Source organism: Paroedura picta, chromosome 6, assembly GCF_049243985.1.
Source record: "Paroedura picta isolate Pp20150507F chromosome 6, Ppicta_v3.0, whole genome shotgun sequence".
NCBI classification, from domain to species: Eukaryota; Metazoa; Chordata; class Lepidosauria; order Squamata; family Gekkonidae; genus Paroedura; species Paroedura picta.
Genome location: NC_135374.1, coordinates 77,938,694 through 78,082,872, shown reverse-complemented (window position 1 = coordinate 78,082,872; position 144,179 = coordinate 77,938,694). Strand labels below are relative to the sequence as shown.

The 144,179-nt window shown below is 42.4% G+C and overlaps 1 long non-coding RNA gene across 1 annotated transcript; it reads right to left on the bottom strand.

Moving 5' to 3' along the window:
- Positions 1-71,327: 71,327 nt before the first annotated feature.
- Positions 71,328-134,526, bottom strand: LOC143840122 (uncharacterized). Its single transcript, XR_013232036.1, has 3 exons — positions 134,461-134,526; positions 72,056-72,145; positions 71,328-71,433 (listed from the first exon to the last, which is right to left on the bottom strand). It is a non-coding gene; the product is annotated as an uncharacterized LOC143840122 (long non-coding RNA).
- Positions 134,527-144,179: the final 9,653 nt, after the last annotated feature.

Genomic DNA, 144,179 nt, shown 5'->3' with positions numbered 1-144,179 from the left:
CTCTGAAACATTTACATGATTTGTATTAAAAACGACAAGAAAATGCATGACTCCAGGCTAAGAGGATTCGAACATATTCCTGTGTTTGGTTTCTCTTTCCGACGTAACTATGAAAACAAGAGAGAAAACAAACCATTTGATGGGTTATTGATCTGATAACTAGATTTCATCTGCTTTCTGGACTCCAGCAATCTTGCTGAAGCTACAGTCCTAAGCGACAATCTATTGTCTGTTTATTGCATGAGATTAGTCCAGCCTTTCTCAAGATACTTACTGTTGAGAAACCCTTGAAACATTCTCTAGGCTTTGAGAAACCCCAGAAGTGGCATGATCATGGAGAATATGATTGGGAAGCACAGCTGTGTACACCTGGAGCCCTTCCCCTCCCCACCCCCTCCAGGCCAATCATTGGCCTTTTTTTGGGGGGGGGGACAGGTCAACATGACCATATGTGGTCATATCCCCCTATATATCAAAATTAATTAATTCCCACTCATTCAGGAAACCCTTCCAGGGTCATGAAGAAACCCCAGGGTTTCATGAAAACCTGGTTGAGAAAGCCTGGATTAGATATTGATTCAATACGAGGGGCACGGTAGGGAGATTTCTCCATTCCTTTTTCCCTGCTGAGGCTTCACAGATTGGGCTTTAAAACCTATGCATGCTGACCTGGGCGTAAACCCCTTTGAACACAGAGGAAGTTATATTTGAGCAGACATGCAGAAGTTGGTGGTGCAAGAAAAAAGAAGCAGCTCTCCATCCCAATTTGCATGTTGCAGCTGGAAGTAGAATACAGACCAGGCATGTCTACTTGGTTGCCCCCCTGGCTAGCCCAGCGTGCAGGTTGCCAGGTCTACCCCGGCCGCTGGTAGGATGGGAAGGGAAAGGTTGGGAAACTCTTGGAGTTATGAGGTTAGAGTCAGGGAGGAGATGGACCTCAGTGGGGTATAAGGCCACAAAGTCCCCCATCCAAAGTATCCATTTTCTCTAGGGGAACTGATCTCTGAATTCTGGAGATAAACTATAACTCTGGGGGATCCCCAGGTCTTACCTGGAGGCTGACATTCTTAGCCAATGTAGAATGCAAAAATATATTTATAAATAAATGGCAATTTTTGGCTCTAACTAGCAAAATGAATTCAAGTGGATAGCTGTGTTGGTCTGAAGTAGCACAACACAAATTGAGTCCAGTAGCACCTTTAAGACCAAGGATTTATTCAAGGCGTGAGCTTTTGGGTGCATGCACTCTTCCTCAGACTAAATAGAACAAGGATCATAAGCGTACTGATATAAGGCAAAAGTAAATTGTGGCAAATTAGTAAACTGTGTCATAGTATCCAAATTACACCATATTATGCCATATGATAATTCTTTGCTAAAACAGCTAATCAGTCCTTTTAAGTTCAGTTGCAGTTGACAAACATTGGAGAAATAAAACGGTCTATGATAGTAATTAATAGCAGACACTTTCCCAGTTGTGAAAAGAAATAATTCAAAGAGACTAGTTGCTTGCCCATCCATCTCTACCCAAGCGTGGAAGCGTGCAGGGATGCCTTGCACTCTGCGGGTACCAACTGGTTGGTTGTTCCTGGCCTCAGGGAAGCTCACCTGACCTTGACCAGGGCCAGGGTCTTTTGGGCCCCTACCTGGTGTAATGAGCTCCTGGAAGGGCTGCAGGCTCTGCAAGAGCTTCTGGCATTCCGTAGGGCTTGTAAGATGGAGCTCTTCTGCCAGGTTTATGGTTGAGGTCAGTGCAGTCAGATCAGATGGGCCCCCCTAAGTAAGATCTACCACGATATTTGAACAACATTGGTGACCAGCAGAAGTTGTCTCCCTGATGCCTGGTTGGCAGTCGTGTTGCTGCAGGGTGAGAGTTGATTTTTACTGTCATGCATTATATATAGTTGTATATTATTTTAATGGGGCTTTTATTGGGCTTTTATTGTACTTGGGGATCGATGCTATAACCCGCCACAAGCTGCTTGTCTGGAGTGGCAGAAAATAAATAGAGAAATAAATTCTACTGTTCTCTCTCACATGCACACACTATCATTATTTTAAAGGATAAAGTATGTGTTTTAAATGCTTTTTGTTGAAGTGCTGTATAATGTGTTCAATTGAATTTAGTCCCAGATGAGCATGTATAGGCTTGTAAGCCCAGGAAAGTATCTGGTTTTGGTAGAAAGGAGAAAAAGCCTTTGAAGCCTCAGCAAGGCAAGAGGAATGACATTGTCCAGAGAACAATACATTTTTATTGTTGGTTTTAAAGGTGCCCAATCAGCCCTGCTCTACAACATTTGTTCTAAATTTGTTTTGCTGCTTCAGACCAACACTGTCTGGGGAAGTCTACTTGGCCTAACCAGCAGAAGACCTCTGTCTCAGAAGTCCATCATCCACTCATAACTGGAGGTTTACACATAAGCTGCCTGCAGTGGGAAGGGGAAGGGATAGCAATTGTAAGCTGCTTTGAGCCTCCTTAAGATAGACAGAAGTCAGGGATACAAACCTTCTCTTCTTCTCCAATACAAAAGCTATCAATGTCCACTGCAAGGGTGAATGCAGAACTTGTAAAGCAGATGCTTAAGGTGCATCTATCAACATCTTTATTTTTATGTTTTACACTAGTATGTAGTCAAACTGCAGTTTTGTTTTCTGAATCAGCTACTCTTGTTTTGCCAGATCACTGCAAAAGAATCCCTTAAACACAGCCCTTCTAAGATACAAGTATTCCTATCTAATAGATGCAGCTCATCTTTCAGCCTCCCCCCCCCCAAACAGCCCTGCTCTACAACAGACATCTCAAGGACAAGCCATTGATTGAGGGGGGAAGGGAGTGGGAGAGATCGAGAGGGGCTCCCCTCCCTTTCTTTAACAGCTTGGTTTTAACCTCTGCTGGAAGTGCATGTCGCTGCTCTTTTGGCTGCCCTCTGCATCTAATGGATGAGCTTGCAACAGGGAAACCACTGACTTGGCGACAGCTCCATTAATGTCACTCATTGCTATTTGAGGCTCCAGGGGAATCAGAGGTGATGGGATTGTGGAAGATACACACTTGTGCCTTCCTGACAATATGATTCATGAAGCCTCCCTGTATAAGAGGAGACTGAGCCATGGGAAAGCCAATTAGAAACAGGTGAGGGAGACTAGAAACCTGCAGAACACTGAGGGACTGCTAGCCTGAGACAAAGTTATCTGTCTTCCTGTTGGCAAACTACAATCATGGCCTGCAAAGGTATTGTAGTTCTTTCCCCTCCTGCCCAGAAAATGACTGTTATTTATCCTATTATATGGTCCTTCAAGCAGACCTTTTCTCTCAGTTGCTCCCTTTGTCTTGATCCATTTCTATATAAGATGTCAACATATAGGCACTTCCTTCCTTTGTGCCTTTAAAGTGTGTGCAAGAATCTACAGTAATGAAACTGTAGATCTGGGACTGGGTAAACTCTAGGGCTTTTCTATAGAACGGGTTTGATGGTTTTGCACAATACTTGCCTGTTAGTTGTAGCAGGGGATCTGAGGCAGCCCTCAAGTACCTTCTGCTGATGCTGGGAAAATTAGATTTACTCCTCTCCCACTCTCCCTGCCACAGTACATCACATGCAGCTGGAATGTAGTTATGCAAATGGCACAGGCATTGGAAAGGTCCCCAGTCAGAGGCACATGCATTACAGGGCAAGGTGAGAGAAGATTTACCCGACTAGAGGACTGGAAGGGCCCTAGAAAAAGGCCATACACTCTTCCACTGACAAGCACCTTTACCTGATTTTTTTCCAATATTAAAAGCATTATATGGGTAGATAATAGGGTTGCCAAATTTAGGCATGAAATCTTTTTGGTGGGGGTGCTGTCTGGGAAAGTAAGTATGCCAACTCCATGTGAAAGCTGGAAATTTCCCAGGGCAATTCCGCACATTAAAAAAAAATAGTGTTATGCCAGCGAAATGGTGTAGCGCTAAAAATAATCATGCCTTTGGCGATTCCTCACCTTTTGGCTCTCTTGCTTTCATCTGCCACCTTCTCGTGCTCCTTACACTCTGCATGCCTGCATGAAATGGTGGAAGAGAGCAACATGCTTTACACGCGACTCTGTTCCACCTGTCAATCAAGCCAGGCGGTCAATCCCCTTTCTCCATGCTTTAAAGGGCTCGTAGTGCCAGCTAATTTTCTTTAAGTAAGACTTCTCCATTGAAATGCCTATGTATCTAATCATATATGCATAGTCCTTTTTATAATGCCACCCCTTATGAAATCATGAGTCTGGAATCTATAAAAAAATTAATCTCGTTCCTGATTGGGGGGAGGGGGAACTAGCTGCTGCTAGTGAAATTAAAGCACTGTATCTTTAGCTGTACACTTAAAATATAGTATAGTATATGCTGTAATTAGGGTTGTGTGTTTTGGTGCCCGAAGCGGCCGGTCTCTCCTGGCGCAGCGAGCGCCGTGGAGGGGAGGGGAGGCGCGGGCTCTGTGCCTGCATGTGTGCGTCCACTGGTGTGATGATGCCTGTGCCTCCCCTCCCCCCCCGCACCATGGCATTCACTGTGCGAGGAGAGTCCAGCCGCTTCAGGAGCCAAAGCACGCAACCCTAGCTGTAATGTGCTACCTAGGGTTGCAGACTACAGCTGAGAAATTCCTGGAGGTTTAGGGCTGGGGGAGCTCGGCATGGATGTAAACTTATATAGTCCAAAGCTGATTTTCCTTCAGGGGAAGTGAACTCCAGTCTAGAGATCAGCTGCAATTTTGAGAGAATTGAAAGGCCCACGGGGGGTGGGGTGGGGGGGTTGCTAACCCTGAAGCTCTTGTCAGCAGCAGGAAACACTTTCTTCACCAAAAAAGTAAGCAATTGTAAACGGAGCAAGTTTACAGGAAGTTTACCAGATTTGAGGAAAGAGGATGTTTTAGCCCAGATGCATTGTGGATCTAGTTTTAGGGTGCTCATTTATTCGTATACAATTGTTATAACAGCTGCACCAATATATTAAATAAAGAAAATGATCTCATCTTTCCTTTCTGGTGCCAGCATTTATTATATTCTAATGAGCTCATGAGAAATCTTATCTCCTTTTTTTCTCTAACCCTTCATTCCTATCATACTACGTAAGGCAGCTACAGATGATTGAGTACTAGGTGGCTGTGGTTTGTAATCTCATTGTGGTGAATATGCAGATATTTAGGAAACTCACTATGACCCTTTCTGCGCTCACAACTTACTTTCATTTATGACAGGAGTTGGCATGGCTTTAATTCAAATCCTGTGGCTGCGCTCCATATATCTTGTTTTCCTCTGTTTACACACGAGCAATTTTATTTGGATTTGCCTTTTTAAAATGGCTCCCAAATGGGGAAATGCTTGCACTTGGGGTTTTCCTACAGCCACTATTTTGAATCATCTGGGCATCTTCCTCACTGCCATCCTCCCTCCTTCTCCCTCTCCTTCCCATCCAGAAAAATCTGACTTTTTAAAAAGGTGTGATAGCGTTACAATGTTGTTCCCACAAGAAATAGTGGTTATGCCACAACAATGTCGTTACACCATAACCTATTTTTAAAAAAATCACATATGGGGGAGGGGGAGGTAATCAAGGGCACAGGTTGGTGGAATCCTGTGCAAGCAGGCAACATTTTGTGAAACACATTTTTTGAAAAGGGGAAGGGAGCAAAGCACTATGGGAGGCTGCCCGACTCAGATGTGGAAAGCGTATATGGCGAATTTCAACCTGGGAAAGGATGGGAAGAAAGCCCTAATGTGGGAAGCCTAGAGTCGACTCAAAGTGAGGCTAAAACATGGTATGTCTCCTAATGCAGAAACTGACTGACTTTCTCTTGGGAATCACATTGCATATGTTCTGCATACTATCAAGAAAAAACAGATAGTTGCAGCACGGATTTTTTTTTTAATTATTTGGTCTTGTGTGGTTGGTCAGTTTTGTGCTGGGCATGATTTTTGAAACAGAGAGAAGGGATTCTTCATGGTTCTCCACCCTGCATCTGTGTATTAGCTCCACAATTGCTTAGTTTTTCCATCTTGTCAGTCACTGGGTGTGCTCTTTTTAGAAGAGTTATGTCTTGTGATGCTACTATTTTTTGCAAAACTTGGAACGCTGATTAAAATGTTTAGGAAGATAAGGTTTTAAATGCTTGTACTACTTAAACTTACTTAAAGAAGATACGTGTCCTGAGGAGGAGATGCCATGTTCAGCTGGGAAATGCCTCTTGCTTCAAGCAGGGAGACTTGGAAGTTAGAAACTCCCTTCTAGCCCTTGGGGCAAAGTGAGCAATTGAGAGAGAGAGAGAGAGAGAGAGAGAGAGAGAGAGAGAGAGAGAGAGAGACTTTGTAGGGACCAGGTTGAGCAGGGCAGGGCTTGGAAGAGCAGGAAGACTCCCACCCCCCCAGCTGATCCTGCACAATGTCAGAGCACTCCCTTCCCTGCTGGAGGATCAGGGTGCTGAGTGTGTTTAGAAGCTGCTGAGGCTCCCCTAGGCATTGTGTCCATCTGAAGCCCAGGAAATGGGGTGCAAAGGTCAGATGAAAGCAGTCACTGCCACTGCCCAACATGCCTCCTGCACCAGCAGTTCCTATTAAATAAAGCTCTGGAGCTTCTCTGATCATGAGTAGCTTTTCAAAGAGTTTTGCTGTGCACTTGGCCAGGATAAGAGACATAACGATAGGTTAGGTTTTCCAGATTGGAACCTTCTTGTGTATCCCAGAATCATTCTGTGGCTGTTCTGGCTTCTGGAGAGGGAGAGGATCAAAACATTTTATGTATTTAAAAAGTATACCCTGCTTCTTCCTATGAGTCAAAGGGGATTGTGTCTGTTGTGTATATGGATTAGCGGAACTGCAGATTTGGTGGGAACCCTACACTGCATGCAAGTTTGGATGCTGGGCTGCGGAGTTCAGTTCTCTAGTGTCCTATCCTCTTCTGCCAAAAGGAACCTCCTCTGAATGACAACCTTTCAAAGACTTAAAGAAAGCAATCATGTCCTTTCTCAACCTCCTCTTCTCCAGGCTGAACTTCCCCAGGTCCCTCAGCCCTTCCTTGTAAGGGTTGGTCCCCAGGCCCCATATTATCCTTGTCACTGTCCTCTGAACCCTCTCAATTTTGTCTGCATCCTTTTTGAAACGAGGCCTTCAGAACTGCACACAGTACTCCTTTTATTTGTACCTCCCTAGTCTTTCATTTAGCCTTCTGTGGCTCTTTGTTCAACTGCAGACATGCACAAAAAGTACAACAGGAAAGAACATGAGAAATCTCAAGGGACCTGATCAGGAACTCCCTCTCTTGGGAAATGACACAGTAATTTTGCTGGATATCTTCTGTAATGCTGCACATAAATCCAGAATAATATTCAGTGATCTGTGGCATCAAGATATGCAATTCAGGGGCTGCAGGGAACAGGGAAAGAGGTAAAACTGGCTTTCCAGAAGAGGCCTGTAATCCTGGGAAACCTTCTCTCCCATAGCAGGAAGGAGCAAAGATCTGCAATCCTTGTGTGCGCAGCACTGTATCCAAAGCTGCCCCAACACCCCCACCCCAGACGCCAGTTTGCGCATCAGTTGAAAACATTTGTTCCACGTGGAATGTGGTTATATGAGTCTCATGGGAATCTCTGGCCCGTGACATCACTACCCATTAGAAAAGCAATCTGTCCTACCCTTCTGTAAACTTAATTTCCTTATCCTTTTTTATTATTTATTGAATGTATTCATATATTCATATATTGGATATTATTTTCTCCAAAATGCATTTAAGCTTGCTTTGGAGCCTCAGTGAAAGCGATATTTTTCCCGTCCCATGTTGGTGCTGCTCAGCCCTGCAGTTGAGGAGGCAGCAGGAAAGAGAAGGGACAATTCCTGTCACGTGAGACAGGGCTCACACTCCATGTTCTGCATGAGGATTGCCTTGAGGGCTTGCAGCCATGCAGCAGTGGCAAATTCCCCCTGGGGACTCTCGTCTGAGGCGCCTCAGCAGCCTGTTTCATCCCAGAACCACAGCATGGGTGGGAAGACGAGCTTCCTGCTCTGTTGTCTACCGTCATTTTCTCAGTGCTCACAAAATAAATGATTTTTTCCTCATGTTTTCTCATTAAAATACATATTTCTAGAATAAGACTGTATTTGTTTTCTGAAGAGTTACATATTTCATAGAAGAAATTATTGTGCTCTCCCTTGGCTGGTTCTAGCGCTGGGCCTGTGGCTCACTATTCATGTATTCAGTGGCAGGCGTCATCATTTTCTACTAACAGGCTGTTTTGAGTAAAGACTATTTTAGAAGGCCTCTTACCGCTTCCTGCAGGGCTGCTTAGAGCATCCCCAGGGGATGACTGCTATGTTACCCTGGACCATTTCCACCGCTTGTAGCTGTTTATCAAGATTTAAAGAAAGAACAGGCCCAGGCATGCGCCTTGTGATATTTACATTAGCACATGCTTTGGTTCATTTACACAAATAGGTGAGAAATGTACTTACCCTGCAGTTTTTCTGCTTGAACAAACGAGGCATTTCCTGTCTCGAAGGATGTAGACTCTCCTTGGAGTACTGCTGCTCGAAACTAAATTTAATTTCTGATCCAAATTACAAAGGGAGTAGTCACATGACGGGTGCCTACTGAACAGACCCGGAGCATTAAGACTATCATCTGAGAATGCAATGCAGTTTTGGCAGGATGGAACTCAATGTAATTTAGTCTGAAAAATCCAGGACCCAGCAGGATTGTTCAAAGGGTAGCCAAGTCACAGGGCAGCCTTTGCCAGATGTTCCCATAAACCTGCAGATAGCCATAATTACACAGGATCCTACCCACACACAAGAGATGGGGGAAGTTGCTGTCCTGTTGTGGGATATGGGTACAGCTATACTCTTTCATTCCTTGCTTTTCAGAACTGTGTCTCTACACTGTGACAGGAGATGTGCATATGGGATCATACTGGCATTAAGGAAGGCATAACGCATTTCACATATTCCCTTGTTGGCACAAGTAGTTTTAAAACATAATGTTTATGCACTTCATTTATAGCTGTAGCTTACATCATTTTCTTTTCCTCTATTTTACCCTCACAACAACCCTGTGAGGTGGTTTGGACTAATAGTGTGGGATTGGCCCAAGGGTACTCAATAATATTCGGTGGTAGTATATGTGGGTGTGGGTGTGTAATCTGGATTTTCTTTAGGATTGTCAGGCTTTAGGGGGACCTGGAGATCATCCAGAATTTCATCTGATCTCCAGATAACAATTCACTGGAGAAAATGGCTGTTTTGGAGGGTGGACTTTGGCATTGCATCATACTGTGGTCTCTTCACTCCCCTCCCTTCCCCAAACCCTGACCTCCTCAGGCTTGACCTCCAAATCTCCAGGAATTTTCAACCCCACAGTTGGCAACCCTTGTTCAAAACTCTAACCCAACCTTTCTCTACTTTTTAACCATTGAGAAACCCCTGAAACAGTCTTCAGGCTGTGAGAACCCACAGATGTGGTATGCTTGTGCAGAATATGGTAGGGAAGCATAGCTGTGTACATGCCCACGCATGGCCCCTCCCCTCCCCATCCCTCCAGCTCCATCACTGGCCATTTGAGGAAGGGTGGGTGGGTGGAGATGACCACACATGGCCATATTACCCAATACATGTTTAACATATTTAAAAAATAGATATAGAAAATTAATTCAATCCTACCCATTTGGGAAATCCTTTCAGGACTGTAAAGAAACCCCAGGGTTTCATGAAGCCCTGGTTGAGAATGCCTGCTTTAACCACTATAACACACTGTTAATAAAACAGTACATTAGGTACATAATGATTTGGACCTGGAGGCTGGCATCCGTAAACCTCAGTGGGATACAATGCTACAGAGTCACCCCTCCAATGCAGCCATTTTTGCCTGGGGAGCTGATCTTTATAGTCTGGAGATGAGCAGCAGTTCCAGGAGATCTCCAGGCCCTGGCTGGAAGTTAGCTGTCCCTGGTCTGGAAATATTCCATCAGGTTTGGAAGTGGGTCCTCAAAAGTGTATAATGCCTCTGCAGCCACGAATCTGCAACATAGCACACCCTGACCTGTTTTGGGTGTGGCAGGAAACAGCTTGTGGCAGCCTCCTTAGGGGCTAGAGGAAAAGCCTTATAAAGCTTCTCGTGGCAGAAGGAAGGGAAAATGGAATCCCAGGCAGGTAGTTACCCATTGGGCCTAGGACCTGCCACTCAAGATAGAGGGTGCGGGTGAGGTAGGAGTAGTTCCACCCCCTCCCCCAAGCAGTCCAATAAAAGGTGCACCCTGGGGAACCAGAGAGGAACAGCCAGACCTCACCTAAGGCAACCAGGACACAATTACTGGCAGGAGCGGGAAGAAGTTTCTGTTAACTTCCCTTGCTCTTTTCTGAGGCTCTTCCCTCAGGGCAGATCCTATTAAAGGAAATATGGAGAAGGACACAGCCCTGGACTACAGCCTAGTGCTGGAGTCTGACAGTTATGCTGGTGAAAGATCATAAAGTCCATTGCACACAGATGCTAAGCAGCACCGTTACCTTTCCCTGTAGCATTTGAGCAGTCTTTTGCATGGCTGAAGTTAGAGTAAATAATCCCACTCTGCCATTGTCAGCTCTGTTCTCCATCTGACCCACTGACATGATGTTTCCAGCTGGAGCCACAAAGCTCTGTCAATGGAAGAGTTATGATGAGAATTTAGCTTTCTTTCGTTCCTTTGGCTATGTTGATGGTCTCTGATGTATATATATATATATATCAAAACTAATAATATTGCTTTACAACACAAAAGTATTGCTTTACAACACAAAAGTTGCTGATAGCAGAGTTCAAAATGTAGCACATGTATCTTGCAGATCAGCCTCCTCACTGCTTCTTTACAACTTCCCAGGCTATGAGAAAAAGTAAAAATAGGAAAAACATTTGATGACCAGACTAAAATCCCCATCTCTTTTATATACCATACTCTGCTACACTTGCTCATGCTGACTCACCATCTGAGTTGCTTTTAATAAGCTTTGGCCTGGGTGACTCTAAATATGCATGCTCTGCCCAGTATTTCACCTTGTCTTGTTCTGCCTAACTCTCTGGTCCAGATCTTCTGCACTCTAGCACAACTTGACTAAGTCACAATGAGCAGACTCTGCCCTGCAGACCAACCTTTGGAGCTGAGGCACCTTGGTCCCTTGCCTTTGCTCTCTCTTAGTGGCAAGCTGTAATTTGGCCTGCTCCAAGGCAGCGGTCTCCTAAAACACAGGGGATAATCGGTAGCAGATGCACACCTGCTCCCACTTACTAGTGTGTGTGTTCCACTGAGGCTTCAGTGAGGCCTATCAAGTGAACAGCGCAATCATTGTATAGTAGCACCACTGTCTAGAAATACCTTGAGAAAGGGGACTCCCACCTTTGATGCAACATGATCAGCAAACAGACATTGCTTGTTTGTAAGGTACCTAACACTGTTAGATGACATACAAGGATCATGAAAGACAGGCCATGCCTGCAGTAATTGGCGATCTAAACAGAAACTGAGAATGTGAGGAAGAAGGAAGAGAAAGGAGCACACAGCATTGACCGTAATAGCTAGCGGCTGCCTGTAATTGGCATGTTTACTCATACTATCGCTTCTATGAAAAGTCAGGGATGTCACTTTGACACCCAAAGGCATGTGACGGAGCGTGTGCCGTCTGAGTTGGCAGATGCAAAATATGTGTACTGTGGTTCTTCTTGGATAAGAACAGCAAGCAACCCCCAACAGCCTCAGTTTTTGTCCCTTTGATACCACCAGGGCTTCCTTATATAAAGGCACAAGATGCATCTTGAATCCTGTTACGCAACGTATCACTCCCCCAGAACCAATCTGCTGAAGGCAAGCCCATTCTGCTCAGTATGAATATAGCAGGCCAGTGAGGCATGCTCAAACGCTTACCCAGTTAAAAATACAATCTGTGTGGCAGCTCCTGTCATCCTTCCTCAGCATACTTTTGCTATTTTCATGCAGGCCCGTGTTTTCTTAGGTCAAAAGATATTCCACCACCACCACCACCAGTGTTGTTATTACTGTTTTTAAAAAAATCCTTCAAGATGACTTTCCCACTCAGCAATAATTTGTGTAGTTTCCCCATTGCTACCACAGCTTCCAGTTCAACGTTGTGTTTCCCTAGCATTCTCCTGTCTCAGCCCCCTCCCGCTACTGTTGCCCGTCACTATGGAGTGCTTCTGAAAAGTGTATATAGCTAAACTAGGCATTGCTGTAGCATTATAAAATTAGAAGCAGGCGACCCACAAAGACTTGCAAGACAGACAGTATTTCCCTTTCCCACTATTTCTTCTTTTTCTTCCTTGAAAGCCCCTCCACAGCCTCTTCCCCTTTCCTGCTTCCTCTCTCCTTTCTAGTCACCAGCCAACCTACTTTAATCTGTCTCTGTCTTCAGACTTCCCCCCTCTGGGCAGCCTGTCCCTGGACAAATTGTGTGGTTCTGGCTGCCAGGCTGGCCCAGACCCAATTGGGTGGTGGGGCTGCTAGAACTTGAGGGGATACCTCATTTTCCCCTGACCCCCCATTCCTTCTTTTCCTCCTCCTGGCAGCCTTCATATGCTCATTTCCCCCTGCTTCTTCTCCTTCCCACCCACCAACAAACCAACCTTTGGAGACCCACAAGAATTCATACAAGAGGATAAGAAGGACGGTCTAATAATTAAACCAAACAGAGAGAAACAGACCTATCCAATGGCAATACAATAAATATACTCATAAAAGAAAGAAAAGTGTCCTTTTTTGTAGTTTTCCTTATCAGAAAAACTACAAAAAGGACACTTTTCTTTCTTTTATGAGTATATTTATTGTATTGCCATTGGATAGGTCTGTTTCTCTCTGTTTGACCCACAATTATGGCACATTTCTCCTTGTTTTTGTAAAAAAATGTTAATACATATAGGTTGCAATAGTAAGGTCATGTTTCTGGGATAGGGTTGTGGGACTCTAATCAGAGGCTGGAAATCTCTCACTATTACAATTGATCTCAATGATAGAGAAAATGGCTGCTCTGGAGGGTAGACTGTGGCATTATACCTCTCTGGGCTTCACTCCCAAATCTCCAGGTATTTCCCCACCCACACTGGGCTTACTTCTGTGTAGAACTGCTCAGGACTGCATCGATGGAAAATAGTGCATAATTGACAAGTGTGTTTGTTTTCTATTTGCAGGGAGATGCTTTTGTCATGAGAGTAACACATTCAGCCCCATGTGGTATAGTCCGGGGAACATTGCACCATATAACTCTGATGTATTCTTTTTCTCTCCTGGTTTGGGAAGCTGCATTACTTATGCCTAACAACTACTTGCTTACCAGATTCAGAACTTGCAAAATACATGTCTCTGCTAATATAACACTGGGTGTTTTGCCTGTTTTGCTGGTGCAGGGTGGTCAAATGCCCCAACCCATATCACAAGAAAGGGATCAGAAGAAGTTCTAGTTTCACATACCTAAAACGCCTTTTTGTACAAGCAAAGCTAAAAAGTGTAATTCATTACTAGGAAGAGGGTTTTGAATGCTTCCCATTGTGTGATGTCAAAGAATTTTATGGTGCCTAGGGAATTAATTACTTGAGAAATAATTTTTCTCAATTTTTTTTTTTTACTATAAGCATTGCAGGCCAAGCCATATATTTATGATCAGCTATGTTTTTCACTAAATACACTTTCAAAAAGGAATTAAAATGAATTTAGCCTCCCTATGAGTCTGCCTAAATGATGCATGTGATTATTACATTCCCAGGTTACATTTTAAAGTGTGCAGTTAGGGCCAATATATGTGTGAAATGGCTGTTCTGTTGCAAGCTCAGCTGAATGGAATCGGGCTCAGGAACTGCAGCTGTCAGGTAATTCATGTCCCACTGACAAAGGTGTACATAATTGTAACTTAAATGTCACGAAGAAAGGGAGAAGGGGACTATTCTAAAGCAGATGCCCCATTATCCCAGTTCTCAAGCGCAGCAACAGTAGAGTGGGTAATTTACAACACCATTCCATCTTTTGTCAAAGAAGAGAATACGCTGGTGTCAAATCGGGACAAAAATACAGAGATGTTAAAGTGAAGCTGCCTGCTTCATCTAATCAAGAATATTATAGTTCTCTTTTAAACTCAGGGCACAGCCCTTACATATGTTTTCAAGGACATATTCTTTTCCACAAAGCAATGTCCTTCATTTCAGCAAAGTCCTACTTCAGAACAAGGCCATCTTGTTCCTGAGCTACAGTTGACCTGCCTGTTGGCCTGATAGATTGTTGTTGTTTTTGGTCAGAGTATGGTCATAATATAGGGAGCCATAATTTCCCACATCACCTAGATGTTCACAGACCAGTTCATGGATCAACAAGAACAGGGTGGAGGGCAATGAAACCCAATTTTGAGTGCACTCAAATACTTATGCTAGAAAAAGGTAAAATAACGAACATTGTATGCAAACTGCCCTCTCTACAACTGCCCCTAATTGCTGCCATGGCAATAATCTCTCTGCTACATTTTGAAAATTGCCAATCTGAAGCAGCAAATCTTTTCCACTCAGTCTTGCTTGCTTTTCTTTCTTACTGTAGCCTCAGTCCCATATGGCTTTTGTCCATGTAGGTCTCATGAATTCTATAGCATAGCTCTTTCTCACCAGTGGAAAAGCTGATTGAATTCAGTCCTTTATTCTGAATTATTATGGAACCCAGCATCTGTTTAGTCCAAATGCCTACAATGTACAATCAAACCTAAAGATGCAGTATGGCTTGTTGGAGGTATTATGCAATAGGATGGAATAGATATGTATAACAGGAGTCACCATCCTTTTTGAACCTGTGGGCACCTTTGGAATTCTGACACAGTGTGGTGAATGCAACCATAAAATGACTGCCCACAAGAAGCTGAGACAACCATAGCATGGCTGCTACAAGAGGTGCAGCCATTCACAAGATGTTAGCAAGCGAGGTCATGCATAGCTTTAATAGTAACGCTTCAACATTTCACATTGTTTAAGAATATTTTCTTGTATGCACACAGTGTTCAGTCAGTCAGGCGTAACTTTGTGGCAGCTCTGGGAACCTACAGGAGCAGCTTCTGTCAAAACAACTTTTGCACAGCCACTCAGATCTCCAGTGATGAGACAGAAGCCCCACTGTGCAAAAGCTCCTCCTAGCTGGCCTCGTTGTAAAAACACTTTGCTGGGCACCATAAAAGGTGTTATTGAGCACTAGGGTTCCATGCACACCTAGCTGGGGACTCCAATGTTAGCAGTCAGACCCCCTCCTCCCAGTTTATAGGGGTAGTTTATAGATAGAAAACATAAACACCCTTCCTTTGACATAATTTCAGATAAATGGAATATTCTGCCTGGTTCAAGATGAGAGAGATAATATGTGCAGATAATATGTCCTGGCCCAACAGGACACAGAACTGGATGCCAGCCAGAGATAAGCCTGGACATATATTTTAGAATGTGTAGGAAAGAAGAGCTCACCCGCTAACAGCCAACTCCCCATCCCAGGGAGACACATTATTTGGGACAATAGGTCTCCGAAGAATTTGTGACAAAGCTCATCAAATTCCAGTCTACTTTTCCTGCACTCATCCACCCTAATTAAGCAGTACTTAACACTTGTTCCAAACTTTATTGCTCTCCCTTCCAGTACTCAGAGATTCATCAAGAACCGTTGCTCCTATAGTTCAATTCCTGGAAAACACTTCTCCCAGCTCATTGTTAAATTTCAGACTGTCTATCCAAAAGCTCCTAGCTCACTGCCTAGCCGATGCTGGGATACGGGGAACTGCCCTTAAATGGCTGATTTCCTTGCTCCGGGGTCGTGGACAGAGGGTAGTGATAGGAGAGAGAGTATCTAACCGGCACCAGCTCACATGTGGAGTCCCTCAAGGAGCTGTCATCTCTCCTATCTGATTCAACATCTTTATGCACCCTCAGCTGGTACGAAGGTTTGGGCTGGGTTGCCACCAATATGTGGATGGCAGCTCTTCTTCCTGATGGATTACCGTCCTGACTCTCCCCCAGAACCCTTAGCCAGATGTCTGGAACCAGTGACAAAATGGATCAAGCAGAGTCGTCTGAAGCTCAACCCTACAAAGACAGAGGTCCTGTGGCTGGGTAGGAAGGGACCATGGGAGGAAGCGCATCTGCCCACCCTGGACGGTGTGCAGCTCTCAGCTTAGCTAGCCCTCTGTGTGTTTTTCATTGTGGTTTGTGTGTGTTGCATCTCTTATTTCCTCTTAATAAAACCCTTCCTAGTCAAACATCAATTGGTTTATTTTTCACTTTTCTAAGGGAACAATCCCCTTAAAATTGGTGAAGATATCAGTTACCCTCTCTCATAATATCTCCTTTAATCCCCCCAGCTAATTTGGATACTGTCTATTTGGGTAACACCAAATGTATAGGGTCTGATGCAATTATACAGCATTTCCAAATGACTTCTTGTAATCTGCTGAAGGTTTTTTTTAGTCAGAAGAATCTTTGTTTGCGTTTCTGATAAAATAATATTGACCTGCTTTGGAATGGAGTAATTTGGGATCAATATTTCAACTATACACAATTATGCTAGAATAATTATGTTTTGTCTGTCATCCTTGCATATAATATGTCTTTGGCAAGGACACAAAAGACCCTGAAGATAAGTTCTGTAAAGCCTTTAGAATCTCCCTTAATAGCAGTCCATTCTGGTATCGACAAACAACAAGTAATACCTGTGGAAACTTTCAACAATACTTCTGCCCCTGTATTCTATGTTCTCAATTCAAATAATTCTCCGATATCTACTATCGTTTGAAAAAGTCTCATTTATAGTCTGACCCTTTGCTGACCTTTACCATGCCAAATGTTTTCCTGTTTGTTCAAAAGTTTTTTTGCTTCCAAAGCTGGACTCATATTTTTAATCAGTTGGGGTTCAAACATTTATCTTTGAAATGCAGTATTGATTAGGAAGATTAATGATATCAGATTTTTATCCTAACATTTGGGGACACAATTTGCTTTGGCAAGGGGAGGGGTGGGTGGACAAAAGAGGGGTTTTTTTCCACATTTTTATCTCAGTTTTCGAATTGTTAGAGAAATATTGCAGAAGAATTATGGATGGAGAAATCTTTCTGCATCAAAACCAAGACTTATTGTTTGCAGAAGGGGAATGATGAAAGGGAAACCTTATATGGTACAACTTTTGTTTTGAAACTACCTGGACTGATTCCTTACTTTGTTTTTTCCGTTGTTGATCCTGCTGAATTTGGATCAATTTTAACCCGGGTCTTCCCCCCCCCCCTCCGAATTGAAACAAAAAGTATTCTGCACTTGATTGGGGAAGCTCAGAGTGGGGAGGGGAGACAAGCACAGCAGGAGGCTCTTTCTTTTCCTGAACAGGGGGGGGAGTATTAGAGGCAGCAGCAGGAAGGGAAAATAAATCCAAGAGGCAAATCTCTGCTGAGAGAAGTGTGGGCTTCTGGAGTGCAGTCACTTTTAAACAGGACAAAAATAAATCTTGGGAGGGAAGCCTTGCAACTGGGAACCAGGAAGTCTTTGAACTGATGCCCTGGCCAATCAGGGAAGACTGCTTTGCTACATTAGCATTGAAGGCATGGAGCAGGAAGTTAATTTGCAAAAAGCAGAAATCTACACTTATACTGTTGGCTTTAAAAGCTGTTTTTTTTCCAAATATTGCAACTTATATCCGCTCCTGGATATCATGGATCAATCATACAGGTTGCATAGAGATACTTTAAAGCTCCCCAAATAAAAATGGGAATCAAATTCAGTGCAGGAGGGCATTATTTGGTCTGGAACTGGATAAAAAGCAAAGTGCAGACTTGGCCCTGGTTTCTAGAATATTGGAAACAAGTTGTGGCCCTGTGTTTCCCCCCTTATATTTTGTGATTGCATACAAATGTGTCTCAGCCTACATTAAACAATCGGGTAAACAAAAGTTTAGGTTATAGAAAGTATTCTAGAAGCCAATTAGTTAAATGTTGGACAAACAGTCGCTGGCAACTTCCTTATGTGAGTGACATTGTCTGAACTCTGAAAAGATGTGGCAGAGATCTTTCAGATCTCATATGAATAATGTCAGTTAACATAAAGCAGCAGCAGGTGAGTAAATTTTCAGATCTGGATTTTGGAATTATCCTCTCATCCATATGGATTATTTGTTTGTTGCTAGAATAACAGAACAATAATCCTGGTAGATGTCTAAAGCTACTGTGAGAGACAAACTGGGATCATATCAAATAAATACTCAAAGAAACTTATTTCCCTTTAAAAGTTCTTTCTGTAAATTGGTCATGGGTCTTGGCAGTTTAGATAAGCTTTTGATGAGTATTCAAGCTCTTATACTTGCTTATCCTTTCCCAAAATTTGGAGGACTGCCTGTTGCTCTTGGAAACCTTACACACTATGCAATTACTTTGTAAGAGAAGAAGCTTAAGGTCTTCAGTCACCTGACCTTTCCACATAGCTTGCCTTACCTGACAAATGAGAGATAATGCAAGCAATCTGCACCTCTACCAAGGTATCACAGATTTCTCTTATGTGAACAAAATAGGCATTTTCAAGGTTTCTCAGCCCCATTGTCCAATATAAATTTAAGCAGTCGCATTTTCAGTAATCTGAAGACCAAGCTATGATCTCGATATGGAACTGGTAGGTTTACAGGACTTACTCCGTTCCCTGATTGGTCAGCACTGTCTGCTCTCAGAGAAGGATTCAAGTGGGTAGCCGTATTGGTCTGAAGGAGCACAACAAAATTTGAGTCCAATGGCACCTTTATGACCAGCAAAGATTTATTCAAGGCATGAGCATTCATGTCCATGCACACTTCCTGTTTCATTACCTGAGGAAGAGAGCATGCACACGAAAGCTCACACATTGAATAAATCTTTGTTGGTCTTAAAGGTGTCACTGGACTCAAATGTTGTCCTCTCACAGAAGTTATTGACTTCAAGGGACAGTGTGCAATTAATTCACTGTGCATGAAGAGAAATTGTAAGTGACATTCTATACAGTGCAAATTGTTGAAAATCTAGGGTTGTTTCCCTTTAGAATAATCTTGTCTATGTGTCTGCTGCAAGGCTCATTCGTTTGCTTTTGAATGGGTTTAAATGGCTGGCATCTTTTATGGGTGGGAGAGATTTGGGGATATTTATTTTAGTTTTAATTAGAAATGGTTTTAAACTTTCACTGTAAACTGTCTTGATCCATGAGGAAGCATGGGGTAAAATGTTTAAATAATAAATAAATACTGGGGGAGGGAAACAATGTATCTAACCATCTGCAAGATTGCTGAAAGACTCTGGGAATAATTCTGCTGTAATCGAAAATACGGCCTCTGTGGAAAGGTTGCCAGAATGCTGCCAGTATTGAAATCTGAGTGAAGACCTTACTGAGAGAAGTGTCTGTAAAGGGCCTCCTAGTGCTAATTATTTAATGCTGAAAACTGGTCCCAGCCACCAGTGAGTCCATTAAAAAACTCTCTGGAATGTTTTCAAAAACATAGAGTGAAACGCATTCTGGAAAATTCCCTTCATTTCACAAAATGCCTTCTCAACATTATTTCAACATGAGATATCACTCATAGCCTTAGAAAGAGTCCTTTGGAAGGTAGTTGAAAAGGATCCCAGATTGCATTTACACTTGCAACTGGGTAAATAGGGCCTAACAACGTTCTTCTGAGTCAAACTCAGAACAATATAAAAACCAATTTTGTTGGAAACATGAACCCCAGATTCAGCCCAGAACCATTTTCACCACTTAGAGTTTTGCCATCTAACTGAATAGGGTGTAAACTGAACACTAATTTCTGTCTGTATAAAGCAAGGTAGGAAATAGTATTATTCTTCAATATGGCTTTTAATAATTGTAAAGAATAGGATTGCTGCAAAAATCCACGCCCAGATATTTGAATTGGGTTTGAAGATTACAATTTCAGTCCCTTCTGAGTCACTATCCCAAAAGATCTGGCAGCCTCTTGCTTCTTTTAAGTGAAACCATGTCTAAATGAACACATTTTGTCCAATATTTCAGCGGTCATGCTGGACCACCTGTGTTCTTGCAATAGTTCTAACCTTTTGCAACACACTACAATACTGTAATGCAGCCTTTCTCAACATTTCTTCAGGCTTTGAGAAACCCCATAAGTGGCACAATCATGCAGAATATGGTTGGGAAGCAAAGTTGTGTACATGTCCACCCAAGACCCCTCCTCTTCCCACCCCCTCCAGGCTTATCATTGGCCATTTTGGGAGGGGGGGTCAACATGACCACATATGTTCATGTTACCTAATAAATGTTTAACAAATTTAAAATATATTAAAAATTAATTAACTCCCAACCATTTGGGAAACCCTTCAAGGGTCATCAAGAAACCCCAGGGTTTCACAAAACCCTAGTTGAGAAAGCGTGCTATAATGCCAAACAGGCTTCTTTTAAAATAAAAAAGAATTTTGCAGGCTAAGACATCAAAATCCATGATTCAGTATTTCAGTGGGATCATAACTGAACTGCACAAAAAAGTCATGGAATCTTTAACTACAGTTATCAGCAGCTGATAATTTAAAAATAATTCAATAATTCAATTGGTGTTTGAGGTAAGTTTTGCACTGGGGCTGTCTCCCCCCCCCCCCCCGCTCAAGAAGAAGGAAGATCCAACATTTGTGATTGCAGAACAGTACATCTCGATGATTTCTATCTTTTTTGTTCTAGTAACAGGGTAAAAACAACAGGCAACAGGCATCTGAGGCTGCCAGGACAGAAAGGGAATTCTTTTGCCTACTCATTTTTCTTTGTGATGGCTAAGTATTGCCTATTCCTACTTCTAGCTAGACAGCACAATGCAACTGGGATCCGAAATGACTATGTTTTTCAAAACAGCCTTGGGTTAGAGTCTGTGGTGGGTCTTCTAAAGGCCTTGTGGGGAATTCAGTCTCTCTGTCAAAGACGGTGAAGAGACAGTGATGCCGCATACTTCTTGCAATGAAATATTAATCCCGCATCCTTCAGTGATGGGTGGGGCGATTGCTCCTGTTCCAAAATAAGAAGTCAGTCTTTGGAGGAAATGATCACAGAGAAACAGTTTCTGACACAGTGACAAACTAGGTCTGTGGTCTACACTTTTTTGTACAAGCAGCAACAAGTGATCAAGGACAAAGCACTAGGGGGAACATGACATCTAATCCTTTCTTCTTGTGCCATCCTCCCCACTCCCAGTCTAAATTGTATCCAGTGCTCTTGGGGGCACTCTCCTTAGCCGAGCCTGTGTATGTTGTCTTGTGACAACCTCAGCAGTGGAGCAAAGATACCTGGGGATGGGTTGGTCTGTTACTGGTTAATTGTAAAGCATGTTGAGAAGACAATAATCTGCCCTTTCTCTGTTTTGTAGTTTCAGGGGGTAGCCATGTTGGCCTGCAGTAGAAAAGCTAGATTTGAATCCAGGGGCGCCTTAGAGGCCAACAAGATTTTCAGGGTAATAAGCTTTTGTGAGTCAAGGAGGGAAGGAGAAAGTCCTGGATTTGAATTCAGCAGGATCAACAATGGAAAAAACAAAGTGCAGAATCAGCCCCAGTTCTCCAGATCAGAGGCTGTCGCTCTTAGCCACTACCCAAGCATATACCTTGAAAATCTTGTGGGCCTCTCAAGTGCAGAAAGTAAGCAGAGTATGAGTTGCCTGTGATATGTGAGATTTGTGTTTTCTCATCAGGAGTCAGATATCCCTCATTACATATTAGGATGGGCTGACCTAGAGTCAGTGTCTTGTCATCAGTCGTAACAGTGGGAACCGAAGTGCGTGAGAGTGTGCAGGAGAAATCCAGCAGCCTAGATGTAAACTAGTGAAGTTGTTTGGTATACATGAGAAAACCCCAATGTTAGAGATAATAGAGGTCTTTTAAAAATTATTCAGCTCAAAAATCTGCAATCTCTTATGAAGTTTATTTATGGATAGTAGTACTATGTAGGACTTATGTAATGTTGAAAGCTTGAAATCCATAGGGAAAATAGGTTTTAATTGACAGAAAAGATGCTTTTTCTGGCACTTGAAAGATGGTTAATCCACATTGAGGGACACTGTACAAAAGAAACCTAATAAACAGCCTCAAGCTTCCTGTCCTATAATCAGCGGGACTTTTGATTATGCAGCAGAGGAATTTAATTTTTGTTTCCAATGTATTTTATTTTCCATTCAAATGGCTTTCTAATTAGCCTCTAAACATCGAGCAAGGCAAAATATGATTTATGGCACTTTTCAGTAACAAACCCATTGTTCGCATCCTGAGACAGCTGCATGCAACAGTACTGCAACTCCTGTTTTCTGAAGGGGGAAACTGCATACATTGTATGGCTTCACCTGATAATGAAGGAATTTCTCCTTGTTCCCTTCCACTCTATTCAGATGATTTACAGCTGAAGATGTGCACTGAGGGAAGGCCAAAGAGACTTTTGTTAGGCAGGCATTTGCTGGCTTATGAGGATGTGCTTGGAGACAGTCAGCTTTGGGCTGCAACTCGCAGCCAGATCAAGTGGGGCGAGTGGGGACTGGCTAGCTCGTTAACAGGGCCAGGACAGAGCTCCTTAGCAGGCAGTCAGCAGGCCAGGAGGCCCTCATTAGCAGGCCCTGCTTAACAGGCCGGGAGGTCCTCGTTAGCAGGTCCAGCCTAGCAGGCCAAGAGGCCCTCATTAGCAGGCCCTCCACCTTTGGCCAGGGCCCTCTCCTCTTACCTGCTGCTGGCACTGAGGTGCATCTGAGAGCAAAGAGGCTAGAGTCCAGGGATGGAGGGCGGGAGCTGCAGGGGCAGGGGCAGGGCCATTCAGGGTGCTGGCTGCATCTTGATTGGCCCTATTCCAACTTGGACAGCCAGACACATTCCACCCCCCCAGGTTGTTTCAGAAATATATAGAGGAACCATGGATAAGGATTTGTAGACCACACCCCACCCTCCCTGCAAGCAGGTTTGGGGCAGTTCATGGTGTATTGGTAATACAGCATAAAACATCTTTAAAATTATACATAACTGATAGATTTCTTCATAACTCCAGTGACCTTTATGTATATTGCATTTCTAAGTTTATGACAGGATTGTCTTTCTGTGCAGGGATTATCTGGTATAACTGGGATGTTAAGACAGGAAAGATGGAGAGAGGCCCATAGTTCTTTCTTGTTTTTTATCCCGGCCTCAACCATAGGCTTGGTGGAACCGCACCATTTTACAGGCCCTGTGGAACTTAACCAGTTTGTCAGTGCACGGATCTCATTTGGTAGCTCATCCCACCAGGCAGGAGTTGATAGTTCATTCCAGTTGGTAGCTCATCCCATCAGTTAGCAATATCAGTCCTCTCTAGGAATCACTGAAAACTCTGGACTGTTTCTGCCTGGTCTCATAGGGTAATTCTGTTGGCTGGTATGGGGGGTTGGGGGTGGAAGCGTTCGGGAGGGTGGGAGGGGTTTTTTAGGATTTATTTACTGTTTTATGGTTTTATTGTTGTGAGCCACCATGGGACAGAAGCTTCTGGGAGCAGCAGCATATAAGTAGAATTAAATACATACAAACAAATAAAACTACAGTAGGAAAACCAGTGTCACACAATGGTTAGAACATTGCAGTAGGACATGGAACAAGAAAATCCAAATACGAGATAAAAATCTCAGGATAAGAAATTTGTCTCAGAATAATAGCACCCAAGACTTTGAAATGTAAATGTGCCCCTGTTTTTGTAGTATATGTTATTAGGGAGATGTTCTGTATAGGTCTGTGTAGGAGGAGAAAGTTTCTGTAGCAACAAATGGCAAGGGCTTTCCCTTTCCAAATTTGCCACGGAACATATGCTGTTGATTAGGATCTAAATACGATGGCAGGTTTGACGCTTCAAGAAAAGTTCACGGGCAAGCAGTAAACAGGAAATGTCTCTCTGTTACTGAAGGATGATGTGGCCTGAATAGACTCCCTGGGAAGGAGGGAGAAAGGGCAGCCCTAGCAACTCAAGAGAGGACTGCCATATGACAAGGATGTGAAAGTGGAGTTCGTGAATTCATGCCAAGCTCCACTGGGATAGAAGGTGTATGGTTGCTATGCCAACTGTTTCATTTGTATTTCTTTGAATATTACCTCAGAAAGAAGAAGCATAAGTGACTTGGCTTTCTCATTTGGGTGCTTCCCAGAACATGCAAAACCTTTTAATGTAGCACTAGAATGTGAGTAGCACACCATAAATTATAGATTGCTTTCAAATGTCATGAACAAATCTCACTAAGGCACAAATGTGGCTTGTTGTATGTTCCACCTTTTCCATGCCCTGAAATAGGAGATGGATTAAGCAGGCTAATGATATCTGTATTTAGAGTATGATAACTTGCTTTTTGAATTTTATATTATTTATCTTATATTGTAGCCATCTTGTATTTTTAACTTTTGTGAACTGCCCTGAGCCTTCAGGAAAGGGCAGCACATAAATACAAAAATAAATATGGTGAATCTGAAGAGGTGTTACATTAACTGATCAATTAGAGACTTCTGAAAGAGGAATATGAGATGATAAAGCATGAGATGATCCAGATTTAACAACTACAGCCCATAACAGAATAAGCTTAGGTTCTACCATCTTAGGGGCCAGTTATAGCAATAGAATATGCAAATCAATATTCTTGTGATATGGAAAATTAATAAATAACACAGTACTTTAGCATTTCTATAATCACAAGAGATATTTTCAGATGTGCCTGAAGTCTGGAAGTGTTATAAAAGTGTTCTATCATCCATTCATACGACCTGAAATGGCGTTGTGTGCAAACCCCCTGTGAAAAACTAACTCCAGTTGCCTACAAATATTCATGAGGACACCCCTACAGCTGGTCTCAGAGATCCTTGGGCAGCCACAAGGATCCATCCTCAGTGGTAACATGTGGGGTGGGTGGGTGGCTGGAGCTGGATGATGGTGTCTCCAGCCAGCAATCACTCCGCATCAGCCTGGTCTCCTGAGGATCACCATCTCAGTACAGCAACAGCTGTACTCTGGGGCCTGGACCTTTGGCTCAAGTTCTGTCCTTCACCTTGCCCTCCCCTGAAATTACAGCTCATCCGCAGATTACGGAGAACAGTTTCCCTGGCCAAAATGAATACTTTGGAGGATGGGCTGTATAGCATTGTACCCAACTGATATTCCTGTCCTCTCCAGACTCTATGCTCAAATCTCCAGGAGTTTCTCAACTTGAGTCAGGCAACCCTACCCACCCCTCTTCTCCTCTTCTGGTGGCCACCCAGCATCCCAGTCACTGCTTTTGAGCCTAGCATTGAACCCCATATTCTGGCAGGGCTGGTTGTCATACAGTATTTATTCTCTGTTCCCCCTTTGGTTTGGTCCCCCCCCACAGACACACTTCCACATAAACACACATGCTAATTAGCCATGGAAAGGCAAAAAAGGACAAACAGAGGCCGTGAGGGTTTTCCCCTCCCCCTTTCCAAGACTAATAATTACTGTGTATGTTTCAGTTTGTGAAATTAAATGGGGTGGGTGGAAGGATTACACCTCCTTTCCTCTAGAGTCATGGCCCCAATCCAAATCACATTCTGCTCCCACCCCACCAATTTAATACAGCATCCTGATGCAATAGTGGGATCAGGCAGTGTTTATTGGCATGAGGCTATAGACTTAAATTTCTCAGAAGTATGTCCCTATTTTTTGCTTGTGAAATGTTGGAGGGCATCCATTCCTCTCAAGCCTTTCAGTTCCTCAAGAAGGTAAACTCTGCAGGGTCAAGAGAGAAAAGGGTTGGCTGTCAAAGTCTGCTTCTTCATGTTTGACTGCTAGTTTGTCTTGCACACCCCAGGTGATTTAAAATGGTGAGGCAGGGACACTCCAGCAGTGCACTCAACCTTGCACTCAAGACTGGAGTTTTGTGGGCTACTTTGTGGACAGATCGGGCCCCACTGCCATCTTCAGCACTCTGAGCAATAGGATCGCCAAGGATCTCAAAGGACAACATAGACAGGTCTCCAGTCCATGACGTGCTGGCATCCTGGCTTCAAGACTATTCAGCGCTTCAGCAATTTGCACAGAGTTGCTGACAGCATCTCCAAATGTTTTTAGATGGTCTGCTCAGCTGGGCTTCTTGCTTCTCACTGGGTGGCTGCTGCCATCACCAACGCCTTTGTCCTCTTTGCCACAGGCTCCCGGGACGCTCACTCCTGACCTCCTGAATTCACTTGCTGTTTGAGCCAAAGGCTGCCACTCTGAGCTTTCATTCAGTGTGCCTCCTTGTATTTGTAAAGTGCCATCAAGTCACCACTGACGTATGGTGACCCCTGTAAGTGGTTTTCAAGGTGAGAAACCCTGGTGGTTGGCCACTGCCTTCTTCTGCAGAGTCTTCCTTGGAGGTCTCCCTTTTAAGCACTGACATTACTTAGTTTTTTAGCCAGTTTGGTGTAGTGGTTAGTCATGCAGACTTCTAATCTGGCATGCCAGGTTCAATTCTGCACTCCCCCACAACCAGCTGGATGACCTTAGGCTCGCCACGGCACTGATAAAACTGTTCTGACTGAGCAGGAATATCAGGGCTCTCTCAGTCTCACCCACCTCACAGGGTGTCTGTTGTGGGGAGAGGAATGGGAAGGTGACTGTAAGCCGCTTTGAGCCTCCTTCGGGTAGGGAAAAGCGGCATATAAGAACCAACTCTTCTTCTTCCGCTGCTTCTTCTTCTTCTTCTGAGATCTGGTGAGATCAGGCTATGCCATACCACCTTCCCTCCAAATACTTATTTATATTCAGAAATTAAGAGCATGTAATCAGCATATTGACAGAACAATCCTACCTTAGGAGCTAAAATAGACAGTGAGGTTATAGTAAACTATGACAACCAGAAGAAAGCAATGGGTAACCATGATGGACTCATGAAGAAGCCTTCTACTGGGTCAAACTCAGTCTATGGAGGACAGATTCTGACCCCTCGCTTTACTTCACATTTGCCCCACCTTTCTTCCTATTGGGGAGCCCAAGCATCTTACTCTGTTCTGCTCTCCTCCATTTTATCCTCACAACAGCCCTGGGAGATTAAGGAAAGAGTAAATGGCCCAACTTCCATGGTAGATGGGGATTCAGACATGGGTCTTCCAGATTCTAGTCTGATGCTCTACCGACTACAGCATGTTGGCTTATTTGTCTTAAGGGGCAGACATGACCTGGTGCTTGTACAGGGGATACCTTTACCTTTACTCTGACTGGCAGTGGCCCTTCATGATCTTAGGTACAGGATTTTAATATTATACCCTACCTTATTCTTAGATACCTTAGATCTTCTGTGGGCTGTCTGCCATTGATCCAAGGCTCCATTGCAGAGGCATGGTTGGACTGAACATTGTAGATTATAGAATTTTGAGTTGGAAACCAAAAGACAAAAGAACATATTACTGCACTATTTTTAGATTTTATGATTTGAACAAAGTCTTGACTCTGAAGACGTGATCGCATCAGCTGCCTTTCTTGGAACATGGCCTGAGAACAGCTGGGGGGGACCTAAGATTGCATGCCAGGGCATTGTCTGTCTCACAAGACATTCCTGCAGTGCTCTTTACTCAAGTGAAATCCAAGTAGGCAACAATCAGCACAGGAATGAATAGAATGAAGCAGGGGTAGTTTCCTTGACCCTGAAAGGAATATGGAGAGGAAAACAGGTGAAAATGTAGCCTGAAATAGCCAGTTTTCCATAAGAATTGGGAAGGAGGGGTAGGGGAGGGTATTGATTTATTGTTATTTAAAACATTTATCAGCTGCCTTTTTCCTTTGCAGAACTCAAGGCAGCTTCCAGTATAAATAAAGCTATTGTAATAAACACAATAAAAACAATGTGAATAAAACAACTGTAAAACCCCATAAAAGTCACATTAGCACATCTGCCAAATACCTGGCAGAGACATCGCCAAAAACTCCATGGTAAAATTTGTGGGCAAATCCTAGAGCATGGCAGCAGCATAGTGAAGCCACTAGCACTGCACCCCCTCCCCCCACCATTGCCCTGCTGGTCTCCCTCATCAGCATAGATGCAACCAATGGCTCTCTGTTTGCGTGATCCTTCATGGGAAAAGGTAGAGTGGGAAGGACGTGTAAGGTAGGGATGGGGAAACATGCAAAATATATTTCCATTTCTAAGAGAGAACATATTCACATTTTAATTTTTTTTTAAAAGATATTCACTTCCATCAGATCTGGTGCCCATTAAAGCCTGATCCCATAATGACCACTTTATTTGTCTATTTGGCCCATCTCTGCTGTAATGGCTACCCCTCAGGTTTCCCTCTTCCAGGTGGGGACTGGAGTTCTTCCAGCATTACAACTGATCTCCAGACTGCAGAGTTCAGTTCTCCTAGGTGAGATGACAGCTTTGGAGAGCAGACTGTAGGGCATTGCATTCCCCCTGACCTCCGTCCCCTCCCCAACCTCTGCAGCCCCTGATCTCCATCAATTTCCTGAGCTGGGGTAGGGGACCACAGAAGCAAGAACCCGACTGGCACGGAGGAGAAGCAGCTCTGTCTCTCTGCAGCCTCTTCCATGCCCCAAGAGATGCAGACCTGTGCAGACCAATCCACTCATTGCAGAAGCTCTCACTCAGCCCTGCTCTGATTCCTGGATCTTCACCCAAGTCACCCAAGTCATGCAAAATGCTTCTGGAGCACATAAATACAGCAGCAAGGCTAGGAGGATGCACCTAGACCAGGGGTAGTCAAACTGCAGCCCTCCAGATGACCATGGACTACAATTCCCAGGAGCCCCTGCCAGTGTTTGCTGGCAGGGGCTCATGGGAATTGTAGTCCATGGGCATTCGCTGGCAGGGGCTCCTGGGAATTGTAGTCCATGGACATCTGGAGGGCCGCAGTTTGACTACCCCTGATCTAGACTAACACATTTCATTTTGGGTTGTTCTGTCACCATTCCAGAACAAGGATTTAAAAAAAATGTTTCTTGTACTGGTTTCCCTTTACAGAGAATGCAGGCCTGTGCAGATGAGTTCATGGATCAAACTCTGAATTTTATCTGGCTGTATTTAAGAATATAGCAGTAGGAAATCATCAGTCTGCAAATATTGGGGAGTGGGTGGGGAAATGTGGGTTTCCCCTTTATTTTAATTTGAACACTATATTTTCTTTATTATTGTTATTATATGTGTCTCTTCTTTATTGTATCCTTTATCAGCTTCCATTGTTTTCAGCAGCAAATGTATTTATAAACTGTAATTCCTTCCGCATCCAACAATAAGGATTCTTTCCCTCCCACAAGTCCTTGCCAGTTTTCATTCAGACTGGAGAATGGGTCACCATTTAGAAGCAATTCAAATTTTCCCTTGTACAGCAGGCAGACGTATACAGCTGGAAACACAGGGAAACCAGGAAGGGGTACAAATAATATAAAATATGTGGATGTTATGCATGAACCCATCCTCTGTTAATTGAAGGGGATGAGTGTGTGTGTGTGGGGGGGGGGTGTCTAGTTTTAAAAATGGAACGTGCAGGTGGAAGGGGTTGAATGGTCACCTCCCATTATTTTTCTCAGTTGTCTTACTGGCTGGGACTGTGAAGCTCCAGCTACATATCACAATGTCTTCTGTTTGCTGGGGAACAACACGATGTCTTTGCATCACACCTGCCACGGAGGTTTTTGCCTGTGAGATGCACACCAGCCCTTTTCTGTCTGTGACTAAGGCAGGCAGGGAGAACTGGCTTTAGCATTTCCTTGCCTGCTTTTTTGGTATCCTTAAACAGCCCTTGGGAGCCACTATGGCTCTTGTTATGAAATGTACATTTAGTGATGTACATGATGTGATTTTTACAAAGCAGACAGTAGCAGCTCAGTGGAACTGTATGAGGATACAAAAGCAGCAAGAGGGAGCTGCTAGTGCCTTTCTTCCCGTGTGCTGTGGCAACAAATAGAAAAGAGTCTATGTGAGAGTGGGATGTGCCAAATTCCCATCACCCATGCTAGGCAAATACGTCATGTTATTCCCCACCAAATGCAAGGACTTTGTTATGTGAAGTCGGAGGCCCAGAGGGTTTGCGGAGTCCCATGTGCTGAGTTGTGAACCCTGCTAAAGCCACTATTATTTTACTGGTTTTGGAAGGACCTGAGCTCTTACACGGGCAAAGAGAACAAGGATGCTGTGCCTCCTGCCTCTCATCGCAGGCATGCTCACAGGAACAGCATGATGGCAAGTTGGAGTCCCTCAGTGGCTGAAGAGGATGGTTCCGACTCACAGCTTGTTCCACACCTCCTGGTATCCTTAAACAGCCCCTGGGCTGCCTACCTGCCTCCTGGAGACTTGTTCACAGCACTAGTGGATGACTTGGCAGTCCCACTTTGCTGCTGCCGTTGATGAGATCAAACAAGCTCCATGGTACACTAGAGAGCTTTGGGAGAGGAAGAGGGAAGACTTGAGTGATTGTGGAAGAAGATTTGTGGTGAAGCAGCAAGAACATCTTACTGCATGCTTCTGAGGGCATATGAGATGGCAGTTTAGGTGGCAAAATGGGAGTTTTACGCCACTGAAATTGCATATGCAAGCTCTCACCCGGTCCAATTGTATAGTGTAATTCGGTGTCTTACCATCCTCGAGTTGGGGAGGGGGGGACCAGAATTTTAGTAAATTGGATCTTGGCTCTGAGGAATTAGCAAGCTTTTTCACAGATAAAGTTTTTGCTCCACCAGGGCCTTCCTGCCACGATTATTATAGATAGGCAACTGGAGGCCTGTTGGCCATCACAGGAAGTGACGTTTTGATGGCTTCAGGTGGTTCTCTTTGACCAAAGTGGACAAGTTACTAGGCTCAGTAAGGGCGACTACCTGCCCCTTGGATCCCTGTCCATCTTGGCTGCTCCGCAAGGGTGACCAGCAGATAGGAGGCCCACTCAGGGACATTATCAACCTCTCCCTGACTACTGGGGAGTTCCCTGAGGCTTTGAAGGAGTCAATCATCTGACCATTGTGAAAGAAGCCATTGCTTGATCTGCGGGATCCATCCAACTACTGCCTGGTTTTACATCTTGCGTTTCGGGGCAAGGTGAAGGCAACCATGGATCAGCTCCTAGATTTTTGGGTAAGAAACTTCAGCACTTGATCCATACCAGTTGGGCTTCCATCATGGCCACAGGGTGGAAATGGTGCTGGTCACCCTGGTAGATGATCTCCAGTGCCAGCTGGATAGGGGCGGTTTGGCAATTCTTGTAATGTTAGACCTCTCAGCCACATTTGATGTGGCTGACCACAAGCTCTTGGCCCACTGCCTCACTAGGGTCAGGATCTGTGGGGTGGCCTTGCAATGGCTGCTCTCCTTCCTATGGAACCAGACACAGAGGGTCACAGTGGAGGATGAGTTGTCATGCCCCTTTCAACTTCCATAAGGAGTTCCACCTGGTGCGGTTCTCTCCCCCATGTTTTTTAACATCTTTATGTGCCCTCTGTCCCAGCTGGTCTGAAGTTTAGGGCTGGGTTGTCATTAATATGCAGATGACAACCAGCTCTATCTCCTCATGGATGGCTGCCCGGACTCCCCTCTGGATACCTTTGCCAGTTGTTTTTAAGTCATGGGGTTGAATGGTCAGAGTAGGCTGAAACTCAACCCCTCTAAGACAGAGGTCTTGTGGCTTGGAAGGAAGGGGGCAGATCAGGAAGTGCATCTACCCAACCTGACCAGGGTACAACTTCACATTGCATCCTGTGCTAGGAATCTAGGCATGATCCTGGATGCCTCACTTACCATGGAGGCACAGATCATGAGCGTAGCATGCCTGCCATTTTTCAATCTCTACCAGGCGATGCTACTAGCACCCTACCTGTCCTGGAACACCTGGCCACTGTGATCCATGTGATGATCACCTAAAGTAGTGGTCCCCAACCTTTTTATCACCGGGGACCACTCAACGCTTGACAATTTTAGTGAGGCCTGGTGGGGGGGGGGATAGTTTACTCCTCTGCTCTCAACCACTGCCCTAACGCTCTCTGATCGCTATGGTAATGTTTAAACATCCCATAAAAATAAGATACAGACACGCCACAACAATGAACATAAGGAACATTTTATTTTCATGGAAATTTGAACTCATGACAATGACAAATCAATGGGAACCCTGAGCATGTTTCTCTGCAACGAGATAGTCCCATCTGGGAGTGATGGGAGACAATGACACCCGAAGTGTGTTGTAAAGGGCCGGGGGGGCAGAAGGCGTCCTTCGCGGCCCACCTCCAATTAGTCGATGGACCACATGTGGTCTGCGGCCCACAGGTTGGGGTTCGCTAACCTAAAGGATTGACTTCTATAACTCACTCTACTTGGACCTACCCTTTTCCTTGACCCAGCAATTACAGCTGAGGCAAAATGCAGCAGTCAGGGTCCTCACGGGAACACCTTGGAGGGCCCATATTCAGCCAATGCTGAAGCAGCTGCATTGGTTACCAGTTGCAGCTTGGATCAAGTTCAAGGTTTTGGGTGGTTAAGGAGGGGTTTTATTTTTCTCATCACCAGAGCGAGTTATTGTTTAGTTTTTATGGGCTTTTATGTTTTTATGTATTGGGATTTTATTCTATTGTAACCTGCCATGAGTTGTTTCTGAGAGCGGTGGGTAAGAAATCTAAATATTATTATTGTCATTATTATTAACAACAACAACAACAGCACTTCGCCAGGCTTCAGTACTTGAAACACTCCCCCTCCCCCATTCAGCACAGCTCCTTTTTGGCAGTGGAGCTCTTGCAAGCAGGAGGGAACCGTGTTTACTAACCATCTCTCATCCTCCCCAATCCCTTGCTTTGTTACTTCTTGTCCTTACTCATAGCCACAGAGGGCACAGGTGATGTTTCTTGGGGGAAATGGGGTAGCTGTTTTTACATGATATTAGACATATAAGAGATCTCAATTTCATACTTGTCACTGACCCCTTGTGCCTCATCTAGTCTCTTCCTCCCTCCCTCCCCCCCTCCTCTGATGAATTACTGATACTGATTGTACTGCACATACATTAAGACAGAATAGCAGATGCTACCTATCTCCAGTAAGGGGAAAGGTCAATTGCAGCATTTGCCTCCATCTGGCCCCAGTCTGCAGCTGCCTATATGCCAGCATATGCAAGCAAAACATTTGCCCCTGTTCCTTACAGGCTCAGAATAGCAAGCACACAGGAGCCACCAGGCTTCTACGGAATCAGATCAAAGCTGGTGATTGGTGTAAACACCTCCTTACAAAGGCAAACCTTTCATCATGGTCCTCTTTCGATCTGCGTGTAATTCTCTTGATTGGCAGATCTTCCTGACCTGTACATAACTTTGGAGGAAGCACTGTCCTCAACCTCTGACCTTCTTCAGCTATGCCAGGCACCAGGAAATGGACAGTTTTATAATATTATTGACTGTAATTAATTGTCCAATGTAAGTATACTTGGTTTTAATTTTCTCCCCTTATTTCCTAACAATATATATATATCCCTGTATTATGAAGAAAGTAAAGTGTCTAGCTGTAACAGAATGAGTACTTATTGGTGCCAATGAGAAAGAAGAAATATTCTGATAATGCAGAAGGGCATCTGGGACGCTGGCCAGGAAGAGAGTAGCACAAAATGTTTGGATAATTTCAGTCACAAAAGATTATACCACTTTAATGAAGAACAATAGTTTTGCTGACATCTGCTCCCAATTCCTGGCAATGGAACATTGGGGTTTGCACTAGAGCAGTGGTCCCCAACCCCTGACCACAAGCAGGACGGTACCAGGTTGTAGAGCCCTCGGTACTGGGTCGTGGGGGGGGGAGGCGCTGGCATGCCATTGGGCATGCCTCCCTCCCCCCGTAGCATGGCGCTTGCTGCGCCGGGAGCAATCGGCCACTTTGGTGGCCGAATTGCTCAAGCCTAGGGGAGAAGGAGGCCTGGGGACTGGGGGGCGGAAGAGGGAGAGTGGTGCTTGCTGCAGGCGAAACGCTCAGGCGTGGAGCTGCCATGCCTGCACGTTTGCGCCCACACCTCCCCCCCGCAGTGCGGCACCCGCCGGCAGGTGCAAACGTGCAGGTGCAGCAGCCCCGCGCCTGCGCGTTTGTGCCTACTGGCAGGTCTGCCCCTGCACGTTTGCGCCCGCCAGTGAGCACCATGTGGCAAGCGCCGCTCTCCCACTCCCCCCCCCAGTCCCTGGGCCTCCCTCTCCCCCGCCCAGTCCCCGGCCTGAAAAAGGTTGGGGAACACTGCTCTAGAGGCTCCACAAAAGAACAAAAAGGGTTCTGTTGAGAAGTCCTCTCAGATTTCTAAGGTTCAGCACAGGTTTCACAAGAATAAGTCATATCAAAAAGGCAAATGGGATTTTGGGCTGTATCAAATGGAGTATCGTGTCCAGATCACGGGAGGTGATGGCACCGCTTTACTCTTCAAGTATTTAAAAGGCTGCCATATAGAGGATGGAGCAAAGTAGTTCTCTCTTGTCCTGGAGGGATGGACCAGAACCAATGAGATTAAATTAATTCAAAAGAAATTCCATCTAAACATCCAGAAGATGACTGAGAGGCTGATTCTGTGAAGGCTCAAGGGGGTGGGAGGTTAGAGTGGATGAGTTATAGGATTGTGAGTGTCCTGCATAGTGCAGGGGGTTAGACTAGATGACCCAGGAGGTCCCTTCCAACTCTGATATTCTATTGTTCTATTATTTAACTGACTTGACTTTATAGATGGCAGCTGAAACACATGATTTTGTGGGAAAACTCAAGATAATGAGCCCAACACTTGGGTCATTTAAAGATTCTCCCGGCTATTTAGATGTCTTCAGAGATTCAGTTTCATTATACCTGGGATAATATTCAAAAGGACACCACAGTGAGATTCCTGGACATGGTGTGACTGCAACTTGTCCTAATGCAGCTATCAGTAGCAGATCACACAGGGAAATAAATGGCAGCATGGGCACAGCCTTTGTGAATTCTCATGTTTTGAGGGAATAACATGATTTTTGCACACAATAAAAGAATAACTGTCTTCTTTGCTGTTTTCCACTAAATCAGGCTTAGGTTTGTTATCTTCTTTTTTCTCTTAGAATTCATTTCCCAGTTATGCAAGAAGCTTTAACTTAATCCCAAGCAGTTTGGCTATAAGGCAGATAACGACATGCTGATTGCACAAGTACAGAAGCAATTATAGGCAAGAGTCTCATACAGAAATATCTGAAAGCAACTGACATTTCTAATTGGCATATTCATTTAGGCTGGACTGTTATGTTCAGCCTGAGCCTTCGTTCTCCCACATGCTGTGATTTGTACTTTAAGTGGTCTTTTTAGGCTATTAAGCTCCTGCATTCATTTCCCTAATGGTTCTTTTCTCCTACCCCATTTGCAAATTTACTGGTTTCCATAACTGTAGATGGGAGTATAGGATCTGGTGAATCATGAAGCTGGAATACAGACATTTAATATATTCCCCACTTTACTTGTGATATGATTTCACCCTGAAAGGATCCTGCATGCCAAACTAATGATGGTCAATAGGATCCAGGCCTCCCCCTTCCTCCGCCCACCATAGATCATTATAAGTGATGGATCAAGCCCAGAGTAAGCGTGATGGATTTCAATTTCCTTGTTTCCAAACTTCTCTGTAAAGATTGTTCAAAGGCCATGCACTTCTTTTATGTAACAAAATCTCAGCCAATCAAGAGATAGGAACATGCATTAAAAGCTATTTTCCATATTTGGCAACAGGCTTGCTTCATTTCACAAACCTGATCTCATACTGACTAAATCACAGGGTATGCTTTAGAATATTATGTACCAGTGCACAATGATTGATTTTTTAAAATAAAGACTATTTTATTTTTACATTTAAAAAAAATTAATTTGATAATTTTGGGGAGAATTAGTGTCTACCAGGCTTTGTAAATTACTCCGGATTTTTATTCTTTCTTTGATCCCCTTCTATTTTTTTAAATGTAAATTAAGTTGAAGTAGGAATGGGCTATTCATACTATGCCATATCCTGCATTCTCTTAGCAGAATCCACTGTGCAGTTGCATTCATTTCTTCTTGTGTTGTTACATCCCAATGGCATAGTATTTTTATTCTGAACAAGGATCTGAAACTAAACTGATTTGGAATGAAGATCACAAGTCACAGTTTGTGGTTTGGATGCAAGGACAATCTATGGCTTCTGACTAAAGTGGAAGTTTTCAATTAACTGATGCATGCCAGAGGAAGAAATGGAGTTAGTAGGAATAGGCACTCCATAAGTTCCCCAGACTTGACCACATAGGGGTAAACTAGGCTTTATTGTTACATCTAAATGACACCATAGTAAACCTGACTCAGTTCACTAGCATTTTTCACTGGTTTTGCTCTTTGTTTTCTTGAACACCCAACTTAAGGAAGGGTTCTATGGTAATCTCAAGTCTCGGCTTCCAAGATCTTTAACCTTAGAGGGCCCCATCAAAATGAAACCACTTCCTATTTGTTTAGGCAAACGTTGAGATACAACAAAAACAAAGGACAAGAATTGCTCAATGTCTACGTTTCTGGATAAATCTTTCCAGATGTAGTGATTTCTTGAAAGAGAAAACCTCTTTAAAAGCAAGATTAATTATAATCAAAGCATGCATGGTGATTAATCAGTGGATCCATCTGTGAAATCAAATATTGCCAGTGCACATTATATATAGAGAAATCAGCATTTTGCTAAGTTTTAAGTCATATACATCTGCAGCATTTCAAAGGCAACTTCTGAAAGTGAATTAAATTCCAAGCACTTGAGAATTCCAAATGAGCAAGATTTAACAGTTCATCACATGTCCCTGTTCTTATCTAGCACTCAATTATATTATATGTTTGGCTATTCCTAGCATATATTTGCACTCTACACTCTTGATTAAAAACATATTATTAAGGGGGAGGGGAAGTAGAAGCATAATTTGCATGGCTTGCAGTCAGCCCTTGATCCATTTCAGTCGGCCTTCCGGCCTGGACATGGGGTGGAGACAGCGCTAGTTGCCCTGACAGATGACCTCCGATGCCAGCTAGACCAGAGCGGGTCAGCACTGCTATCAGACCTATCAGCAGCGTTTGACACAGTAGATCATGAGCTCCTAGCTCACCGCCTCGCCGACACTGGAATACAGGGAACGGCCTCAAATGGCTGAATTCCTTCCTCCGGGGCCGTGGACAGAGGGTAGTGATAGGAGAGAGGATACCTAACCAACACCAGCTCACATGTGGAGTCCCACAAGGAGCAGTCCTCTCTCCTATCTTATTTAACATCTTTATGCGGCCTCTGGCTCAGCTGGTGCAGAGGTTTGGGCTGGGTTGCCACCAATATGCGGATGACACCCAGCTCTTCCTCCTGATGGATGACTGCCCTGACTCCCCCCCCCCCTAGAATCCTTAGCCAGATGTCTGGAAGCAGTGACAAAATGGTTCAAGCAGCGTGTGCGCCCGAAGCGAGCCTTGGCCCCCTCCCCTCTGACAAGGCCGCGCCTTCCCCTCTGGCAAGGCTGCGGCTTCCCCGTGGCCCGCCAAGCACGCCCACCGCCTGTTTGAGGTACCGGGTGTGCCTGGTGGGCCATGGGGAAGCCATCCCCAGCCCCCTCCCCCTGGACAGGGCCACCTACATGGCCCTTCTAACTTTATTTAAGGAGCCAATGGTTAAGATTTACTGGATTGTGTTTCCATTCAGTTTTTGGTCATGTTTTTTAATGAGAAGTACTGCATAGGATACAATTAAATGCAACAATAGTAACAGTGATTTCATAACAGTTCCAGTAACATTTTCATATAAGAATTTTAACATTAAATTACAATAAAATTGACTTGTTGATTATGGTTCAATAGGCTGGTCGAGCCAGGATTCATTAATGGGGAGGGGGTTTCTGGGGGTCCAGCAGATAATGTTGATTTGGTTAATCTTGAAGACTGCAAGTGAGGGGGAACTCACCACCTCCTTAGGCAATTGATTTCACTGTAGAACTACTCTGTGACATTTTTTTCCTGCTACTTAGCCAGCATCATTCTATACATAGTGTAAACCCATTACTGCGAGTCCTAACATCTACTGCCAAGAGGAACCTTTTCCTGCCCTCCCCATAGGAGGCCTTTTGCTGTCTTTGGACTCTTTGGGCTGACTGGACATGTGATGCTATGCAGTCATCTGCCTGCAAGGTGCATTTATTCATGCTTTCTCTGAATAGCTCATTAGAGTGTATCATTAATGTGTTACCACATAGCAACTAGAAGGGTATCAGGAGAGTGTTGGAAGTGTGCATGGTTATACTGACAGCAGCTACTGTTGTGCTGGCTGAGCAGAGCATAAAATTGTGATTATGGTTCTCCACTGTTTAGTCCTAGTAGAGCAGGCATGGCAGGACATCCAATCCACCTGTCTTTTTTAGTCGCTGTTGCTTTCTCCTCTCCATAAATGTTGCCTCGGTTTGGGTAAAAGGCTTGACTCCCTTTTAGGACCTTTTAGAATTTCAATAATGCAGGATGGGCTTTGCAATAATTCTATTATTTTGTCTAGATCATTTAAGGGCTAGGCTTGCCAGCTCAGGATTGGGAAATACCTGGAAATGAGGGGTGGGAGGGGGGACACCTGAGTTTCCCCAGGAGAACTGATCTCTGTCCCCTGGAGATCAGCTGTAAATAATGAGTGAGCTCCAGCCACCCCATGGAGTTGGCAACCCCATTAAGGGCAGGTGCTTCTTTTGTGGATCTACAAATATGGTCTTAACCAGACCCTCCAGCTGACTGATTTAAGCAGACAGACTTAAATGATTCCATGGGTCACCATGGTTTCAGTGCCAGCCAGGGCTTTATCTCAGGACATATGTATAAGCATACATGCCACTGACCTGGTTAGGGCCTTGTTGCTCTCATTATAACAGCCACTTTCTGCTTCCAGACAGCCTTTAACCCTGGCATCCCATTTTCTAGAAAGGAAGCAGTGCAGGCAAAGCAGGAAATGCCTTTCAAGGTCAGGGTGTCAGGGACAGACTGTCTGATATCTGCAGACATCAGTGGGTGAGGAAGAATTGCAGGATGAGAAGCCCTGGCTAGGCTTTCACTCCAGTGTATTTTTCTCCCTAGCATTCTCATTCAACAGGAGTTGCCACTTGAGCTTGAATGCAAACAAAAATGCAAGAACAGGAAGCAGCAGGGGAGGGAAGAAAGGGATAAGATGGCAGAAGGGAGAGGAGTAGGTTAAGAAAACAAACAGGGAGGGAATCTATGTGCAGTTTTAAATTTCCTGTGGAAATATGACAATTTAAATCCTCCCCTCACCCCCTACATAGAAGGAGTGATGGTGACAGTGATGGAAAGCCATTCTTGACCTTTTCCTAGCCTTTGACAAGGCTGCCAGCTCTGGCTTGGGAAATTTCTCTAGACCCCATCTGCAGACTGCCAGCTTGTAAGAGAATCATTGAATTCCGTTTCCAGAAGTCTATCTGTCATACTCAGAGGAGGTTTACAGGTTATCCTTTCATGCCATCCATCTTTCATATTTTGATCACATCCTTCCTCCAAACACCTCAGAGCAGCACCCTAATTTCTTCCCACACGTATTCTGTCCTCACAACCACCAAGGTAGGTTAGGCTGCAGGGCAGTGTGTGTGTGTGTGGGGGGTGTTCAAACTGCCTTTGTATTCCATTTTAGAAAATGGTTGCTAACGGATTCTCTTCTGTCATTTCAGAAAGACCTGTTTAAGGAACCAGCTGCTAGAGGAATTTATTTACCTGGTCAGACAAAACTGCTTCTGTTGCGTTAGCAAAGCATGGTTTTACTGTGATTGATGAAATCTGCACTCTCCTGGTTTTCACCTCTTCCTTGTGCATCTGAATTGCTGTGGGGTGCTGTGTAAAATGTCCATCATGCTTCCTGCAAGGTACCCCCCCGCCTGCTCCTTTTTGCCACATAAGCAGATTTGAAGAGGTTGTGTTTTTTTTGTTTTACATTCTAACCTGATCATTGTCGCTGTTTGCTATATAAAAGCTAAAGCCTAGGTGGGCAGAGTGTGGCGGGGCCAGTCTGATCTTTGGACCAATTGGAAGGTGCAAACTGCCATTCTCTCTCTCTCTCTCTCTCTCTCTCTCTCTCTCTCTCTCTCTCTCTCTCTCTCTCTCTGTGTGTGTGTGTGTTGTAGGAGGGGAGTGCTACACAGCCCCCCTTCCCTATCCCAATGGAACTGAACTCTGCAGTCTGGAGAGGAACTTTCATTCTGGGGGTTCTCCTGGTCCTATCTGGAGGCCAGTATCACTGAACAGTGGCAGGGATGCCAGCCTCCAGCGAGGACCTGGAGATGCCACTTTTAGGGTTTCTCGAAGCCTGAAGAATATTTCAGGGGTTTCTCAATAGTAAAAAAAAAAGAGAAAAGCTGACATAGAGGCAGTAATTGAGAAACCGTCTGTAAGTTTTTTGCCTACCAATGTTTTCATGGTTTATTGCTACATACAACTGTTTTTAATTTACTTTGATATTCAACTGAACTGAAGAACATACAGACTGAAAGGTTTTCTGTTCTTCAGGAAAATGTTGCTATCAATTAAATATTTTCATTGAAGGGAGAAACAGTTGCTATGAGCAATTACTGCCACACAGCATTCAGTTCAGTTAGTTTTATTACGGTCATAGACCAGCATAAGATGATACAGAAGCATCCATTAAAACCAGGAATTTAAACATCTTAAAAGATAGCAATAGAAAATAGAAAAAATAGATAAACACAGCTGTCCAGCTTCATTTAAAACAGACCTTTCTATTACGAATTTTGATTGCTGCTGCGCAGAACTTGGCAACTCTATAAATTGTATTATTGTCTATATCTGCAAGCAGCAGAGAAATGTAAAATTCTCCTGAGCGCCCTGGGAATCTGCCTAGCAGCGGAAGAATTAGGCTAGTTCGAATCTCATTATAGAATCAACATTGAAAGAGAACATGTTCCATGGTTTCTACATGTCCAGAGCCACAGGTGCATTTCCTTTCAGTATAGGGTATTTTCCTATATCTTCCTTCTAATACCGCTGAAGGGAAGGCATCACAGCGTGCCAAAGTGAAGGCCCTCCTATGACTAGGTACTTCAAGCTTGGCCAGATATGCCATAGGGAAAGATGAATATCTATTGGGTTCACTAATAATGAAAGATGGGTTATTAGCTAGGTCCTGTTGGCGTTCTATGTCGGTCAATCTCTGCTTAACAACTTCTTTGGCCTGATCACAGCATTTCTCTTTGTTTCCCACCTGGAGTCTGCATCCCTGAACCTCCATGAGATTGAAAGCCAGAGAATTCCCTCTCCCAAGTATCCCTTTTATCCAAGGGGGAGGATCTCTGCCCAGCCTGCCCTTTGGGAGATTGGGATGGGTGGAAAGGAGGCAGCCAACTATCCCATGGTCTTCCCTGGCTGCCCTTTGGGAGATGGGGGTAGGTGGGAATGAGGCAGCCCACCCCCATGGACTTCCCCAAACAACCTGGTCTTTGGGAGAAGGGAGGGAGAAGGTGGGAAGGAGGCAACCCCTCTCCCAGGCTGACTGCACTAGCCTTTGGAAACTGTGGGATTGGATGGGAAGGTGGGGACAGTGGTGAACTGTGTAGACACTGTTATATGGGTTGGGGGTAGGAGGGCCAGTGCCCCTCCAAAGCAGCTATTTTCTCCAGGAGAACTGATGCTTTCCTTCCCTCCTCCGTTCCCTCCCTCTTCTTTCTGTCTCTTTTTCTTTTTCTCTGTCTCTTTCTCTCTCTTTTATCTTGTTTTTCTTTCATCTTCCTGAATGTTCCTAGGCCCCTACTTGGAAGTTGCCAACACAACTGGCTGCATATGGGGGAATCGAATCCAGTCTACACATTACACTTCACCACACTGGATCTCAAGATCGAGCATGGAGTGAGGGGGCAGATCCCAGGAAGGTCACAGTGCAGGTGTATGTGCTAGTGTCATTGTATTCCTGGATGCAATGGGCTTTGCCTCTAGTTTTTATCATACTTACTACAAATCCTTCCATGAAACCTTAATTGATCAAATTGTGATTTGTGTTACTCCCATTTTCTACCCCCCTGCAGAAACATGGAACTATCAACTCCTCTACAGCTTCCAAATCTCCTAGTGCCTATGTAGCCAAAGGTACACTTTGGGAAATTGGCATTATCTGAATTATCTGATTTTATTGTATTTTAACCCACCTTCCTTTCTCACTTTTCTTTCTGTTTATCTAGCCATTTCTAAGTTGCCTCTTCTCTTTCTCCCCTTTTCCTCATACTTTTACCAAAAATATAATTCCCAAGATTGCACCTATGTACTTGTAGTCTCTAGAACCTAATAAGGTTGCCAGGTTCCCCCTGCCCACTGGTGGGGTTGCAGGATGTAAGGTTGCCAGCTCCAAGTTGGGAATTTTTTTTAGAAATTTAGGGAAGACTGGGGTACAGTGCTATAGAGTCCACTTCACATGCCAAAGCATCCAGTTTCTCCAGAGGAACCGATTGCTGTAGTCTGGAGATAAGCTGTAATTCTGGAAGATCCCCAGGCCTCACCAGTAGGGCGGCATCCCTAAATTCCCAGACCAAGGCTTCAAGGTGCCCATGTAAGGGTCATATATCTGTATCCTTCCCCATGTTTGCTCAGTAACATTCCTGCCTCTAAGCCTGCTTGAACAGTTATTACACTAGTTCTAGAAGTACAGTCCCACCGCTGAAACCTTCCTTACCTTCTTGCACAAAGTGCAAGTCACAGAGCAAGAAGTACCCTGTGGAACCAGCAGCTCTGAGACTCTGCAACAGTTCCTGCACAATCCCATGATTTGTTTATAGAAGGTATCCAAGGAGACAAATCCTTGAGAGAAGCTATTAAGCAATCTGTTCTGGAGAGAGGATATCCAATAAACAAGATTATGTGTAATGTGATTATATAATTATTCACGACAACAATAGAAGGAAGAGAATGGAAAATACCTCTGCCTTGTCGGGCGGTGGGTCGAAGGATCACAGCAGCAGATTGTGGAAATCTAAAATCCAGTGATTTAGCTGAGAGAGCAACTTCCCATCAGAGTTCTAGATCCAGACACTGTTGATCAGCATTATCCTTCCTAGTCTTTTTCTCCTGGGTGAAAATAACTAAGAGTGTGCCTGCATCGGCTCCTCTTTGTACCATCTGTCATTAACCGTTACCATGAGAAACCACAGTAGTCTTTGCCTTGCCTGTGATCCAGACACTGCTTGATCAATGTTGTCCACAGTTTCTGCAAAGCAAGTCCCACTGATTACACCTTAATAGGATTCTAAGCGGACCTGCTCAGGATTGCTCTCTTAAGGATTTTTAAAAGATCTGGAAAGAAAGCTCACATGTACTGGAAATGGGAAATAATGGATATGCTAAAATGAGAACAAGCATGATAAGGAAGTGCAGTACACATTTGTAGAAGGACCCACCTGGAAAACTCTGTTGTACAAGTTTTGTTGTACAAGACTTATGCTCTCCTTCCCTTCATTTCAATGGCATTTTCCCAAAAAACCTCCTGGTATTTTTACCCTTGTGTAATAGGGTTTTCAAGTCAGAAATGTCAAAATATAGCACATGTTAAGGAAAAGAAGAAACTGTTAAAATAAGCAATTTCCCTTACATTTCATATCCAAATGTCTTATATAAATGCTTGTCTGCATCCCAAATTTACTGCATGTGGAAAGCTTGCCCGTGAGAAAGGGCATGAGGTATACGCCTTTTCAATGTGCAAGGAGTTTATTACATGGCAGAATATTCAGGGCCATTCCGCACAACTTTAATGTAGCAGAAGGCTTGCAAATTGTAAACGCTACTAATTTGCAGTTCCGCAAAACATCACACATAATCTGCAACACTCCTAAAACAGTCCTGCAAAAACCGATTCATTGTAGCGCTTAAAGGGAAATCGGGAAAAGTGGATTCACCCTCCGAAAAGTGCTACACTCTTGCAAACAATCTGCAACAGTAGCAAAAAAGACGTGTGTGTTCTCATTGTTGCAGTTCCAACAAAGTCCCTCCCCCTGGCTCTCTCCTCCAAACTTCCGGCGAAGCGATCACCATTTTTTTTTCTCGGAGCGAGCAGAAAGCAATGAACCAGCGAGGCTTCATTCACCCAGCGAGGCTTCTCCGGCTACAGTCCCTCCACAGAAGTGCTTTAAAGCTCCCCTAAGTCCCCAAGCACAACACAGCCCCGTTTGCAAGTTCCCTTTATTTTTGGCCGAAAATCGCACCCGTTCGGGGGGGGGGATTTTTCTTTTCACTCGAGGGAAGCGTGGTAACGATGAATCGCCAGCTCACACGTCAGCTGTCAGCTAGATGGGTCTCAACGTTAGGAAGAATCAAGGCATATTCGTTGCAATGTGTGTGTTTTTTTAAAAACCTGTTCTTAAAGGGAAAGGGGCTTTCCCGGGGCATGATAACAACCGCCCATTGGGTGTATGTTTGATTGACGGCCAGGGGCAGGACAAAGCACAGAAAAAATCGCTTCCTGTCTAGCGATTTTTGCGAGACTGGAAACCTGTGGGAAACGAATGAAATGCTACTGAATTCCACTAAAAAAGCAGGTATGTGTAACGCCGAGATTGCACTTTTAAAAATAGCATTTCCGCTTTGCGGGACCAATTGGCAACATTGGTCCTTGTGTGGAAAGGTCCTCAGAGTTGCGATACTAGTACAGTATGTAAATCCCTAGTTCAAGTCTTACCTCAGGTGTAACAGCCCTCCTCGGAGTACGGCTGCCAATTTAAAGACAATGTTGGCCATTTAAAGATACCATGCAAGAGAGTGAGCATAGGCAGCAGCAGCAGCAGTGGGTTTTGCACCTTTCCGCCTCACCATCATGCCCCCTTGAGAGTTTTCAGTGGTCACAACTTTAAAAAGCATACAGCAGAACTGTATATTGCACAGAGAGCATGAACCCTACACTGTATTGCGGGGGGGGGGGGTTATCATAGAAATTAAATGCACAGGATTGGGACGGTGGTACTCAGTGGAAATGACAACCCAAGATTAGTCAAAAGAGCTTGAGGAATTCCCTTCATGTTACCATAGCCTCACCCATCATGATTTGGACGACGACCTTTATGCAAAGCAACATTTTCAGCCTTTTGCACCAAACAACCCCCACATTCTTTGCATTTTATTGCATGGTGCAGAGATTTTACTCTCAACACACAGGGGAGAACTAGGAAGAAAAGGATTCTGTATATAGCATCAGAAGTAAGCTGTCAAAATCCCAAGAACCCTAAGAGCAGAACTGCCTTACTTGCCTTTTTCCTACCTGAAATCATCACAACATGGTACTTTAAAATGGAGGTGAGTTCTTCTGTTGAGCTATGAGTCACTCAGAGGAAAGATACTGAGTGCATATCTAAATGACACCAAGCTGGAATGCCCATCACCATGTATTACAGTTTGCCAAGGGCTTGCTGTTTCATCTTGGCAGGACAATCAGTGTGCTTATTGAATCCAGGATGGAGCAGCATAGATGATTAGTGCAATGTAGTCTTTGGTAGTTCACTAGTTTTAGGTCTATATTAGTTTTATCTGGCCAACTCAGCTCTGAATTCCACAAAATGGAGTTCCTGTGAAACAGCCTCTATGGCATTGCATTTAAAAGAACCATCACACCAGGGCATGCATGTGTAAATCCAGTGTGAACGAACAGCTTCTTCCTGATTCACTCAAGTTCTATTCACCCTTGGGAGAACAGGATGGTAATTAAACATGTCAGTAAGATACCTTCATTTATTCATTAAAACAGCAGTTTCCTCTCTCTGCTTAGCTGCAGAGAAAAAAGTCACACTTCACTTGGCACATTATTTTTCAGTGTGGAGTGAATTATTATTCATATTAGATTGATGACTGAAAAATGAGCATCAGATACACATATGAAAATAGTCTTTCACATAAGCAAACTTCAACCCAGAGTCTCTCCTTTCTTGTTAAACATTAGCAATAGTTGGCCACTATTTAGGCTGATCCTGCATTGAGCAGGAGGTTAGACTAGATGGCCTGTATGGCTCCTTACAACCTGATGGTTCTGTGGTCTGTTGTATTAATTCTAGAAGCTATTTGATAAAATAAATCATCAAAGAATTGTGCTACAGGTAGTTTGAGAGGTTCAGTGTCATCAGCTTCAACATTTCTTTGTTATCTCTGATCAAACAGGTGATCTCTTTTAAAATGCCTTCAGCTCTCTTAAAAAGAACATTATCATCTGAAGCCTGACAGTTTACTGTTAAAAAGGAAATAATGCCCATTTATCTGACTAATGTAGCCCAGATTTTTATTGCAGCTCTGCAGGATCACCTGGGGTTACTCTTTTGTTCTGAGGGCGGCCCAGGAGCCAGTATAGAGGTAGCCTGGCATGTGTTCTGTCTATAGTGTGTTTACAAAGAGACAAGGGAGGCTGAAATAGTGACTTGAGATTTGTATAAATCAATAAGTGTCTCTGTGGCTCCAATCTGTTTCTCTCGCTGTACTGAGTATGTGCAGGAAACTTGCTTCAGTGGGTCTCACACTCATTGCATCATGGGAGAAGAACACCAGCAGAGGATTAGGACTTAGACAAGATTTGTGACACACAAGAGAAAGTCCATACGCCCCAATATATGAGTTGCCACCTTTTTTTCTGCCAGAGATTCTATGCTTTTAATAGTCACATGACACACTCATATTCAACAGGTGGTTCTTTTGTAAGAAGGCAATACTTTCCTAGTTCAGAAGAAATTGAAAGAACTTACAAAACAGCTGTGCTTTGCTGTCTACTTTGTTACAAAAATCTCTATAGGAAGTGTCGGTTTAATGCCATTTCAGTTTGGCAACATTCATGTCAAAGGAGATGCACATCACATCCTGCTTCCCAGCTGACCACCTTCCCCCAAGTTTCCTTGAATGATCTTTATGTCCTGTTTGGTGTATATTCTCCCTTCCAGTGTTCCAGATGCATATTTTCACTGTAAGCTTCTTCTCAGGTTTCCATAGCAAAGTATGTGGCGGTATCAATTTGGCCCTCCTTACAGAAAAGTGTCAGCTTGAAGGATATGTAGCTGCCACATGGGGACCGGAAATGAATGAGATGCTAGCAGAACTGCCTAAAATGGAGATGACATAATTAGTGCTTCTGTGCATTTGTGAGATGTCAAACAGTGGTGTTCTGCACCTGCTTGCGTCTGGCCAGCTGATGCTGAGAGAGCTCAGAGCGGAGTTTAGCCATTAAATATGCATTCACGAGAGCTTTTTTGGAGACAGTTTAATTCCTCTGCTATTTCAGACTCTGTGCATAGAGATTTGTTTATATGGAACCCCTTAGCAATTTCCACTTCACACATTTCCCCCAAAATGCAGGAAGTCTGGAATGATCCAAGGTTTGTCATCCCTACCAGGGCCTAAATATACTACCTCAATGAATTATTTCAAACTACCAGGTAATGATAGGCAGATCCGTGTTTTACTCCCAAGATCTCTTTGGTTCTTTGCTCCATGCTGAGAGGTAAAAATCCAAAGCTTCCACATACTGCCCTCATCTTCTAGCACATTTTTTCTTAGCGACGCGCATCCGGCAAACTCCCTCCCCCATTTTTTACTTGCATTATAAAGGAAAACATGTTACTAAGAATAAAAGGAATGTGCTGGATTGCCTGTTTGTCTCTTCCCACGGTGGGAGCATAATATAGAAGCAAAATAAACCCCAATAGCGAATGGTCATGGCCTCCTGATATGTCATTATGTTCTGTCCCAAAACTCCCATAATTGAATAGCACTGCCGTCGGAAAGAAAAAACACATCATGAGCCTGCAAGAATGTGACACATTACATGTGCTGGAAAGTTCACAGTATTCCACGGAAAATATCAGTTTGTGATGTATTGAATCAGAGCTGCTTTTTACAATCCTGGTGTGTCTCATCTTTCCCAAAGGCTTTTCCTAGAGACTGAATAAGGAACAATTCATTGAACTAAGACACTGGTAAAAAGCTTACAGGCAGCAGCACAATGTAATGCATGTGACTGGTGAAATACCCAAAGATCCAAAAGATTTGCAGCCATTTTCTTGGTTGCATATGTACATCCTGCAGCAATACTCTGCATAAGCAGTTGCTATGAGTGAGTGTAGCTATTTTAGCTTGCTTGCGTGAAACATTGGATTTCTCCGAACACACATGCAAGATGTTGCTTTTCTCATCTAGCTGTTTTTCGTCTGTGATTAATGAACAAATCAGACATATTTATTAAAAATTAGGACATTTCTGCTAGCAAGGCAGAAGAAAACTGAGCTTTCCAGATCTAGAAATCCTTTCCAGGGAAGTTTGCTCTTGGATATTTACTCTGTGTATTTGTGTTTTGCATCCAGACTGTATTGAGAAAATATTGACTGTGCTGCAAGGATGCGAGAGCAGCTGGCTGGGAGATTCCTTCAAGCAGTGGCTATGAAGAGGCTAAGTTGTTTTTTCTTATTGCAACATTATTCCCGAGGGTGCTGCTTTATAAGAACCAGGGGACCAGGCAACTGCCTGGCAAATAAGTCTGTGTTTCAGTTTGTGGAAGTCCTAAACAGGTTTTTAATTGAGATCTTGTTCCAAACTCAGTGGCTATTTATTGGTTTACTAGGTTTAAGGCCTGCTGTAGCCCAAATACAACAGGCACTAGCAGCCAGGCGGCTGGGTGCAGGATTTCTGTGTTGACCGTCTGGTGTTGTCCATGTGTAGAATCGTCTCTTGGGTTGTTGGAAAAGAGTGTTTGCTATGACCATTCTACCAGCCTGTGTCCTGCTCCATTTTGTACTCCAAGGCCAAACCCAATTATGTTTTGGTTTTCTACTTTAACATTCCAATTCCCCATAATGATAAGCACATCATTTTTTGGCGTTGCTTCTAGAAGGTGTTGTAGGGCTTCATAGAACTGGTCAACTTCATCCTCTTCAGCAGCAGTGGTTGGGGCATAGACCTGGATTACTGTGATGTTGAATGGTTTGCCTTGGATTCAAACTGAGATCATTCTGTCAATCTGGGGATTGTATCCCAAGACTGCTTTTCCTACTCTTTTATTAATTATGAAGGCTACTCCATTTCTTCTGCGAGATTCTTGTCCACAGTAGTATACCAGATGGTCATCTGAATTAAATTCACCCATTCCTGTCCATTTTAGTTCACTGATGATGATTCCTAAAATGTCGATGTTCAGTCTTGTAATCGTTTGTTTGACCACGTCCAGCTTGTCTTGATTCATGGATCTGACGTTCCAGGTTCCTATGGAATAAAAGTTTTTACAGCATCGGACTGTCTTTTCGCCACCAGTTCTCTCCACAACTGAGCGTCCTTTCGGCTTTGGCCCAGTCACTTCATTCATTCTGGCGCTACTCGTACTAGCCGTCTGTTCATCCCCAGTAGCATATTGGACACCTTCTGACCTGAGGGACTCATCTTCCGGCGTCATACCGTTTTGCCTTTTGAACCTGTCCATAGAGTTTTCATGGCAAAGATACTGGAGTGGTTAGCCATTTCCTTCTCCAGTGGATCACCTTTTGTCAGAGCTCTCAGTTATGACCTGTCCGTCTTGGGTGTCCCCGCACAGCATAGCTCATAGCTTCACTGAGCTACGCAAGCCCCTTTGCCATGACAAAGCAGCGATCCTTGAAGGATATGTAGGATATAGTAATTGTAGGAGATAGGATATAGCAATTGTAAGGGGGAAAATATTTTGAGTAAATATCCATAAATATATTTTGAGAGTACAGGAAAGCACATTCTGTGCTTGAGAAAACTTAAAATATAGATTAATCTCACTAATAGAGATGGGAGTCATTTATTTCTACAAAATCAAATAAAGATTTTTATCAATAAAGTAAAAATACTAGAAAAGATGAAATGTAAGATATTATAGTGCTGTGCAATATTTATAGTTGGCTTAACAGATAACTAAAGTGTTTCATGTTGCACTTGAATTGTGTTTGTTGGTTTCGCTTTTTAGGGAGGGAAAGCAGATGGTAAAAGTGCTTAGCATAAGATTATAAAGCTAAAAAGGACCTCTGAGGTCATTTAATTCAAACATCTGTGCTGCTGTTTCTAATAATACTCAACTGACTAAGATACCTGATGAAATAATATCATTTTTGAATTCCATCTTATAATGTCCTTTCATTACAATGTACAACGCCTTGCTCAAGTACGACTTTTGCCTACATTATGTTAGTGCATCGCATGCTGTGGTAGGCAGGAGGATATTCTGCCCTCACTTCAACCTCATTTAGCTCCAACCAATCAGATTTTAGGAACACTGAACAAAATGTTGCAGTGGCGCTTCCCATTATCTGCTACCGGAACCTTTTGCCTTGGGATTCTGAAGCCTGAACCTGGGACTTTCTGTGCCACTGAGCTACTACTGCACCGTCTCATAGAATCATAGCATTGGAAGGGACCTCCAGAGTCATCTAGTCCAACCCCCTCCCTACATGCATTCAGTCTAGCCACAGAAACTTAATGAAAACACATGGTTCTAGCATGTATAGTCAGTGAAAATATTACTTCTAAGTTTTATTCAAGGATATCTGCATCTACTGAGAAGAGAAGGCCTTTTTAAGGAGGGGAGGATCAGGGAAGTCTTGCTTGGACAGAAGTGCCCTTGTGCAAGTGAACTGAAATACAGAATCCAATCAATTGTTTTTCAGTCCACGATGGAATCCGCATGGGAAGGAATCTTATACAATACCAGTTTCATCCAATACCCATTGAGGAAAGCACATAACTTTCCCAAGAATTTTATTTTACCATAGCCAATTTGATGTATGTCCTGACCTGGATGGCCATGATCTCACCAGATCTTGGAAGCCAAGCAGGGTCAATCCTGGCTAGTGTGTGGATGGGAGACCATCAAAGAATAGCAAGGTCATTACACAGAGGCAGGCAGTGACAAACTATCTCTGAATCTCTTTTACCTTGAAAACCCTACAAAGTTGCCATAAATCAGCTGGGACTTGACAGCCCTTTCCATGACCAATAAGATACTTGCCAGAAATAGGCCAGGTTTGTTATGTGTCCATGGAGTGATTTTCTTAAAAGCAGCCTTACCGCTTGAATCTTAATAGCATCATGGAATGGGGGGGGGGCATTAAACAATGTTGATTAAACGAGTGTCCAAAACAATGTATTGACAAAAATTAAAAGAGACTATAAAACCATAAGTGTTACAAAAAACTTGCATGACAATATCCAAGTAGCACACACGGAAAGTCCTTGAAGAAATGCTTTAAAATCTCTGGATCCTGACATCTTGTAAACCTGAAGGCAGAACCATAGAGATATAACAATCTTGAATGTGTGGGATGCCAAAGATGTGACAAATTTACTATTACTATTCTGGTTTATGACTTATTGCTGTGGTTCCCTTTAATTCATCTTACCGCTTGAATGTGGTTAGAGGGCCAAGGACCATTTGCTAAGAAGTGTAAGAGGGCTGGTTAAGGAGTAGCTAACATGCAACTGCATATCTAGGTTATGGCAGCCAGGGCATGCACCCTGGGCATCAGACTTGAAGGGGGTGCCTTCTAAGCCCCTCCCTTCTTTTTCTGCGGTCTGTACTAGGAGGATCAGTCTAACACAGCTGCTACCACAACATTCAGCGTGGGCTTTCAATTGGGCAAAGACAAAATTGAGCTCTCTTTGAGCAATGGTTTGATGTCTCTTTTCATGGCATGGAGATTTAGCACTTGCTGGACATGGGACAAATACTGAAGGGACAGGCAGAGTCACCATTTTAAATGTTAACAATCCTCATCTCCACCCATATAACCAACAGGGAACAGGGAACATACAAGGAATCATATCAGTAACAAACTCTTGCTACCTCTAAGATAACCCACAACAGTTTCTTTTTGAAAAAAGGGTGTAGCAAGCCTGAAATTATGTGCCTCCTGGAGATTTCTTCTCTTCCTGAAAATACATTATGATTCACAGAAAGGTTTTTTAGGATAATAATTTTCTTATTAAAAATGTATTAAAGTTTATTAATTTTTTATTAAATTCATGGATGTTTTAGGCTGATCCTGCATCTAGCAGGGAGTTAGACTAGATGGCCAGTATGGCCCCTTCCAACTCTAGGCTTCTATAAAATCTACTAAAAATAATTTTAAAAAATTGAAAAATCCAAAATACACACAAACCCCCACACATTTCTAACAAATACAAACAAAAAGCCTACTAATACAATCTTTTACCATATCTTCATACAAATCAATTTATAAAACTTTATTACTGCTTACAGTCCAATATTTATATATGTTCCTTTTACATATTATCTCTTACGTTATGGTGGATTCAGTTCCCTACAACCACAGACACCAAGCCCTCAATTTATCTCCAGCCAGTTTGTCCTTATCACACAGCATCAACTCCTTCAGTTTCTGACGTTCAGAGAAGTAGGCTTGCCAGCTCTGGGTGGGGAAATACCTGCAGAGGAGGTCAGGGTTTGAAGGGGGGGGGTTCAGTGGACTATGATGCCAGACTGTCTACCCTGCAAAGCACCCATTTCCTCCAGGTGAAATGATCTCTGTCTCCTGTAATCCCTTATCTTCATACACAACCTGGAGGTTGCCAACAATAGGGAGAACTCCCTTTTTTTAAAGCTGGAAAACCAGTGTTTATTGAGCTTTATATAAAGAAAGAAGGCCAGTTCCTCAAGATGAAACTCAAATACTTTGGCCACCTCATGAGAAGGTAGGACTCCCTGGAGAAGAGCCTAATGCTGGGAGCGATCGAGGGCAAAAGAAGAAGGGGACGACAGAGAATGGGGAGGCTGGATGGAGTCACTTAAGCAGTTGGTGAGAACTTAAATGGACTCCGGGGAATGGTAGAGGACAGGAAGGCCTGAAGGATCATTGTCCATGGGGTCGCGATGGGTCGGACACGACTTCGCACCTAACAACAACAAGATCCAAAAACAACATTAAAAATATAGATTACAATATACCTTGCTGTTCATCTAATAGATTGGTTAACTAGCTGTCTAAATAATCCGTATAGTAGCTCCAGAGTCCCCAAAATTCAGCTATGGGTCAATTGTTCTTCATCATTCAAGCCAACACCCCCAATTTCTCAAACCAGTCAGACAATTGGGGAGTATCCTAAAGTTTCCAAAATCTGGCTGCCACCATCCAGGACACCACCATTGAAAAAAGAAATCGCCAGTTTTCTGGGAGCATTATCAGCCACTACACTTAACAGCATACATTCAAGACAAAGAAGAAATTTAATCTTCAACATTGCTTCTAAAATATCATGAATTTTTATCCAAAATTTCTGAATTTTTTTTTACAAGTCCATCACATATGATAGAAGGAACCAATATTCTCCTTACATTTCCAACACTGATTTTGCACCGTACTATCTTGTTAGAGGAATGGGAATTATTGTGGTATAAAACAGGGAAACATATGAAATGTCAGCTGCTAAGAGAAAATTGGTACAAAATATTTTATAGTTGGTATATGTGATTCCTAAATTGTTGGGTAAAATGTCTGGAAATTCAGAGAGAACTCTTTCATGCTGGAAGATGCCCCCTTTAAGTTACATGTTGTAATCATTAGACATAATTATCTGCAACTGCTACCTGTAAATTGGCTGTTTTCAACAATATGAGTCACTCTGGCAATTCCAAACAGGATTTTTTTCACCCTGCAGTGACCATCTGCTTTGTCCTAGATTGCATCATTTCACAAAGTTTAGCCAGACTACCTCACTGGGTCTAATACATTGCTTGGGGCATACTTATTCCCTGACATTTCTTATGTGGTTACACATTTGCTCAGTTATAACTTTTCCCATTTATACTCCTGGAACAATGTGTTGTTTTGTGTGTGTGTGTGTGTGTGACTTGTTTATAGACAAGATTGCCATCTGCGTTATTCAGTATTTCTGTTTGGCGTTCATTTGGATTTCCTATACAAGTGTTGGTGGGGAGGATAAAAATTTATAGAATTTTAAAATTGGATTTTACTTGAAGCTTTTATAGCGATATTTTTCATAAAAAGTGGACTCAAAGCTTTGTACTTTTTCTTACTGTGGGGAGGTGTTTCATTTTAACAAAGAATACCACTGGATATTTATTAATTATTTGTTGTATCATTTCCTGTATCATGTGTATCCTTTGAATGAATTCATATAATATATTACCTTCTTCTGCCCCAGCTAATAAATGTTAGGATCAATTTTCTGGCCAATTTTCTGGTCAATTACTTAGTTTTCAAACGGCTATTATAATAAGGCTATCACCCTGGACTGGCTCCTCTGAAGAGTATTCAAAGCCTTTGATAATCTAATTCTAAAAGTCTTTGAAAGATTTTATCTGAGTAATAAACTACCCCAGCAGAGTGCAGCATAGAAGTGATTAGTCAATAGCCCTAAAGAAGCAAGCAAAAAGTGACACTCCCACCCCCATAGCATTCTGTGCTTACAGCCATGGAAAGCTGGATAAATTTGGCCAGCAAATTATCAGCTCTGGTGCCAATCATCTGTTATGGGTAGGCGGTGGGCAGCTAAATTTGGCCTTCCCCTCTATTTCCTTCTCTCCTAATCCAATGATGGCTGCTTTTTCCTGTTATCTGACTTGGGATTTGTCCGCTGACTGGGAGGGTCCTTTTCAACCTGTGAAAATGTGCAGGCAGCACCCATACAGACCCGTACACAGCATGTGTATGCTGAGGTCTGCTCTAACTTGATTAAAGAAATCAAAAGCCCCATTATGGAGCAGTCATTTGAAGGCTTTTACCAAGATGCTGCACATTTAACTAAGAAATGGCTGCTACAAATGAGCTTGTTGGACATTACAAATTATTTTTGAAGTTGGCTTTCCAAGTAAAAAGGTCAGCACAGAAAAAAGGCTGCATTTGTTTTCAGTTTCTGGGAAAAGAAAGGAAGGTTTGACTTGAACAATAACAGCTGTTAAAAACAATGGTGTCAAGCATGAAGTAATAATGGCCTGGAAGCTCTATCCTGGGCACATCCTGCAGCCTCAGTTCCTGTATCCGAGGTCCTGAGGCTCTGAGAAAGCAAGACGCCATTGGAACAGACTCCGCTCATAGATGCCTTCCTTCCTTCCTGCACTTTGTTGGAGAAATGAACCGTTGTGAGAGTAGTATGCAAATTAAAATGAGCAGCTTTCCATTCTGTTGCTGACCGTTGTTTAAATATTTAATATTTCTGTCCTTTAACTTTGCCAAGTTGTGGGGAATGATCCTGCACTTTGTGTCTTCGCTGGACAATGTTCCTGGGTGCAAACCTGTGCCTCTCAAGTTAACTTCAATCTCCCAGGCTTTAAAACAATTCACTTCCTTTTACTTCTAAACTGCATCTTTAAAGGTCATTATATGTGGCATTCCCTACAATGATTTACATTCCCAACCCATGTCTGTGTTAGAGTAATAAAGTATCAGGGGTGCAGGAATCCTATAATCCTCATACCCAGTTCCCATTGCTGAGCGTCATGACCAAAGTTCTCTAACACTCAATTAAGCAGGTGTTAATTAGTATCAGTTATTGAATATGGAAAAAAAACAAATGACCTAAATACAGATAAATTAATTTTATAAATGGTATCATCCACTAGGTTAGCATTTGCACAAAAATGGAAGGGACAGGATATCCCTTCAGGAGACGACTGTCTCCTAAAAGCAATTTAAATGGCAGAGTTGGATAAATTGTCAAGTATTTTGAAGAATTAAGATTAGGATGCTTTTTTTTTTATAAACTTGGAGCCCCTTACTAAAGTATATGGAACTTACTATGTCTGGAATGGTCTCAGCAGATTTTAGACTATAGGTTATGAGATGGCAAAGACTTATTTGAAAGAATACTGTGTTTTATTTTTTTCCTTTCTGTTTTACGTAGATTTAAGGAGCTGTTATTCTTTCTTCGAAGCCCTACCAAAGTTTAATGAGGATGAAACTGTGACTTGGAGGAGGGGGGGGAGGTCATAATTAGGTTTTGATATTATATAATTTCCTCCTTTTCTATTCTGTATTCATACACTGTATATAACAGGGATTTGATATGGAAATTTATATTGATTCTTGTTTGTCTTATTTAGAATTCAATGTATTATGAAATATACTGAAATAAAGGAATTTGAAACTGGAAAAAAATGTTTAACTGGCACCAATGGAAAGTCTATTTGAAACCCAGGAAAACCCTCCTGTACAACAACCACAAATTCTGATAAATAAAACTCCCTCCTCCACCTGATCCAGGTCTGCTCCCACCTCAGGGGTGTGAGGATTGGCCGAATATTCGAGCTCAGCCTGGGGAGGGGCCCATGATATTCCTCGCTCTGGCCTCAACTGAAGATCTGGCGGAAGAACCCCATCTTAGAGGCCCTGTGGAACTGTGATAGCTCCGTCAGGGCACTTAGCTCTCCCAGGAACTCATTCCACCAGGTCAGAGCCAGAACCAAAAAGGCCATAGCCCTGGTTGAGGCCAGGCAAACTTCCCTCAAGCCGGGAATCTTGTTGAAATACTTTATTTCATGGAATATGAATTATCACTTATTATTTTTAAGAAGAAAGCTGTAGCTCACACTTTAGAGCATATTGTCTCTAAAGGACTAAAGGAGGCTTATGCTTTGTTTTTAAGGACAACAGACAACAGAATGAATAGGCAAAAGAAAAGAAAATTAACGGATGATTCATGGCACTGATATGAGGGAGAGATGACTTGCTGGTGTCAGTCTTGATCCTTGAAATCCAATCGATGTTTTTGAGACCACCCATCCAGTTGCATTTTACAAGAGACACCTCTTGCATATGCAGAAAGGCTACTAGACCCTGGATACTTCCAACAGCAACTGCTGTCCCTTCCTTCCTTGGCTACTAGTAGGAGAAAATGCACAGATTGGCTCCCTGAGCCTAAATACACAGCAAAACAACATCTTTTGCCACTTTTGCTTTAAGTGGGGAAGGGAAATAATAACCTCCATGTTGGGAAAAGTATGTGCCCTTTTATTGAAGAGCTGTTTGCTTCAATGCATGTGGGAGATCATGAAGAAGGCTTACGGCACGTACCCCAAGGCAAACACAATATCCTTTTCACAATTCAGCCGCACTGTTAGCAAAAAACAATTCATAAAAATGTCCTTAATTGTGAGTCAGGTTACATGGCCTCTAAACAGAAGGGTAGGTTTAGGTTCACAACTGCAATCTGAAAAGCATGCTGTCAGATCCATGGTGCCAGAAAACCCTACAAAGAGCAACACTCTGTAGTCCCTTTGATATGTCCTACAAGGATGCAAGACAGACAGGGGAGAGCTTGGCCCTTTGGCCTTCCTTCACATCTCCAGCATCTGTGTGTGAAATTAGCACAGCTTGAGGTTTAATGATTGCAATACCATATCCCCAAATTGGGATAGATAATACTTTCATCTACATAACAGGCTACCCTTTTATTTTCAAAAGAGGTGAGCCATTGTGTTGCCTCACTCAGCGTAGCCTTGCTGTGTAAGAGTCCCCCTGCCCCATCATAAAACCATCACAACTGGAAAACCTCCCACCATACTAAGAGTTTCCAACATGCTAAGCAACAACTCAGTGTCTCCAGTCTTTCGCTACCCTTTGTTTTGCTCAACATCTTGCCTGAAATGTACTTAAAGTCTTGTTCACTACTTGTAGTTGGTTTTAACTTGTTGCAGCCTTTTGCCTGATGAGCTTTAGTACTTCAGGCACTCTGTAGATGAAAGGGATAGGAAGGCAACTGCAGCTGCCAATATTCATTTCCTTTGTCCCAATACTCTACACCAGTGGTCCCCAACCTTTTTATCACCGGGGACCAGTCAATGCTGGACAATTTTACTGAGGCCCAGGGTGGGGGGGTAGTCTACTCTCTTCTTGACCACTGCCCTAACGGTCTCTGACTCTGGTCACTATGGTAACGTTTAAACATCCCTTCAAAATAAGACAAAGATAGGGGGTTGGGGACCGCTGACCTTGACAACAACAAAACCAGTCTGTCAGGCAAGGCAGAGAAGACTGAGGATCACCTGAGAGCCCAAAAAAACCACTGGAAAATAATAAGAGCCCACTATCACCCTGAAAGACTGGCCAGATTTGTGGCAAGGGAGGAGCTTTCATGACTCACTGCTCACTTCTTCAAGGGACTCCCAAAAAGCTCCTCACCGGCCACAAATTGACCCTCGGGCTGCTAGGTGGTGGCAGCAGCATCGCTCCCCACCTGGCCTCTGCGCTCCACCAAGCAGGAGCAGAAGCAGCAGCTCTGTCACCAGCTGGCTGTTCGGCTGCGTGGCTGACCCACCTTCCTGCAGGCTCCTTCCTGCCTTCCTTCCCCACCAGGTCCTCCAGGCAGCACCACCTGCTCAGTGTGGGGACATGGCAGATGAGGTGCAGGGGCCAGGGGGGTGGCGGCGAGGGAGAGGGCGCCTTAGGAGCCGGTGCCCACTGGGTAGGGCAAAGCCGGGGTGGGGCGGGGCAGAGCGGGGGGGGGGGGAAGAAATGTCATGAGATGGGAAAAGTCTCATTGCCCCTCCCTGTAAGGTGTGCAGCTCTTAAAAGGGCAGCCCCCAAGGCAGCAGCTGGGGAGGAGAACGAGGAGCAGCCGTTGCCTGGTACCGACTGATTCACGGACTGGGACCGGTACCGGTCTCCAGACTGGGGGTTGGTGACCGCTGCAGAACAAATTTTGTTGGCAAGGTTGTATGGAGAAGAAAGGGTCTTTTTGCTTTCATCATACCTTCTGTGTCATCATAAGCAGTTTTGCTTCAGAGGTCTGGGTGATTCCAGTTCTGAAATACCAGGTTCAGAATTAAGTCTACAGTTTAATTTGCATGTATTGATACTTTTGGAAAGCCAATATCCATTGTTGTAGGAGCTGCCTGGAGCCAACTCCAAGCAGTTTGTAGATGACAGTCTGAAAGCCCTAGAATATATACAATGCTAACCCAATCAATTTAGTGAGACATACTCTCGAGAGGGTATATTTAGAATTGCACTGATAATTGAGACAATGAAGGCAGATATAGACATTTAAAAAGTGATATTTACCTAATGGTTTCCTTTCTTTGTATAAATGGTTACACAGATAAATGAACTACATAGATTTGACAAGCATAATTCCCTTGCATTAAGTCCTATCAGAATCAGTGTTTAAAATTTGAATACCAACTGAATGCATTTTAATAGGATTCGTTTCAAGCATGGATCAGGGGCATTTAACACATTATACATTTTCTTTGTGGGAAGAGCTTTGTATTGGCATCAAGTATCTGAATGCCTGAGCTAACTATACAAAGAGGATTCTTTACACATACATAGCACATATGTTCTGGGGAAATGAGGGCTCTGACAGTTTCTCACTGAATATACATGGAGTGTGTATAGGATTGTTTACCTACAGATTGGTATGTGAGTTTTAGACCACCCCCAGCGAAGGAAACAGCAAGAAACATAAAGCTTCTCTACTCTTCTTTGTCGTCTATCTATTGTGATGTAGCATAGTACAGGTGTGTCAGAGTCTGACCCTGATTCAGTCCTATTTTGTTTACTTACCTTATTTATAGTTTGCCTTTCTCATACCACTTTGGCACAAGGCACATTCCTGTCCATTAGCTACCTCATGCAGTAGTGAAAATCTGGGGTGGACAGGTGGAAGTGGGGCAAATGCTAGCCCCGGACTGAAAACCAGGCAGCAGGTAACAATCTCACTGAGAATCATGGTATATTATACAATGGCGTACATCACTGGTTGAGGATTATGTTGAGGAAATACGACAGCAATTGATACATCATTCTCTTTTATTCATTTATTATATTTATATACCACCCTCCCCTCATGTCTCAGAGCAATTTTCAAAGAGGAATAAATGTATGTGCCAAAGTTAGGTCAGACCACCTGTGCTTAGTCATTTGAAGTTGTTGATATGTAAGGTCTTTGCCAATTTGGTGTATAATTTAACACAAACACTGTATACCTCAATTAAATGAGCTATTTTCCTGAAAAAGCATTAAAAAAAAACATTTAAGGCTATAATCTGCAGCATAACAGGAGACTGTTGAAAGGTCATCCGGAACATTAATCAATCAAAAAACAACTCACCAACTCCATTTGGCACATTGTCATGGAATTATTACACATTATCTGATTTGATGGAAAGGAAAATAATAGTTCCTGTTCTTGAGAGCTTTCCCCCTAAAGCAGTAGATTGTTTTGGTTAGTATGTTTTTTTCCATTGCAGATTCATTCCACACCGTAATTTTATTTTCTATTGAAGAATATATACAGAAACATAAAATATCTGGGGGAGGGGAATTTAAGTCACAGATTATCCCTTTCATTAGTGAGTGCAGATCTAAGTAGAAAAATCATAACAGACTGTTACCCATCTAGCCTATTTTCTCTGTTTCTTCATAGAAACAGAAGAAAATATATTTTAGAACTGAAATGAAATGCAGTACGCACAAGTTACCCAAGAAAATAAAAATGTAACTACATGCACTGCAAAGATGATCCATGTGTTTATGTTTTAAAATATAAAGTTTAAACCTTTTGTAAACTCACTACTAGAGATTTCAAGAGAACAGTATAGACATATTCAGTAATCATAACGATGAAAAGTCGCTGTTGCCTTACAACTGAAAGACTTTTAAAAGAAGGCTCACACTGCTTATAATGCTGAATTTCCTACTCTATTTCTAAATGCCAGGTAAATTTTCAGCAGTAACAATCTTTTCTTCTCCCACTGTTTGAGATTCTTATTATATTGAAGAAATAAATGCTTATTTTTGAAATGGTGGCTTTATAGAAGTGCTTGAAACTGATTACTAATTGCATAATGCTAATCCCATTTATACAGACTAAAGGCAACTGGGTGCGGATAGGGAGTGTTTTGCAAACAAATTTAAGGATCTTAGAAAAGGTCCTGGGTGATGGATTACAGTGATCTCCATCTACTTCTGCCTTGACAGTTTGGCATTTATCTAGATTGGAAAGGAACAAAAGACAATATCAATTCAAAACAGTAGCCTGCTATGTTTGGATGCAATTGTGCCCACCCAGTTGCCCATCAACAGGTAGGTCTGCCAGCTCTGCATTGAGAAATACTTGGAGACTTTGTGAATGGTGCCAAGAGTGGGCACAAGTTGGGGTGGGGTAGGATCACAGTGGAGTATAATGCTATGGGCTCCAAAGCCACCATTTTCTCCAGGAAATCTTTTTAGTCTGGAGATAAGCTATAACTCCAAGGGAACTGTCCCACCAGGAGACTGGCATCCCTAGCAGCAGGATATCCTATTGAGCCAGCCCACTGAACTCTACCTGGGGCCTTGCTCAGAAAGGGAACGGGTTGTTTTCACTCTTTCCTCCACCTTCTCACCCTACCATTCTGTTATATTTTCATCTTAATCTCTCCCAATTGCCTTAAGGATCCAGCAGAGAAAGAGCTTAGTTCCTCACAGATCCTCATGGCTCACCCATCACTTGCCACTAGTGCTCAGATCTTCCTCGCCATGCTGGCCTCAACCATAGACCTGGTGGAAGAGCTCCATTTTGCAGGCCACGCAGAACAGGGCTGGCAGCTCCTCCGGGAGCTCATTCCACCAGGTAGGGGCCAGGACTGAAAAGGCCCTGATCCTGGTTGAGACCAGTCATGCCTCCTTGGGGCCAGGAATGAAAGTGTTCACCCTTCCCCAAAAAAGGAAATATGTTAACAAACGGTTGAACAGAAAGTGACCACATGCCTCTAATTATTTCAGTTGATGGACTCCTATTCAAAGGTAGATTCTGTAACTTTAGACTATCCCCTGAATTTTAGAAAATTATCTTGGGCTCCAATCTTGGATCCTCAGATTGAGCAAGTGATAAATTCCCCCAAAATGCAAGATTTGAGACATAAGCTCCTTACAGCAGACTCCATTAACTCTATTTTGCAACTCTATGAGTCAGTAATTGGGCTTTTTTATCACCTATCAAAACTTCCTAATAAGAACATCTCAACCCTTACTTGGTTTGATAAGGAATGCTTATTGAAAAAGAAACTATTAAGGCACTGTTGCATGTTATTCAGTAAATCAAGATCTCTCGATAACCAATCCCACTATCTCAGAACTAAAGCTGAATACCAGTCTCTTGTTGCTAAAAAAAACTCGAATTCCACAACAGAAACTGGGAATCATTAAACAAAGCACCAAATTCATCTGATAACCGGATATTTTGGAGAATATCCTTAACAAACAAGTCAAATAAAACTGTATGTCCTATTCCAGCTTCCAAATGGATGGACCATTTTCCCCATATTGTTCACATTACCGTCTTCACTAGACCCTCAACTGTTAATTGGACAATCCTCTTCCTTTCCCTGTTGGCCAAACATTGAACCTGCTGAGATTTCTGAACTGATAAATCACCTGGTCCAGATGGGATCCCTCCAGACTTGATTATTCATTATGCTGACTGGTGGGCTGCGCCTCTAGCACATCTGTTTACAAAAATCAACCAAACAGGACTAATCCCAGATCCATGGCTAAATTCTATCATAACCCCAATATATAAAAAAGGAAAAATTGACCTTCCTAGTAACTACCGCCCCATCAGTTTATTGTCAGCTGTAGGTAAGCTCTTTGCAAAATATCTGGCCACTAAACTTATAAACTGGACATCCAACAATTACATCATAGGGCCAGAGCAAATAGGGTTTAGGAAGGGATACACTACCTTAGATCATTGTACTGTTTTAGCTTTTTAAAGAAATACACCAAACCTAAGAGGGGCAAATTATTTGTTGCCTTTATTGATTTAAAAGCAGCCTTTGGCTCAGTTTCCAGAGAGAAACTCTGGATAAAATTAAACAATCTAGACATAGACCAGCATCTACTATTTCTATTAGAACAGCTCCATCATAACAACCACTGCCAAGTCAAATATTCTGCTGAGGAAAATTTAACACCAAAAATCCAAATAAACATAGGAGTTAAACAAGGTTGCATCCTTGCTCCTCAGTTATTTAACCTTTTCTTAAGTGACTTACCCTTCTATTTTGACAAAGTTAATGGTCATCCCCCCATTCTTGGCAAAAGATCCACTCCACTTCTTTTATATGCGGATGACACAGTTATCTTATCTAGAACTCGAGTTGGCCTTATACGCTATCTCTGGTCATTCAGAGATTACTGTAGTGACAATCAACTAAAAATAAACTTTGAAAAAACGAAGATCATGGTATTTGCAAAGACCCGATATAAGTTTCCCTGGATAATAAATGGTAAACATATAGAACAGGTCAATCACTACAAGTATTTAGGCATAAACTTTACTTATAATAACGGTTGGGCCCACCATAGAGAAAAAACAATCAAATCTGCAAAAGGCCAGTTGTCCCTTTAGCCAAGTTTTATCATCAAAAAGGCAACAAAAACCTTCAGGCAGCCATTAAAATCTACAATGCCAAAATAATTCCTCAGATTCTTTATGGAATCCCAATATGGATGGATGCATTTAATAATAAATTAGAGATCATCCAATCTTTCTTTTTCAGAAATTTGCTAGGAGTCCCAAACTGTGTGGCAAATCATACACTTGTCACAGAATTTAGCCAACAGAGTCTAGAAGCCCAGGCTTGATTTCAGTCCTTTAAATACTGGCTAAACATTCATTTCCATGAAATTAACCTTTTGAGTGACGCTTATTCTTTCAGATGACTGGGCAAAATGTCAAAGAAACTTCAAATTATGGGTCTGGACATCTCAACCCTTAGCATGGAGGACGAAAGGACGATACTAAAACTAATATCACAGAGACTAGAAGATCAGGATACCCAGAATCTGGGCTCCTCTAACAACAGTGTATGTTCTCCCCACTTCTGGGATATTCCCTTAACTTACAAATCCATGCCCATGTATCTCCAAATTTTGGAGACACACCAGTTAAGAAGAGCATTTCTAGTGGCTCGCTTAAACATCTTTCCCTCAAATGTCACCCGAGGTAGATTTTTGAAGATCCCTCCTCAGGAGAGATACTGTTTACATGGATGTAGTTTCCCAGACATGTTGTACCATATACTTCTGGTGTGTCCTAAGTTTGAAGTATATCGTCACCCATTAGCTAATTATCTGAAGAAATTGAAATTCAGCTGTGTTAATGAGAAACACTGGATTAAAATTATACTAAATGTGAGGGACTCAGCAAGTATTATAAAAGTAGCAAAGTTTTTACTGGCAATTTTAAATGAAAATCTTTTACGATAGATTTTACATCTGGAACTGTTTGAAATTTTCGTTTTATGTTTTGCAATTTTATGCCAATAAAGGTACTCTGAACAAAATACTGTAAGGATATCAAAGGTCCAGAATTGTTGGGGTTGGGGGAAGGGAACAGATACATAGTGGACATTTTTTATGTGGAACACAGCTTCTGGCATGCCCCGTCAAACAGATATGATTACAGAGGTGATTTTCGTAATCCTGCCCCAGGAAGCCTTCTTGAAGAGGCACAGGACTACAAGGTGGGTGAGGCAGCTGAGGCAGTGCTGTACTGCAGTGCTGCCAGAGGTCCAGCCACCCAGGGGCGATGCCAGAGCCTGAGGCCAAGGCAGTGCCATACCACCGCTGGAAGCCCAGCCAGTGGCTACACTGCACTGCACCAATCAGCAGCCGCACCACTCCTGGGGGCCCAGCCAGCACCTACACCACCAGCAGGAGCCAAAGCAGTGGTCATGCTGGGGAGACCAGCCAGCACCTGAGCCAGTAGTGGGGTCTGAGGCAGCGGTAGAGGCTACAGTGGCACCAGTGGAGGCCCGAGGGGAAGAAGGGAAACAGGAAGGGAGGGGGGAAGGGAAGGGAAGGGACTCTGTGTGCGTGTGTTTGCAAGAGGGGCCCTGACCAAGGAGCCCTAGAGCAAGTATGTGTTCCTCTGAGAATCAGTCTGTCAGTAAATTTTTCTTGGCAGTACCAGCAATCACAGCAACCATAAGAAGGCAACAAGAGGCAGGCTGCCTTCATTACAGAAAAATATGCCAGTTTCTTTTTCTGTGTAAAATCAGTGCTAGTAGCTAATGGTCATTAATAGATACAACAGAAATGCACAGAGCCTTCTCCAAGAAGCAGAGAATCCTGGAATTGTTGGGAGAATGGAATTTGTGGAAAGAGTCTTGGATGCTTTGAATAGTGAAAGATTAGTGAATATCTCTAAATTGTAAATTCTACCATTACACCTACAATTTTTCAAAAATAGATTATTTAATCTGAGACATGATAACTTTGAATGTAAAATGAGGGTTTTTTTTTTTAGGATAGAATCAGTTATTGTGTTTTTGTTCTTCCTTTCATTCTATATATCTCTGTAGTTTCTCTTAATTTGAGAATGATCTTTACACAATTATGTTCAATCCGAACAATCTGACATTCTAGAACTAACCCTCCTTACAGACATTTTGGGGGTAGGGAATCTCATTCCAATGACAGCTTCAGGCTGTCTGCTGTCCTTGATTTACAGTGTGTCATTTAGGCCCGTTATGCACGGCCGCCGAAACGGCAATTTTGGGGCACATGGAAAACGCGGAGGGGGAAGATGCGAAGCACACCAGTTATGCATGGGATGGGGCACAATGGCAGCAAAACCCAGAGTAACCGATTATGCACGCAGCGATCCCGGCGCCGCTTCTGGTTGCACCCCGGTCACCCGGAAGCTGCGCTTTCTTCTGCGTTTCGCTAACGCGGCTTTTTCAGTGGCATGCACCGAAGCTGCGGCCGGTTGCAGCTGGCACCATGCGTTATTGGTGATTTTAGTCACCGCCATTCTACTCTGAATGTGCGTTATTCTCCCCGTGCATAATGGGTCTTAGAGGTGTTACACTCAGGAAACAAATGACACTTAAGCTAGATATTTGGCAAAAGCATTCAAATGAAAATCATGTTCCCTCTGGGGAAAATACAAAACACTATTCTTGACAGGCAGAGATTTTAGAGCTATCATGGCGCTATCACTCATTGCTACGTTTAGACCAGATACAATTCTTCCTCAAGAGCATTTATGTTCTCCCTCTGAGGCAGAGGACATCTTGGTGGGGGATTCCCACCATCCACTCAGGGAGACATTAACTACTTTTTTCTTCTTCCTGTCTCCTTGGTGGTAGTCGCTCTTCCTTCACTTCTTTTCCTTCCTCATCAGTAAGAGCAGTTAGTTCACTAGGCTGTCCTTCTTCCCTTCTATTTGATTTATTCTCAGCCTTTTCTTAATTTTAATTTGATTCTTAACTGCCCTTTACTTGTACTTCCAACTCTTCTCTGCTGAACTTTCCTTTTCCTTCTGAAAAGAAGAGAGCATCGAGAGACTCCAAATTGGAGCGGCAGCCATTTTATGCAAAGGCTCGTATAGCATTCCTGCTTGGGTGCTTAAGCCTTGGAGAATGAGTGATGTATGTGTACATTCTTGCTATGGTTGCCAACTGCATGTTAGGAAATTCATGGAGATTTGGGGGATCGAGCTTGGGAAAAGTGGAGGTTATATCAAGTATAATAATAACCATAGAGTCTATCCTCTGAAGTAGCCATTTTATCCAGGGGAAATGATCTCTCTCGTCAGGAGATTGATAGCCAAAGAGCTTAACTATGGTTCTTTTGTCCAGCTCCAATTAATCACACTGAGAGAAAAATCTTTTAAATATTTTCACTGCAGAAGAAATATAGACAGAGGGGAGCTCCCAAATCTGCACAGAGAACAATGGAATTACATAGTGTTAAATACCCTGTTCTTGGAGGTTGGGAAGGATGATGCCCTTGTAGGATGAGCCAATAGCCTGGGGTCACTAACCCCCCCACACACACACACATACACTCCACCTCCCGGGAACACCCTACAACTGTTATACCTGCCTTCTAGGAACTGCTCACAGGTCCAAAAGCTGCTCGCATGGTTCCCCCCCCCTCCAACCTTCAATTGTTAACATAAGCAGTAATGACACACTTTTTCCCCATTTCTCTAGCCTGGAAAAGGACTTCCTTAGCTATAAAATAAATTCTTGTTTTGTGAGAGAGCTTATCAAAAACTACATTCCAGAGAGGAGCAGGCCGTTTTCTCTGCCTGGGAAGAACCAAAGACTTGAATCAGGACAGACCAAGATGTAGAATTATAGCCAGTCCCTAATAACTTATGATCAGTCAAAAGGTTGCAGTCATTTTCTTTACCACCAGGCCATTAAGATCACTTGTAAATCTGGATCTCCTATTTCTTATTAGATCTCTCATGCTATTTTATTATATTGTTTTATAATCCACCTGGATTCTCAAGTAGAAAATTAGAAAATAAATTATAATTTGTAAATATATAATAAAGTAAATAATGATGCGTTCACCAACACTGTACTCATCTGGCTTTGAGCCTAGGGGGGGGGGGGGGAGACATAAGCATTTATATTATTTTCTCCTACAACTCCTACCACTGTATCCTGCCCAATGTTTGAAAGTGGTTCCCTGATATTACTGTTGAGATAAATTGGTACTCTCTTCACCCCATTCAACCTGCTGAGCTTCCAAGGTCACATCTCTGATCCTTGATACTTTCCTGTGAATATGATATTTGTTCTAATCTGCAAAATAGAATTATAGATGCAGGTGGGTTTAAGAAAGAGGGAGTGACCGCAAATTCCCACATTCGCATGTAAGATTTATGTCTTTTACTAAGTGATGCATTTCCCAAATGGGATTTCCGAAAATCCTAGGAGCAAAGGTTTTTAGAAAGCAAATGTGCTTGGGAAGGGTTTGTTTTCACACAGATTATTCCTTTGCTGCTCTGAGTTACTTACTGCCAGATGGGCTCCTTCCTGTCACTGAGAAAACTGTGGGAGGAAAACCAGAGAGAGAGAGAGAGAGAGAGATCTGACATGATCTCTCATAATGTTCCACTTATAAGCATTGGCAATGGGATCATTTATGTGTGGACAGAATTGTGTGTGTGTATACACACAGATCTAGCAGAAATCCACTTCTCTTGGGCTCAGCTGAAATCTATTTCCAGTATTTATCTGAAGCCTCATATTAATAGCATTAGTGGTATACCACCCAATGCAAATTCCATTTAGGAGCATCTCTAAGCAGGACTGGACTAGGATGTTAACATTGAGCTGGAGAAATTTGGGCCAAGCAGACCGTAAGGCAGAATCACTACTAGTTTGTTGACTTGTGGAACTAACAGCTATGAGACATGGTGATGGTCAGTAGCTTGTGTTTGTGAAGTGCTATCAAAGTCACTTCCAACTTATGGCTACCCTATGAAAGAACATTCTTCAAAATTTCCTATCATTAGCAGCCATTCTCAGGTCTTGCAAACTGGGGAGTGTGACCTTTTATTGAGTCCATCCATCTCATGTTAAGTCTTCCTTTTCTCACCTTGCCTTCAATCTTTCCTAGCTTGATTGCATCTTCTAGTGATTCTTGTCTGGACATATATTGAGAAGACCGTGATAGCCTCAATTTAGCCATTTTAGCTTCTATTTTATTTATTGTTTATTTATTAGATTTTTTACCCGCCACTCCCAACAGCTCGTGGCGGGCTACAAGTGTCTGTATAAAACCAGAGGAGTTAGGGCTTGATTTGGTCTGGATTGATTTGTCTTTCGGGCAGTCTACAATATCCATAAAACTCTCAACTAACACCACATTTCAAAGGAATCTACTTCCTTTCTGTCAACCAATTGCTTAACTGGATTTACAAGTGAGTTGGATGGGGTCTATTGCTGACTGTTATGCACAACAGTGAATTAAAACAAGTATTGTATGTAATACTAAGCCACAATAACAATTAATATATGTTACTTCACACAATGGTCCTATGGTCAAATGACCATGTTCTGAAGGTCCAGCTTCGGGTACCATCCCCTCCCTTTTTGGGCAATGGGTGTATTTTAACCCACTCACAAAGACTTATGGATCCAGATGGATTCCTGAATGTTCTGCAGGATATTTTTTGAAACTTGAGGGAAAGTCTTAGAAGAGGCTCCTGAGGCTACCCTGAATGTTTGGAGCCTCTAACTTAACCCCTTCCCCCAGGCCACAAAGATGACAGAGACCTAAAAATTCAAATTACAGTCAATGGTGCCATTGACTTTAATGGCTGAATCACTTTGGAAACATCTGAATCCATTCAGCCGAAGCTGGATCTGACTCTGCAGAAACAGTTAAAAAGAAAATGGGAAAGACATGGCAGGATGTCATATGAAGTTTGACCTACAGTAATGAATTTGACTTTATGTTTTTTGTTGCTTTCCCCTCATTAGCTGGTTTCGTTTTTTCTTACAAGCCACTTAGAAAGCCAGTTCATATTGAAAGCAATATTGACTACCGCTTGAGCACTTTTCATTAATTTCAATCTCACAATAGCCAATAGTGGTTTTCTGGAAAAGGGCTATTCTAGTGGGATAATCATAGCTACATTTTATTGGCTGATATATGAACTTCAAAGCACTAACATTGCTGCATGTACTAACTCTGATTCGGTAACCTTGGTAACACTTTCTCGGTAACCTCAGCCATATAAGTAACTTCTACTATTATTCAAGGCTTGATTTATTTCTCATTTAGCCTCAGGATAATCAAGCACCCACTGGTTCAGCTCACCCTTTGTTTGCTGGGGAGTCAACTTTTGATCAATCAGTTAAGCTGTTAACAAACCATTTGCATCTGGTTACTTTTTACATATTCACATATTTTACATTTCCCTTATTCAGTCACAGCTGTGCAGTTGGCAGTGTTTGGTGCATGTATATTCTCAGCCTAGTGGGATTTCTACTTCCTCTGTCCTCCCTTCCCCCACAGATATGCTTGTATTGCACACAGCTAAGCAGTCAGTTGTATAAGTAAATAGTGAGCCAAAAAATCAGTTAGAAATCAATTTATATATGTGTGTATATGGATATGGGTCATATTATCCACACATACACACACATTGTATTTTCTTTACAACATTTTACAGATTGGTCTTTAAATCCAAGTTATTTACTTTCTTTCACATGTGCTCAGTTTCACACAGTCTTATGGGAGGACTCATTCCTCCCTTACATGATTTAATTACCTGATCCAGGCATTCATGATCCTAAGTCAAATTCTCTCACCTGCTTAGCAGGTGCAGAAGCCAAGGCAAGGAAATGAAATTCCACCACAACCAGGTTAAAAAACCTACACTACCACAAGTGTCAGGCAGCTGCAAGAATGGTCTGACAGCCATTTGAGGCAGGTGGCTGCCAAGGGAACAGATGGGACATTCACTGCATGGATAATCATGGCTGTTGAACAGAGCGTTTTCACCTACTGAACGTGTTCATTGAGAAGTTTGTGGCAACCCTAGTATTATCTGGAAAGATTAATTTATTGTATACATCCTTTCTACCCATTAGTATATAATATCATATAGTTAATATATTTTGAGTAAATTATTCAATGAAGCCAGGACACAATTATACATAGAATTATTCAATATTTCTAAATTAGATTTCATTGGTTTGAAACAGACTAACTTTTGAGTGAGCATGCTTAGGATGACAGTGTTCCAGCCCATAGAACTATACCTTATATATATTAGAGATTAGGACCTGCCGGAACATCCTGAGTTCCGCTGGGCCTGCCAGATGGAGCTCTTCTGCCGGGCCTATGGTTGAGGCCAGCTCAACAGAGAAGTAGCTAGACAACAACTATAGCAAAATCAGGCCTCTTGCCTGCCCCCTCGCCCTCCTTTCCTTCCCCCTCCCTCTATGTTGGCAACAACCTGATTTAATAACTAAAGTGATGCAACAATGTGGAATTGTGGTTTATATAATTTTAGTCTGGTTTTTATTTTATGCATTAATGTTTTATGGAGTTTTTAGACTGTGAAAACTGCCCTGATATAGGCAATTGAGAGGGGCAGCATATAAATAAATACATACATAGAAATTCCTGCAGGAACAATCCAAAAGTTGGACTACCATTTATAGTTATGGATACAGTGTCATCAGTCCATAGTTAACATAACATGGGCTGAGATGATGACTCCAAGACCTATGGTTTCACTTCTGTCCTGCATTTTTTTCCCTGTGTCCCTCCTTCTTCTCATCTCAGCTTCTTTTTGGTTCTTTCTTGGTTTCCTTCTGTTCAGCCCCTTCCCTGTTACATCTATCTCCTATTGACCCCATCTGACTGCATTTTAAGCTTCTGGGATTCTCCAATTCACTTCCCAGGAGCCCTTCTCCTGGCATATAAAGGTCCTCTCTTAGCCCCTCAGGCAAGGAGCACCAATGGGCTGCCAGGCTAGAACAAGTACCTCCAACTAATGACTCACCTCTGCCAAAGTCAGAGCCAGGATCCTTATGTCCAACTCTATAATCCACTGGACAAGTGGGCCACCAATGGCAGCCATGCCCTCTCTCCATTGGTTGGCCAATATAGCTTCTCAGCAATTCCTCCAGGTGACCATTAAAGTTCTGGGTGTCATTGGGAGGTGAAGGAGTGGCTCAGTCAGGCAGCTGGAAGCAGATTTTTGTGGGTCATATTATGCACATTTAAAAATGTGGTTAATTCAGAAACCAAATTGCTTGGGATAAAATATTTTCTTGAGACAATACAGGCTGAAATATCTCTGTAACATTATACCATCTGTGAGAGTTCACACAGAGTCTCTTTGAAGAGGAAGTTTCTGGTGTTTAGAGATACCCCCTACAGGGTCTTTCAATTTGCCATGGGCTGAAAAATATTAAGGTTTATGTGAATATTTGGGATCTTAATGGCAAATGGGCACTGCTGACTGACTAAAGTTAGACAATGGAAGCTGATGAAGTACTTAGAAAGAAGAGAGCCTGCACAAAACACGAATTGCTGTACAGAGAATACTAATCCAAATGAATTGCAGCCAAAACTTGGCTGGTTTGGCTTCCTCTTTAAAAAGTGCAAAACTCTAGTTTGATAGCCAGCAGAGCTTACAAAGTAATGAGCTCTATAAGCAGGTGTGTAAATTGATTAATTAAGCTTGCCACAGTGAAATTTGCTGCATCTTTTCCCATCAAGCTACTCTTGGAAGTAAGTTGCCATATTCATTTGGTCTGTTTATCCATCTTGAATTTTAATGTAGCCGTTGATAGATTTTGTTACCTGGTAGAGACTTCAAGGAATGGTAGAGGATAAGAAGGCCTGGAGGATCATTGTCCATGGGGTTGCGATGGGTTGGACACGACTTTGCACCTAACAACAACAAAGAATTGTGGTTAATCAGCTCCAGGGCATGATGATTTTTTTCAAGTCTTGCCCAGCTCTATTTAGACCAGGTCCTAAAGTATGGAGATTGTGGTGGACCTAGCCTACTTTTGCCTTGCAGGCCCACCCCTTGCCCACCCCTGTTCTGGCTGGTTGCCAACTCAGACAGGTGCAAAATGGAATCTCTGGGTAACTACTGCCACCACCACCTGGCTAAAGTACAGGGTTGCAACTGGGGAACCCAAGGCCCCTAGCTGCCTCTTCTATACGTGGGGCCTTGCCTCTGTGGTCTCCCCTAGCCCCAGGCCCTGAGCACTGTGGGGGATGAGATATTGCAAGGGTTCACCCCTCTGAGTCTTCCCTTTGCCCTTCCATTAGAGTTTCTGAGGCAGGGAAGCACTACGTGGATCCAAGACCCATGGCTCACTTCCAATTTATAAAACATTTTATTATTAAAAGAATGAGATTTTAAGAAACTAGATGAAACACAATACTTCTGTCCCTCTGCTAAATATATCCTATCTGATGTTAAGTACAGGGCAGGCTCCTTTGCTTAAAGAGGTTCCAAAGGTTCTTTACATTCCTCACATGTCCAAGATGGCTGCTCACCTCTTCCAAGAGCAGGCTCCTTCCCTGATGATCAGCAGGCAAAAGACCAAAGCCAAACACCAAAAGACCCCTCTTTCCTATGATCATGACCAGATATACTCTCCTGTCCCTTCCCACAGAAAGCTCCTCACCCAGGAATTCTGGAGAGAAGAAGCTCCCCCACCCCACCCCACTCCAGGTACCTGCTTCCTGGCCAGGTCAATTAACATGTGAAAAGGAAGGTGAACACGGGCCTAGCAACCCCTTCACAGCCAAGAGGGAAAAACTTTTGAAATAGCAACGGAGGCATTTCATCACATGGCAGGGCTGGGCAGAGTGGTGGCGGGAACTTCTTCCCCACCACCATGGCAGCCCACCCGTGATCCTGTCCATGGCCGCTCAAAGCCCAACACAGCACCCTCAACTGTGAAAGTTACTATGGTATAGTCAATTTCAGCAGTCTACAATTTATGAATTCTGGGGGCTTTTGCAGATGGGGTCGTGCAGTAATCTTCTTATGCCACACAATCTGAAAACAGCTGCCTTTTGGAATAGGAAAATACATAGGCAATGGAAGGTGCATATCATCCAGCACTTCCATAAGTCACTCAGGAGGGAAATCTTTGTGCCCCCTCATATGAAATGGTCCAAGTCCCACTTATGAAGCAATGAGCCTTTGAGGGGAAGGAACTTTTATAAAGGTACAGGTATCTAAGGTACAGGTAACTAAGACACTAGCACTGTAGTCTTAAGCAGAGTGATACCTTTCTAAATCAACAGTCAATAGGTCCTAAAAGGGTGTTAGTCTGTTTAGGACCAGAATGTAAACAAGAACAACATTGCTCCCTAATTACTCATAGCCAGAGGACTGACAAAAGATGTAGTCAGAATCCTATGTGCTGTTGTGGCAGCATAAACACAGCAGGAAATGATGGTGGGCAGTTATTTTTGTCACTCCATAAAATTCAGTGGGCGTATTTTGTGCCCCGGGTGTTTTTCTGTTTACAGAAGGGGAAAAACACCTCTAAGCAGTAATTGGCTGTATTTTGGGAACATATGAGTGTGCAGGTGAAAATATCGTGAAAAGACAAAGTTGTTGAGCCACTTCTTTGCTCATTCTGTCATAACAAATGCAGGGGTGTGTGTGTCTTTTTCCTAGTGTTTTACTTAATTTACATGTAATTCGGAACTGTGGTGTTGAGTATGCAATTTCTCTTTACATCCAGCTTTCTGTAATAAAGAGAGGAAGAAGAAGAAGAGTTGGTTCTTATATGCCGCTTTTCTCTAACCTAAGGAGGCTCAAAGCAGCTCAAACAAAAGAAAGCAGGGGTGAAGGAATCTTAAAAGAAGGAGTAGAGGGGATGTATAGTTACTGTCTTGATGTGACAGAAGAAGTCAACAGAAGAAATGACCGATGTCTCTGGAAAGGTGTAGCCACTAAACACGTTGGGGTGTGCATCCAGAAACACTCTCACAAAACGCACCCACACGGGGTGGGGGTGGTGCTGAGAGTCCAAGAACACACATACGCACACACGCACAGAAGACTTAAATAGCTTAAATAGAAAATTTGTATCCTTGGGCCAAAACAATGTACTAGAAGTGATTGTGTATGGATAATGAAGAAATTGGAAGGCATGTGATTATCTTGTCTGGTGCAAGACAAAACCTTAAGTGAAACTCAGGAGATTTCTCAAAATGGGAACAATAACTGATTGCCTTGCGTGGATCCCAGGAAAAGAGACAAAACCCATGATTGGATTGCCTGAATAAAACCAAAGTGTAAATGGTTTCTTGACAACCTCAAGATTGTAGGACAAGATGTTGACTAGGTGTGGCAGGCTGTTAGTGATTCCCTAATTGAGTTTTGGGGGTAAGAGGGGAAGGAAAGCTTTTAGGGTTGATGGAATTACTAACACCTTTAGAAGCTATATTGTCCTGCAGATATGCATTGCTATTTTGAATGGGTAGTAGTCAGCCACTGTGGGCCTACAATGATCTCATCTGAGGCATCCATGCTGCTCCTGGAAGCATGGAATCTGGCTGGCTGTGGAGCAGACAGAGCCATTTTGACCAGTTTGAATTCAACTGACATATATTTGTATATTTCAGACAAGTGAGGCAATTGCATAGCAATGAAATGTATTGTGAAGGCAAATGTTGAGAAGAAGAAGAGTTGGTTCTTATATGCCGCTTTTCCCTACCCGAAGGAGGCTCAAAGCAGCTTACAGTCGCCTTCCCATTCCTCTCCCCACAACAGACACCCTGTGGGGTGGGTGAGGCTGAGAGCCCTGATATTCCTGCTCGGTCAGAACAGCTTTATCAGTGCCGTGGCGAGCCCAAGGTCACCCAGCTGGCTGCATGTGGGGAGTGCAGAATCGAACCTGGCATGCCAGATTAGAAGTCTGCACTTTTAACCACTACACCAAACTGGCTCTTTTGCAGGCAAACCTCCCCTCAAAGTGAGGCAGTGTCTGGCCACTAACAGCAGAGGCCACAGTATCTAATAACTCACCTAAGTAACGTTGTGATATTAGAGAATGAAGATCAGTCATGGAATTCACATGCCTTTAAATTATACAGAGACTAGGAATAAAGCCCATTTACGAAAATGGGCAGAGGTCGGGCGTTGGGCGTGACTGTGTGTGTGGGGGGGTGTTTGTAGCATGGGAAGCGGTGGTGGGGCGGGAAGGGGTCTGGGGAAGGTGGGGGGTTAGCGCACAGTGGGTGGGTGCGTGAGTGTGTGTGTGGGGGGGGTGTTCGTAGCGTGGGAAGTGGTGGCAGGGCAGGAAGGGGTCTGGGGATGGAGGGGGGTAGTTGGCGTTGCACGGTCACGTGATGTTTTGGGGGGGCGGGAAAGGAGCAGGGACACCACGTCTTCAACACGGCATCCCTGCTCCTTTCCCTAGGGCGATGAGAAGGCGGGAGGACTCACCGTGGTAGAAGGCTGTGTGTCCTTCTGCGCGGCGAGTCCCCTGGCGGGCGAGACCGGGCCAAGCGGCTAAAGAGCACCTCCCCATTGGCCACTTGGCCCTTGAGTGGCACTCGGAGCCAGTTTGGTGTAGTGGTTAGGACTGCTGACTTCAAATCTGGCATGCCAGGTTCGATTCTGCGCTCCCCCACATGCAAGTAGCTGGGTGACCTTGGGCTCGCCACGGCACTGATAAAACTGTTTTGACTGAGCAGTAATATCAGGGCTCTCTCAGCCTCACCCACCTCACAGGGTTTCTGTTGTAGGAAGAGGAATGGGATTGTGACTGTAAGCCGCTTTGAGCCTACTTCAGGTAGGGAAAAGCGGCATATAAGAATCAACTCTTCTTCTTCTTCTTCTTCTTCTTCTTCTTCTTCTTCTTCTATCTTTTCTTTGATATTTTTTGAAAATACTATATGTGATATCACAAAACAATAAGCTACAGTTATTAAATACAACACCAGCAATAGGAAACCAGCAGAAGAAGTAAAATGAATGCATTACAAAAGTAACAGGAAGAGCAGTATCTCAGTGGTAGAATCCTTGGATGACCCTCTTGTTCTGAACTTGTAAAAAGCTTAGAAAAGTACAAAGAAAGAAAAACAGAAGAGTACAGAAAGAAGCAAATGCCATCTGTCTTTTCTTCCCTCATGGAGCAACCAAGACAAGGCTTGGCAACTGAGGAGCCAGACGGCACTTTTTCAGGCGGCCAGATTCAGCCTGGGAGCTGCCAGTTCTCAACCCTAGTTTTAGAATCATGACAAATCTAGCAGCACATTTGATCAGAAATGCATCTGATAAGAAACATATTTCAACGCCTCCAAAAAAATGTCGGCTGGCAGTGTGTCTAATTAACATGTGATATGTTGGCATAAAACATCTGCTAAAACATCTACTTTTTTAAGAGGCATTTTGTATTTAAATATTCCTGTCAAATATGAACAAGTATCAGGACAGTTCTTAAAAGCCAGCTTGGTGTAGTGGTTAGGAGCTCCAACTTCTAATCTGGTGAACCGGGTTTGATTCCCCGCTCCTCCTCCACATGCAGCCAGCTGGGTGACCTTGGGCTTGACACAGCACTGATAAAGCTGTTCTGTCCCAGCAGTAATATCAGGGCTCTCTCAGCCTCACTCACCTCACAGGGTGTCTGTTGCGGGGAGAGGAAAATAAAGGTGACTGTAATCCGCGTTGAAACTCCTTCAAGTAGAGAAAAGTAGCATCTAAGAACCAACTCTTCTTTATTTTAAGTGGAAAAAAACACCATCAAAATGATACAAAATGTGCTATACTTTTTTGGAGAACAATCCAAAGCAAGTTTTGTTTTCTCCAATTCAGGTTAGTCAGGGTTGCCATCTATTGCTCAGTAAACATCTAGTTTTGGGGGTAATGCTTGGGGATGAAGAAGTTTGGTGGCAGGGAGGAAGCTAAACAGGGATGTGATGCCATAGAGTCTTCCCTCCAGAACTGCCATGTGCTCCAGGGGAACTGAAGTCTGTAGTGTGGAGGTCCTTTGAAGAAGAGAAGAACTGTTTTTTTTAAATCTCTCTTTTCACTACCTGAAGAAGTTGCAAAGTGATTTAGAAAAACCTTTCTCTTCCTCTCCCCCAACAGGCACCATATGAAGTAAGTGGGGCTAAGAGAGCCCTAACAGAATAGCTCTGTGACAACAGTCCTAGGAGAACTGTGAGCCCATGGTCGCCCAACTTGCTGTATGTGGAGGAATAGGGAATCAAACCTTCTTCTCTTAAGCACTTTCTTAACCACTACACTGGCTCTCTTTTTTTGTGATTCTGGGAGAACCCTGTCCTCCCTGTCCAAAAACCCAATGCACAAAACAGTAATCCATCCATTAAACTAGCCCCCTCTCTGTAATCTTTTAAAGATGAATTTTAATTATTTAATCTTAATATTGAATTTATATATTAATTATTCTAATTATGTACATTATACTATTTGTATATTTATATTGTTGTCATCCCCCGAGCCTACTGGGAAGGGTGGGCTACAAAAATAAATATTATTGAATCTAATTATTATTATTAATAATAAGGGGAAAGTTCTAATGGAATGAGAGAAAGGGGCAGAAGAAAATTCTGTTATTTGAGTGTGCATCCATAGCTGGTAAATCAGACTTATTATTCAGTAAGTAGAGTCAGGGTTTTAAATGACATTGAAACAAAGATAGCATGATGTAAGGCTTGACCAGTGTGGTCTCTACCCCAGCCCCAGACATGTCAAACTTAACTCAAGTCACTTTACAGTATGTGGAGGGGGAATCTGAGGAAATTATTATTTACCATCAGCTTGGAAGTGAAACAAGAGGAAAACCCATTATAATCACTCTCAGAAAACATGGGGAAACAGCAATGGCAAAGCAAATTGAACACAGAAGGGAACAAAATCAACGTACAGTGAAAAATAAAACCCAATGAACATGTGCAGTGAAAGCAAGGTGAAATGCAGAATGGAAAATAAAATCCAAGAAACATGTATGGTGAAAGTGCAGGAAAACACCAGTACATAAAAGTCCCAAGTCTCCTTTCCCTCTCTCACTTCCTTTCCCTTCAGGCTACTCTAGACCTTCCATGGATCATGATTGGCGGCCAGCTGCTCTGTTCACACATCAAACAGAACTATTGGGAATTTTCAGAAAATGGCTCTTCCCATTCAATTAGTATTTTTTTAATTAATAGGTATTATCCCCATGCCATCAAAGTAACCACCTTTCAGTCCTTACAAAAATCCTGTAAAAACACATCCCTGGAACTTCCTATAGTTCAAGGATTATGAAACAGGATTTTAGAGAAATGCTATTTATGAACATCTCAATTGGCTTAGCCTTGACTTTCAAACTAGCCACGTATGTTTACAACAGTATTTGTAAGACCATCACAGCGTGCAATGCCAGGTAGTTCTTAGTTTGTAACAAACTCATCTTGTTTCCCCCCCCCCTTCATTTTCTACATTTTCTGATACAAAATCATGTCTACAAAAGAAGTCTTTCAGAAGGAAAAGAACACTACCTTCTGTGTCATGCCCAAAAGGAGGATGGAGTATGTGTATCTAAGCATATGGACAGTTTCCACTGATGGTTGTGGGGGTCAACACGACCCCAATTCAGCATTATGCTTGAAAACACTGGGGTGTCTCCTCCACGGTTAGCATGTATAAGCCTTCTTTGATACTTGATAGGCACACACTCTCTTTAGTGTGCCTGGGTTCAGCAATCATTTCCCGAGAGAAAAGATCTCTGTCCTGTCTAGTTTTATAATTGCCTGTAAATTGCTTTTCTACACAGTGCACCTTTTGAAGGCAAAACAGTTTTCTAAACCATCAGGCACTGAGCCAGGCTCCCCTACAGATACACTTCCTGGTTTCCTGCAGATGGCCTTAGGTTTGAAATTTCACTGAATGGCCACAATATGCCCACACTCCATCTGGATTTATATAAAAAGCAGCCTGAAAAACTGCAAAAAAACAAAATCTCTGTGGTGTCAGAAGAGCTTACTTTCTTTGCAAGAATATACACATAGGTAAAGCACAGGAGAAAATTTTGTCTTCCACCCTTCCCAGTCTGAGCTGCTTGTCTTTTTTCTGGGTCTGTTTCTTTCTTTCTGAAATTCTGATAATCTTTTGTCTTGACAATGGCATACTATGTCAGTCTCTTCAGTCTCTACCACCACTATCTGTACTCCATATTTATGACAGATCTGACTCATGTCTCACTTCCATATAGCTTTCTGCCTTCCTGGAAGTAAACTGTCCTAGAAAATTAATTTTAATGACTTGAATATAAAGCAAATCACTTGAGTTTAGTGCATTCATGATAAAAAACCAATTTCATATTCATAGATTTTGCAAACCTTCCTTTGTGCAGTGGTCAAGACAACCTGCCGCGGAAGAGGGCGGAGCCATGGCACTTGGATAGCTCGAATACTTCGAGCTCCTGTTCCACTGAGGGTCAATCACTGCTGTGATTGACAGAATCGGGTTTTGGGTACGCAAACCCACCTACCATCTTCTCAGGAATTCCTTGTGAATCTCTGGGGCCTTTCTGTTCCGCAGGGAATTTAATACTCCCTGGAACATAAGCTCAGTGTGCACAGGGTCCAGCAAGTGCCGTTCGCCATTTTAAAACTTTCGTCTTTTCTTACAACTCTGCAATCTACACAGCTTTTACTTTAATCTTCAAAGCTAATTGGATTCTTCCTTGCAAGACTTCTGACTCATCACAACTCCGGAGTGAAAACAACTGGCAGATATCGGATCGAGCCTACAAACAGTGAGTGGGGGTTTCCCCCGGCACCTTCTCCCTTTGGAACAAACTCTCGGCGTGAAGAGCTGCTCTCCTTAATTTAAGCAGCTAGAGTGACAAGGAGATAAGTGGGAGAAGGTAGAGAAAGGGGCTAAGACAGCCAGAACACCCCCTCACCATTGTTTATAAACCGGAGATTGAAAAAGCAGATATAAGGACTTCGCGAGAGTTCTACGAGAGTTCTGTGCCAGAACGAGATTTCAGGCTTGGAAAAGCTTCAACAGGTCATCAAAGCGACGGACGACAGCTGGTGAAGAAAATAGTTTCGGTTTCCCATTGGCAACTACAGGGACTAGTGTGTGCAAAGAGACAAAATTTTATCTGGAGTGCTATTTTTGGTCTTGTCTTTCTGCTTTGCTCTACAATCGCTCCTTGTTTTTTAACTGTCTTTTGGCTGATTTCCCAGGACTCTGAGTTTTATAAGGAGGGACCTCTACTGATTATTTGCAAAATTGCAAATATATTTTGGAAACAACATATGCATAATTGATTAAGTCTAACAAAACTCCAAACCTGGAACATGTTTTCGTTTAAAAAATTTGCATATCTTCTAGAGAAACAAACACAAGACCTGAAAGAATCTATAAATGGCTCACTTAAAAATATGCTCATGGAGTTTAAAGGTATTAAGGAAGAAGTCTCCAACAGGAATGATGAACCAATAGTAGTGGCTGATGATAGCTCTAAACAAGGTGGAAAATTATCAGCAGAAGAGGAATCTGAAATTATGGAGATGGAAAAGGGGATGTCAGAGTCTTGCAGCTCAGATAAGGACACCCTACCTGAGAAGATATATAGCCACTCCAAAGCAACAATACACAAGAATCAATTAAAAGACATATGGATCTGCGGTGAAAGCAATCGATTGAAAGGAGCTTCATGGAAAAACATCGGTACTGATATTGGAGTCCAGGAGGTACAACTGCTTCAAGATTTATCGATGTGTACTCCGAGGGAAAGACTACAACTGTACTTTCCCAGCGAAAGACCAATAGGACAGAACATTAGTCAACGGGAGCCACAAGACGTAATAAGCCTCGATATGAGACCCCCTTAAGAAACGTGGGGAATGGAAATGTAACACAGTGGTTGAAATTCTTTTCCTCTTTTCCCTCCTTTATGTAGCCATATAGGCAATATAACTAGTTAAGAAGTTAATCTGGGGTCTAAGATCTTTTAAGTAAGCTGAATTTGTATTATTAAACCTAATTTCGCAGTGTCTATCAGCCCAAAATCAAAGCATAACTAAAAGAAGACACCTAATGGAATGGGCTTATATTACAGTGTGGGGTTTTAGATTTCCTATGATAGCTGAATTTGAATTATCTAACATATCTCTGTAGTGACTTTCAGCCTAAATTTAAAGCATAACTAAAAGGAGGTTTCTAACTGAGGAGGTGTAAATATAACTAACGAAAAATCTATTCTACTAATTAATGAAGACTCCATTTTATTATTTCTGGTATTAACAATGTACACTTATATATATTTGTTTCTCTTCTTTCTGTACAACTAAGCAGGCTTATTTTTTTTTCCTTTTTCCCTTTCTCTAGTGGAACTGTGGAGGGCTCTAGGAATACGTTAAGTATAAACTGTTTATGATTGTTAAAACTATCAGAAACTATGCAAACAAATGTTGAAATGATGGTAACAAGGTAGACTTCTCTTTTTAAATGTGGTGCAAACGTGAAAAAGTCTATAAAAAGTCTACAAGCTTTGGGTAAAAGTCCATAATATTGTAGCCAGTCTTATAATCTTAAATGGAGAGAAAAGGGTTTTTAAGATTGAAACGGAGAACCAAAATGTTTTTCCACAGTGCTTCCTAACCCACATACAGAGCTTCTTCTTCTATGCGACGACGGCAGCAAAACTAGAATTGGCCAAGAAATGGAAAACACAAGAACTACCCTCGACAGAAGACTGGCTGAATAAACTAGCTGATCTTGCCAAGATAGCCAAACTGACACTAATAGTTAACGGAAGAATAGAAGAGGCCTTTCAAGAACAATGGGGCCCTTACCTGAACTATTTACAAAAGGGATTAAAATGGGGAACCAAGTGTATCAAATGAAGAGCATAGCTCTCCTTTTCTGTATTAACAATGTAGATTGCATGTATCTCACTGTCTTCAACTTTGGAAAAATAAAATAAAAACTTTCTATTAAAAAAAAAAAGACAACCTGCCGCAATAAAAGACGTACACAAAGAAATATAGAAAAATAAAACACCACTGTGAATCAATTAACAAATTGCTTTACAGCAGTTCCACTATAGCATTTCAAGAAATCTATAATGTTTCAATGACTGTTTATGCACTGGAGGTTTCATGTCAAGCTGCTGGCTGAAGTTTTAGTCGTGCCAGGTTGCCCCACCTCTTCCTGGACCCACATGGGAGAGCATTTGGCCCTGTGCACCTCATCTACCCACAATTTGTGCTCCTGCACGGGAGCTGGGAGAGTGAAGTTCCCAGTGCGTAAACGGTCAATGACAAATAAGACTGTTGAAAAATAAGACAGATTGTGGGGGGAGAGGGAGATAACCCTATGTGGCCTGTTATCCCCATTTCCTGAACAAATTAAAGATCTGATTTTTACAGGTTATGTGCAAACACATACCTGCTCCAGGACTCCCTTTCCTTGCCTCTGCCCCAGCCAGACTCTTTCATCCCAGCCTGCAGCCCGGAGAAAGAGAGTGGGGCATTCGGCCTTGGGTGGAGGCCAGACATAGGGAGAGGATGAATGGGTGTGGCAGCTTTGTAGGCCTGGCACTGAGTCCCCTCACTCCACTGCTGCCCGTCTTCCACACCCGGCCCACCGGAAAAAGAGAGCGTGGTGCTCCGGCTTGGGCAGAGCTGGGCATGGACATGGGCAGTGGCAGCAGAGTGAGCAGGGCTCACGCTGGGCCTGGCTACCCCCATGGCTACTGGCTGTCTTCCTTTGAATCTACTGGCATATTCCCTGTTTCCCCATCACCTGCCTTTCTGTCACAGGCAGGGACATTCATTATCATTTCTGTTACAGGGAGCATGCCAGAAGATGTGTTTCCACATCAAAAAGACTGGACAAAGGTCTCAGCAAGGCAATGTATGCCCCACAGTAGAGTGAACAGCTCCTCCATGACAATTGTGGGAATATTGCACAGAAGATAAGGCTGAAACCCCTCCTCCTTACACATCATGCTTGTAAGCTGAATCTATCCCTGCAGGAAGTTGCATCAACATTGACTTTGTTGCTACTACTATTACTACTACTACTACTAGTATGAGTATGTAAAATTCAAAACCGCCCTTGCAAGATTCTAATGTCCATGTTCCTGCATTCCGTTCAGAAATAATCAATGCTTTTTTTTAAAGGAAAGAAGCTGTGTTTTAAAACACAGGGTACAAGAGCAGGGTTTTATTGAGTGAGATAATCTCACAAACCTTTAAGTGCTGGATGCAGGAAGATGAATCTCAGAATTAATCTTTATTGTTCCCATTCTACCCCCTCCCCGTGTCTGTCTTTACTGGGAAATGTGATTCTATGCTTTTTAAAACTAGCCATCAAAGCCATTCCATACCATCAAATCCACTCAGACAAAAATATGGGGAAACCTCACAAGCTGGCCCGTGGAAGCAACTGGATTCCTTTTCTAACTCTTTTAAACACACAGAAATGATGCCTTCTCCCAATATTCTGCTACTTAATTCCTTTGATAATATTATCATGTGGGGAAAGTGCATGCTGCCTATCCAGAAAATCTGCTTAAGGCAACATAAAACATGGCAAAATCCTAAAACAGGGAAATAGCAATAAGAACCCAGCCATAATAGAAAAGGAGCACTAAACATTTAGTAACCTTAAAATAACAGTCATGTGACCTGTACTAAATGTGACTTGGACTGAAATAGTTCAAGTAAAGTGGGAAATGAAGCACAAAATCAAGTCATGTTTATTCTTATTGTCATCATTAATGTTGAAACATGGACACCTCACATTCATGCCCATTAGCCACTGGCACATCCTAGATCTTGCTACAGACCTGCAGCTGAAATGGGCCATGACCAGCCTGTCATATCTGATCCCAGCCCCGCCTGCAACATTGGAGTGTAGCTCTTACTGCTTGGAGCTTTGGCAGTCATGTCTTGAGGCTCCAGTGCTCCTGCTTCATGTTGCTGCAGGGAATGTGGAGACTCCCAACGTGATGGCTAAGCTTCATGATGTAAGTGTTTCTAAATGCTATGGTCTAGATAGAGGGTTGTTGCCATAGGGAGGCTGTTTTTAAAACATTGCCATGGTGACTGTAATGTGTGCTCCAGCCCTGTCCCTCAGGATTCCATCACAGGCTCGGATCAAGATTTATATAACAAATGAAAAATGGTATCTATGAACTAGTTATTTCCACAAAAGGATGCCAGTCTCATGCACTGGATAGAATTGCAGACATCGACCAGAAAACGTTGAATTCTTAATACTAAGTGATTGGTTACTCTAACTTAACTCACAGGCCTGTTGTCAGGTTAAAATAGCATGCACATATGTACACAGCCCTGAGTTCCTTGAGGAAAGAATACAATAAAATATGATTGATTGACAAGAAGAAAACATTTTCTACAAAGAAGAATAGCTTTGGTCCATACTGGTGTAATGAACTTCTATATTTGCTCTGAAAACAAATTGCAGGCTAGATTACCTGCACCACAGCTTGCTACGTCTGCTTTTGAAGCCTAAACCCCACAAAAGGAAAGCAGCAAATAAAACACAGTCCAAGTGAAACTGAAACAGTGCAATCCTAAAATCCAGCGGAGAGGCTTCAAACTGGCAACTGAACTCCTATACAACTGAACCTTTTAGAGAAGGACTTCTTTGTAACATCAAAAAAAAAATTCAACAACCTCCCACACTATAGTATTTGTACTATTAGTATTTCTAGTTTGAGAAAATATATAGTTACAAAAACATCACTGTGACAAGGCTTAGTGTGCATTGTCATAAACCCTCTCTGGATCTGTGTTTACATGCATGTTCTTGTGCATGTAAAGCATGTTCATTTTCACTGTGGCACCACTCCATGTTAAGAACCCAGCCTCCCACGCTGTCCAAAGACAACTATAAAACAAGTACTAAGTAAGTACAAAAGGCAGAGCTTCCCAATTACATCAGCCCATCTCCCACATGTGCATCAGTGTGTTCAAGTGTGAACAATTGATCTAAGGTCATCTGAGGAGGAGCTGAATCACAGACTGTTTTCTTAAACAGGAAAAGACTATTACTATGGAGAAAGCTAGAGCACAGACAGGGAAAATAGCTATAATGTCTACTGATTACAGATTACAGATGTAATGAAAAGAGTGGGAAAATATAACACTAAGTTAAACTTAACCATATAGAAAAATAGGATGTCTGTGGAACAGATGCATATTCAGACCCCGCCCCATTCCCTGCCTGGGAATCCAGCTCCCAGCATTTATACAAAGCACTAAGACCATCTCAGTCTTTTAAACCCTTCCTGTCTTGACTGTTGGGAAGCCTCTCTCACATGAGTAGGTGAACCTCAATCACCCAGTCATCCCAGGGCTCATGACAATGTTTTACAAAAGCTAATAATCTTGCTCTCCCTGGCAGGTAAGCAAATGGTTATTTCTCTGCAGAAATACATCTTCATAGAATCATAGAATCATATAAGTTGGAAGGGGCCATACAGGCCATCTAGTCCAACCCCCTGCTCAACGCAGGATTAGCCCTAAGCATCCTAAAGCATCCAAGAAAAGTGTGTATCCAACCTTTGCTTGAAGACTGCCAGTGAGGGGGAGCTCACCACCTCCTTAGGCAGCCTATTCCACTGCTGAACTACTCTGACTGAGAAAAACTTTTTCCTGATATCTAGCCTATATCGTTGTACTTGAAGTTTAAACCCATTACTGCGTGTCCTTTCCTCTGCAGCCAGCAGAAACAGCATCCTGCCCTCCTCCAGGTGACAACCTTTCAAATACTTAAAGAGGGCTATCATGTCCCCTCTCAACCTCCTTTTCTCCAGGCTGAACATTCCCAAGTCCCTCAACCTATCTTCATAGGGCTTGGTCCCTTGGCCCCAGATCATCTTCGTCGCTCTCCTCTGTACCCTTTCAATTTTATCGATGTCCTTCTTGAAGTGAGGCCTCCAGAACTGCACACAGTACTCCAGGTGTGGTCTGACCAGTGCCGTATACAATGGGACTATGACATCATGTGATTTTGATGTGATGGCTCTGTTGATACAGCCCAAAATGGCATTTGCCTTTTTTACCACTGCATCACACTGCCTGCTCATGTTTAGTTTACAATCCACAAGTACCCCAAGGTCTCGTTCACACACAGTGCTACCTAGAAGCGTATCCCCCATCCAGTAGGCATGCTTTTCATTTTTCTGACCCAGATGCAGAACTTTACACTTATCTTTATTAAATTGCATCTTGTTCTCATTTGCCCATTTTTCCATTGTGTTCAGATCTCATTGAACTCTGTCTCTATCTTCCGGAGTATTTGCCAGTCCTCCCAATTTGGTGTCATCTGCAAACTTGATGAGTAGTCCCTCCACCCCCTCATCTAGATCATTAATAAATATGTTAAAAAGTACCGGGCCGAGCACCGAACCCTGAGGTACCCCGCTACTCACCTCTCTCCAGTCTGATGAAACACCATTGACAACAACTCTTTGAGTGCGGTTCTCTAACCAATTCCCTATCCACCTAACGATCTGAAAATCCAGATTGCAGTCCTTCACCTTATCCATCAGAACATCATGGGGAACCTTGTCAAAAGCTTTACTAAAATCCAAGTAAATGACATCAACCAAATTTCCCCGATCCAGCAAACCTGTTACTTGGTCAAAAAAGGAAACTAGGTTGGTCTGGCAGGACCTGTTGGAGACAAATCCATGCTGACTTCCTTGGATCACCAAATTGTCCTCCAGATGTTTGCAGATCGCTCCCTTTAATATCTGCTCCATTATCTTCCCCACAACAGAGGTCAGACTCACTGGTCTGTAGTTTCCCGGGTCATCCTTCCTCCCTTTTTTGAAGATCGGAATAACGTTTGCTCTTTTCCAGTCCTCCGGGACATCTCCAGTCCTTAAAGAGGTTCCGAAGATGATGGACAAGGGCTGTGCAAGTTCTCTGGAAAGTTCTTTGAGTACTCTCGGGTGCATTTCATCTGGACCAGGGGATTTGAACTCATCCAGTGCAGCTAAATGCCTCTCGACCACCTCTCTATCCATGTTAACCTGCCACCCAGACACTATCCTTTGGCTACAGCCATCTCTAGATGTGCCTAAACACTTTGACCTGTGGGAAAAAACAGATGTAAAATAGGCACTAAGCCTTTCTGCTTTCTCTGCATCTTTTGTTAGAGTTTGTCCATCCGCACTCAACAGCGGGCCTATTGCCTCCTTTACTTTACGTTTGCTCCTCACGTAACTGAAAAATCTTTTCTTGTTACAATGGGCTTCCCTGGCCAATCTTAGCTCACTCTCAGCTTTGGCCTTTCTGATGATTTCTTCTGCTCTCTAACTTCTTTGTACATTTTATGATTGTCTTCTTTGGGAACAGCAACAACAGCAAAGCTTATTCAGTGGGATCTGAGAGTTCATTTTGTACCAAACTTTTCCAAAGCAATTAAGTTCCATGGAAAAATTTAGTTCTCCCATGGAAGCTTGTTGGGTGACCTTGGACCAATCACATTTTCATCCTACCCTACTTCACATTGTTGTTGTGAGACTAAAATGGAGGAGAAGAGAAATGTGAAAACTGCCTTGGGGCTCCTGTGAGGAAGACAATAGAGTATAAATGAATTTAAATAAACAAGTAACAGAACATGCAGCATCTATCCACATTAGGGAAGCAGCACCCTAGGTGGACAATTCTAGGCCTGACTCAAGATTTAGATACCCATTCAAAATACCCATTCAGCCTTCAAGATGTTGTTGTTGTTAGGTGCGAAGTCGCGTCTGACCCATCATGGACAATGATCCTCCAGGCCTTCCTGTCCTCTACCATTCCCCGGAGTCCATTTAAGTTTGCACCGACTGCTTCATCCAGCCACCTCATTCTCTGTCGTCCCCTTCTTCTTTTGCCCTCGATCGCTCCCAGCATTAGGCTCTTCTCCAGGGAGTCCTTCCTTCTCATGAGGTGGCCAAAGTATTTGAGTTTCATCTTCAGGATCTGGCCTTCTAAAGAGCAGTCAGGGCTGATCTCCTCCAGGACTGACCGGTTTGTTCACCTTGCAGTCCAAGGGACTCGCAAGAGTCTTCTCCAGCACCAGAGTTCAAAAACCTCAATTCTTTGACGCTCGGTCTTCCTTATGGTCCAACTTTCGCAGCCATACATTGCAACTGGGAATACCATAGCAACTGGGAATACCATTGACTAAACACACTTTTGTTGGCAGGGTGATGTCTCTGCTTTTTAGGATGATGTCTAGATTTGCCATAGCTTTCCTCCCCAGGAGCAAGCGTCTTTTAATTTCTTTATTGCAGTCCTCATCTGCAGTGATCTTGGAGCCCAGGAAAATAAAATCTGACACTATTTCCATTTCTTCCCCATCTATTTGCCAGGAATTGAGAGGGCTGGATGCCATGATCTTTGTTTTCTTGATGTTGAGTTTCAAGCCAACTTTTGCACTCTCCTCCTTCACCCGCATCAACAGGCTCTTTAGTTCCTCTTCACTTTCTGCCATTAGAGTGGTATCATCTGCATATGTGAGGTTGTTGATATTTCTCCCTGCAATCTTGATCCCAATTTGTGACTCCTCTAATCCCGCCTTTCTCATGATGTGCTCCGCATACAAGTTAAATAGGCAAGGCGACAGTATACAGCCTTGCCGAACTCCTTTCTCAGTTTTGAACCAATCAGTGATTCCATGTTCAGTTCTCACTGTTGCTTCTTGACCTGCATATAAATTTCTCAAGAGACAAATAAGATGCTCTGGTATTCCCAGCTCTTTAAGAACTTGCCACAATTTGTTGTGCTCCACACAATCAAAGGCTTTAACATAGTCAATGAAGCAGAAGTAGATGTTATTCTGGAACTCCCTAGCTTTCTCCATGATCCAGCGTATGTTGGCAATTTGATCTCTAGTTCCTCTGCCTCTTCGAAATCCTGCCTGTACTTCTGGAAGTTCTCAGTCCACATATTGCTGGAGCCTAGCTTGTAGGATTTTGAGCATAACTTTGCTAGCATGAGAAATGAGTGCAATGGTGCGGTAGTTTGAACATTCTTCGGCATTGCCCTTCTTTGAGATTGGAATATAAACTGACCTTTTCCAATCCTGTGGCCATTGTTGAGTTTTCCAAATTTGCTGGCATATTGAATGTAGCACTTTTACTGCATCGATTTTGAATAGTTCAACTGGAATGCTGTCACCACCACTAGCTTTATTGTTTCTCATCAGCCTTCAAGTACCATGGGTAAAAGGACTCAGCCTAACCCACACCTCAGGATTGTGAGAATAAAATGGTAAGGAGGGAATACTTTGAATGCTATTCTGCATTCTGTGAAAGAAAGGTGAGATTAAAATGCCCTAGCCACAAAACAATGTTTGAAGAAGTTGGAATGTTCTGTCAATTACTCTACCCTCTGTCTTTAATTAAAAGCAATACCGTTTGTTTTGTATAGTGAGCTATAAAAGTGTGATTGAAATGACTTAAGTGGGGTATGTTTTAGTGGCTATACTTTGAAAACAATTCTAAAAGAAAACAACATGAAATGCCTTTAATTGTTGTTGTTGGGGAAGCCTGTTCTGAATTGGCGTTTGTGCCAGTGGCAGCTGCCTAGCGAGAGGAATGTCAAGAATCTTCCCAAAATGTAGGTATCATATCACTAGCTGAAGACATGACTCATTTGAGCATGCAGTGCCAGTGGACATAAGTATCCTTAGATAAATATTGCATTCTTTTTACTGCTGGCCTTTTTTTTTTTTGCTTCAGTCATTTCAACAACAGATGCAAGAATGACCTTGCACTGTTGTGTTGTCTAGCATTCCTTTGTAACATGAAAATTTAAAGCCACAAGTGTAGATAGCAGTCAATTATCTCTCAACCGCTAGCTTTCCTGCTCAAACAATTTTAAAACAGAGCTCGTGTCAAGGACTGGTTGGTATCAGCTTCTGGTTATGGGTCATTAGAATAGATCTCTTTCTGAGTGCACATTCATTTCCTGTAACTAAACAAAGGCAGAAAGTAGGCCCATCAAGGTTTGACAGGGCTGACACAGGATGTTCCAGTTTTCTAATATCCATGCAAAGCAAAAATTACAAAAGAAAGAAAAATGGGGTCCAGCATGTTCAGCTTAGTTATCTAATTATGTGAAAGGAATTAGACGACTGCAATTTAATATATAACCAGACTCATGCACTTGATGATACATCAATTCATTTTTTCAAAAAGAATTGGTGTGGTGTAGTATTTAGGCTAGGATCTGGGAGACAGAGGTTCAAATTCCTACTCTGCCTTGGAAGCTAGCTGGGTGACCTTAGACCAGTATAATACTTATTGCCTCATCTACCCCACAGGGTCATTGTAAGGATTCAGTGGAGAAGGGGAGAATGTTATAAGGCAAACTGGGTCTCCATTGGAGAGAAAAGTGGGGTGTCCATAAATATACATACAATTTTAAAAAAACAGTGCCTCTTAGGATGGCACAGTCAGAGCTCTAGCATTGGCATTAATGAATTTCCTAGCCATAGTGGAATACTTTCACATGATTGCTGTGCCAAGCTAGGAAGAACTTATTTTTAGCCACACATTCAGAAATTTAATATAATCAGAGTCCAGTAGCATCTTTAAGACCAACAAAGATTTATTCAATGCGTGAGCTTTCGAGTGCAAGCACTCTAGGATTCCTGATCTTTAAAACTACATACATAATTATTTTGTTTTTCACATCCAGCTGATAAAATTGTAATAAAAAAATGACACTGTGGGAGACTTGGGGGTTGGGAGTTAGCATCTACTTTCTATTCTGTCCCACTCCCAATGTCCTGGCAAAGCCACTGAGGCCAGCTCAGATGCTGAAAAGGAAGCGACTGACTTCACCTTCTTCCTCTATCTCTCTTCTCAAGCCTCTTCTCCACAGCCTGGAGAGAACCTAATGACTAGCTTGCAAATTGGCCTGTTATATGGGCAATGTTAAATTACACACAAGCCCAACAGTCCACACCACCTTCCCTCATCTGTCCCTCTTTGCTTGATGGTCCGACCAGTCTGGCCTAACTGCAGCTGCCCACAACAGCCTCTCAAAGAGGCCACTTGGTCAGGTGGAGAGACAGAGCAGCCATTGGGGCAGCCAGTAACCCAAAGAGAGGAGCTGGTGGTTGTTACCTGGTGTGACCAATGTGAGCCTGGGGAGAACTCGAGAGCCAAATGAAGGTCTGATCCCAGACAGACATGCATCACATATATTCCAATATGTTGGCATGGAGCCTGGAGTCTAATGTAAAATAAGAAAACAGAAATGGAGAGCATGCATACTGTTTGTCCAGGTTAGTGTACTTCATAAACAGATTCACTGAAGAGCATGGTAGGGTTTGTCAGGCAGCCAGAATTTCCAAGTGAAGAACTGTTAGTAATACAACATTCAAGCTCAGTTTTGTTCTTTGAGACTTGTGGAATCAAGCGCAGATGCAAGGAAAGTCATGGAATATGTATCTCTCTTTCCTTTTCACTTCTCATATCCCTGACATAAAGCCATGATGTAGCCACCTTTGCATGCAAGAAGGTTCCTTCCACCCTTAGCTGCTTTACATTTTACAACAAGATCTGACTCTGGCTAACTGTGGACTGTGAGCAAGAGTCAAACTGTATGCTCCCCCAGCCCCTCCCCATCTCTGACCTATTTCTTCCTCTAAGAAGCTTGGAGTTGGAGTTTCCAGGTAGAATTCCATTCAAATATTAGCTCAGATCTCCTTAGCAACAGCCTAGCCTGTACTCTAACACATGATTAAATCTTATCACTGCAGCACCATTTTTTGCAGATAAAAAGATAGATGTCACAATTTTCTTTTCTCGGTATGCTAATTTCTCTGCATATAATTTGCTGTGTGCCTGTATGTTTTGCATGGAGCAACATTGTCATGTGAGTACTACCTGCAGGCTGAAAAACTTTACCACCTTAGTGAGAACAAAGCTTTCATCCTTCCACCTTCAGATTACTCTCTGACCTGCCACATATTTTCTTCTCTATCTTTTCATCTCATCCATCCATATTCCAGTTTTCCAGGGCCATTTTTCTGGAGATAGTCTTTTGGTGCATCCTTCCTTTCAGATACTTTCTGGTGCTGGTTCTCTGTCTCTCCTCCCACAAGCCAGTATTTTACTTTTCCCCATGGGAATGAAAAACTGCCATTCACTTACCTGTGGTGGTGGGGAAATGCCTTGATGTTCTCAGGTATCCTCTTAGACTCTGTTCTTATCTATACAATGCCACCCTAGATTCAGGTTGTTGATCACACTGAAATATAACAAAACCTGGGAAACTTCTTTTGAAAAATAGAATGATATTGCCATAGTTTGGTACATTTGAAATCCTATGCTTTTAGTGTGGGGTGGGTGGGAGAGGGCTTCATTTCTAGTTGTAATTTCCTAATGGACAGATTTGCAGAATATTTAAAAATAATCATGGTTCTCAGAAGAGATGCTATAATTACTGAACTTGTCTAGATGCTAATTTTAAGGTGACATTCTTCAGCCTTTTTTACATCCTTGTTCAAAGGGTTGAGTAATGAATGGGGAACAGTTTGTGGCAGGTTTGGGTGTGAGGATAATTGTGCTGCTATTTCTCACCCCTTTTTGAAAGACTGGCACATTAGAGGAGATCTACAAACAAACAAACCCTAGCAAAAGGACCAAAACTGACAGGTTGCAGGAAAGTTCAACTCTTATCAGTTCTGTCAGAGCAAAGAGTCCACTAAAAGCCTAAATCTTGATCTCCAAATGCAAAGTATTCCTACCTTGTATCTTATGTTTAATACGACCAGAATATCTTTTTTTGCTATGCATTAAGATTAGTACTTTGCTGTCAACCTCCTCTTTGATATGCGGGCCCTGGGGGTGGGGGGTATTAGTGATATCAGATACTCTGTCTAATGTCTATCAAAGACTCTTATGCAAACTGCAATCCAGGCATCTCTTAACAAATGCAATCGACTTTGAAAGGAACATGGGAGCTCTCTCTTGGAAGACTTCTGGATCTGGCCTAAAGGAAACATTGTTCCACCATGTATAATGGACCACTCAGAATACACCATGTCCTTTGAATCTATTTTTTTTTGTTTCAGCTAATAGTCATGGACAAGTGTTGTATTTACTTTGGGACAAAGCAGGATTCAGCTTCTTCAGAAGAGAACATTTGGAGAAGCCCCATCCAGAATACAGGTACTGTTTTCTATACAACTCTCTTTCTTTAGTTAGTGACTGTAAATACAAGAAATGTATTATCATGCTTTTATTCAGTGTCTTCCCCTATACAGCCAGCAGTAGATTTTATGGTATGTCCTCCACCCACAACTGCAGCATCACAGGACAAAACAGGAGCACACAGTGTTACTAAAGAGGAGGATGAGCCTCCACAGTAAATGTTACTTCACTGATACTTTCTCCAAATATTTCTCTGGATACTGTGTAAATTATGTTATGAGGTGGCCCATGTATAGCAGGAGTTATCTCCATTTGATCCTGAGACAAAGGAGAAAAGACTAATGGACCCAGGGAACCCAACCCATGACCCTGAACAGGCTCAGACTGTTCTAGTCCGTTCTAAGCCCACAAGGAGAGAGGTCTCTTGAATGGCTAACCCATAGAGTAGCCGATGAACAAGACAAGATTAGGATGAGCTGAGGTTCTATTGAGGCACATTAATCAAGTGGGACTTTTGGGAACTCAAGATCCAAACAGGATAAGACAGTGGAGGAGAGACCAGTAGAACTGAGTCCTCAGAATGAGTACCACCTAACTTCTCTCCAATAATTCTTCATTGATCTGATATCACAAGCTGATTGGGGAAAAAACAGCCATACCAACACCATGGAGATCCTTAGGTGTTACCATGTTAGGTTGGAGCCAGGAGTGGGTGGGACCTCAGGATGAGGAGGGACCTCATCAGATTATAATCATAGAATGATAGAATGATAGAATCATAGAATCATAAGAGTTGGAAGGGGCCATACAGGCCATCTAGTCCAACCCCCTGCTCAACGCAGGATCAGCCCTAAGCATCCTAAAGCATCCAAGAAAAGTGTGTATATAGAATCATAGAAATAATGTCATGGAGCCTCTTTAATCTGGTGATCACGTGCAATTACAGGAGATCTCCAAGCCCCATCTAGAGTGGGAACCCTACACACCTACTCCATATTGTACTATATCAGGGCATTAATGAAAACTGGGATCCAGAACAGATTTTTGGCAGGGTTCTCAAAGATATGGTGGGCAGAAAACAGCAGTGAAGAGACAAAGGCATTCTGAACAACATATGATTGTCTTCTCCAGTTCTTTCATCACAAACACAAGCCAACCAAAGCCAGGAATTAAATGTGATCAAGGAACAACTGATCTCAATTCAGCAAATTTAATTGTGGGTTGAGTTGCTTTTTTAAAAGGGCCACCTTAAAGCACTTTCATGCTCTAGTCTAGACAAGACCTTTAAATAGCTTTCCTTTGTAAGCTGTCTTGTTCTTGCAACAATTCCTTCTCCATCCCATCTGGCTTCGTGCCTTCTTGACAGAGATCTGAGAGCTGATTATGGGAAAGAAAAGGTTAATAAATTATTGTGAAGGACAATAGTTAATGACAATCATTAACATTACTGCTATTCACAATGGTGCACTTTGTTATAGCTATATTAAAAGCAAGCTCAGTTATCCTCTAGGAATTTCTACCTCATAGCATTGTTTCATTAAACTCTGCTAAGGGACACTTGAAGTCATTGTGCTGTTTAACGGCTTTCCTTATTCAGCTCTCGAATTCCTTAGGGATTATATCCTGCTGAGTTCACAGAACACTTGAAGACCATGTGCTCTTTTGGGTCACTGTTCTCCAAAATTTAAATAATCATCCACATTATTACGCCTGTAAACATGCTGAATCTTTCTGGGGAGAGTGTTTGATATTTCACCATCAGGCCATATACCTGCTCAATTTGTTATTTTTATGAGGCAGTTGTAAATACCTTTGGCATCATAAAAATGCTGTATATCTGATAACTATTGAACTTAATTTACTGAGTCACTATAGAAAGATAATACTACAAAGGCATTTCACAGAATAATTGTAATAGCTGATATCTGCTTTAAGCAGGCATTCTATTATAAGTCCCATCTTTCATTTTAATCCACAATTGCCATATTATTTTGATTGATCAGCTATCTGTAACTTTGTACTTACACCAATTAATAAGAATAAATCATTATATCATCAGGTCTTCAGATTTTTGAAAAAAATTAACCATTTTTATCAATTCCAAACTTGCTAATGCCAGGATGATCCACTGACGGAATGTCTTACTTCTATCCTTTTGCTATCATTATTTGTATTGAATGCAGTGGCCAGGGTTCTCACCAATACATCATAGAGATCCCACATCCGGCCTATACTTGAACAACTCAGCTGGCTGCCAATTGAATTCCAGATCAGGCTTAAGGTTTTGGTTCTTACCTTCAAGACCATACACGGTCTGAGCCCAGTGTACCTGAGATCAAATTGTGTGAGCCAATTTCAAGTGAAAACAGAACGATTTTCAAAAAAGGAGGAAAATAAAAGGTGCACTAGGGTTTGATTTTTGTAGTACTACTGTTAGTAATTATTATTGTTATTATTATTATCAATTCCATTTTATGCTGCCCTTCCCCAAAAACTCAGGGCACCTTACAGATTAATATCATAAAATACACCATCATTTGTAAATAATAATAATAATAATAATAATAATAATAATAATAATAATAATAATAATAAAATTGACTGCCTAAGGAGGTGGTAAGCTCCTGCTCACTCGTGGTCATCAAGCAGCAGTGAGACATATACTTATCATGGATGTTTTATGCTGATCTGGCATTGGGTGGGGGGTTGAACTAGATGGCCTGTATGTCTCCTACCAACTCTATGATTTTACGGTTAAGGTTATAAATGCAAAATATAGCCAGTTGCTGCATTTTTCATTTCTGCTCCAGGGGTGAAGGAGGGAGCATATGTATCATTTCAGTGATGTCCTGATTGGGTGGGTTCTTAGTTCGGGAGGCCAGGAAATTTGATGGATCCTGCCCACTTTAACCATAGGCTTCGTGGAACAGCTCTGTCTTACAAGCCCCGTTAAAAAACTTGAGGTTTTGTAGGGCTCTGATCTCATTCGGCAGAGTGTTCCGCAAGGCCGGGTGTCCCTCAGCCTAAATCAACTTAAGCAGAGTTGAGTGATTTTTGTCTCCCTTTCTATTATTTCAGTCTGATTTTATTGATAAACATGTTTCATACAAAATGGACTGCTTTTTCCAAAAAATAAAAACCCTTTCCATTATGTTGCTATTTCATTTGGAAAATTCTTCTACGCAATTCAAAAGCTTCATTTAGAGACTTGTTAGCCCCAAAGAGCTACTTTGGCCTGTCAATTGTCAAAGAAGACTATCTCTGAGCCCATTGTGTCAGAGAGTAATTTGTTCAAACATTTTCTTCATGGCAACCCATACAGGCAGATGGTGAATTTCTCTGCTTTTCTTTGAGTGGTTTGAGGTAACTCTTCCTAGGAACTCTGCTTCTCACACAGCAGGCTGAGCTGCCATGTCGAACTCTGAATTGTTGCTTCAGTGAATACATGCAAGGAGCCGTTCAGCAACACAAAACCCAAAGCCTTATTTATTAGCATATCAGAAGTGAGGCTGTGGTGGGAACCCTTGTAGCCCACAAAGACTGCAACACCATGTCATTGTCTGACCACAGCTTACCAGAAACAAGGGGAGGAGGGAATGATAATTGTTCACTTGCTAGGCTATAATAAACAGATGTTGACATTTCTTTACCCTACAGCTTGAGTCTCTTTGCCTAAATGTGAAATTTTATCCTCTTGTGTCCTACAGCGAAGGTATTCATATGGAGAGCATGCAAGACAAGTGTTACGAATGAAACCATGGTGCATTTACATACGAACATGTACATCCTAACCTGGGGGGAGGGAAGCTAGTGAGATCTGCGGTGTTCATCACAAATAAATTCTATATCAAATAATATTTTAATTCACACTTAACTGAGTATGTGATGCTTGTGCCTCTCTTTTATTCCATTCTTGCCTTGTTTGCCTTTCTGATTCCCAAAGGGGAGTATGCTTTGTAAATGCAGTGCTCTGGATTAAATTGCTCTGCTCTGGATTCAATACTTGGTGCATTCTTGCAGTGTCAGTTGGGGACTATAGTTAGGTCCAGTAACTTCTGTATACTCCCCTGTATGGCAAATACCACCAATTCACGAATGTCACTGCTGGCACAGGTGCAAACAACAGAGGGCTGGCCAAATGGTATAGTCCAAATTAGAAAAATTAAACCAATTGGCTAGTACAAAAATGTAATCTTTTTTGCTTATAATCATTCCATTTTATTCTGTAGATATTTCCTTCATATCTATGATGTACAAACATAAACCAAAATGGGTTCTGGATAAACTCATTTTTTTGTTTTTTAATAGCCCATTTTCAAAGTTGTTTTCTTCCTCAGTAGTTTTTATCATATAAATAGTTCCTCAGGCCCAGTGTTTCATGGAGGTTTCTTTACTGCTTTATGGCAAGAAAATGAACAAGTTCATATGGGTGTCATGGATAAGGTATGTTTGAGCAGCAGTAGCAGAGTAATTGTTTATACCCCACTTTTCACTACCAGAAGGATTCTCAAAGTGGCTCACAATCACCTTCCCCTCCTCTCCCCACAACAGACACCCTGTGAGGTAGGTGAGGTTGAGAGAGCTCCGACTGGTCCAAGCTGGCTGCATATGGCAGACAGAGGGGGGGGGGGGGAGTTCTCCAGATTAGAGGCCACTGCTTTTATCCACTACACCAAACAGACCAACAGGGGGGCATGTGGATACTCTTTCTGCCTGTCCTGTTGCTGCTGTGGCAGGGGTGCATTTTCATGCCATTGTCTGGATTCAGTCTATGTTCCTTGTTTCACTTGTGGGTCATTACAGTTTTAAAGCATAGAACTAGCAAATTCTTTTCAGGGTACCTGTTTCTTACAATGTAGATGCATCAATACCATTTGCAAGCATATTTCCAATGAGTATTCTTCAGAGAGCCAGAACTGGTTGCGGCTTCTTATACACCTATATGAACTGTGAGGCAGCCTCAAACTCGCCTTTGTTTTGTATGTATCTAGAAGTAGAAGAGCAGGTTGCTTTCTGCATTCACAGCTTAATTTCTATTATTACTGAATTGAAGCCAGTATCCCTTTGATCCACATCCTGTTTGCATCCTGTCTCTGCATTCTGCAAGTATCTTCTTTCTCAGATTTTTGTCCTTCAAATTGTAGATTTTAACTCTGCTTACTAATGAGGAAAAACCCTGGATTGCCAAGATTTTTCTTCCTTTGTTTTTGTGTGTTGTTTTTGTGTGGGGCTGCCTTTGCAACTTTAAGCAGAGAGTAGTCTTAAAGCCGCTTTCACTTCCGAATTTTCCATTTTAGTATTTTGTCTCAGCTTCTATGCTGCAAAAGCATTTTTTCTGCTTTATAAGCCTTCTTAAGTGTTGCAAGAAGCAGGATTTAGCATTAGTGTCAGAAGAACAAAAGATGAGCCCATCCTTGCCTCTAGCTGCTTCCTGCTCCCTGTCAACATGTGCTTCAAAAAGGGGGTGGGGGTAGAAACATTCTCCAAGGCTGCCCTTCCCTCCAATCTTCGACACTTCTTTTATAAAAAAAAGAAAAGGACTCATTGCACTTTGATTCCTTTTTAAAAAAAAATGAATGTAACATTACATTACATTTCTTTCTTTAACCCCCCCCCCCAAAAAAAAACACCAGAGAACCTTTGGGTAGGGATTATAGGCTTTAAATTACAATATAGCTGAAATGGCTCAGTTAGTAAGGTGATAGCCTGCAGATCACAGGGCATTTCCACACCCTGTAAATATAGTGCAATGTTTACCATAAGTAGTAGTTATATTCCAGCCCAACATCCAGCATCCAAACAGCCACTGGCCGGCTACATCCACCACTTTAAAGTGCTAGTTGGTGAATCCCAAAAAGTAGATTCACCAACATATGTAGCGCTACTTACCAGCAGGCCACCAGCATTAAAATGTATGGAGGCAAAGAAGTACTATGTCCACCTCCAATGTCCCACCCACACACCCACCTCCCTTTCCATTCTCCTGGGGACAGGAGTTTTTTTTAATAAGTGAACTGCCTGGAGCAACCAATTCATTCGTGCAGGCAAAGGCAAACCCCCCCCCCAAAGTTGTAGCATAAAGCATGCCTCTCCAAGCTTCCCTGCCCGCTGCAATCAGGAATTAGATTTATTTTTAAAAGAAGCAAGACTTGTGTTTCCATAAGGGGTGGCAATAAAGAAGCACTATGCATCTATGATTAGATGCATAGGCATTTCAACGGAGAAGTACTGATTTAAAAAAAATAGCAGGCATCAGAGGCACTTTAAAGCATGGGGAAAGGGGACTGGCTGCCTGGCTTGATTGATAGGTGGGAGACAGCCGCATATAAACCGCGTTGCTCTCTTCTAACATTTCCAGCAGCACTTGTGGATTGGGAGAAGTGCGAAATGGTGGCAGAGAAGAGCATGACAGCAAAAATGGTGAAGAGGGGCTGGGAGTCGCAATGTTATTTAGCATTACCCCACTCAGCTGGCGTAACACTATTTTTAAAGATGTGTGGAAATGCTCACTTTTGTAAGTTCAAGTCTCATTGGCCGATTCTGCATGAGCAGAAAGGGCTGATAGGGCGGTCATATGAAAGTGGGGCAAATCTCCTGGGCCTGCCACAGATCAGGCCCTCAGTTGCCCTGGTCTAAGGGAACATGGAGAATTCACATTCTCTTAGCTGCTGCAGGGGCCAACAGGGCCTGTCCCTGCCCTATGGTGGTCCAGAGGGGGCAAAGAATGCCCCAGTTGGCTTCACAACATTTTGCTGCACTGCAGGGTGGACCAGGGCATTCATTTTTATTTTGCAGGAAGGTGAGAGTTTGTGGAATGCAGTCTCGCCCTCCTGGAAAATAGCACACATACCCCCATGGCCTCCCCCACGAGGTGGAAATATTCTACCACTGATTTGTTTCTAGGGGGACACATTTCAGTGGGACACCATGTGAGGACACATTTCGGCACTGGAGCAGATCTGGCACAGAAATGTGTCCCCTATGGGGGTCACTGCCATGCGGAATGGACCACTGTAGGTCTTTATGTTTTCCGTGCACCGTTCTTATTTTTTTACTTTTGAAAAGCTGATGTTTTAAAAATTACTTGATCGTCATCTCAAATCAGTATTCATATTTTTCTTGTTTCAATAGATGTTTATTTAAATTAAGTAGTTCTGTAGGCCAGAAAAAGGAAACAACTGATTCTGTAGTACCTGAGGTGTTTTGAGACCAAAGGCAGTGGTCTAGATGGGATGTGTAACAATATGTTCAGGGGAAATGGCATTGGACCAAATTTTGTTACTTTAACTATTAAATCAGAATTAGCAATTGGCCCATATCATCCCATTCTATTTTATGTTGCTACATACCCTGACATTTGAAAAGGAGCTTGTAAAGTTTAAAAGCTTATGACATTTGTTGGGCACATACGGGAGATCATTTAACACCAGTGACTAGCCTTTAACATATTTGAACTATCTTCCTATATTAACATTCAAGAGGGGGGCAATATTCAAGGACAGAGCTGTTTAAAAAGTATGTAATTGTATCAGTACTGAATGTGAATGCAGCTGGTTTAAATCTTGAGTCTTCATTACATGTCTGGAAAGTAGACAATGCCGGGGGGTGGGGGGGGGAAGCATACTGGTGACTAGAGAAGAATCCGAAGAGGGTGGGAGCTGAAATATGTCAAGTATGCCTTATTTGGAAAGCCAAAGAACTGCATGATGCTCTGGCGACAATTCTTAAGCTTTTTAATGCATGATGTCACTCACTCCTGCTAAAAAAAGGAAAACCTTTGTTATTACCAAAGTTCCAAGCAAGAAATGAGAAGAACATGGTTTCTCGAAAAAAAAGAAGAGTTTTTTTAAAGTCACATTTTAAGAATGCACGGTTCTCTGCTTCTGTTACAATGAATGTTTGGGGAATGTCTAAAACTTTAGTCAAGGTTTTAATGAGGAAGATTCTGTATTTTTCTCTGCCTGATCAACAAAGTTACTGAAAAAATAACAATAGCTAAATCCTAGCTTAATTTTAGAAGAAGAGATGTCTCTTATATGCCGATTTTCTCTACCAGAAAAAGTCTCAAGGCGGCTTACAGTCGCCTTCCCTTTCCTCTCCCCAAAACAGACACCCTGTGAGGTGGGTGAGGCTGAGAAAGCCCTGATATTACTGCTCAGTCAGAACAGCTCTATCAGTGCTGTGGTGAGCCCAAAGTCAGCCAGCTGGCTACATGTGGAGAAGGAGCAGGGAATCAAACCCAGCTCATTGGATTGGAAGTCCACACTCCCAACCAATACACCAAGGTGTGGGATTTACGCTGTGTTACTAACTTTTTTCATAATTCTACCAATTTAACACCGTAAACGTGTGTGTCTTCACTGGTTCTCTATAGAATGAAAATCCATCCTGCAAAGTTGGGGCTCCATGCAGCTGCAGGGACATTCCCTTATAGTTCCCCCACTGGACCATGTGGACTGTGTCCATAGGATCTAGGGCTTCCATGTAGAAAATAGGTTCAGACGTTCTTGCAGTGGGAAGCATATTTTGATAGCAACCACAATGCTGTCAGTTTTTGATCTGGGCCTTAATGGATGAGAAACCAGACTGGGATAACATTATAGGCCAGGGCAGCTATTACCAAGATGTCCCCAAGTGCTTCACTGAAGACTAAAAGTCAATTCACATTTCAGAAGCTAGTCTATCTCCCCTAGAACTGATAATCTGAGGAGCATATTATATATTCAGATTTCTGGTTTACCATCTGCCGAAACTCTCAGGCTAACTTCAGCTGAAAGACAGAATCATTTGTATATTGACTACTGGAGGAATATAACTATCTGGGATTATTTTTAAACTGTTTTTAGAAAGCTTCTTTCTGAAAGCAGCAGTAATCTTAGATACAACGTATGAAAGCAAAGAAATCCTTCTTTGGTTTAACACATCATGGCTTAATCCTTGTTTCAATGTCGCTCCCAAAACTGTTTATCTTTTTCATTCTGATTTGTGTGCCTGTTCTGCAAATACTTTTTGTTCCGATTTGATGAACTGAGATAATTCAATTGCCCAGAGTGGAAGTCTAAGAACTCAATTTTTGCCTGCTTCCCAGTTGCGGGTCTTTCTCTCTTTCATGTGTGCATAGATATAGTCATGCAAGAATGAAATATAACTGTTTCTAAGGTTTTTATCAATCAGCAGCCTTTGTAATGGGGGAAATCTAAAAAGTCAATATCCATAAACAGTTATTTTTAAAGCAAATAAGTTTGCATAGATAATTGATTCAGCCAATTTTGTAGCTTACACAAATTCATCACTCTTTTGAATCACTGAATCCAGCAACCAATTAAAATAACTGCCCTTCTCTAAGTGGGCTGCCAACTCTGGATTGGGACATTTCTGAAGATTTGGGAGGAAGTAGAGCCTGGGGAAGGTATGGTTTGCTGCAAGGAAGGAAGTCAGCAGGATATGAGGCCCTAGAGCAGGTGTAGTCAACCCATGGTCCTCCAGATGTTCATGGACTACAATTCCCATGAGCCCCCGCCAGCTTCCAAAGCAGACATTTTCTCCAGAGGAATTGCTCTCTGTCATCTGTAGATCAGTTGTAATCCCAGGACATCATCAAGCCCCCACATGTCAGCAATCTCAGGTTCTTGGCCCTTACCCATGTGGAGGTTTGCAACCCTAGACTACCACACTAGATACAAAGGTTCTGAGTCCCAAAGGCAACATTCATGGAAGTTCTGCCATAAATCAGAAAATCATGAAGTGCGTCAAGATTCTTGTGGCTTTTGGTCTGCTGTTGTTCTGTTGAAGACCCATTTGAACTCTTCCTTCTGTGCCACAGAAGAACAAAACTGCGTCATAATAAATTGACGTGAGTTTGTAGCTTCAAAGAACAGAGGGGCCTCAGTGATTGTGGGTCTAATTCAAAAGCCATGAGTCAGAAGGTGAAGGGCAGTTTCCTCCTTTTAAAATAAAACCTTGCTGTGCTTCCCTGCCCTCTCAGAGAGAAAAGGTTCAATGTAGTTACACATATGGTCCATTACGGCATTTTAAAATTCCTTAGTTTTTTTTCTAATTTAACTGAAATGCATATGAGAAGAAATTAAAAATGGACCTTTAAGCGACTCTGAAAGATCAGTACATTTATGAGCATTTATAAGCACTTAGTCCTATAGAGATCAATACAGCTTAGCTCTTATAAATAATCTAACATTTCAGCACAATGATGGGGAGAGCTAGGCCATTTTTAACAGACTGGGGTAACATACTTGGAATTCCTTGCCTGTCGTCTACTGGACCCATCCATGCTTTAATTTAACTGGGTGGCTTGCGGAAATGCCAGCGCCTCACACTTCAGATCTTCTACAATTAAATACATATGGGCTGGCTCCCAGAATTCTAGCATGTTAGATTTCAAGGAAAAAAGCAGTGAAAGGCCTATCATTTTATGCTGGCTTATATTGACTTAGGGGGAGTTTATCCCTCAGGCATTTTTACCCCTTGTGAGTTTTATTTAATCATTCAAGCCAACTGAAAGAGGAGGTATTACAGAATCACTTCAATTTTGCTGTTTTTCACCTCGGGTTCATTCTATCCACTTGTTTATATGGGTGAAATGTCATTAATAGGTGCAGACAGCTACTGAAGACCTCCACATAAGGGTATTTGTGACATCAGAGCTGCTTATGGGGCCCTGATGCCATGTTCTGAAAGACATGGCTTAGAGAATTAACTTGGTTTCATTGGGGTTAGATTAAAAGGTTTTTGGATTTTTTATTAATAGATTAATAACCAACAGATAGACTGCTGTCACTATTTGTGCTTTCTATAAGTTAGATAAATGGCTAGTAAATGTTTAAAATTTTAAAAAATTAAAAATGTATAGAAATGTGAATACTTGTGTGGTCATCTGTTGCCACAGTTATGGCTTTGCAAAAAATTTCCAGCAAAGTGAAAGGCATGGAAATGATTTGTGTCTTACTGAAGGAATGACTATTGATTGCTTCTCATGGGGAACTGTGTCAAAAACTGCTGCATGATCAATAATATATACTTCAAAATTATCTGCAGTGTTTGTAAATTTTAGAAAGACATGTTTTCTTGACTTCTGACTGTTGGGAAAGTAAGTAATTATAAACACCAGTGTAACGTTTCATGTATTATTTACAGGTGTTTTCCATTCATCACTCAAACAATGGCACTTTGATTTCAACCTTCGCCCCCCCCCCCAGTAACATATGCACAGCTTGCATAGCTGAGATGAATTAGTCAATCAATGCTTAAAGACAAAGCATGTGGTCACCAAAGGAATTGTGTAGAAAATGTTTTAGGACCTCCAAATTAAACTCACATTCCAATGTGGCAGCCAGTTTCTGAAACATTTATGTGGCCATTTTAAACCAATGGTTTTGATCTCAGAAGTTATACATGGAATGCAGCTGTTATTTCTTCAGACCTCTTTCTCTTTTTCCCCTTTATTACAATAATTTTGGTTGGTGTCCTTCATTGTAGTGGTAGTATGACTCTGAATACAGGAAGAAGCTTTGGGGGCATAAGGAGTAATTTACAGAAGGCAGTCGTTATAAGTAGATCAAAGTCTGAAATAACTGTTCTTAGCCATGACTGATTTCTGATATTAAAATTCATAGAGGTGAAACCTATTTACTGCCTAGACTCAATTCAATGGGATATAGTATCAAGAAAGTGATTTTAGGATGGGCTTGAGAGACACTAAAATATAGTGAGAGGGTTCTCTCAATTGTGAGGGAAACATTTTTACTTTTTAAAAGTCCCATCTGGATATAGGGCAACCCTACCTAGCAAGAAAGGATTGATCCACAGTCCTGTTTTGAATCAGGTTATGGCTGCATAATATAAAGATTCCCCCCCTCCCAACACAGAAGTTTATAGGCAAAGGAAAATAATCTTGAATTTAAGACCCCTTTTAAAAAGCAGTACCATGCCTACCTGGTAGGGTAGAGGCTTGCCTCATTCTGACTCGTGTGTCCTGGCATGAGCCAGAAAGTATGGATGGAAAGTGTGTGCCCATCAAAGGATAAACATTAATAAAATTATTGAAGAAACAGATCCCATAATAGCTGTAATTTTAAATATATAATTTAATATTTGAGGACTATCAAGGATAAGAGACACAATAACCACATAAAAGATTTGAGGGCTGATTTAGATGTGACACTGATGTCCAGAAAGAACTCACAGGTGTGAACTTTCATGTACCCAATCTCTCGTTTAAACTGTTAGCACAATACTTACGGTCACTCAACAGGGTAGCATGGGCAGTCATCATGTCAATGGCATGATGTCATTTCCAACAAACCTGGTTTTACCATAGAATTGGGGAGGGGGCATCTAGAACATAGGGCCAATGTGGGGACATCACTTCCAGGTTTGCACTGGACGTGACAGTACACCATTGGAGCAACATCATCTCCCCACCTCCCCTTCCATCTCCCTCCAGCTGCCAACCATAGAAAATAGCTGACAGCTCATCTTAACTGAGTTGCTGGGTATATGAAAGACTGTAGGCAAGATATTCTTACATGCCAGTATCATGTTTAAATTAGGTCTCCATCATATCTGCAGGAGCTTGTCTGCTTCTAAGACTATGTATGTAAAAATCAATAAACAAAATCAATCTGGCAAAGGACAAAGAACCTTAGGAGGGAAAAAATCTACAGATAATTTCTTACATGGAGAAAATGGCTGTAATTGTTCTTCAGTACTCTCGGGCCTGGAATATCCTTTTTGCTTATTGATTTCCTGGCGATTAAGAGGCCTTAATCTGGATGAACTAGAGTAGGAATAGTTATTTTTTTAAAAAAACATAAATACTGCATAATGGCTGGAAGTATAAACCTATATTTTAAAGCAACGTCTCAGCAAATGCTACATTTGACCGTAGTACACCAAAGAAAAAATATCCCAACCTAACACTGGTTTCATTGCACCACAAAGAAAATGTTTCCTAATTCTGACAGATAGTTGCAGTGTAAGAAGCTTCTATGCAAGAAGGCAAATGTCCAGATTCCTGTTCCAGAACCAGCATTAAAAATATACTGTATATAAGCCGAGTTTTTCAACCCTTTTTTAAAGCTGAAGAAGCCCCCCTCGGCTGATATGCAGGTATATATAAAAACACCAATGGACAAACCACAACCCACTATTGGCTGTTCCCATTAGCAACTTGTGCCAATAAACATTAACCCTTTTCATCACAGTCAACGGCTGCCTCTTGCTAAACAGATGTAGTCTAACACAGTGGTTCTCAACCATCCTCATACCGCGACCCTTTAATACAGTTCCTTATGTTGTGGTGACCCCCAACCTTAAAATTATGCAGGTGTTCTTTCATAGAAATTAAACCGAAACTGACTAATGGTGTGACGATCCATTGTTCATGATTGTTCACGATAAATTGTTTCCCCCCCCCTGGGGTTTCTCAATTCAGTTCTGCCTCTTGTCCCACAATGTGTGGGCACCCGCAGGAGGACTGGCAACAGTGGCGGTGCCCCCCCAGGCCAATCTGCTTACCCTGCTGCGACCCCTGTGAGAGGGTTGTTCGACCCCCAGGTTGAGAACCACTGGTCTAACAGGATTCATCTAATTTGCTGTTGTTTGAAGCAAACCTATTTTGTTTTTTTAAAAAACATTTGACCCCAAGATGAAACCTATGAGGATGATTTAACTGCTCCTTAGTAAACATATTTAAGTATACCTGTGACTAAGGAATTCCCTCTTAAGTGCCATCAGTAAAATCACTTGACTTGCCCAGTTTCTCAGTGTACAGCTTTTGATAATACTCCTCCAAATACATTCTGAAATGAAGTAAAATATCTGGTCTTGTTGCTTAGATATGTTAGATCCATAGACAGTAACATTTTATTACCTATTATTATCAGTAGGGGAAGTACTGCATCAGGAGCTTATGAAAGGAGATGCAAGGAAGACGATACATAGAATTAGTTAATTCTATCATATTATATCCTACCAGTGCAGACGGGTAAAGCCTACTTGTTCTATCACTGCAAGGTGCATTGCATTGGGGCAAGAGGCTATTATTTATTTTATTTATTATACTAATGGCAAAGCCCGTTCGTAAGAATGGGCTTTGAAAGGGTCACACCCAGGCCCGCTGTGAGGCCTTTCCAGGCCTTTGGGAAGCACTCCCTCTCCCCCCCCCTCAGCCGGATGGCTTCCCAAAGGCCTTGAAAGCACACCCGGGGCCTGTGCAAGGCCTTTGCACGCCTTTGAGAAGCGGCCCCTCTTCCCCCCACCCCCCCTCGGCCAGATGTCTTCCCAAAAGCCTTGAAAGGACACCCAGGGCCTGCATGAGGCTTTTGCGGTCCTTTGGGAAGCGGCCCCTCTCCCCCCACCCCCCCTCAGCCGGATGGCTTCCCAAAGGCTTTGAAAGCTCACCCGGGGCCTCTGTGAGGCCTTTCCAGGCCTTTGGGAAGCGCTCCCTCCCCCCCCCCCCCCCGGCTGTGCCTGTTACCTGGGGCCCTGCAAGTGGAGCCGCAGAGTCACAGACTGGCTGGCTCTAACAGCCAGGCAGTCTGTGAGGCAAGGGGTGAGGGCTTGGTGAGGGAGGGCGGGAGCTGTTGGAGCAGGGCCAATCAGGGTGCAGCTGGGTGCAGTCCATCTTCCAATTATTAAGAGGCACCAAATAGATAAGATGACAAGTGTGTAAAACAGGCAGGATATCGTAAGATTGTCTGGCTGTCAGGCAAGAGACATTTGGGTGTGATTTGTCACTGCCTGCCCTCTGTCATGATGACAGTTGGAGGTTGCCTTTCTAAGTGCCAACCAGGGCTGACCTTCCTTAGCTTCTGAGATCTAACTGGATTGGGCTTGCCATCAGGCCTCAGAAGCTAAGCAGGGCTGACCCTGTCTAGTATTGGGATGGGAGACCTCCAATAAACACTAGGGGTTATTATGTAGAGACAGGCAGTGGCAAAACCACCTCTGCCTGTCCCTTGCCTGACTGCTGGACAGACCTCGGATTTCCTGGCTACACTACACATGCCATGGGATAGAGGCTATCGTGATAGCAGAATATGCTGTGTGTTGATGAAGCACAGGGCCCTTAGCTATACATTGTAGTGGAATAGGACAAAACCTGTTGAGTTAAAGGGATCTGGTAAAACAGATATCATGTACAGATATCAGGCCGTCATAGAGAAGGGCAGGCACCCCCATGATTTCATACTTGAACTTGCTGGCTTTGTTTCAGTATATGAGCTGGAAAAATCCTAAGCAGGTCCACTTAGAATCCTTCTCGGGTCTATTGAGTGGGGCTTACTCCCAGGAAAGTGTTCATAGGGTTGCACTGCTAGTCTATAGAAGTGCTGAAATAAGTCAATACAGTTCCAAAAATAAGACAGAAGGAGTTTCAGTTATCTACAGTCCACTTCCTACCAATCCTCAGAATAGAGACAGATGGTAAGGAGCACATACCACATGCAAAACACCACATGCTCCTTGGCATGGATACATACAATCTATGCCCACAGTATATATGCTTATTGCTTTATTGGCACAACAGGGCTCACCTCAACAGTACTAACTGGGTTGCATATCACAGTCTATTTACAGGTATATGTGGCAGCTTAATGTGACAAACTTTAGTAAACATTTGCAGCAGATTGCAGAAGGTTATATATCCTATGTTAATTCAAGCCCAGTAACAAAGACCAATAGGTTTTTCAGGATATCAGCTTTCAAGAGACAAAGCTCCCTTCATAAGGTACAAGATGCAAGACCAACATAGTTACCCTCTGAATGTCTCCTGTATCATAGAGGTACAGGGAAACTGATCAAAGTTAAAAGCAAGCATTAAGTGGGTGTCTTGAAAACTTTCTTTATCTGTACAGGTTGTTTTTATATCAGAGAAAGAGGCACATTTCCCTCCAAGCCACTCAAATGTGTTTGAGTACAGACACATTAGAACTGTAGTTACCGTAATCAAAGAGATGGTAATATAAATTAAAATAAAGTTGTTAAAGTAGTTTACAATATGATAGAAATACATGTCAGTGAATGCACCATTTGCAAAACTAACAACTGCATTTTTAGGTTACCTTTCAGTAACTGTAATCAGCTGTTGGCATTCATCTTTAATACTTTTTATTCAGTTTTTATGCAATTCTTCCCCACAAAAAAACCCAGTGTGTTATAGTCATTGAAACTCACAAAAGATCAAGATGGGCAGCTGTGTTATTCGTTGTCAGTAGAAAAGAGTAGGAGTCCAGTTGCACCTTCAAGACTAACACACTTTGTGGCAGGGTATGAACATTAGTGAGTCACTGCTTACTTCTTCAGATATCTGCCATAAATTTCAATAGTCTTTACGGTGCTATGGAATTCTTGTTCTTTTCTACTGCTAGTTTAGAGTCAGTGTTCTGCATCCGAAAGTATGGATCAATAGGTGGGATTCAACTTTCTATGCCTATATGTGACCTTTCTATCATGAGCTACAACATTCTTATCTCTATGCCATGTGTTATTTTTCTGGTTTTGCCTTTTCCTCGCTCCCCAATATTCTTATCTTTCATAGCATTTGTTTCATCATACCGCTCGTGTCCACAATTTCCTCTGTGACATTAAAAACCAGCAATATCCCTCCCATTTCCTCTCAAAGCTATTATAGTACATTCGTTTCCAAAATTCATCTCTTTCCCCCTCAGAGCTGGAATACTTAATGTTCCATGAAATCACATGGCCCCCTTTTCTATAAAAAATAGCCACAGAAGGCATAACCTAACACATAACCTAAGATATCGCACAATAAAGGTAGGGTCACTCCGGATCAATCCTTCTTGCTGCAGAAGGAAATTTTAAATCGCCCCAAATCCAAACGGAAATCGCATTCTGTGTAGAGGGCAGGGACTGAATCTATCTGGGGTTGGAATAAAAGCTTGGTGCAGTTTACACCCAGATTAGAGGCTCTTAACCACTGAACCAAGTTGGCTCTATTAGCTATGCTCTGTAGAGTTCTAGGATGGGTCATGTGTTTGAATCAATCTATATAGCAGCTGTTTTTTCTCAAATGATGTAAATTCCTTATAGGGCTGTCCTAACCAAAGAAGGATTATTTTATCTGCAGTTGGTTCAGTCATAAATACCAGGATTTAAAAAAACAAAACAAATTCCTTTGGAAGGCAGCAGATCACCTGAACAGCTGTGCTAGCCAGAAGCCTTTGCTTGTTTCCCCCCCCCCTCTCTTTTTTGATTGACATTTGTGGCAGCCCTTTTCTATTAACAGATGGGGGCTAATCCAAATGAATATCTGATACTTAAACTGCTTGCATAATCCCTGGCTCTATCACAGGACTCAGAATTCAGACACAGTGAGCAAAATGAACTACCCCAGAACACAATGAACTCCTGAGTGTTACTAATAATAATGTTACTTAGCATTTATAGAGTGCATTCCGAGTGTTCCAAGCAATTCCCAAACATTATTTCACTAAGCCTTATAACAGGCCTGTAATTGCAGACTTATTGTTGTCACCGTATTGAAGGTGGAAGGCTGGGGCAGAATGGCTTGCCAAAGGTGTTATAATGAATTTTCTTTATTTGACCACAGCCAAGAAGTTTGTCAGCTATGAAGAATTCTGTTTCAAATATTAAATATTCACTAATTAGTGTCTGAAAGAGAAGCAGCAATTTGGTTCTCCAGAGGAGTTTTATTTCGTTCTCATTCCAACCAGAAAGTGAGGAAGAGTCTCCTTTGACAACCCCCCAAAAGGATATAGTGGGGTTCATAGAAAATTCATTGGGAAAAATGCAATATGGGATGAAGGCTCTAGTATGGAGCAGAACTAGGTGAGCAAAAAGGCTGCCTGGAGCCACCCCTGGAAGCAGAATCACTGATGTGCAATGCTATATCCAAAATAGAAAAGGTAGAAACATAAAAATCCACGTTTGTGGGAGCAGTAATGTTCAAGGCTATGGCAACCAGGGCATGTTCCCTGAGCACCACTTGATGGGGGGGGGGCACAACCCTCCAGCAAGCCTCCCTGCATGCACCACCGATGAATGGGAGATGCTTCCATCCTCAAAGGTTTTGGACCATTAGGGCTGGAGCTCTAGTGCCCACCCTGCTTAGTACGGCCTCAGGTCTCTTTCTAGGTGCTGGAGCCAGGGAGCCTGGGCTGGCTGGGCTGCTGGTTTCCGGAGGTCCATAGAAGGTTAGTCCAGGCTGCAGGGAGGACATCAAAGATATGGAGGCATAGGGCAGAGTGACTGTGGGAGCGGTAACCAAGTGAGGCTGGGTTGCCCTCAAGGCGGAAAGACACCAGCCCGTCGGTTTGCTCACTGGAAAGTTGGAGGCCAGCACTGCTGCTGCCTGGGTGAATTTGTGGTGGTGTCTGGCTGGTTGGTAGGCTTTACCAGGTCTGCTCCCCTGCTGCCAGTAAGAGATGAGGGTTTGCCAGCTTCAGGTTGGGGGACTCACCTGGAGGCTGTAATCTCTCCCCCCCCCCCCACACACACACACATCAACCTGCTCCAGGCACCAAATAGAATAGATACACCACTGTAGGGTAGCTTCACTGACAGTCACAGGGCTGACTGAAAATAATGCTCCTCTAAATTAGCCTCCATGAGGTCTGGATTTCCCACCATCAGTACAATGATGCCAAAGAGCTCCAGCAGACTACAGGTTGCAGTCTTGTCATCATGCTGTTCAAAAATCCCAAACTTCTTGTGGTTTCTCCATTATCAGTCCTTCCCAAGTATCATTAACTACAAAAAACCTAGATAGTAAAAAACAAGGCAAACGTAAAAAGCAAAAAGGTAAAAATCCATTATTATATTAAAGCCCTAATTATTTGAAAGCACACCTCTGTAAAGCATCCTCATTGCCCTTATACCTATGTGCAGGACCAAAAAGAACTAGAAGGTATAAATTTGAGCCATGAATATATGTGGGGAATGTTTTGAAATGTAGTTGTAGAAAGAACACATCTAATGTTATATTTACACCAGAGTCATGGATGGGAGAGGGTTTATAAATGTATTGTAAATAAATCCCAACTTTGATCTCTAGAATCAACATTCTCCTCTTAGCAAAAAACAAAAAGCAAAAGCCTGTCAATATTCTTCCAGATTCCTTCCTCTACCAACATACTGGATTCATGTTCAGAAATGTAATTTGCCATGTGTTTTGGCTTAGTCATCACCAGACATCTTCCCAGAGCTTGAGGTTATATCCTACAATCAGCTGATAGCACTTAATAGCCAAGAGCTAAATTAGCTGATCTATGTTGCCGGATAATAATGATATCTGTTATTTATTATGTGTGCTTATCCTCTGGGTTTTGACAAGGTCCTAACCTAAAGTTTTAGCACATGAAGCAGCTGAGTTGGCCCATATCAGATTTCCATCTAATCATTCCATTAGACAAGGCTAAGTGCATAGAAGTATTTGCCATTCTAACATTTTAGAGCTGCAAAGCGTTAAATCTGGTTAAAAACTTATTGTATAATACAGGAGTACCTAGATCTTGTTCAAAAGTAATACATTTGCTACATTATAGGCATGCTTCTGATTTGCTACTAATGATAAAGTAAAAAAGGTAAAGGTATCCCCGAGTCATGTCTGACCCTTGGGGCGACGCCCTCTAGTGTTTTCATGGCAGACTCAATACGGGGTGGTTTGCCAGTGCCTTCCCCAGTCATTACCGTTTACCCCCAGCAAGCTGGGTCCTCATTTTACCGACCTCGGAAGGATAGAAGGCTGAGTCAACCTTGAGCCAGCTGCTGGGATCAAACTCCCAGCCCCATGGGCAAAGCTTTCAGACTGCATGTCTGCTGCCTTACCACTCTGCGCCACAAGAGGCTCTTTTGCTACTAATGATAGCTCACTGCTTAATTCATTGACTTCAAGAAGTTTTAATTTGTTGAGATGCTAATTTCTAGGTTCTGAAGAACATATGGTTTATAGGGAGGGTAAGGTTCTGTGGTGGGTTAAGCAAGCATAACGCACAAGAAACACAAAAGATGCACATCTTCTTGATCATTATTGCCTTTGTATCTTTGTTCTACCCTTATGAAAGTGTCATAAAATGCCATGACTGTACTCCTGGTACCAATCCATGCAAAACTACTCATTGTTCAGGTCAAACCAATAACCTGGAGTCTCCACCCCCTTGCAGATCCCACAGGGCCACCCATTGCCATTATGCTAAGTCACGGGGAAAAGGTTAGAAAAGGCAATTTCCCATTCTTTCTCAATTCTCTGGTAACACAAACAATGGCATGATATAACAAGGTTGAGGCCAGGGCAGAGTCCCGGGTTTTCCAACTGGACCCCAAGTTCCATCAGACAGCTCCTGCTCTCACTAGAGTAAGATCAGTGCCCCACGCTGAACAAGGTGGGATTTAAACAGATTTACAAAGGATGTCCACTGCCGCTATTGTATCGTGGTATTGTTTTATTGTGAATTGGGTAATATTGGGGTTTTACTGTTTTTAGAATTTTATGATGTAAACCGCCGCGAGACCTATTGGCGAGCGGCAGTATAGAAATTTAAAAATCAATCAATCAATCAGCCGTGGTAACATTTCAAAATATAGTCAAGAACAGAAATAAGTTTCCCGTCCCCTGAAAAAGCTTTAAGGCGAAACACGTCGGGACTTGAGTGAAATAAGAATAAAAGAATTACTGAAGAGAGACAACTCTATATGTCCAATTTGGATATTTTATTGCCATATTGGTTTCCCAGTGCGTCTGTATTTTTCTATATGGAGGATGGAGCAGAATTGTTCTCTCTTGCCCCAGAGGGACAGACCAGAATTAATGGGATGAAATTAATTCAAAAGAAATTCCATATAAACATCCAGAAGAAGTTCCTGACAGAGCGGTTTCTTGGTGGAACAGGCTTCCTTGGGAGGTGATGGATTCTTCTTCTTTGGACATTTTTAAACAGAGGCTAGATAGCCATCTGACAGAGAGGCTGATTCTGTGAAGGCAAAGGGGTGGCAGGTTACAGTAGATGAACGATTGGGATGTGAGTGTCCTGCATAGTGCAGGGGGTTGGACTAGATGATCCATGAGGTACCTTCCAACTCTATTATTCTATGATTCTATGATCCCTGCAGTCTGGAGTGCAGCTTTCATTCTGGTGGTTCTCCAGGTTCCATCTCGAGGCTGGCATACCTGAACAGTGGTATGGATGCCAGCTTCCATCTGGGGCCTGGAGATCCCACTTCTGGGGTTTCTCAAAGCCTGAAGAATATTTCTGGGGTTTCTCAATGGTAAAAAAGTTGAGAAAATCTGATAGAGGCATTAATTGAGAAACCCTTTGTAAGCTCTTTCCCTACCAATGTTTTCTGGTTTATTGTAACATACAACTGTTTTTGATTTACTCTGATATTCAACTGAACTGAAGAACATACAGACTGAAAGGGTTTCAGTTCTTCAAGAAAATTTTGCTATCAATTAAATATTTCCATTGAAGGAAGAAACAGTGACACGTTTATGGGTTATTTCACGTTTATTGCTATTAGCAATTACTGCCACACAGCAGTTCTTTTTGTTTCCCACCTGGAGTCTTGCATCCCTGCACCTCCATGGGATTGAAAGCCAGAGAGTTCCCTCCTCCCAAGTATCCGTTTCTCCAGGGGAACTGATCTCTGCCTGGCCTGCCCTTTGGGAGATAGGGATGGATGGGAATGAGGCAGCCCATGGACTTCCCCAAACAGCCTGGCCTTTGGGAGATAGGAGGGATGGGGCAGGAAGGAGGCAGCCCCCCCCACACACAACCTTTGAGCCATCTTGGTGTAGTGGCGAGCTGGGTTTGATTCTGCACTCCCCCACATGCAACCAGCTGGGTGACCTTGGGCTCACTACAGCACTGATAAAGCTATTCTGACCGAGCAATAATATCAGGGCTTTCTCAGCCTCACCTACCTGCAGGGTGTCTGTTGTGGGGAGAGGAAAGGGAAGGTGAATATAAGCTACTTTCAAACTCCTTCAGGTAGAGAAAGGCAGCATACAAGAACCAACTCCTCCTCCTTCTTTTTTATATGCTCATTTAGTGGATTTAGAAAGAAGTACGTTTTTTAAAAAAGATTTCACTGTAAATCTTCATATAATGTAAATGAAAAGTTAACTTTCCCATCAAAGTCTCTGTTCCACAGTCTTCAGTTTTCTGCATCTTTGTACTAAAATAGTTCCTTTTAAGCTTTCTTTTTTTTAAGTTTGTTTATAAAATTAGAGCAAAAGGTTAAGACCCCTGAGGAGGTCTAGTCGGATTAAGCTGAGCTCCGTTTTGAACAGCAGGATTATTTTATAAAGTTATGCAATATAACCAGATGAGATACATCATTCCAAATAGCCTCTAAGAATTAAAGAAGAAGGAATAAGACTAAAACTGTTTATCTCTGAAACTGTAACAACTGTCAGTTGTTGATCCTGGTTTATGGAAAATTCTCAGAAGTTGAAATGGAAAATTGGGGTGGGGGAAAAAGAAACAGCTTTCCATGAGGCAGTGAAACCGAATGTGAATTAAAGGGATACACTCAGATTCATATATGTGATCTGTAGGCAGGATCTCGAGAAGTATTGAGTTCTGAGAAATATCTGAGAAGTATTGGGTTACTTCTCAGGCCTATTCAATGAGTCTTGCTCCCAGGAAAGTGTTTCATGGGATGCCACTGTTAAAAATCTACTGATTGCTTATTTCTCCAAAATTCTGAAACCCTAATTTAAAAAGTTTTAAAGTTTTAAAAGTTTAGAAACTAGAGTTTCACTGTACCTGTTATTGGCTGAAAAAATCAGACATTCTGTCCATTCAAAAGCACAAAGCCTGGTCTAAAATAAACAACAAAAGACAATCAATGAAGGGGGGGGTAATCACACACCACTTTTAGGGTACTGTCCTTAAACTGGTATTTAGTGCTGGCAATTCAACCACCCTTTGAGCCCTATTTGTACTTGGGAACTGGAGCCTGAAAAGCTTGTGGCCTATTCAGCGGCATATCTAGGGTGTGCCAGCCATGGCATGTGCCCTGGGTACCACTTAGAGGAGCATCACTGGCCACCATCCCATGCAGAGCAAAGACTGGGGTCCCAGGCACAGTGGTTTTCAGCCCCTAATGAGGGCTGAGAGGGGCAATGAGGTCAAGGTGGGCTGCAGGGAGAGTGAGCCAGCCAGCTGCCACTGCTCCTTCAGCTGCTTTCATGGCTGGGCCCAGTTGTCTGTCATCACAAAACTGGCCACAACATCAATCAAGCTCTGGCATCTGGCCTGTTCCTTCCACACCTTGCTTGCCTCTTCTTCCTCTTCCCTCCGCTCAAGTCAGCCGCCTGTCCTCTCCTATCCCCCTCCTCCTTCCACAGGTGTATCAATTACAGCAAGTGGCACAGCTGTAGAGCACCCTTCAGACTCGCTCTGGCAAGGAGAACACCCAGCCATGCAGGGAAAAACAGAGCAAAAAGTGTCCAGCCCTGCAGCAATGGTGCCTGCCCTGCTGGTTGGCTGGCTGGAGGGCAGCTGCATGAACTTGCATTGGGGGTGGCTAGGCAGCACAGGGGCTTCGAGCCAGCAAGGATGACAGTGGTCGAGCCACCAGCCTGCTGGAGCTATAGTTGCCAGAAAGTGGCTGGGCATATGCTCTGCCAGCTTCAGAGCCTGCCCAGGTATGCCCCCACCCCTGTATCACCAAACCCCACCCACCTATCCGCCCTGAGCACCATATAGTACAACAGTCACACGACAGTTCAAGGGCTTGGTTTTAACATTCAAGGCCATTTGCGGTCTGTGTTAAGTGAAATGCCCTGTGATCCCAAAATGCTCTGATCAAAAATTTGGGATAATCAGCCATGCGAAAACGGGGATAACTAGCAGGATCTCTTTTGCATAATTTACAAGGTGATTAAGCCCTTCAGAAATCCAAGGCAGACAATAAACACTGCTTAAAATAAGTTGTAGCTTTATCTACAGAATAAGACTAAGGAATTACACTAGCACCTACAGCAGAAAGAAATAAGATAAGAAATGGCTACTTTTGGGGAAGAGGACAGCAAGATTCATACAATTACCTATCTTGCACAGATGGAGAAGTTGGGTGTGTTGCAGGAGGGGGTCAGTAACATGAATGAAACCAGCATCCAAGTTGGGCGGCGCGAGAGGCAGGGACAGCAGGGAAAGGAAGCAGGTCCCAGCTCCAGCCGACGTTCCAGGGTCAGAATCTTTGAAGGATTTGGGGTGTGCCAGCAGAATCCAGTGGCTCTCCGGCTCACGGCCTTTCACAGTCCCATTGAAATGTAGCTCGGGTCGTGCAGTGGTGAGTGGGAAAGAGAAGGGCTGAGCAGCAGGCAGGAGGACCAGGGTGGGGTGGGAGGAGCAGAAGGGACAGCAGTAATGCCTCCCTCACCACTGGCTGAGGGAGGGTTGGGGGGTGTTTTACCTTCCATGGCAATGCATATGCATAGCGTAGAATAAAAAAAATTGGTCATGCGTAGAATAAAAAAAATTGGTTAAACCCACAAACCTCCGATTGGTTGCCTCCATTGATTGACAGCCTGAGAAGAGGTGAGTCAAAGAGCACAATGTTCTCTCTGGTGCATTTTCCCCCACCAGTGAGGAGAGAGAGAGGCGAGATAGGGAGGCAGAGTGTGGAGGGGGGAAATAGTGTAATTTATTATCCCATAATTTCAAATAGGAGACATCATGCAATTTGGCCCTGCATGCGAAAAAGGCATCAGTGCTGAAGGGAAGAAAATCAATGCAGAATGAGAAAGAAAACCCAATAGACACACGTGGTGAAAGTGACAGAAAACACCCATGCGTAATATGCCTAAGAAATTATTCATGAAAACTCATGCTGTAATAAATCTGATAATCTTTATTTATTTTCAGATTTGTATGCTGTCTTTCTTCAACGGCTCAGAATACCTCAAGAACCTTGTTTCGTTTGTCACTTATTTCATATGTATGAATAACCTAACACTAAATTTAAAAGATGCTGGGCAAATCTTCAGATCTTTTGTTGCTTTAGCAAATCTGAACATGCTGATTTGTATTCTTGACGTATAAGGGAATTTCATTAGTATTCCTGCAAGGATCACCTACTAACCCATTTGGCTGCATTCCTAAACATACTTGCCTGTAAGCAAAAAAAACAACAAAAAACAGAGCAATCCATACAGATGAGTAACCATCTTGAGTAACCATAAAGCTGAAGGCTTTATAGATCTAGATTGTAGATTTTAGAAGAGGAAGGGAGGGGTGATATCCTCATCCATGGAGCTTGCATTATTTCATTAATTGCTGCTGACTTGCTGATCCTACAGAGCACAGCCAATGCTCAGTCCTTCAGGAAGAGGAATGCAAATAGAGCATTAAACTGCTCATACAAAAGCTTGCTTGTTGTTTGCAGGCCTACTCAAGCTTCCAGCTTTATCAATAAATTGCATTATCAATGCCTGAGCTGGTCCCAAGGGTATCTCTCAAGGTTATTAAGAGCCACAAAACTTTCTAAATATAAAACACATGCCCTGTGTAGCTCTTAGTTCTGTAACCTTCTAGAATTACTTAGAGAAAAAGATCCTAATTTGGCAGTTTCTTGTGGGTGAAGAGATTCATCTATGTAATAATCATATATGAGTTGCAGGTTTTCTTAACTTTCTATGCCTGGGATAAAAATTCATATTAGGGCCACACTGTGCATGGAAAAGGGGCTCCCACTTTCTTTCCCACATTGTTTTCCAAATTGGAAACTGTCCCAGGGGACTGTTTCATTGCTCTCATAGCATTCATTCCTCATGCTGGTTTATGGGCAGCATTTCTGGGAGCAAAAGAGGAACAGTGGGGTGACAGAATCGTAGAGTTGAAAGGGACCTCCAGGGTTATCTAGTCTAACCTGCTGCACAACACAGGAACTCACAACTACCTGCCCACTGCTCCACAGTGACCCCAATCTTATGCCCAAGTGATTCCTCCACCAAAAATCTCCAGAATCCAGCCTGGCCAAGAGGAAATTCAGCTACCATCCCACAGTGGCAATTAGCAATTCCCTGAGTATGCAAGGAAGGGCCACAAGAGACAAACACCGGCACATCTATTGCAACAAGCATCCGTATAAAATCTAAATAAGTTAGGAAACATTCCAAAGTACACACATCAGCACCTAATGCCTACATAGTAATAAACTGTTATTTTCATTGTTACAGACATGTACTTTGAAAGTAAACAATATAGTTCATTATCCGCCCTGTTTTTAAAATATTTTATCAAGGGGGGTGGTCGTTAAAAAAAGCAAAATCTACGGTTGTTTCAGACAGGTTTAAAAGGTAAAGGTATCCCCTGTGCAAGCACCGGGTCATGTCTGACCCTTGGGGTGACGCCCTCCAGGGTTTTCATGGCAGACTCAATACGGGGTGGTTTGCCAGTGCCTTCCCCAGTCATTACCGTTTACCCCCCAGCAAGCTGGGTACTCATTTTACCAACCTCGGAAGGATGGAAGGCTGAGTCAACCTTGAGCTGGCTGCTGGGATTGAACTCCCAGCCTCATGGGCAGAGCTTCAAACTGCATGTCTGCTGCCTTACCACTCTGTGCCACAAGAGGCTCAGACAGGTTTGCTCACAGCTTAAAAATGAATGCAAACAACGTACAGAATTTCTTACATTGCTTAGTCACATTTCATATTTCATTGATGCAGTTCCTGTACTGGCAGAGGCACCCAAAAGCAGCCACTACAGTAGCTGAGTGCTCAGTGCAGTTGCTGGAAATTACTCATGCTGGACAAGCTTTTATCTTTTTCTCAGCTTGCCTTCATTTCTAGAATGCCATTACTCATGCTGCAGTCTTCTGAGGGGGAAGAGCCAGACGCACTGCCTTGGCTCTTGCTACATGTTCTTACAAAAAATTCTGGCGAGGCAGTAATCTGGCAACCTAAAGAAGAGCACCAGGATACCATTAGGAATTTTCAAGATCACCAACCCAAATCTAGACATTTGGAAAGTAGAAGATGTTATGACTGAGACAGAGGGACTCAAAGAAAACACACAGAGATAAATGAAAGCAGCCATAGACTGTGTTGCACTCAGGAAGGACATATATACTTTTTATTATGAAAAATGTCAGGGAGAACAGAAACACTTGGCTTTTGAGTTTGAAGGGGAAGATGGGTAGGTTTTAATATAGCCAGGTCCAAGTTCTAAAGGACAGTAGTGCAAAAATACAGTTGGGACCTGAGGATCCCCCAGAATTACAGCTCATGTCCAGACTACAGAAATCAGTTTCCCTTTTGGAGAGTGGGCTTTTTGGCATTGACAGAGCCTACAGAGAGCTATGCTGGTTCAAAGTAAACTCCATAGGCATGTTTATTACAAGTTTTTATTCTGATCAATCAAAATAATATTAAACAATGTGCAAACATTTGAATTTGTTAAAGTCTTGATCAGGCTATATGTTAGAAAACAAAAAAGTGTGGGAAGAAAAAAGATATTCCAGGCTCAAATCTTAAGGCCCCTTCTATGAATAGAGGCCTTATGATGCCTATTTTAATTACTCCGTAGCCATCACAATGCCACCCCTTTCACTGTGAGCCCATGAATGCTTACTCAGAAGTCTCCCACTGCGTTCCATGGCCTTGGGTTTTCTAAATAAACATTCATTTCCCTAATAGCCACCAATCTGAACTGTGTTTCAAATTCTACACTCAGAACTCCATTCCATGCACAGAGAGGATTATTTAGATTGGGACCATGGTGGATTGGGGAGGGGGTGGGTGGGAGAGACTTAAGCTTCTCTCCTGCACCATTTTTTCCAACCTGAAATGGTCCCTGTAGAACACTATTTGCCCAATGGGGAAAACTTACATATAGCTCATCAGTATACATGGTTTTGCCAATGGGACAAGGAGTATCCCTGTGGCTTTTTAAAGTTAAAAAAGTGACATGAAGCTTAACCCCACTCTCCATACCATAATTCTGATCAATATTAAGAAGAAGAACCCACCCTCCCCAGTTGGCTCAGGGTGGGTAACAACAGGCATGTAGGTAATATAGTTACATTGATAACAATTGAAAACAGTTAAACTTTTCAATTAAGTTATATTATTAGCATTAAATTGCCTCTTTTAGGGTAAACGGGAACTTCATTTCTGCTCGGCCGTTGGTTTGAGGATGATGCATTATTGGTTTTGTGAGGAAGGAGGCCAGCATTGTCTTGGTGTTGATTTCCTGGCCTCAACCATAGACCTGGTGGAACAAGACCTGGCTCTGTCTTGCAGGGCCTCTGGAACTCTTGAAGGTTCCAGAGGGCCCTGATCTAATCCAGAAGACTGTTCCACCAGATTGGGGCCAAGATTGAAAAAAACCTGGCTTAAGTTGAGGCCAGTTTTATTTCTTTTGGGCCAGGGATCCTCAGCAAGTGCTGGACACAGAATCTTAGTGCTCTTTGTGGGGTATGGCAGAACAGGTGGTCCAGTAGGTACGGGGGTTCCAGACTGTTAAGGGCTTTGAAGTTGAGCACCAAAATCTTGGACCTGATACAGTCTCCAATCTGGAGCCAGTGCAGCTGGGAGAGCATGGTGTGATGTAAACCTTCCCTTTAGTCCCAGTAAGGAGCTGTGCCACAGTGTTCTGGCCCTTGTGCACCTGGTCGATTTGCTAAGCATGGCCTAACAACAGGGGGATGTGGGGGGGATTAGAAAAAAGGGGGGAAACAGAGGGCAATGACATAAGATCTATGGTGAGTATAAGAGTTTCTGGTGATTCCTAGAGAGGCATGATGTCACTTCTGGGTTTTTCCTGGCACAAATCTGAATAGTTAACTATAGTTCTCTCTATCCTTACAATAAATCTGATGGCGCATTTTGCCTGAAACAGAAGCCAAGGACCATAAAAAATTCATAGCTCACTGACTCCTACTACAATGCATGGAAGCCAAGCAGCCCAAGCATTAAAGATGTCTTTGAAGAAATCAAGACTGTAAATCTTCATTTATGACAGCATCTGCTGTGATAATACTTCTGCACTATCTGAACAAAGATCATGATACAAAATGTCATGCACAGAGAATCTGAGCATAGTACCAGTGATGATCCAGAGAGTTTAATGGGCAGCGTGGAACTTCATTCAACTCATCTTCTGAAAAGGAAACACTGAATAAAATTTTTGTGTGTTGTGTATATTATGTGTGCATGTTTGTGTCTTTAACAATATAAGTCTTAAGCAATACAGTTATTTCTAAATCCCTAGAGAATGGATCAAACTTCGTCCCTCAAAATGAAGTCTATTAATACAATGCTAACTAGCATGTGGTCACATGTATGTTTAAGTGGAGGGGCAGGGGGACAAGTGAAGCTCATTGGGTTCATCATCATCATCATCATCATCATTAATTTCATTTGTTGCCTGCCTTTCTTGTTGAGATTCAAGGCAGAGCATAATTATAAAAGAAGATGAATAATTTTTTTGTCTACCTATCCAGTTATCATATATATAGTACCAAATGCTGCACACCGTATCCAAGATTCATGGGAAGCCTAATGTTCTCACAAAGTAATTTGCATTGTCAGGGAGTAATTCATAGGCCCATTATGCACGGAGGGTATAGCATGCATTTGGGGTGGAATGGCGGCGACTAAAATCACCGATAACACACAGCGCCGGCTGCAACCGGCTGCAGATTCAGTGCATGCCGCCGAAAAAGCTGCGTTAGCCAAACGCGAAAGAAAGCACAGCTTCCAGGTGACCAGGGCACAACCAGAAGCGGCGCTGGGGTCGCCGCGTGCATAATCGGTTACTCTGGGTTTTGCCGCCGTTGTGTCCCATGCATAAGCGGTTTGCTTCACTTCTTCTCCCTCCGCGTTTTTCATGTGACCCGAAATTGCCGTTTCGGCGGCCGTGCATAATGGGCCATATGGACACAATCACCTAATATATGCAGAATAATCTTTGAGACTGAAATACATGGAGAAGCCAGAACTAGAAATCTAGTTTATCTAGAAATCTAGGCCACTTCTAGCTTCTTGGGTTCCTATGTACATACTCTTAAATTTTGCAAGAGAGTCACAATTTACAGCCTAGATGAACAGACTGTTCCATGTATTGTTTATAAGTTTAATTTAAACCGCCCTGAGCCTCCGGGGAGGGCGGTATAGAAATAAATAAATAAATAAATAAATAAATAAATAAATAAATAAATAAATAAATAAATAAATAAATAAATAAATAAACAAACAAACAAACAAACAAACAAACAAACAAACAAACAAACAAACAAACAAACCTGAGGAAGAAGAAAAATCTGTGATATCCCAAGTCGGATAAAAATGGGAAGAGCACAAAAAGAACTATGGGGTAATTAAAATAACAAAAGCAATTATTTGATATGGGTTTCCCTTTCAGACACTAGCGGCATTATAAAAGATGCCAAGAGAGGAATGGAAAATTGTCAGTGTAAATGTTCTGCAAATAGCTCAGTGCTTAAATATAGTGAAAATAATTTACTTCCCCAGTGTCCAAAGCAAAGTGTATTTATTGATTCCAGACATCAACGTTGAACCAGCAAACAACCTTTCCACCCCAGTTTCTCATATAGTAGCCTTGAAATACCAATTTGACCAGGAAAACATATAGACTAGGATACTGCTTTAGCTATGGAGTCTTTCTTTTAGCATTCTTCTGTGCAAATTCCATCTGAATGTATCTACAAGGAAAACACCTTTGTCTTTGAAACTTTTCTGTCTGCCTACTATCATTAGTTTTACATCAGATCACCCTTGCACAATCAGTTAGTGCATAACTGGAAAAACAGAAGCTTGTTAAATATTATAACAATTGAACTGGCTTCCAGATAGCTTCTTGTCCCAGTTCATGCAACCTATAAAGCTCTTCATGCCTTGGGCCTGAATATTCCAGAGGGCTGACTTTGTCATTATTTGCCCCCTAACCAATAAAGGTCACCTGCAAGGAGCTTTGTCCACATGCCATAACTGTATGCAGTCAGGACAGCTTTTTCAAGGACAGCCTTTACTAAAATGACTCTGAGGCTATTTAATTTCTAGTGAAGGATCATCAGAACATTTTAGAAAGCATATATGTCTAATCTTCTTCAAAAGGCATTAACTCCACATTCTCACATTGTTCAATCTGTGAGCTCTTTTGAAAGTTTGAGCAGTGGCTGTCATGGGGGTATAGGTAAAGGTATCCCCTGTGCAAGCACCAGGTCATGTCTGACCCTTGGGGTGATACTCCCTAGCATTTTCATGGCAGACTCAATACGGGGTGGTTTGCCAGTGCCTTCCCCAGTCATTACCATTTGCCCCCCAGCAAGCTGGGTACTCATTTTACCGACCTCGGAAGGATGGAAGGCTGAGTCATCCTTGAGCTGGCTGCTGGGATCGAATTCCCAACCTCATGGGCAGACAGCTTCAGACAGCATGTCGCTGCCACTCTGTGCCACAAGAGGCTCTTGTCATGGGGGTATAGCAAACCACTATTTTTTTCCATTGCATGAAAACCTGACTGGATCTAGCCAAGTATTTTTTCATGTACATTAGCCTCCAATCATTGTTGAGTGACTTGAAGCAACATTTGTAGGTTTCCTAGAATTATTTTCAGTGGATGGAAGCCATGAGAATGTGCATAGTGCTCTGAGCTGGGAAATTTGGGCCATATGTAGGGTTGTAAGCTCTGGGTCAGGAAATGTCTGGAGGTTTGAAGGGTGGAGCCTGGGGAGGACAGGGTTTTGGGAAAGAGAGACCTCTACGTCATTTTGTCCAACTCAAAAACAGCCATTTTCTCCAGGAGAGCTGTTATTGGTCATCTGAAGATCAACTGTAAAAGCAGGAAATCTCTAAGTGCTACCTGAAGGTTGGCCAACCTAGGCATGTAGGAAACCCTCCCTCTAATCTTTTCCTTGTCAGCAGATCTCCACTTGTTGAAAGAAGTCATTCTATGAGCTTCTCCTACATGGCCACATGTTCCTGGGTTCCTCTACAGCAGCAGAGGACGAGCACACACTACATTAGCAGCTCCCAGGTCTCCCATCAGAATAGCCCCTTGTTATATTAAATGATTTCAGTTCTGTTCCACATTTATTTTATTTATTATTGATGTATTAAAATGTTTATATGCCCAGCTTTTTCTCTTGGCTTGAGGAGGCTTGTACTAATAATTAAAACATTACAAGTTAAAACCAAAATAAAGGAACAGATTTCAAATTCCTCCTTAAAGAAATGGAGGAAAAGAACTCTTATCAGTACCATTTCAATTGCAAAACCATTTGGTGACAAGATTCCCTATTTGTTTCTTACCTCTCAGATGATTGTTCATTTTAAAGTTTTAGTAAGCAAACAGGCCACTTGGTGAAGTCATCACATCAGCTGATTAAACATTTAACAGATTTGAATTGGAGCAATAGCTCTTGATGGCCTAAGCAAGTTGCTTCCCTGAGAAGCTCAATATAGTTCAGCCCTGATGTTACAAAAAGCAGGACCTGAAAATCACCACAGTAAAGAAATGCAAGCATTCCATCCCTCTACAGAGGCTTTTGAAGCTGATATGAGGGTATTAGGAAAGGTCCAATGTAATGCAGCAGCCAGAACAGACTGAAGCTGCCTCATGCAGACCATACAGACTAGCCTTGAAGTTGAAGCCTCATCTTATGATTCAGGTTTGCAGCATTTGTTCTGCAATACAGTAATGAGAGAGATGAGAAGGAAGTATAGGAAAGGACCTTTTTGCAGAATTGCAGATCTACATTTTTTATGTTACATCAATACTGAACTTGAAAACTAAATGCCTTTTCATAACATTTTTAGATAGCTTTTAAGGGCTACAGTTCGGTGCTTAATTACTGATGCATAAATCCCACATAGCTTTGCACAAAACTATTGGCATCATAAATTTATACATTTTTATTTACTTAATTTATACCCTACTTCTCCCCTAAAAGATAGCCAAATTGACAATATGCTGAGGTAATGACAATATTGCTGAGGTAATGTGATAAAACGTTTGATCGATGAGGAGAAGTCTCACCTTAACCCAACCTTCATTTGACAAATTGAACACAAGTGGCTTCTAAAAACAGTTATTTAGGTAAACTTGAGGGAATTTATCACAGTCTAATTAGTGTTGTTTTCTACTATAGCTATGATGGTGTTAGAGTAAGGTGACCAGATTTGAACATTGGTAAAGCAGGACACCATTGACCAGGGGGGGGGCGTGTCTTGATTAAAAATTTGGTCTATATGGGGCAACAAAAAGTTTCATAGAATGCATAGAATGCAAAAATAGTATTGTAATATCTAACACCTTATGTTAGAGTTCTTCCTCCTGGTAACACTTGGGTCATGTTCTAGAAATCTTTTGTTCTCCCTGAGACAGTGATTCCCAGTATGGTCCTTGTGAACATCTTCCTTGCCCCCCCCCTCAGTGTTTTTTGAAAGTAGGTGGGTTTCTTGCCCAACAGGGCTCATGACTGGCCATGAAACATTTTATTGGCTGTGCAGATGATAATTATGATGATGTTATATTTATTACGCACCTTCGCTCTGGGTGGGTTACATCAATAGAAATTGCATTCATAGAATAAATTCCAATATAAAATTAAACTAATTAATTAAAACATTAAAATTATTATAGAAGATTGCTCAATTTTCACTATTCCATCAGGAGCGACATGGGGAGGGTCATAAGACCCTTTAGATGCCATAAATTTGGTGGATTTCCAGCTGAAAGATCAGCACTTCCACATGTCATTTTGGCTTCAACCATAGTCCTGACAGTCCAGCTCCATTTTACAAGCCCTGCAAAACTGATTAACTGATTAATGTTGTTGCTGTGGCAACTCCCACCCAAGGGTTTGTTTTATTCTCTCCCACCTCTCTTTCCAGTGCATTGTAAATTCTTCTTCTTCTCTCCTGCATTTGGGTTTCCTCTCTCTGTGTGGTCCAGACTCCTGTAGCAGCTATTTTGTGATTGCACTCACCACCCTGAGTCAACATTTCACATCTGCCTACAGACTCAGAAAAGCTGAGGAGCACTGCCCTAGGACTTCAGTGGAAACATGAGGGAAACAAACAAACAAACAAACAAATGAACAAACAAACAAAAACAGTAACTTCAGTTTATATCATGGGATGGATATAAGGATATAAGGATCAGGAAAAAAGTTTGAAACTATTTACATGTGTAACATACAGCATTAGCCGGATTCATTCTGTTAAAATGTTTCAATTGACTGTTATTTGGTACAGAGAGCACTTGTCTGCCAGTCTTTCATAACTCTTGTAGTGAACCTTTGGCTTTCCTACAAGTTCAGGAATCCCCCAGTAGAAGTGGTGAGTAGGGAGGGGCATGGTTGATAAACTAAAACTCATCATGAATTTTGTCTGGTTCATAGTTCATGAAGAAATGTTCACAAAAGGCTGCAGGGAGCAGTCAGTCAGAGACCTTTAAATTAAAACAGCTAAGTTCAGCTTTTTAGAACTTTGGCTTTCTGCTTCCCCGAGCCATTTAAACTGAACAGTTGAGCAGTTCTGTTCACTATGAAAAGACATGAGGTTCAGAAACCAAGGGTTTGAAGTTTAAATGGATTGTGAAATTGGCTCAGTTTGCAGACAAGTATATTGGTTCATGGTTCAATTCATAGTTCATGCTCATGCAGTTCATGCCCATCTCAAGTAGTGAGATCCTCATAAAAACTCCAGATCTTTAACCAGCTTTCCCCAAAAGATAGACTCTGAGGTATATTCTTCTTCTAAAGTATACACTAACTAACATGCTTTTCCTGAAAGCCAGACTCTGATACTTATATGGTTTCCTGAGAAAGGTTTCTTCCATCTTAACCCTTTGGAAGTACTAAATTATCCTACCTTTTCTAAGAGCCAGACTGAAATTTTTCCCAAGGGAGGACCATTCCCCAGCCAGTCCTCTCTGGAGGCACAAACCTTATTTATCTCAAACCGACAGTTTTATAGATTTTCTTCTCCACTTCAACTTCCTGGATTCTATGTATCTTGACTGGCTGTTAGATGCTGTGCATGCACACACTCCAAACAGTCATACAGGAGACTGCTGAAGGAAAATAATGGGAAGGACCTTTGTCCATCTGTCATAATAGGCCTGGCTGAGTACGTGACTGGTCCAAGGTCACAAAGAACACCCACAACAATCTCCAGGAGATTTGAGCCTGGATCTCCCAAATCCTAGTCCAACACTTTAAGTGTTGATTTTTAATTCCTTGACATCACTGTATCTACCCATTGTCTTCATGCATACAAAGATTATCAAGATAGATTCAGGTGGGTAGTCATGTTGGTCTTATACAGGGACTGATTCGACACAAAGAATTTGCCCCTAGACAGCCTCTCATTGTTGTTCTTAAAGGTGTCACTGGACCATAGCCTGTTTTAAGACTTCTAGTAAATAGATTTCTGCCTTTCTCAGATACACCAGCAAAGGAAGTAGTAAATGAGGAAAGAAAAAAAGTTCTACATGTCACAGGAAATATGGTTTGTTACATTTTGGCTTCTCATGAGAAACCATGAAACCACTCTATCAAGAAAAATATACTTTAATGAAATTTCACATTTGTCACACTGAAGCTGATCTCAAAAAAGTGCTGTTACATAGACCTTTCATTTTAGTTTAAAAAGTAGCAGGAAATGGTGGTTCCCATATTCTCAGTAGTCTATCATTGGTGGGATATACTATTAAGGCTGCAGTCCCACTTGGAGGTAAGCCCCATTGAAAATAGTAGAACTGACTTACAAGTAAATGTGCACAGTAATGGACTGCATGAATATCTCAGGGTAGGACTGATATTTTTTGAATTAGATCCTGAAGCAGTTATCAGTTTAGCTGTGATGGGAAGAGAGTGATTGCAATTCACATTTGCTCTTCTGTCTTCTCTTTTACCTCTTCCTGATGGCATCTTCTACCTCAGGTCTTCCAGAGATCTACAAAAGAATCCTAAAAACTAAAGCAGTTCCACAGGGCCTGCAAAAGGAAGCTCCTCCACCAGGCATTTGGTTGAGGTCAACCTGTTCATCGCTTCCAATTGGTCCCCAAGTCCTCCCCTCCTACCATGACTGTGAACAAATCCACCCAACCCCTGGGTCTCAGTACGAGTTGAGCTAAGGCTCTTGCAGTTTCACCTTCCTTTAATGTTATTGTTGTTGTTGTTATTGTGTTAATGTTATTGTCATTGTTACCACATTACTGTTACTTTAATGATGTTACCTGTACTATTTTGTTGTTTCCTGTAAACAGCTTTTGGGGAGGGCAGTATAGAAATACAATAAATAAATAAATAAAAGAGAGCCAGGTCTTCTACAAAGTGTAACCTTGGTGTACTTAGAAGGGTGTAAATAAGCATAAGATTGCACTAATAAGAGACCTTTCAAAACCAAACTGTACTGAGTATACAAAAGCTTGAAATGATGCATAACAGGAAGCTGACTCTGTGCCAATAAAGGCTTTATTGTCTACCTGATATAACACTGTTAAAAGTGTGTGAGATTTGCCAAGAAGTAGCAGAAGTCTTTGAGGGGCAACATAATAACTGTTCTGCAGGCAGAGTATCCCCATCCCCATCCCCATAGTAAATAAACGAATGAGGAAAGTGATGTTGTCTTCTGTTATCTGCCTGGCTGATGAAAAAGAGTTGATCAGAAGCCTAGAAGTCATTTGTTCAGTGCAGTGAAGCCTGCACAGCTGAAAGCTATAATTAAGAATTATTTGCTGAAAAGGTGCCTTAGGTGCTCCCTTCCCAAGGTCTATAAGGCTTTCCTTTGCTTGCTTTTGGAGAGTGGTGGAAAGGAATTTAGGTGGAAGGGCTGGAAAAGATCTGCGAGTTGCAGTTTCAATGGGATCTGGTGTTTTCCCTTTTAAAATAATTACGTAGTCTAAAGATGCTGAGGCTTTGCATCAACAAGACATCTTTTTTTTTTTACAGTAGGCTCTGCACCCCAAAAAACCCTTATGTTTTGCCCAAATATATGTTTGATGTTGAGAAAAATATTGTGACTGCAGACTGGTCTTTCTTGCAATCAGTAAGGAACTATAGAAAATGTACTTGAAAATGTAAGACAACAATTAGGATTCCAAATCTATCGATATGGGATAAAAGCTGGGCACTCTTTGGGAACCGCAAAAGAAGGGAGCAATTAGTAAGCCCAGGTGTTTCCCTTCAGGATTCTGTAAACTTTCAGGGAGTTCAGAAGCCTACGTTTCCCTTTTCTTTAAGGGGCTTTGTTTCCTGGGCATGGTCAGTCGTCATCAGGCTATCTGGAGATGGGATGTCTTTCTCCTCTGGTTAATTGACAAAGTCATATTTCTCCACATGTCTGGGAAAGTCCCTCAAGTAGATAAAAAACCTTACCTTGTTTGTAGCTGGGCTTATTTTGTTGGTTTTGTGATTAGGCTGTGGAAGAATGGACAGAGTAAGAGAGGATATCCAAATTAAATCCATTGTCAAACCGTTCTGTGTAGAACGCAGCTGGTGCATATTGTCATGGACATGGATATGAGAGTCCTGCATAAAGTACATGCAAAGGGGCAAACTGTATATGGGAAATAGCTGTATTCTATGGATCTGGTCCATAAGTGCAGCCCACAGTTGCACCTGCAACAGGAAATGATAAGAGGAAGATAAATACTCTTTGCCAGCAGATAGGTGGGCATTCATGTTGGTCAAAGGCAGCAGAACAAAGTTTGAGTGCAGTGGCCCCATAAGTCATGGCTTGGGATGCTGGGACTCAAGGAGGGAGTTGAGCAAGAAATAAAATGTGCTTAGGATTTTGGACTAGAATTTCTTCCAAGCATATTATGATATGATATCTGAATTTACCTTGTATCAATGAAGCTATCACTCATTGAAACACAGAGCAATTGCATGAAATTCTGGTTGTGATGAATGGTAGTGAAATGTGGTCATGATAATAAACCAGTCCCTCACCAAATGTACAATTCCCACCCCTCCAGTCATCAAGCCACTGTGAATCTCCCAAAAAACAGGTAACGGAAGCCTGTAGATTTCCCTTTGATCTGCTACAAAAATCGCACAAATGCTACTGACAATTAAATGCCTTGCTATTTCAAAACCATTACTTCAGCATTCCAAAGTTAACTCTATAGAACCGCTGACAAGATGTCCATGTTTTCTCTAATCCATACTGCAATACATCCCCTTTGCTTTAATTGGCCTTAACATGTCTAGTGCTTTGTTCAATAAAATGGCTTCGCAAGGAAATCTATTTCATTTTGAAAACGGAATGAATAAATCCAAGCTGAGTTCTTGAGAGATGAGAAATGATATAAGGCCATATCATTATTGAGTAGCATTAGTTTTGTACAAACATTAATTCTAGGTAGAAATGAAACCTTGGAGGTGGGTGGGTTCTACCTGCCTCGTTCGTTCGTTTGTTCATTCATTCAAAAGGTTTCTATCGCATCTTTCAAAGCATTTCAAGATCACCCACATTAGCGGGATTTGACTGAAGATAGCGCCGTAACAGCTGGGCTTATGTCATGCTCTTAAGCCATGCTGAGGGTCAGGAGCAACCGCACCTGGCAGACCTGAGCGGATATGCAAATCTGCTCGCCGGTCGCCACAGGAACTGGGAATGGCATCCTGAGGGTTTTACAGATCCGTGGAGAGGGAGGGAGACTAAGCTCTCCGGATCAACCGTGGCATGTGCTTAAGGTCATGATGGTGCCCTTGTCGTAAATAACTTTCTAAGCCTGAAACGACCAGCTGACTCTACATTCTTCCCAGATCATCTTTTACCAGACTGACAGGAGCCGAAGTTTACAACAGTAAGGATTGAAAGCTTTCTGGCTTTTCCTTTTCTTTCCCCACAAGCTCTTCCCCCCCCCCCTCAACCAATTTACAAGTGAATTCCTTCTTTCGTCGAGTGAGAGGCTCCCAGCTAATTATACCCACTAACCAAACAAAGAGAGAGCTCAAGAAAAGAGAGACTTTAAAGTTTTGCTGGAGAGAGTTCAGTGGGGGAAGCTGACTTGATACGGAGATCGACAAACTGATAATTTTGGATCTCTCGTGCTCCCGCGAGACCTTACGAGACTTTCTGTGTATAGCTTGTGACTGCCTAGAACTATGGAAAAATTAACTAAGGCACAGCTTTTCCATTTGTTATGCGAAGGGAACTCAAAGATATTGAAAGCAGTCAATAAAGTGGAAAAGCAAATCCGAAAGACTAAGAAAGAGCTGTTAGACAGAATCGACGGTCTGGAAAAAATAGAAAACACAACTCAGCCAACAATACTTCAAACGAGAATTCAATGTCTGGAAGTTAATCAACAGGAGGGGGAGAGAGCTAGGGATGTAAAAATCCAAAGCACCTTGGAAGAACTTGGGAAAACAGATTTAAGGAAGGAAAGCACCGAAAACCTGGAAGTCTATTTAGAGCAGGAAGTGATTTGGATCAACAAAATAAAAAGAGTCTATTCAAAGGCGATAGCATGCAGGAAGCTATCAGGAGATATCTCTGTGCAACCAGAGGAAGAGATCCAGATTAATAAAATATACAGAGCCTACTTAAAGGCGACTGCAAGCAAGAATCAAGCAAGAGACTTCTTTGGCCCTGACAGAAGGACAATCAGAAATACTCTACTATGGAAAAAAACACAATTTCATTTTCTGCGACCACCTGAAGGATGTGATGAACAGTGGAGCATTCTCCTGGTTTCCTGTGGGGAAGACAGCAGCAGTAACTTTTAGGACAGGACCAATATATGAAGGGAACTGACTTTATATCATCTAAGACAATAATAGAATATATTCTTATAATAGATTATACTCTCATATGTATCAACAATTACTCTGCTAAGAAAGAAGGTAATAACTTCTAGATCAGGATCAATATGTGATGGGAACTGAATATGTATGCCAATATGTATGCTAAAAGAGGATGACAAACTATACTTCATATGTATTAACAAGACAGCAGCAGTAACTCTTAGGTCAGGGCCAATTTATGAAGGGGACTGACCTTATATCACTTAAGATAATAATAGAATATATTCTTATAACAGATCATACTCTCATATGTATTAACAATCATTTTGCTAAGAAAAATGGTAAAAACTTCTAGATTAGGATTAATATGTGATGGGAACTGAATATGTATGTTAAAAGAGGATGGCAAACCATATCAGCTGGTCGCTTTTTTCTCTTTACTTTTCTGTAAATGCTTCATATAATAATAAATAATAAAATTATTTTTAAAAAAAGATCACCCACATTAGCAATACCAAAGACAATAAATCTGTAACTTAAAACACGGCAAAATACTCACATTTTCATTAGCCAATTAGCAGCAGCAGCAATAATCAGGACATAGACCCTATACAAAATGACTACATGATAAAATATTGCTTTTTTATTACATTATGTGTGTATTTGTGTATGTCAATGAATGTTAGCCTGGAAGCACGATACCATGTCCATCGTCCAGGATCAGCACCCAGTAAGTATAAGTAGCTTCTTGGGACTCAAGTAACTCTGAAAAGTCTCAAACCAGAAGAGCAGGAGTAAGTATGTAGTAAACATTATGGAAATTACATGGGCCTTTAATCCATACTCTTATGTTATTCTCAGATCTTGAATGCTATTCTGTCTCTAAGAAAGGGGAGGGACTCTTGCCTTGGGCCTCAGAAAGAACAAGAACAGTTTGTGACAGTCATGCTGTTTTGCTATTTTTTTAAAAAAAATACTGTCTAAAAATATAACCCACACAGTGATTGTTATCACCTCTAGGTTGAGAGTGTCCTGTTATCAGTTGCTGATATTTGTGTTATGGTCTTTATAAGACACTTTCTTTGTCTTAAGATGCACAAAATCTCTAGCTGCTATGCAGCAGTCAGGGTGTTTGTAATCATTATGATTTTATATTTTGTTGCTTTGATAAATGATAGCTTTCTTTTAATAAGTAAATAATCTTTATTATTTTTGTGCATCACTGAGTGTGTAATTCATATCAGTAATACGAAACATCAATGGAGAGGTAGTGCCCTCCATTTTAATATTAAAAGAAACTTGATAACAAATGGTAAATAGCCATTTCCTCACCCTTTTTCAGACCCTTCATTGTGAAGACCAATGTAGGAAGAGATTATAGGAGGGATCCAGAATTCAGGTGCCTGTCCAAGGAGAAAGTGGATGTTACTTACCAAGGTGAGACTGACCACATGCCCCCTGGATCTCTGCCCCTCGTGGCTTTTAAAAATAGCTGATATATGGATAAAAGGACCGCTCCAGGAGATTATCAATCTCTCCCTATCATCAGTATTTTCTCAAAGGGGCTGAAGGTTAGACTTCTTCTGAAGAAATCATTGCTGGATCTTCAGGACCCTGCCAGCTACCACCCCATTTCACACCTTGTATTCTTAGGGAAGGTGGTTAAAAGGGCTGCTGCAGACCAGCTCCTGATGTATCTAGGTGAAAAATTAATCCTAGACCCATTTCAGTCCAGTTTTTGACATGGCCATGGGGTGGAGACAGCGTTGGTTGCTCTGATGGATGACTTTTGAAGGCAGCAGAATCAATGCAGATTGGCACTGCTCATGATGTTAGATCTTATGGCAGCCTTCTATGTAGACCATGAACTTTGAGCTCACTGCCTGATTGATGTTGGGATATGGGGGACAAAGCTACAGTGGCTAGTCCACTTTCTCCATGGTCAAGGACAGAGGGTTGCTATCATGGAGGACCAATCTCATTGTTGGATGCTCCAGCGTGAAGTCCCACAGGAGGTGTTCCTTTCCCTGACATTATTTAACATCTTCATGTGCCCTCTTGCCCAGCTGGTCTGAGGGTTTGGGCTTGGGTGTCACTAATATGTTGATGACATCCAGTCCTACCTCCTAATGAGTGGCTAGCCAAACTACCCCCCCCCAAACAACTTGCCAGATGTTTGGAGGCTGTGGCTGAACGGTTAAAGCAGAGTAGCCTGAAGCAACTCTCTCTTCAAAGATGGAGGTCCAGTAGCTGGGTGGAAAAAAGCTAGTAGAGTAAGCATGCCTGTCCCACTTGGACAGATAGCAACTTACCACTGCACAGATGGCCAGGAATCTGGGACTGAGATTTGATGCCTCCATTTCTATGGAGGTTCAAGTCATTTGAGTAGCTCAGTAGATGTTTTTCCATCTGTGCCAGGCTAAGCTACTGATGCACTACTGGCCCTGAATCACTTAGCCACAGTCATCCATACAATAGTCACCTCCAGACTAGACTTCTGTAACATATTCTATGCGGGCTTTCCCATGTCTCTACTCCAAAACACAGCTGCCAGAGTACTCACCAGAACACCATGGAAGGCTCCTATATGCCCTGTGCTCAGGCAGCAGCATTGGCTTCCAGTGGTATTCCAAATGAGCTTTGATGGTGCTGGTTTTGACTTGCAAGGCCATTTGCAATCTAGGCCTAACATAACTGATGGACCGCCTCCCTGAATGCACCTCCTGAAGAGCGCTACACTCTGCCAGTTCCAATAGGCTAGTGGTTCCTTGCCCAAGAGAAGCCTGCTGGCCTGTATCATATGGTGAAATGAGCTACCAGAAGAGACACAGACCCTGTTAGAACTTGTTGATTCCCATAAGGCCTGCAAGACAGAGCTCTTCCACCAAGCATTTGGTTGAGGGCAGATGGCATGGAACATCTAGAAGCCCTCCCCCTTACAATACCCTTGCAGCACCATTATAAATGGGACCAGGCAGGAACTTAGAGGATGCCAACAGTTGTCTGTAACAGTAAAGTTAGTTATTATGGTTTTATTGTACTACTGGTTTTATCTTATTGTACACTACCCTGAGACAGCTGTGCTGAGAGGGGCAGTCTATAAACCCCATAATTCATATCAAGAATGCTTTTGGGTCACCCCATATCACATGTTCAGTGGAGTTCAATGATTAGTCTTCTCTAACTATATGAGTCCTTTATCCCAGTGCATCTTTAATCATTTTGTTGCTCTACTTCAGAATGGATGTACACTTTAATATAAGCACCAAAAGTTATGTAATTGGGGGACGGGAGTTATCTGCATTAATTGTATAGTTTATATAACAGTAATGTTTTACAGTTTAATCATTTAAATTATATAGTGCTTACAACTAGGTACCTTTCAATTAATTTCTTTTTTAATCCATGAGAAATTTGTTCAGAAGTTACTGATTATACTTTTAAAAATTGTAATACATGTATGTAAAATAAATTGAAACTTTGGGGATAGAAAACTGGAAGGTAATCCTGAAGAGGCTAAAGAGTTCAGAACTTTTACCCAGTTAGCTTTAAACAGAGAACTTGTCTCCTCTGTAGGCTTGAGAAGAAAGGCAATCTGAAAACAGAACAATGACACAGCTGTGGGAGGGAGGCAATTATGGCAATTAGTTCCGTTGGAAGTAAGACTTCAGAACAAAAAGCACCCTAAGGCTTGGACCAATATCTGTGGTTTGCTCAACAACAGGCCATTCAAGAAGGCTGCCACAGTTCCTCCCCCCATTTTTACAAAAAGAGGTACCACTTAGGATACACGTATCTGTCATAAATGCCTTGTGTATGGGGAAAGTTGTCAGAAATGTTCAGATTCTATCAGTTTATGCAGATGGGGTCGTAGGGGTTTCCCTCAATCTTTGTTCCATTTTTACTCCATTATTTAGACATTCTTTCTGAATAGTTTCTATTGCAGGATTCACAATAATTTCACTTTTTACATTCAAGCACATTCAAGCACATTTTACATTCAAGCACATTACATCATTGGCTCTTTGAACTTTTTATTCAGCTGCAAAGAGGTATTGAAAATGAGAATTCAGATTTGTCAAGCTGTTGAATGTACTGCCTGTCACTCAGAATTGCTGAAGTAAAGGCACATATTAATATTCTTTGTAAAATGTAAACAGAAATATCTAAAGGGTTCCACTAGCAAAACTAAGGAAAAAATCTTGAATGTAGCTCCTAGAGAACATGCATCAAGTCTGCTGATCAGTCAATGAATTGGTCTGCTTCGTACTGTCTTGCTTGGCTATCATAACTGTGTTTGCACTACCAGGGTAGAATTAAAGATGTTAACACTTCTTGATTACTCTTTGGTTACTGGATGAGAAACTTTCTAGGTGGGGCAGCTGTTAGGAATTCTTAATTGAGTTCTGTGGGTGTGAGAGGAAGGAGAGATTGGAAAATTGATGAGATTAGTGCTAGTTCTTAGAGAGCCTATTGACCCAAAAGTATGCATCTCTTTTGAGTGGGAAGAGAAAGCCATTAGTGAGTCAACCCCTATAATCTCACAGACTCTAATCTTAATGTCCAGGTATGTTCCAGAGATTGACATCAATTCCTGCTGGGGAGTAGACAGTGCATTTTAGCACTTTAAGATGCAACTGAAATGTATTCTTTATAAATGTCCATTCCAGCCAGGCAGTGTACTGAAAATTATATCTGAATTATGACTGAATCAGGGTTAAATTATAACCCAGGGTTCTTGGGTTTTGTGTATGCTGCTTATAAACTACCTCTCAATGTGAGGAGAGATCTGGCTACTAACTTATACACGCTGCTAGAATTATTCTACATTGAACATATGTATACTAACTCTCTGGATGAATTCAGTAGATATAATATTAATATTTTAACTTCTGACAGAAGTCTGTGTTTAGAGAAGATCTAGCTGTTGCCTTAGTTCTATAACAACTTCTCACAGTTACAGTACGTTCCTTCTCATGTTATATTGACCTGTATTTGAGGATATGTCTAACTGGGGTGAGAAATTTGCATTCATAGATGAGAAATGTGGCAATATTCTTGTTAAAATGTCTACCCTAAATGTACAGTCCCATAATAATATATTTGATTGAATTCAATTTGTAAATGCAGAGAGATGCCAATTGTATTTAATATGCAAACCAGCTCTTTATCTGATCACCTTAAGGTAGCCTGTATTCCTAAAGGAGTACGTGTCCTAAAAGTACCTACCTTATTCAGTATCAATAAGAAAGAAAAAATAGACTGTTTCCTCAGTAAATGTCCATACTATTTGATGCTTTTATTAATTTAACAGTTTTCAAAGGAAGTGGATGCTATAGACATAAAAATAACTGAAATTAAGAATAATTTGTAATCCCAATGCATAAATGACCAATTTGTGAGCCTTACCAACTGCAACTAAAAAAAAAAATTCATACTAGTAGAAAAGCCCTTTCTGCTAGCCTCTTCCCCCTCAGGGCAGCCCTGCTGAGGCCAAGGCCCCGGCATTGGTTAGGGCTCCCTCCCTCCCTCCCTGACTCCGGCAACCCTGCCAAGGTCTCATGAAACCCCAGCTGCTCGGGGCAGTGGGAGTGCTGGCAGGGCCTCTCTCCCCCCAAGACTGTGGCCAGGGCTGCTGTGGGTGGGGGGACCACTGGTGGGGGCTGCCTCCCTCTCCCCAGATCCTGCTCACTTCCTGGCTTATCATGGGCCATTCATTGGAAGGACAGCCAATCAGGTAGGTGATGATTTCCAACTCCTCCAATCACCCCAGTCGGGCTTTATTTATGTAACAGATTCCCTGGTGCCCTAAATATAACATTGGCAAGTAACAGCATTTAGTATGTGTCAGAATAAATGAACACAGAAGTAATATCAGGAGTGCTGTTCTATCTGTGTCTATAGTTTTCCATTTTATTACAGAACATTATACACAAAATTTCTATTTCTGAAGGTTCCTGACAGACCTGAATAGCTATTTAAAATTTTGTCTTTAGAGACTAAATATAGTTTTTTACAAACCACCACATACATCTGTTCTTGGAGTTTTTTTTCTGTTGAAGATATATCTATACATTTAATGTTATACTTGATTACTAGCTGAAAAGCCCATTGCACTCAGAAATGCAATGGGCACTAGTGGGCAACGGCAGATAGAGAGGGATAAGAGGGGGGATGTACTGGAAGTGATGTTGGCATTGGCGGCGAGGAGGTCGTTGGCGGCCAGGCCGGCGGCAAGGTAGGCGAGCTGCGGCGGGCACGTGGATGGCTGGTGGCTGGCGGCCGGCGGAGAGGGTGGTGGCCAGGCAGTCACGGGGGTCATGACAGGTCCATGCCACGCAGTGAGCGGCCAGGGAGCGTGGCGCTTGGCTCCGCAGGCGGGAAGGGCTCTGTCAAGGCAGAGGCTCCATGGTGTGTGGGTGCTGGGCCGCGGGGCGCCACTGGCGAGAAGCTGTGTGTGGAGCAGGTGGCTCCATGGCAGGCGGGCAGAGGGCCGTGGGGCGGCGGCAGTGGTGGGCATGGCTGTTGGGAGCAGCCGCCTTGGTGACGGGCAGGCGAAGAGCTGCATGGCACCTCGCAGCCTGGAAGGAGGCGAGTTGGCCAAGTGGAGGCCTCGGTGGCCAGGAGGTGTGTGGCGGTGAGGTTTGGCGAGCGGTGCCACACAGCTGGGGGAGGCGGGCACTGTAGGGATGGTCCCAATCCAGAGGCCCAGTCCGGATTGGCCTGCTGCCTGTGGATTCCGGGGGCCAGACAGACCCGGACAGCAGAGCATAGACCCAGGCAGCAGAGCGTAGACCCGGATAGTGCCACCCAGATGGCTCTTCCAACTTTATTTAAGAGCCAGTGGTAAAGATTATGTGACTATTTTTCCTCATGTTACAGGAAAAAAATAGTAGATATTTATCTTCTCAATGGATTGTACTCGATGGTGAGTTCTTTGGTCATCCTTTCAAATTCATGTAAAATTTCCCTATTCTGTATAAATTGATAGCATTTGAATTGTTTGTTGATCAAGTGATGATAATACTAAACTGACGAAGGTATAAATCAAAATGTTTTTGGTTCTTCAAGCAAATTCTGCAATCCATTAAACATTTTAGTGAAGAAAATGATACAATTTCTACAATTAATTGGTATTTCTGTATTTATCTGCATGTATTAACACACTGTGACCACCTCATGAGAAGGAAGGACTCCCTGTAGAAGAGCCTAATGCTGGGAGCGATTGAGGGCAAAAGAAGAAGGGGACAACAGAGAATGTGGTGGCTGGACGGAGTCACTGAAGCAATCGGTGCAAGCTTAAATGGACTCCGGGGAATGGTAGAGGACAGGAAGGCCTGGAGGATCATTGTCCATGGGGTCGTGATGGGTCGGACACGACTTCGCAACTAACACTGTATATGCTCATTATTTTACTCATAGTTACGCTGTGTGTTCCTTCTCTTGTTCTAGTAACTACCTGGAGGTTGGCAAACCTAGCCTGTACTGTTTTGATCTTCTCTTTAAAAAAGCTTGTTGGTTGACTGTTCCATTGTCATTGCTTTGTTAGCTACTTTGAGTCTAAGAAGATAAGGTGTCCTTTAAATCTTTAAATTTATTAAATAAACAGATTCACCAAACTTAACAGCACTGTCTTTTGTTACTAGATGCATTAGAAAGGGTGAAAATTTCATATCTCTTTTTAAAGACATGCTATCAGAAACTGAGACGCATTTAAGAGGCATTCAAAATTGGGCCTTTCCCCATTAACTGTATCTGTACCTCCATTGCTGTCTTGCTTAGATGAAGTTGTAATGGTCCCACACCTCCAAAATGTGCTTTGCCAATCCGGGAATGTAACAACTACATCAATCCTTTATCTTTATTGATCTTGTGCACAGTCATTTTGTGGATATTGTTCTCTGAATCTGTATCTTGGCGCCACTTCTTCCTGTCTTCAGTTTCTCTGAGAGTCCCAACCCAGTATAACTGATAACCATCATTACAAGGCTGCTCTTACGAGTGTACTGTGTCTCCTTCGTGGTTGACTTTATTGAGCCATCTCATTTGGGTTGGGTAGTACTTGAGTAATGACACAAAAATAAAGGCATTAATTGCCTCAACATTTGTAAACTGTAGAAGAGCTTACTTAGCAGTTTAAAATCAGATCCAGATGCACTCATCGCTTGCCTTAATAGGTTTTGGAAACCAAGAAAAGAGGATAGGCAATAGCTCTGTTGTCCTTCATGGCATGGGTCCAAGGTAAACATGCATATAAAAATGATACTGGTGAGCTCATTATGCTGTGCTTTGAGCCAAAAGTACTATTTGTGTACATAACACTGGGTGCATGTTTTACAACAATGGGATCTTTTTCCAGAAATGAGAAAGTAACAAGAGTAACTAAGGAATACTAAATTACTATAATCATTTTTTACTCATTAGCTTGTCTTTTGCAACACTAGATAAGGCTGTGGCAGTGGCTTGATTGCTGTTGTAACTGTTGACCTTTTCCCTGCGGAAACAGTTATACCAGCAACAAATATTCCAAGTAGAAAATATGTCCCATTAAACCAACTTAATTTGGTATCATTAATGAATACCAGGATCTGAGGCCCATATTATGCAAGAAATGCAATTTCTGATGTCTGTCAGCTTCTCTAATTCTCTATATTTGGTGGATCAAAAGTTTCATCCTAACCATTTTTAACCACTGATTCGTTTTTATTAAAATGTGTCCAGAGAATAGAATGCATTTTTGGCATTATCAAAATATTATAACTCTTTTATATATATAAAACCTACCTCTTGATGTATTCAAGGGAATTTACAAATCAATACTATTAATTATATAAAAGTACATTTTTGAGCTGAATAAAAGATTGCGGTTTAATCAATACAGCCCTACATAATCCAAATCTCATGTATCCTAGGTTGTGTGACCCTCCCTGAAATTGCAGATAGTTCAAACAGGACTCTTTTCCAATGTATTTGGAAGGAAGTCTTTTTCAGTAGCTGCCCATGAGTTTTAAAATGATCTTGTGCAAGCAACTAACTTGACTTTCCTCTCTGTTTGCATTTTTTAGGGCAGAACGATGCATTTTATTCTGGCTGGGCTGTGGAAACTGAGGTCTGACTCCAATTGTTTTGCTGCTCTGGTTGTTAGCGGTCAGACCCCTCTTGTCTCTGAGGGGCAGTTTATAGATAGAAAATCATAAACACCCTTCCTATGATAATATTTAAAATATCACAAAGAATGCACTGCCTGGGCCAAAGTGTCAAAAAATGGATGTCAGCCAGGACAAGTCTGGCCATAAAGTTTAGAATGTGTGGGAAGGAAGAACTGACGCACTAACAACCTCTTCCCCACCCCTGGGATATGCCTCATTTAGGACAATAGGCCTTCCAATAATATGGTAATGATCTTACTTAGTCACTGACTTTGTATTTTGATGCTTTAATAATGTATCAGTTCTGCCAGGGTCTTCTGTAAATCAAGATGGAAAAAAGAATCCTTACCACATCTTGTAGTCTGGTTAAATAAATTAATGGAATATGAGTCAATGGCAAAAATTACATATTTGATACAAAACAGATTAATACCAGATTTTAATATAAAGTGGATTCTGTATCGACTGATATAATGAGATGGAAAGAAATAATTGACTTATATGAGATGTATGTAATCTATAGAAATATAAACTTGGGGAGTGATGACAGGTACAATGAAAAATATATAAGACATATCATCTTAATATTTATAGTAAATAGAATACATAGTATTCTTTTCTTTTCTATATTTGTATTCTTTTTCTGAATAAATATTTTTTTACAAAAAATATCAATTCTATTTACATTTCTATATTTTTATTTTTATTCTTGTAATTTTTCGTTCATGTAATCCACCATGAGTCAACAGAAGAAAGGCAGAAAACAATCCAAATATAAATAAATAAATTCATTAGTTCCCCTTCTTAAGCAGTACTTAACATTTTTCTCAAGACTGATAGTTTCCCAACCAATATTAAGACCAGGGGTAGTCAAACCGTGGCCCTCCAGATGCCCATGGACTACAATTCCCATAAGCTCTGCTGTCAGGGGCTCATGGGAATTGTAGTCCATGGACATCTGGAAAGCTGCAGTTTGACTACCCCAGACTAAGACTCATGGAGAACCATTATTACCTAGACCAATTTCTCACAGAGGCGCAATACTCACACTGCCTCCTGCTTGCAAACACATGGTTGTAAGCCTCATGGATGCAAGCCTCCTCACAGGAGACCCCTTCTGCATTTCCCCTCTGCCTTGTCACAGCTTTTTGCCACCCAACGAGGTGGCAATGGAAAACAAGTTAAACTTCTCCTTCCCATTCCTCAGCTTGTCAATCACAGTAATCCACCAATCAAAGCACAGTGGTTGTCTCGGGGACAACCACTTCCTCCCCCCCAAACTTCCTCCCCCCCAAGCCCCAAAATTAATTTTTTTTAAAGTGCACCTCCGCATTGCTATGTGGTAATGCCACAAGGTAAATGCATTTTTAATTTAAAAAAATTAACACTTCTGCATTGCTATGGAGAAATGCCACAATAATAAACCATTCACCCCCTTTTGGGGGGTTATGATGTTTTGGACTCTATTTATGTTTGGGTAAACCCCAAAGAGAGATTGTGTGGAAACGGTAGGCTTAAAAATAAAGAGCACAGACACCTGGCTGATCAGGAGAGGGCTGCTTCATCAGGCGCCCCCTCCTCACTGCCAAAAAACACAAATGGGACTGGATTTTGCCTGCCTAATCCCAAAAAGACCGTAGACACATTAGGGAACATTTTATGTTAACTTATTCAAAGTAGCTTTGTGGTCCCATGGTAATGTGGACCGTGCCATTTTTAAAAAAACAATTTTGGAACAGGAAATGGAGAGAGGAGGGCAGGTCCAAGGACAGGCAAAACACTACAGGGACTATCACACGTTTTTTCCTCCACACAGGCTTGCCCTGGTTGCTCCTTGATGTGAAATGAGAGAACAAGTGGCAAATCCAGTTTTGGCAATTTCTGTTATCTCAAAGCAAATCT